Below are 121,896 nucleotides of genomic sequence, written 5' to 3' on the forward strand. Positions count from 1 at the left end.
CCAGTTGAGTGAAGGTTTGTAACTGAACAGCAGAGACTGGTACTCAGCAATAATGCAGCGTAAGGATTGTGTGGCCAGGCCTCCCATGACAGAAATGGATGAAGCACTAATACCACAGAGATACGTGCATTTTCACATAAAAGTGAGGTAAAGAACAGCTAAAAATACTTTAGTGAGACAAGAAATTCATGAAAGCTTTTATTCCTGGTAGCTAGGTGAGACACATTTTTCAGCTGAGTGATGGGGCGACATCCTGAGAAAGCCAGCTGTTTGCACACTGTGTTGAAGGTATCACAGGTAGTATTTTAATTTCTAAGAACTTCTAAGGATTGTCCATGGAAAAGGTAGTATGTGTTTTTCAGGCATAAGCAAAACACAATTTGAGCAAGATTTCACAATACTGTGGTCTGGAAAGCATCTCGAGATCATCAATGCCAATGCAATTAAACCAGACCTTGAGCTCTGAGACCTCACCTCATAAATGGGCATTCAGCCCAGAGGAGCGATTAGAGCTAGTTGAAGTAACCTCCCTGAAACTCATCTTGCATGGACATTGGATCTTTAGCTCCATCCATTTTGCTCTTTAAAACCGATACTCTTCTGCCATATTAGTTCCTAACATAGACCACTTTGCCTGGGGGTTATTGAAATTATGGATTTTTCATTCAATGACCAAACTGAGAGATGTCTTAAAATAATTTTTTTATTGGGATTAAACCGACATGAAAAGTGTATTTCTAATCCCCCAGTATAAAAATAATAGATGATGGAGATAGAATAGAGGAGGAAATGTCAGTTGAAAATAGTCATGCATCCCATTTCTCCTCTTTTGATGAATTACCATTTGCTTAAAAATGTTACTATTCTTAGTACTCTGCTATTTCCATTTGATTCTGCTCTAATTTCACAATTATTTCAGTGATATTTTCTTTCCATACAAAAGGATATTTTGAAAAAAAATCAAAAGCTATAGAAAGAAGCAGGATTTGGAAGGATCACAGGACAGAGATTTCAAAACAACTAGGCTGGCCCAGCTGTGCTCTGTAACATCACCTACCTTTTTTATTTTAAAACTGCAGGGAAAAAGAGATCAAAATCTGCAGGTGCTTATGCAACCCAAAGACATGCAGAACTGGCTGTGATCCTGAGGCTAAGCGTGCCATCTAGTGTTGGATACTGTTTGTCGAAAGGGAAGGATTAATTAACCTCCTCAACGTTTACAATATTTGTAATATATCCTTCATCAGTTACTGGACAGGCTACTGATACCACACATGTATTAAATGCAAAGCTAACCACTAGCAATAATTTTGCACCTCCACCATATTTAAGCAGTATGTGTGAAGTTTGTGAACGACTTGTGTTTGAAAGTTGCTGACAAACATCCAGTAACAAGCACATGCAAAGAATAATGAGCCTTCTGTAGTAAGACGTGGTACATTTCAATGAATACAGTTGCCCAAATTTACATTATAGGATCTTGGATACCTCATCCTGTAGACCTTGCTTTGATCACTTATTTTAGGAAATTGCTGGAACCGTTGTTGCTGTGCAACAAATTGTAACACCATAGTTTTCCTGAAACTCTGGAAAGGAGGACTATATAACCCAATTACCACCTTCACACAACAGCGAAAGGGGTAATGAAAGTTGAATAGGTGCAGACTGCTATTTTTTGTTCTTTTGATTCTTGTCAGCTACTCCATAATCACTGATGAGACAGCAGCAGCGATAGAGATGCTGACAGCCAAACCCATTGCACCCCTTTCATTCTGGAAGTTCTCTTAGCACAAATATTCTCTTATCGCTGAAGACCAAAAACTTCTAACACTTGTTACCATAAAGTCCCCCTAAACAATTGCTAGAACCTCTCATGGCACAGAAAGGTCAAGTGTGAATGCAGCTTATCATCCCTCAAATTTAATACATTCCCACAAATAAGGAAGCGTAAATACTTTGGGTTAAGGTGTCGTTTCTTTAGTTGTTCCATTTTGGGCACCTCAAATAAAGATGCCAGAAATTGTGCCTGAGCAGGGTTGGAGGCAAGAAGTTGAATGGCAGTCAGAGAGATGTTGAAGAGACTGCCTGTAAAAATCCATGGAAATAATTATTTAAGCATCTTTCATCTTCTTGATGTACTGATAAAATGAAGGCTGATGCGAATGCAGGCCCCACACTGGAAAGCAGGATAAGGAGAGAAAAAGGAGGGGAATTTGAGACATTTAGTCACATTTCCCTGTTTGTTTAGTGTGATAAAACAGCACTATCATTAACTGCAAAGTGATTTCACGTTACATCTCATCCTCTGTAAGTCAGACTGCTGCCGAAAAAAGTCATTCGGATTGCTCTCCTGCGGTGCTGTGCTCTCACCACTTTCCTCATGTCGGATCTAGTGATCCCGCAACATCAGATTTTGCCAGGTCAGTGAGTTGATCCAATGGAAAACTAACTGAGGAAAAAAAAAGTTTTTGATCAGATAGTAACCTAAACCAACATCCTGCACCCCTGCTGTATCACTGTATCAGGTGCTGGGGCAGGAGAAACAGCACATCATCAAGGAAAATCACCCCTTTTAGCAGCAGCCCACATTCAACTGGTTTAAGAACAAATGAAACTACGCCAAAGAACATGCTACTACATACAGAACAAAGTATTCATGAATGGATGTGAGGTATGTCCCTTCAAGAAGCAAAAAATACCAACACGGGAGTAACTTTTTTTTTGGGGGGGGCACATAAATGTTGAAATTAGAACTATTTGTAATACAGGGAAAGTGATATTTGTGGATATTTAAGCTGCATCCTTTGAAGGAAAAAAAATGCTTCTTTATCAAATTAAAAAGATAAAATGTGTTTCTTTTCAACACACTTTTTTTTTCCCCATTTCATTAAGATTTTCTTGGTCATAAAAATGCACAGAATACTAAAAAGAAGGAAAATAAAATTTATTCAGTGGGGAACATCGGTCTTGTTATCTTCAGTTCAGTGTTGTTCTTAATCACCCAAGACTCTGAAGCTGAAAGCAATTGGAAACATTAGGAGACACTGAATTTGCAGTGATCTCTCGGTTTAAAGAAAACATATCTCTGCAGGTAGGAGAGCACCCACCGTAGCAGCAGTGCTCAGCCTGACTGTCCTTCAGGAACATGCAGAGCACCCAAATCAGTCCCTGACGTGGTTGGAAGTTTCTGTGCATGCTCTTCCTAGCAGTGATCCAGTTCAGAGTTACCACTTGCAGTGAGCCTGAATGGCAAGGTCAAGCAGGCAATGCACAGCAATTTGTCATGTCCCTCACAGCAAATACTTTTGGAGCATGTCAGAGCAGGACAACTGTAAGAAGTACTATTTCAGACTTTGATGTACAGATATAGGAGAACCATCATATCCTTTCTCAATTTCATTACCAGTGATCACAGTAGTAATTCAAAGACCAAACTGAGGACTCATTTGCACTGAATATTAATGCAGGTGTAATAGATAAAAACTGGCAGGAGTAGTTTTCAGAACAATGCACCTGCCAGCGACAATCTTTGAAACAAATCCAAGTCTACCTGAGCAGCTTCTTTCCCTTTCTTGAAAAAGTGACTCACTATGTTCAGCTACATCTTTTCAAAAGAAAACATTTGGACTCTTTTATTTTATAGACTTTGATCTAATGTCAGAATGGTAGTGATTTCAGTGGAGGTAAGCTCTTAAATAAGACTAGGGCATTTAACCATCTTTGAAGATAAGGTGTTAGCTTTAGTGAAGGAACTTATTTGACAGTCTGAAGATGAAAACCTCCTTTCATGCCAAAATAGAAAGAATGCAGCATTTTGGAACTGCCCTGCCTACTTGCCTTACTATTTGGTTGCAGAAATCGCCTTGACTTTTACAAAGAAGCTATTTCCCATGTCATTTGGCTCCTCATCTCCATGAAAAGGGCTAACACAGGTGCTTAAATTATAGCAAGGGACTTCAGTTCTGATGTTTGCTGGACAGAAAACAGACTAGTGAACAGCTCACTAAATACCGACAGTCACCATCAGTTCATAACCAGGTCCTTTACAGATATAGCTCCATTGAAATAAATGGAGTTCTGCAAGCAGAACACTTGACCTAAGGACTGATTCTGAAGCAGTCTAATATCAGTCCTCTGAGACATTCAATCCACCTACAAAAAATTGCTCTTAACCTGAAGAAAATTAAGGAACCCAACTTGCTTAACATTTTAGTTTTCATTTAAAAATACATGTTCAAAACCTGCACATTAAAACATGTAATTTTGATAGTAAAACCAAATTGCCCTTTTTCTACATGCATCCCCTAAGACTATCTTGTTACAAACTCAAGACACCTTTTCCCATCAATACCCTGAAGCACCCTTTCCCTCACTTGTTATACTTTGATGAAAGAATACTTCATGTCCTCTCCATTACTTTCATGCTTAATGGCATTGCAATGAAAGAAATGACACCTTACAGAATTAGGACCCAGACTAGCATCCCTTGGAGGCTGAGTTTCAGATCATTATTTCTGCTGACACTGTGCAGCTGTTGCAGAGATTTTTTTTTCTAGGAGCAGCTTCGATTTTTTTTTCATCTTATTTTTTTTGCCACAGAAGTCTTTAGCGGGAAGAGGAAGGCACGGCTTGTTGGATCAGTGATGTAACAGCAGCTGACAGGTGGGTTTCAGGGAACTCTCTGGGGCCATGGCCTCTTTAGTGGTTTTACCACTCTAAACTCAATTACAGTGGAGTTTCACGCTCCACAGCAAACTCCAGTCCTTTTTTGATAAAAACTCTACAAAGTAAATAAGTCATGATGATGATATGGGTCTACCATTTAATATTCATTGAAGTACATATGTTTGAAAATTGGAAGCAGAGTTTAATCCATTTTCATATTTATATCAACATGAAGCTTTAAAAAGGATATCTTTCCTTTTCTCTGAGAATCCTGACAATTTCTGGTCTGACAAGATAAATAAAGATGTACAAAATTCACTTTGAATATAAGGAGAAGACCCACCGAGATTTAAAATGCAAACCTTGAAGTATATATCTTGAACCTATTCACTTTCAAGAGAGAACACGTCTCCCTTCTGTTTGATTTTCTGTTTGATAGAAATGACATAAAATACTTTAAAGGATCCACGATTCTTGATGCTGTGTGAGTAATTTGATCACAATCTCCTTATATCTTACTGCAAAGTGCACTGATGGTGTAGCATAGCAGGTTAATAGATTTTATAAAAGGACTTTAAAATTTATGACCAATTTCTACTCTCATTTAGACATATGAGCTAGAACTATTCTGTCTTTGATACATTTGAAGTTAAAGCACTCATCAGAATTCGGTTTTGTACAGCTATGACAGTTAAATCAAAACACACAAAATGAGTGGTCTGTATGAGAACTACAAATAAAACAGACAAAATAAACAAAGCATCAGTCTCTGCTTCAGAATCCCTAATTTAGAAAAAAAACCCACCTCATATAGCATTAAGTTTAATCATTATAATACCAGACCGTTTTTCCTGCCCATGTTCATGCATTTTCAAAAATTATTAAAAAATAAAAATTGAAAGGAAGGTGTAGCAAAGTTTTCTTTGTCTTCATGTTTTATTTCAGAACTCTAAAAGATAAATTAACCTGGAGAAAAAAGAGTTAACATAATGATGTCGTCTTTTATTTGACTGAATGTTTAAGCATGGTGCTACGGCTGATGGCACCTTGTTTAATAATGCAGTACATCACTTCCTAAGGGGACAGGGCTTGATTTGAAAACTGAATATGGTGCACTCTAAATTCTCTTCCCTGAGGAAGGCTGACTAACTGATAAGTGCCATGAGCTAGCGCAGGGACTGATTCTGTCAAATCAAGCTCAAATGGAAGGCACAATGTAGACTCTTCTCAAGTCTTAGTGAAGTAATTTGAGCAGACGTTTGTGACATTAGACAGTGCATCAACTATGGAATGCTGTAAAAGTTCACTGTCTTACTACAAGGTGGTCTTTAGATGACAGGATAAAGAAATCAGTGCAAATTTGTTAATGTAACAACTTGGAAAAGCATGCTAAAAATGTCACTCTATTGGGATATGTGATAAAATGTATAGGGAAGTGACTGCCAATTGGGTTTTCTGGAGTCCTTTATTAGAACTCATGTAAAAGGCAGAAAAATAGAGAAACACAATAAACGTACAATATATATTAGTTGCTATCAATCACCTAGATTTTTGCTTTTCCTGAACTAGAAAAAAATCCAATAAACAGCTTAAATCTTTGAACATCTTGTCTAAATGAGGACTGAAGAATAAAAATCTTTCAAGTCAGGAAGAAAACCACACAGGTTGAGAAGGGGATAAAATCTGTTACTCAGACATAAATAATGTGATAGCACGCAAGAACTAACTTTCAACAAACCTTCAAGAAACTGGAAATGAATGGGAATACCTCAATAAATAGAAGAGAAAATGGGAGAAAACAGGAATTTATCACTGGCCAATCATTCTTGCCTGATCTCATGTTTTTCTTCAGGAAAGTAATTGGTTTCTGATAGTATGAAATGAGGAAAATTTCTGCCTGGCTTCCAGTAAAAAAAATTGTCAAATTTCTACCTGGGAAAGTTGAAGATGAAATTATTAAAGAAAAACATGGTAGATTAGGAACTCATCAAAGAGGATATAACAGCAAACAATGTTGAAAATTAGCATTTCTACTTAGAGCAAGTTTATCAGTGTGCGTCTTCCAGGATATTTTTGAAAACAAACTTCATTAGAAGTTCTGTGACCTTAACAGAGAAGTAAAAGTGTGCTGCTGAGATGGGTAGGTAATGGCCAGCTAACAGGTCCACTGATACAGAAAGAATCAGAACATCTTGGAGAAAGACCTGATGACTAGAATAAACTGGGAAGAAAATGGTATATCATCAAACGCAAAATTGCGCTTCTGGACACTAATAATAAAATTTTTGTTGTGAGCTTGAAATTCATCATCTGGGTAAAGACTGGTGTAATAAGTGATCAGAGGAGGAGTGGCGATGTCGATCTGATGCCAGCGTGAGAAAGGCATCTGATACCAAGCTGGTATCAGATGAGGTTTTTCTGTCAGAGCACTATTAATATAATTGTGCAACACAGCTGGTGATACCCTATCTGGAATTCAGTCCCATATTCCAAATGCTCCATTTCAATAGTTCTGGGTGTATTTTATTAAATAACAACTCTTCATGTCTGTTTTGCAAAGTTACTGGCTCCTTGGAGGTGTCACAGGGAAATGAGTGATCCTTTGCATTTGATCCTTTCCACTCTGCAGGATCAGACTCTTACAGTGCCTTTTCCTTGAACTGGATGGATATCCTGTCCTCAGTGCTATTTATGACAGGACAAATTGTGATTGCTTCCGGAATGGAAATACTGTAATACTAACAAGCTTTATTTTAGCCCTCCCACAAAGAAAATATTTTGTAGAGGAATGAAGTGTATATGCTTTCATTTCTTTTTATTATTATTTTTTCTTTCTTTCTTACTCAATCTGGGGCTGTATGGAGCTCTATAACACCACTTTCATGAGCAGCCTGCTCAAAGGAACAATTTAGGCCAGTATCTGAGAAATGTCCTCAGCCCAAAGTACTGGTAACACACAAGTAAATACATTAATAATCTTGTATTAATGGACCACAGGGAGAATTTTCAAAGGCATTCAGCATTTGTAGAACTTGACAACCAGTGATATTAATGGCATTAAATTAAGAATTTGAAAGAGGGAACATCAGCCACCTTATGCTGTAAAGATGGAGTAAAGATGCAAATGTACTTCCAGTGCAGGTGATACTGAGAAGTTTTGCAACAAACTCATACTCAAGTTTTAATCCTTGGAATTCCACTTTGCAGTGCACAAACATGTGTTGTTCACCACCCTAGTGATCCTGACCCTTTTTAATCCAGGCAAGAGTCAGGAAACCAAACAACCTATTATGAACAAGACAGACCTGGTGGTGAGGTACTATAACAGGTTGCCCAGAGAAGCCGTGGATGCCCCATCCCTGGAGGTGTTCAAGGCGAGGCTGGATGGGGCTTTGAGCAGTCCAGCTTAGTGGAAGGTGTCCCTGCCCATGGCAAGGGGGTTGGAATTATATGATCTTTAAGGTCCGTTCCAACCTAAACCATTTTGTGATTCTGTGTGAGACCTGTGCTAAACCCAGCCCTTCCAGTTATAGTACATATTACCTCACTCCATACATACACAAATCACTGAAAGGCAGTGAGAGTGAGGGAGGGAGGCAGGCACGGACAATCCCCTGGTGGAGTCTAATTGTTGAAGGTCTCACACAGAGCACCCACAGTACTTAGGCTCATAAACTCTAAGGTGGAATACAATAGTTTCATTAATGTAGACAGTGAGCCACTGACATTTAAAAAAAATTCTCTGTCCTTTTAAGATAATAGAAAGGATTTTATAAAATGTGTGTCTGGAAAATTCAGAGTGTATTTATCATTAAAACATCAAATATCATCAGTTGTTTTTTGATAATCTTCTGTGACGGGATGACTAGCTGGGTAGATGAGGGGAGAACAATGGATGTGGTCTACCCTGACTTCAGCAAGGCTTTTCACACTGCCTCCCATAACATCCTCACAGACAAGCTCAGGCAGTGCAGCCTAGATGAGTGGACGGTGAGGTGGATTGGCAAGTGGCTGGATGGCAGAGCTCACAGGGTTGTGCTTGGTGGTGCAGAATCTAGTTGGAGGCCTATAGCTAGCGGTGGCCCCCAGGGGTCAGTACTGGGTCCAGTCTTGTTCTACTTATACATCAATGACCTGGACAACAGAATGGAGTGCACCCTCGGCAAGTTTGCTGATGACCCGAAGTTGGGAGGAGTGGCTGATACCCCAGAGGGCTGTGCTGCCATTCAGAGGGACCTGGACAGGCTGCAGGGTTGAGCCAAGAGGAACCTCATGAAGTTCAACAAAGGCAAGTGCAGGGTCCTGCACCTAGGGAAGAATGACCCCAAGCACCAGTACAGGCTGGGGGTGACCTGCTGGAGAGCAGCTCTGCAGAGGGACCTGGGAGTCCTGGTGGACAGCAGGCTGACCGTGAGTCAGCAATGGGCCCTTGTGGCCAAGAAGGCCAATGGTATCCTAGGGTGCATTTGGAAGAGTGTTGCCAGCAGGTCAAGGGAGATGATCCTGCCCCTTTACTCAGCCCTGGTGAGGCCACACCTGAAGTGTTGTGTCCAGTTCTGGGCTCCCCAGTACAAGAGGGACATGGAGCTACTGGATTGAGTCCAGAGGAGGGCTACAAAGTTGATGAGAAGACTGGAGCACCTGTCCTACAAGGACAGGCTGAGAGAGCTGGGCCTGTTTAGCCTGGAAAAGAGAAGACTGAGGGGAGACCTCATTAATGTACATAAATATCTGAGAGGAGGGTGTCAAGAGGATGGAGCCAGTCTCTTTTCAGTTGTGCCCAGTGACAGGATGAGAGGCACTGGGCACAAACTGAAGCCGAGGAGGTTCTGGCTCAATAAGAGGGGGCACTTCTTTACTGAGAGGGTGACTGAGCACTGGGACAGGCTGCCCAGAGAGGTTGTGGAGTCTCCTTCTCTGGAGATGCTCCAAACCTGCTTGGGTGCCATCCTGCGCAATGTGCTCTAGGTGATCCTGATTGGCAGGGGGGTTGGATTAGATGATCTTCAGAGGTCCCTGCCAACCTTGGCCATTTTGTGATTCTGTTTTAGAAAGTCATTTAAAAGTTATATTTACATGTGACTGGACTTTATTACAAACAATAAGGGTCATAATATTTAATATGGTACATTATGCAAAAAATCTGATAATATTCATAACAGCCCTTTCCAGCCAGTCTGAAGTGATTTTCTTTGAAATCCTGAACATCCTCCTAGACTGCCACTCATTTTGCAGGGAAAAACAGAGTAGAGAAGTGACAATGGCATCATAAAACTTCTTCCTTGCACTTTCATGAGTTTGATAATGTAGTGTAGTTGAACACTGAAAGAAAATGGAAGCATCCACAGATAATGCCAGTGGCTACCCTTGAAGCATTTTGCTTTAATATCACTATGCCTCAGTTTTCTTATTTTTAAAGTGTTGATAATATTCACACCAGCAGACTGCTGTAAAGCTAAATTTATTATTGTTTGTAAAATGCTTTTAGAGCATCCAAGTGAATGAATGATAGATATGCAAAACAGAACCTCTTGTAGCTATTATTCTCAGACAATTTCTGTTGAATTTATATAAAAAGAATACTGACTATTCTCAGATAAATATTCTCAAACAACTTACGTTGATTTTTTTTCCCAATAAAATGGAATACAGTTTCTTTTTGTCTGGTTGCTTTTTTTTTTTTGTTTGTTTGTTTGTTTTTAACATTATAAATAAAACTGCTTTAGCCATTAGTCATTAAAAAAGTACAATGTCCTTAGTTAGTTAGTTAGTTAGTTTGTTTTCCTCAAATAAACAATAATAAATTGAAAATACATCAGATGCACTCAGCCTGTCAAGATATACAGGCACTGAACATCTACGTCACGCTGACATCTGTTACATGAACATGGGCTCGCAGTCATCATTGCCTCTTCTTGTCAGTAAAATTTTTAAAGCTTTCCAAGCATGTATTTGCTTTTGATGTGTAACTTTCAGCAAGAGAAATATGCAAAAAAAGACACTGACCATTACCTTCCATTACCTTTTTTTTTTTTTTTAAACTTCTGGTACTTGTCTAGTACTATTCAATCCTGTTGAATTCACACATTAAAAAGAGTGTCTTAGTGTATTCTTCAGAGTATGAGAAGACCCTCACTTACTCATTCCAGTCATGTTCAAATCAAATAAAAAAACGCAAGATATGCTTTGATATACAGGACTGGAAGTCAACACAACTCTGTTTAGCTCTGCCATCCATTCACTTTGCAACTTGAAGTTCAGTCATAAAACTCTCAATTTTCATTTTAATGAACATAAATTGGCTGCTGCACTTCCCACAGGACAGCCTGACCTCCTCCCACACAGAGTAAGAACCAACCCCTCTCTTCGAGCGTTGGCATTTAGGGCACAGTGAACCATCCAGTGCCCGGGTTCTGCTCCTCATCACTTGCACTGCCCACCCTCACCTCTCCTGAGCTCCTCTGGGCACAGCACCAGGACCAGCTGCCCAGAGGTGGACCCCTGCCATGCTTCCACCCAGCTCAGTGCAGCCCCACTGCTAAGCCCAGGCTCCAAAGCCCCCAGCCGCTCCTGCCACTGTCTGCCTTCACCATGGGGCCATCCCACATGCGCTGGCCAACCACTGCTCTAATTTGTCAGATAGCCATCTTATAAGGGACAGAGAACTACTGGAGTGAGTCCAGAGGAGGTCTACAAAGATAATTAGAGGACAGGAGCACATGTCATACGAGGACAGGCTGAGAGAGCTGGGCCTGTTTAGCCTGGAAAAGAGAAGACTGAGGGGAGACCTCATCAATGTGTACAAATAATATCTGAGGGGAGGGTGTTGAGAGGAGGTTCCAGCTTAATACGAGGGGACACTTCTTTACTGTGAGGGTGACAGACCACTGGGACAGGCTGCCCAGAGAGGTTGTGGAGTCTCCTTCTCTAGAGATACCCAAAGCCCTCCTGGATGCCGTCCTACACAATGTGCTCTAGGTGATCCTGCTCGGCAGGGAGGTTGGACTGGGTGATCTTCAGAGGTCCCTGCCAACCCCAGCCATTCTGAGATTCTTCAAAGGAATAGTTGATGATGTCTTGCCCTTTGCATCCATGCCGTGATGTAATTTACAGCAGGACCAGCAGTAACAAATTCCCACCTATGGCCAGTCATACCTTCTGGGCATAAGCCTGAGCCACTGCACACCTACATTTAATAGAGTCAAGGAAAAAAGACTTCTGGAGCCCCTACGGATATGTGCAAAATACACATTTGTTCCCTGCACTGAGTAAAATGCCCAACACAGAATGACTGACAAATTGTATGAATATTTGCTATACTATCTCTCCATTGCCCCATCTAAACCTGCAATTTTTATGTGCCTAGTTCTGTACACTTCCAGAACAGTTGTTGTTTGAGATTTATATGTAAGTTTTTCATTCCTTCTAGGCCAATCTGCAATATAAACAAATACAGACACACAGAAAACACATGAACTTCATTAAGGTCTTACCTGGGTCATGCCCACTCACTGCTACTCTAACATACAAGACCAATAGGAAATGGCCAGAATGAATATACAAGCTCGGAATACTATGAATAAAAGTTAGTGATCCAAAGGAAAATTTGTTGCTCAAGAACATAAGGACTTGTGACACACCCAGAAATCTGTGTTTAAAAACATCTGTATAGCCTACATCTATCCATAAATGTAATAATTAATGAAAACTGAGTGAACAGGATTATTCTTTTAAATTGATATACCATGATCACCCTACCTGCTGGAACTCTTCACACACGCAGAGTATGAGATTCAGCTCTATAAAGTAGCAAATCAACTGGGCAGCAGTAATTACAATGTGATCCAGGATTATCCTTTCTGTTCAGGCGCTTAGAGTAAGCCATAACAAGGCTGGGTACAATAATCTGCACATGTGAACACGCATGCAAGTAAACATGCCTGCAGATTGCTCCTCTCCTTTCTGAAAGTCTGGTTTCTGACACTGGCAGCAGAAGTACAGACTCCCTCTGCTTGGAGCGGAAAAGGAGACCTCTGCAGAGTTCTTAATTTCAGGAAGTTTAGGGGGAAACCAATAATGAAGCAGAAGGAAACTAAGAGAAAAAACAGATTTCTCATTCTGATTCTCCACATTTATACAATGCAGACAGGCAGTGAAGGCTGTGAAACCTTATGATCTAACCCCAGGCGCTACTGACTTGGCACCATACTGTTTAGTTTTCCCTCAGATCAAATGAAATGCCTAAAAATAGTAACACTTGCCAAAACATTTGTGTTTTTAGCTTTGCTAAGTTGTCTTAACATTCATACCTCTTTTCTTTCTCTGTTCTGTCTTGTGATTAGATTACACTTCTCTTAGTTGTGGGACCTAGGATTATGACTGAGCTGGAACTGGAGGGAATACAGCAAAGTACTCAGAAAGGGAAGGGGGAATATTTCTGACATTCCTACCAGTGAGAGCAAGTAGCAATTGACCAAACATGCTGTACGTCTACAGCCAGCTGTTACACACTGGGTGAACGGCCCTTGATCTCTCCACGCTGCCTTATTGCATTTCCCGCATGGCATTACCTTTGCTGACAGATTCCACCCTCCTCGTCAATTAGGGTTGTCATCTCGTCCCTCAGGCTGCTCTCTGGGCTTCTTCAACTGATCTTTGTTTTACTTTTATTTCTGGATGCCATGTTATCGCTGTCGCCAGAATTTTGTATGTGCAGTTGAGTCTTTATATAAGCCTAAACCATAGCTCCTCTGTTAAAAAAATAAAATAATTAAAAAAAATTAGACAGTGGAAACAAAATCAGACTGCATAAAATTCTCTGGCTTTACTTTTGATCATAACTCATGTTTTTAAACGTTACATCTTATTCTTTGCATTTTTTACCCCCTCCCAGTTGCTCTGAATGACTTCCAACCTTGGTGCCAACCACTGCAAAAAGAATAAATCAGGTAGCAACTGGTTTCAGCCCAAGTCTACAATGATTCTTACTGGCATTGCAAAGCTTACTTGAATTCACAAGGGGCTTAAAAAGCACTGAGATGGCAGAGATTGTTGTGGCAGAAGCAACTGGAAAATGTCCTGAGATTGAAACACAGACATATTAACATCACCCTTGTGGACGCTAATGACTTGCACTTTAAAATGCCAGAGGCTCATACTGCCAGCTAAAACAAAGAAAAAACACATTTTTAGTCTCCAAAGACTTTAGATCTTTCCAAACTCTGAGGGCAAATTCAGCCATAATGTATTTTTGCAGTAGAGCTGGGCAGCTCATGCATGCCACTGGGGGAATCATTGCCTGGAGTTGCTGTAGGCAGTGTAGTCGGTATAGCTAAATAAAACAGCAGCTGAAAACCTTTGAGAGGTTAAACCAGTAATGAAGCATTCTATAATGCAATGCAATCAAACCTAAACAGTCTGAAGGCATATCTTACTGACACTCACAACCCTCGTCATTCTCGCTGAAATATATTTAAGGAGAAAAAACACCAAACAAAAGCATTTCTACAGGAACTTTACAATTTAAATTGACACATAATTAGAAAAATATTTTAATATTTTGATGAAGTAACAATGTCCTACATAGACACTTCTAGACGGAGAATTATTTTAAGAGCTTAGTAGTAATGGCAGATTGGAAACTTTCGGAAACTGTAAATGTTTAAAGAGCTCTATTCAAAGAAACAGAAAGGTAACAGGAAAGAAGGGAAAATAGATGCTGAGAATAGAAAATGCTAGGAAAAGACTGACAAGCAAACACTTGGAATAAAAATTTAACAATTCAGTGGAAAAATAAGTGTAGGATAGTAAAAATACAAAGGCCAAATTAATCCTCAGTGTAAATGTAATGACAAACCAAGTCCAAGAAACTTCAAGTGGACTGGGAAAAAGTGCAATTCCTTGTTTTTTGAATCTTTTTAATATGCAACAGAAAACAAAAAATCCACATTTTATTTGTTTACATTAGAAATGAAAGCCATGTGTATCTTCAGAGATTCCATGGATGGCTAAACAACTGGCAGGATAAGACGTGTGCTATATGGATTGCATTAAACCTGAGCTACTGAGAAAGTAATTTATACCTTGCCTAACTGATAATACATTTTCTTCTTAAGAACGAAAATACCTACTAACTCATGTTTTAGAGTTTCCTTAGGGAACTACTGCTTCCCCTAAAATTAAACACAGCATTGCCTTCTATAAATTTTATGACAAAACAAAGGAATTAAAATAGAATTGCTTTCTTTTACTTCCAAATTACATTTAAAGTAATAGTATTTCTCAGAATGAGAATTCTCAAAAAAGAATGTGTTGTCAAAGTCAAGTGAGAAAGTATTAGGAAAAAAAAGGCAAAAAGTCACAAAAAAAAAATACAGAAGAACTTCATATGGTCTTTCCTGTATCAAATATTCATAACTGAATTCAGTGTTGGTAAGTGAAAGGCGTTTGCTCAATGAACTTCTGGGTCTGTGCCCCACAAATGCTTAGGCACATCTCTATCCTCATGCACATCTCCGTAACAATGAGCCACAGGTACAGTTAAACCTGGAGTTGTCAAGTTAGTGGTCTAAAAGTGAAACATGAAAATCTCTGTGGAGTTCCCCTTACTCTTGTAAGAAATACATTTTTCCTCTCAGTTTAAGCTTTATATATTTAAAGGAATTCTCATTCCAGCAGCACAGGCACCTGGGTTACGGCCAGCCAGCAGACAGCTCCTTCTGCTCCCCAGCTGAGAGCCAGGGAGCTCTGCGTGGCCTGACTTGGGTCGGACAACCAGCACTGTTAGCACTAATTTCAGTACTGCTCGACGAGAATTTACACTTAAATAAGGACTAATATCTGGCTAGATCACATTTGAAATAATGAATTTAATATTTAATTGCAATTTCATGAGCACTTTAAGACAAGATAAAATAGTGTTATTGGTAAAACACGACATCTAGTTGCCATCAGCCTCTTTGCTTCCCATTTCTGCATAGGCCCACTCCCTTTTATCACCTTGCGTCGGCACAAGCATTTGTGTGGCTGTACAGTGTAAAGTTGGCTTACAACTAACCCAGACCGATACACCCACCCGGTTCGTTAAGCAGCTACGTAAGCACTTGTGTCAGACCAAAAGGATGCGGTGGGTGAGGACTCTGAGGCAAAATGCAGGTAGAGGGAGACATTTTTAGTATGTCCTTCCTGCTAGTTACCTCAGACTATGTTCACACAATAGCCTCGCATTATGATACATAGTCCATTGCCTCAAACAGAACAACCACTTTCCACTGCATGAAGCTTTGTATTCTATTTATCAAAAGCCTTTCAACCTTTTATATATTTCTCTGACTGAAGCTCTGTCCTTGCCTTTCCCCTTTCTGGGAATTTCTGAATTTCTCCAGGAAAACTGGAGGCTAACGTTCATTAAGTGTGTGTAAGGATTTAAAGCGTGCTGGGGATGGATGTGGCGTGGCCTTGCCCTAACACGCTCTCCAAGCAAGGAGCCAGCAGGCCACAACACCCCGGGGGTGCTCCCAGCGCCTCCCCGCCTCGGGTCCTCTCCCTGCTCACGGGGAGCAGCCACAGGCAGGTCCCGAGGGGGTAACTGCGTCTCAGGACAGCCCACTTCCAGCAACCCCTTCCTCATTCCAACGTACCTGAACGTACCTATGCTGAAATAGCATGGCTGTTGTCCCTCTCTACCAGCTGACAAGACCCAAAACTTTTTGTACAAGTGAGCCATTTCCACCATGTATTCCTCCATGTTTTTTCCTAATTCAGTCAGTGACTTCTCCTTTAGATTTTAAGTACTAAGCTGAGAACCGCCTTTGAGGAACCTCTCAGTAGATTATAATTTATTTTGCTAGCTCCTCCTAGCAAACACACTTCGTGCACTGCCAGATAATCACCCTGAATTTACTGCTGATGAGTAGCAGTCGTTTCTGAATTGGTGTCACTAAGCCAAATGCCTCACAGAAGTGTTCCAACACAGTTGTCACCTTTATCAACCATGCTGGTCGTCCTGTCGGAACAATACCAAATGCATTTGACCAGGTCTAATTCCTATGAAATCAAGCTGCTTAACACTAACTGTACTTAATACACAGCTTTTAATTCTCTGTTGATGAAGTCAACCATCAGTTGACCTGCTACTTCCTTCAGGCTCCTTGCCTACAAAGCTGTCTTGTATTGCATTTCCCCAGTCACCCGTCTCATCACTTACAGCTGTGGCGGATCATTCTCCTGATTCTCTGGAACTTTTCACATTTTCATTTAAAATCAACATCATTAGTCCAGACACGTTCATTAAAAAACTCTTGGGATGATTTGTTTCAGCCTGATTACATAAAAATAGGTAATACTAAAAAGCAGGCCTTTTATCCTCTTCACTGTGGGGCAATTTTTTTTTTGTTTTTGTTCTTATATATGGACACACTGAGCTTTGTTATGAATTAAAACTGTGACGTTATTAAATACTTTTACATCTTCTGCACTGCAGAAGAAACCCACCTTTTGCCAACAGAATTCCTCCTTTTTCATACATATTTTTGAAAATCTGTGCTTAAACCTGATACATATGCTGCTAATTAGATAGTAATAAATATAATTTTCTTGTTTGTTTTTTGTTTTGCAAATGGTGACTACAGACTACCTGCCTAATGTAAGGTGTTACACCAGGCAGTGTCCACAGAGAAGTTATGAATAACTGGGGATTACACAGTGCCTAACCCTCAAAGACGATGCAAGGCCATTTAAGATACCATTTAAGAACTGCTTATTTTGTTTTTTTCCTTGCTAACATTCATTCAGCTCAAATATTAGAAATATGTGGGAAGAAATTCTTACTGCAAAAGATGCAATATGCTCTCCCCTCTGGAAACAAGCAACTTTTACCAGTACTTTCTGAAGAACAGCAACAATCAAGAAACAAAACAGATGAGGACAAAGCTCTTCGCTAAATTTTATTTTACGGCCAATATTCAGCGTGCAAAATCAGATTTAGTGAAGCAGGAAATTCTTGTTCAAGTCACTGATTCAGTAAAATAATCACAAAGTATTTCATGCCTTTATTGGAACATATATTTGCCAACAATAAGCAGAGGATTTTGCAGAGTGAACCCATAGTTGTAATAATTCATTCCACGCTGCTAAAAATACTATCTCTTTTGCATGTTTTTGATTAGGCACACAAGCCTACAGAAATACAAAAATAATTTTATACCACAAGAAGTCAAGTATTTAAAGTGGTTTATTAGACAAATTAGGGAAAAGTAAAAGGAGTTTTTTTCCTTTTTTTTTTTTTTTCTCCTTTGCAGGGATCACTTGTGACGCACATTGGATATCCCAATATATTTGACTGCTATTTTATCTTGATTTATCCAGACAGTATTTGCCCTATGGGAAATACTTGAACTTTTCAGCCTTCACACATTGTAGCACTGGGAAAATATCAGCAACACAACCCATGTTGCTGAAACAGGTTATTCTCTCCAGTTGAATGATACCCACTCCAGCCATCCTAACTGACACTTATGAAAAAAAATCTGTTTGATAGAGTCTGCAATATTTTATGATTAACATTTGAACAATACAAAGGCTAAGCAGTTAGGAAAATTAAGATACTCAGAATGACAAAGAGAATTCAAGCTGAATTCACACTTGGATTTCACCTTCGTTAACTGAAAATTTTCACTTGAGCTGATATTTTGTCCCTAACACACTGTGTACACACAGGTCTGTCTAGAAAGGTGTTTTACCATAGATGCACACTTCTGGAGAAAAAAAAAAAATCTCTCTCTATATATACATATTTTTTTCATGATGCAACAGGAAAGTAAATAAAAACCCATGCAAGGAGCTAGAGTAACATGGAAAAAGCCACCACTTACCCCTACTTATGGTAAAAATATCTACTTATTTTTTCAATTCGGCAGCTCTGGAATAAAGGAGAAAACTTTTGAAAACAAAGTCAGGGGAACAATACAAAATTCCCCCTAATTTAATCTATCAAAAATCCTCCTCTTTGCAGAGAATGTCTAGTAAGTTGTCCAATTCATAGAAATTTTCTACATAATTGACTTGAGTTATATTTTTTTCTTGTAACAAAACCAGTACTTGAGCTTTGAAAGAAAAAGTAAAAAAATAAAATTGTTTCTGCCCTGCCTTTACAATTGGAAACATTATCCCTGAGGTAGAGCACTGCCATACCAACATTTAATTTGTCATTTGAGTTTACAGGTGGGGTACAAATAACTAGCAAGGATGATGGAAAAATCAGCAAGAGAAGAAAAATATCTCAAAGCAGATAAGCTATGAAAAGAATTCAAAACTTTTTCCATCAGTGGCTGATCTGCTTTAAGATTCTTGTGCTGTGCCCTTCCAGATGCTTATTTACACCTCTCCTGGTATTTCTGTCTTCTCACTTTGTCGCCTCAGTCCAAGGCAAGTGAAACAGACCAAAAGATGGTAGGTAGCTCTTACCACAATGAAAGCTAATTTGGTTACTGTTTATAAAGGTAATAATCCAGCTACCACTTTTGACACCCATACTTGAATGACCTGACTGAAACTAAATTAAGTGTTTTTTAGACAAGCGAGCTGTATAAATGTATAGCAGCATCTGTGCTGCATCTGTCTCTGCCATGTATATCAGTGTGGTAGACATGCATGAGATGTACATATACAGTATGCTTACATCGAGGGATTTAACACTCATTTTGAATGTTTGTGGGTTAGGTTTTGCAGACTCAAATTTCTGCCCAATTTTTGAAAAAAAAAAAAAAAACTAGAAAAATAAAAACTCAGCAGCTATTAAGATAAATCAGAACATCTGTAAGAAAATCTCAAATAATTCCAACCAAAGCAGGAGCCTAGATTTTAGATGCTCTCAGTAGATCTGTCTTACATCCAGAACTCTAAAAATTTGTCGTTGTTTGGGATAGGAGGAGACTTGGCAGAAAGAATCTGCCAGTGTGCCCACTGATACACAACAGTATAAGGATTCTTATCTAAAATTAACACTGCAAGTTTATGAATCATATTTTATTCTATTCCCCAGTCCAGCTAGCAATCTCCATGATCTCTGAATCATTCCACTCGTTTCTAACCAAAACATGAAGCATGCATCAAAATCCTAAAATGATTTGACTTACTTACTGGAGCTACAAGCAGATGAAATAGTTTTACCTATTAGTCTACCTATTAGTTTTAGCTAAAGCCTGTCTTAACACTTTCTCCCCTCCAGCCCTCAAAACAGCCAAACTCTGGGACATGATATTCTTCGCAGTACAGAATGCCCACAGTTAAACATGAAAAACCACGGCAGTGAAAGAAGGATCACAATGTGAAGCACATGCATCTGCATCTTAATTCTCACTTTGTTTTTATTTAAAAGCAATAGATTAAATGCTGAAGGACCACTAATCACATACAGATTTATGACTGTTTTGCAGTCTTCAGTAACAGTACAATATGCAAATCCCTCAACTATGATTCACTGCAGCTCTAAATATACCTTCTGACAAAAGCAGCTACCTCAACTTCTCATTTTATGCAGCTTATAGAAAAATTTCAGATGTGACCCAGTTATGTCACAACCATTTTCAAGTTGTGATCCTTTGAAAACTAACTGTACAAAAAAAGCACCTTCTTACTCATCAGATCTACTCCCCATAGATAGCCAGGATAAGATCTGCTGACTTGGTTACAAAGATAAAGGCTCTACTACCTATTAAAATTTCTACTAACCTTGCAAAACTAACAGAGCTGAGGAGAGGAGGGAGCTAAATTCTTTTGCATTTGGACATAATTATTTTACAGTGCAGCACAGCTCTAAGTCCTGAGAACAACGCTGAAGATCTGGGGTGTGATCAAGTAACAGCAAAAACATAAAAAGGACTTTTGCCTGCAGAAACATTTTAACTAACACATACATATGATAAGCAGGGAATTTAGCTCCTTTGTTAGGGATTAAGTCACCACTGGGAAGGAACTGGTTTACATGAAAGCCAAGCATGCCTTATAGGCAAATCAACAGGACCCTCAAGCAGCAATTTTCCATTCAAAATTGCCTAGTATCCATCTCTCTCCAGTTCCCAGGCTTGCCTTCTTATTTGCCATTTCAACTTGAAACTTAGGTATTAGCCTACATTTTCTAAGATTTGGTGCTTTGATTTTTTCCTTGCTACCTAATTCCTGCCCCAGTACCTCAGCTTGATTTTCTCACTCTGCCAGACCCAGAACAAAGCAAAACATTATGCTGTACTGTCAGAGCTATGCACTCAGGCTTCCTTAAACCCCCAAACTGGCTTAAACTTGAGCACACTTACAGCATGGAATAGGGCATTTTTTTGTGTGTGTATGTGAGGGGTAGCAGTTGATACTTGAGAGACCAACAGCCACAGGCACCCCAGCAATAAAACTTAAACGTCCATGAAACAAAAGCATGGATCTTCCCACTATTTTCTCAAAAGTGAGCTGTGCTTGCTTTCATCTTGTTTCTGTGAGGTGAAACAGCAATTCTTTTTCCATCCATAGCTAGCAGCCATAACAGTTGTTTAGTTACTGTCATCTCACATACTTGTCCTTCCTTTCTGTCTCTTACTTTAAATCAACTCTTCTGGTGCCACTCTTCTCTACTTCCCTTCTGAACACATTCACTTGTACCACCTCCATCTCACTTCAATAGCTCTCAAGCTTCTTCATTGCCATCCTCTCAAAATAAAGCCTGACTGGTTCTGAAAACACATTGACTTCAATACTATTTGCAACCAGAGATTTTTCATGGTGCACCTGCTTTGCAATATACGCTAGGCAACACAGGCCAAATTACAAGACCTGAAAGACACAGAAATAAAAGCTGAAGGCTTTGCCCGAAGCTGGAAAATATTGCTAGCACTAAGGCACTAAAGCAACTCAAACTCTGAAAAGTCACAAATTTGTTTAAAAATAATCATAGAATATTTTTTCTCTAAATTTTTTCGACATTCTTTCGATTCAGTAGCAGTGAAGTCTGCAACAAGAACCTACTATTTATTACACTGATCAATGTCTTCTCATTGTTTTCCTTTACTCTTGTATCCTCTTGCTCCATCTTTTCCTGTCCTTATTGGAAACACTGTTGACATCCTTGTATAGTCCTTGTAGCAAGCTCCCAACACAATGGGGCTCTACTCTTTAATCCACAATCAAGTTTGGTGAGCACGTCTAGAAGACAACCTAAGAATTAGCATGTATGTATGCTACTAGGTCTGTATTTGGGTTAAAAGATTCATCTTCCTTATTAAGTCTTCCTTATTAAGACTGAACTCTGTGTTCTGTGAAATAACACTGATATAGCAGAAGACACGGTAATTACTACTATCACAAATATCATCTTACTAGCTTTAATGCATGCCTTAAGGCTTGACTATGGTAAGTGCTGACAATCTAGGGCTTACTTATAAATAGCAGAAGGAGGTTTTTGTAACTTTAAAGAACTGGGCACTTTCCATCGTTATGAGGAGACTTCTACACCTCTTAACAAGTGTAACAGAAAACAGGTGATTGATTACACAGATTGTAATTGACTTTGTAAAAATCAATGCTCTGATGGACAATCTGCTCCTAGCATAACTGTTTGCAATCTGTGGCAAAAATATTTTGTGTGTGTGTGTGAAAAGATGCACTTAACTTAAAAATACCCATCTAATTCAGTGTTTTTTGTTTTAGGAACCAGCTCTAACGTGCGTGCTAAAATATCAATGCAGATGGCACCTTCTTGAAGTCAACAGGCTCAGGCAGAGAACTACAATTAAAAAAACTTTAACGAAGATCCTTCCCTCTACCCCTCATCCCCCTTTTTTTTCCTGAGGGAAGCAGGGGACGACACTTCAAAGGCTCCTTCCTCAGTTTCGCTCCCCCCGACTCACACGGAAGCAGCGCCCCGCGCGTGGCCGCCCCCCCCCGACTGAGCCTGACTGACTGACTAACGGACGTGCGCGCGCCCGCTAACGGCTGCTAACGGCCTTCCCGCAGGCGCGCGCACGTGCGAGAGGTGACCCCCGGCCGCTGCGCCCCCCCACCCCCACGTGACTTCCTCCTGCCGGGCGAGGCGGGGGGCTCCCTCCCACCAGCGCCGTACGGAGAGGGGGGAACGGAAAGAGGGGCCGTGCTTAAGTAGGGCTCCTCCAACAGCGCGGCCGGCGCCTCCCCCCTGCGGGAGGAAATGGTTTCTCCCCCGCCCCCGGCGCGCAGGTCCGGAGCGCCGGCTGCCTGCCGTCGCGCATGCGCAGCGGCTGTCCCGCAGCTCACGTGCTCCTCCGGCGCGCGGCGGGCCATGGCCGCGCTGCTCAGCTCCGCCGGGCGCCTGCGGGCGCTGTGCGCGCGCCTCCGGCCCCTGCTGCCCCTGCTGCCCCCGCGCGCGCCCGGCCCCGCCCTCAGGTGAGGCCCCGCGGGGGGGGCCCCGGCGCGATCGCGTCCCGGGTTCGGGGGGTGCGGGGCCCGCGGGGGCCTGCGGGGGCCTCGGGTGTGCGGGGGGCGTCCTTCCCCCTCCGCGTGCAAAGCCCGGTAAAGGGCCTCGGGAGGGGGCACGGCGCTGCCGGGCGCGGAGCTGCCCGCTCACGAACGCCTCAGTGAACCCCGCCGGTAGCTGCGGGGCCAGGGCGCAGCAGGCGGGAGCCGCTCGTTGGTGCCGGAGGCGGCTCCGGCAGCTCGTCCCGCAGTGGCGACGTGAGCAGGAGCACAGCGTTACTGGCTGGGAAAAGCGATGGTGCGGGGAGTCAGTCAGTGCTGGTGACCAATCTCCACATTTATTTCTTGCTAAAAGTGCAAGTCCTGCTGCAGGCTTGCTTTTGCGTGAAATTCAAGAGTGCAAAAACATCAAACGTACTCTGGGTCGTATGAGCTGACACAGAAGGACAGCCACAGCTGGCAAGACAGGACATGAGGCCTTTCTCTTCTTAGACCTGCTAAGTCAATATAATTTACTGTCAGTGAGAAAACCAGACCAGTTTTCTGCCGTTCCAGTAAGTTTGTTCAGCAGAGGGCTGGTGAGCTTCGGGGCTGGTTCAGGGGAAGGGAAGGGAACCGAAGAGGCAGCGATGGAGAACTAGAGTGAAGTCTCAGCACCAAAGTAAGCAGGTTACTGCAATTTGCACCAGGTTTAGTGCTTGTCAAACCCACTGTAAGCTGATTTAATTCAGTACGCTGAAAGAAGTCTTCCCCGTGCCAAGGGAAAGTGTATAGATCATGTTGTTTCTAGTGGTTAAACTGTAACAGCTCCTGCAGTGCTGCAGACCTTGTGAAGCCTGGAGTAGGCCTGCAGAGGAAGGACCAGGGAAGCAGGGGGACACAGCAGGAGCACAAACCTAGTTAGTGGCAAATCAGGAATAAAACTTTCTACGTGGTGTAATTCAGCGGATTTCTGTTCTCATCAGCTGGAAGCTAATTTCCTAAAATAGTTTGTTGCAAGATGCAGTGTTCACAGGACTTCATATATGACCTGGTGCAGGACTAACAGGACTTGCTTTTTAGAATCTGTGTTTCTGTAAAGAACTTGGAACATGCTTTGTACAATGGGATTTTGGGTCTAACAGCTAGTCATTTTCACAAATGCTACCTTTTGCTTGCTCCAAATTATGCTTCTCTATATCCCCAAGAATAAATGGGGTCACCTGTGGGATGGTTTAGGGATCTTGCAGGAAAGTCTTTAGATACTTTGCTAGATTTTATTAAATACACGGGAAATGTACTAGGTAGAGAACATGTTCACAGAAAACAGCTGTGATGTTTATATCAAGTTTATTTATGTTTCAGTCTAAACTGTGAATTTTATTGGAGTAAGACTTAGGAACGCACCTACATTTTTTCGTTCCTTCTGTACAGTAATTTCCTTCCAAAGGTGATTTTTTCACACAAAATCTTTGCCTTACTATCACTTTAAGGTATGGGTTTAGGTATCGTGATGTACAGGTGATGCTCTAGGACCAAAGTGTGATGCAGAGGTAACACATAGGAGCTGAAATTATACAAGCATATAATCTCGGTTTGTTTTATAGCTTAAGTAACTTTGTTGTTTTTTTTTTTCTATCTAAGCCTTAGCTTCTGGAAGTGGATGTTTTTTGAAGAACTAGAATGACTTGGACATATGGACAACATTTAGACTTCTCTGCTTGCTGCTCAGGTCTCAATTAAAAGTGAAGTGCAGCCCATTACAGTAAATTCCAGAGAACATTGATGAAGCCCTAGTTGTCATAGCGGGAGTAAGGGTAACTGGTATAAAAGTGAATAAATAACAAGGAATAATTCAGCATTTACCATGAGAACTGGGTATATGACTGACTCTGCACGTTTACATGTTCTTGGTTCAGTTGCTTTAGCACTGAACGTAATGAAGTCAGTTCAGGTGCAATTTTGGGACTTTGATTACGGTAGTGATTGCAGAAAAGTTGCAGGTCCATTTATTGATTTGAAGATGTGAAACAACACTTACTCCCATTCAGACAGGGGTTTTAATTAAAACAGCAAACTGCTCTTGGATTTTCCAGGGCAGCCCTAACTACCACCCCCAGCCCGAAGAGTACACGAGTGGTGGCAGGACTCTTGGTTATGCCCGTGCAATTCTCAGAGACCCCCCGGGCACATTGCTTATCTGCTCAGAGCCAGGGTGATAGGCACTGGAGAGAGAGGCAGCTTGTAACGCAAGTAAGGCTTCAGATTCCATGTCAGTACTTTGAAGTGCATCTGCACCTACAGTAGAGTGAGGAAGATAAGGTTTTAGTTGTTCTCCTGTGATGCCCTCTGTTCCAAGAAGCAGTTTCTGCTTTACTGAATAGTGAAAGGAAGCCGAAGGGTGACCTTCGGTGGCTGTCAAAAATGAACTGTAAATGGCCTAGACACATTGTCCTGAGAGTATGATAGCCAAAGTACAAAGTCCTGCAGTCTTTACTGGCAAAGAAAATAATGTACAGAGTACCAAAAGTATGATCCGTACATTGCTAGGTAGAATGCACCCGTGCAAGCCTGGCAGTGATGCCTGGTATAAGCTCTGAGTCATAGTGGAGAGGCGCAGATAGATGCTCAGCCACAGCAAAACTCTCAAGTGACGTGCTGTTAGCTCTCTGTCCGTAGTTTTAAACAGTTTGGTTGGATGTAAACATGGATGCTCCATAGAATGGGTAATGGCAAATAATTTCTGTCCTGTTTGCTGGATAAGCAGCAGGTGAATTTTTGTAGACCTGCAGTAAAAAAAAAAAAAAAAAAAAAAGGGGGTTTAATTCTGTTAGCCGTGTGCGCAGGCCTAACAGGGCTGATAGTCAACTGAAATTTCTTAGAAGCGTGGCAAGGGTATCTGCCCAAAGTAAGCAGCTATGCAGAATGCCAGAGGACTAGTTGTGTAGTTAGTAGGGTCTGTTAATGAGACTTCATAGCCTGCAGTCAGATTGCTGGTGTTTGTCACATTACATTAAGTTAGCAGGTGACCATACTCCTTCCTCAGTTTTAATACTTTGCGTAGGGCCTTGGATATACCAAGGCTGTGTCCTTCTGTGACCCTATCTATACCATTTCTTGCTGGCTGTAAGAATCTGTAAATGGAAGAAAAAGAGAAGAAATAAAACTGTACGCCTTGACTGCAGTTTGGTCCTCTGCATGAGAATTTGAATTAAGGGGCAGATCAGGGGAATGGAAGTGATACTGGATGTACAGTCGGAATGCAGCGCTAAATGTCTTTCTGAAAGATGGTTTTTCTGGCATTGTCTGTGCATTTTGCTTCTCTGACAGAGCCAGCTGTGATCGCATTTGGACAGAGTGGATGTGCTGGTTTCAGGTGGTCCTCCTGCAGTGACTGATGGCTCCTGGTGCTCTGCTGCATGCTGCCACACCATAGCTGAGCCAAGGGAATAAACTCTGGGAGTATTTCCCATTCAATTTTGGGTCGATTTAACCTGAACTGAAAGTAGATGGATATCCAGTTGCATTGAGTGGTTGAGGAGCATTTCATAGCAAAAGCCTCAGATTAAAATCTAAAGGAAATTTACCGCTTCATTTGTCTACCTGTAGTATTAAGTGTGAGATACACTGAGCTGTGCAACATCACTGTCATGCCATGCGATTATGAGATGAATGAGCTGTGACAAACCAATGCAGCATACTTCAGATCTATGACAGTAAACTGTAGCAAACATTATTTCCAGTAAAATTCTTTTCTGGAACTTTGTTCATGGAAGTTTCACGAAGGGAAGAGATGTTAAATGTGCAGCCTACAGTCAAGAACACTGCAACAAACCTTTCAGCTGACGAGTGTTCAGAGAGGATTTTGAGTTAAGTTTATCTTTTGGGGAGTTTATTCTGCGTGCTCTAGGTGATCGTCATGACTCGATGTTGCAGCTTGCTGCTGCAGGAGTGTGAGTGTTGGGGGAAGCGTACTGGCTCCATCCCTCCCAGGCTGGCCACCTTCCCCTTGCCAGCCATCTTGTCCTTGCTCTGAAACAGGGTGCTCCTTGGACCTGTCATGGGGTGATTTCATTTGCTGGGGTGCAAGGAAAAGAGTTTTTGGGCTGTGTTGGATCAGTTAAGGATCTTATGAGCTCCAAAAGGGTTGGAACTGTGGGCCAAAGGAAAAGAGGGACTGGAACTGCTGCTGCTGGTGACTGTGTGTTAGATCAGTCCAGGTGTGTTGCTGCACTGCACTTTGAGGTGTTACTGCTAGGGTATTCCTCCCGAGATGGACCCCCTGTCGGTCTGCAGAGAAAGTGAGGACAATAAGGCTCCTAAAGTATGGATCATAATAGTATAGCTGAAAAAAAATCTACATGCAAGTGTCTCGGAGCATCTTCGGCCTCACTGTTACTTCTTTAGTTTAAGATTCTCATCTGTGAAGTTAGATGGCGGTTTCCATGACTCTGGGGAGCAGAGCAAAGCATTCTGTTTGCTAATTTCCCTGAAAAGCAAACTTCTGGAGTGAAAACTTGTGCTTTTTATTTTTTTTTATTTATCTTTTATTATTTTTTATTTTCAGGGTCTGCGTTCTAACATTTCATGTCCAATTCAGAGCAGTTACGTTGATGAAGTTGCTAAGGGTGCCATAGGCACTGCTGTTCAAGTTGTCCTTGACAGGCCTGTTGCCTATTGATACGTTGCAGTGAGCTTATATGGGACTGGGGCGTGCTGGTGAGATGGGAAGGAGAACGACTTTTTAAAGAATCCTGGTTTAGATCCAGAGGACTTGATTTGAGCGTTGGATAAGCTGCAGTTTAAAAACCCAAATGACTCATGGTTTGCTGCATGCTACAATTTTAACTTGTAAATTAGTTATGCAAAGTTCTCAGGTGTTCTCCAGGAGCCGTGTCATTTCTCAGTCTACATGAAAAAACATAACATCTTCTCTCTTCCCACAGGATCCTACTGTGTGGCACTGAAACAAGAGTGCAGTGACCTAAACACTGGCCTTGTATGTGACCGTAGCTGAGTCAGGGGTAGCACTGACCATAGGGATCATGCTGGGGTCTCAGCTGGAGTATATAGTCTTGACTTGATTAAATTTAACAAATGTCGGGAATGTTTTTACATAGAGTGATGAGTTTTAACTCTTGTAAGTTTTCCATTATTTTACTTTGAGCATGGCTTGTATTCTGAAAACTATTTCCTATACTTCTAACTTCTTTAATTTAGAAAGAACTTGAATATTCAGTACTTTTATGTGGCGTAGCAAAAACTTTGTTGCAGCTCTAACAGAGAGAGGCAAATATCCATATGGTGGCTGTGCAATCCTTTCTTTGAATTTTTGGAATTTGTCAGGCTTTATAGAAAGTAAACTTTCTTCTGTTGCCAGGCAGACCATTGGAACCACCATTTTTATTTATTATTATTGAGTTTTGGGAAAGACGGGATGCTTTATACTCAGGCTGCTGTTTAAGATCTCTGTTGCTTCAGAGAATCAAACATACTGCCTTTAGTCTGCTCTAGAAATACAGAATGCAAGTACATCAGTACAGTGCTGGGTTTCTCACTAAACCCTTGCAAACACAAAAAATTTACTGGTTAATTAAATATAAATTCCCAATGGCTACTTCATCACTGCATGAGTTGTTCACTAGTTTAGCTTCGACATTTTTCCAAAGTGCTGTAAGCCACAACGGAAGGGAAAAGTTACCGCTGAAAAGTGGAAGTTATATGTTGGGTTTAGGGGCATATAATTGGTTAACCTTCCCTGTGTGGGCAAGATCTACAGATCTAGTCCTCATAATTGTAGAAACCAAGCTGAAAATGATGTAAAGGTACAATGATGTAAAGGCTCCAACATGGGAAGGCTACTTCTAATCTTGCAGTTGTGGCAGTAGGAGAGAATTCACTTCATAGAGTTTAATCTATTCTTTAGAGCTTCTCTTTGTAGGTACAAAGAAACACAATTCTGAAGCATGGTAAAGAGAAATTAAACATTTGGGGAAGAATTAGATGCTAATCCAAACAGATCTGAAATTTGTCGTGTAGCTTTGTATGTTTGCAAGTAAAATATTTCACACGGAAAGGATCTTAAAAGGCTGTTTAAAGGCAACCACTGAAATACTTAAACCTATTTCAGCCCTTGGAGTGGTGTCATGCACTTTGCTGTGTAGCGTAACACTTAGTTCTGAACACAGTCAATTAGAATAATAGAAAAAATAAGGTTACACCTTAAGATTATGTAATCTAACATCTAGCACTGTGGCAGGAACAGGAATGTCAAGGTCATACATGATAGATTTAATCCCCCTCATCTATTTCACAAGCTTCCAGATGAGAGTTTGTTTGTCAAAGTGTCCTGTTCTAATATTTCCTAACAATTAATATTATCAATACGATGCCTGGTGGATTATGTATAGTTGCGTCCATCCTTGGATAGAGGAGTTGTTCAAACCTGTCTTCCTGTGAGTAACCATACCATGACAAGCAGAGTAATTCCCCGTGTCTTATCTGTGTTACTTCTGTTAGGAATTCTGTTGTGTACCTAATTGTATGCCATGTTACGTTTATGCCTTTTTTGTCCAAAATGTACAATACAGCTTTCTTTCTTTTTTATTGAATTTGCTCTGTTGACTTCAGACCCTCTCATCAAGTAGTCAGGATGACTTTGACGTCTGAAGTTTTCCGTCTAAGAGTTTGCCGCTGTTACTGGTGTGCTCTCATCTACAAGTTTTATAAGTTTCCTATTTCCTCTGTCATCCAAATTGTTAATGTAACTTTTGAATGGACATGGGTCAAGGACTGGAGATTAGTTGAGTGAGGTCCATTAATATCTTAAGAATAGTTAGTGTTTCTAAAAATTACTTAGTCCATTCTTCTGTTCTCACTTATGTTCCTATCTCCTTGTTAAAATTTACTTAGTTATGGTGAAACAGTTAAAAAATTATGTCATATGGTCATAATTAACATTTTTTTGAAAGCTAAGCAGTGTATGATCTGTCATTTTTTTTCTATTTTAAGATGTATCTGTATTTTCTAAAATCGTTGCTCATCTACTTAGAAGCCTTTCTTGCTGCCTTTTTATGTGACTTCCAAACTGAGACAGGTAGCCTGGCCTTTTATGTTTTTTATCATTGCCTTTTTTTTTTTTTAATTCTCTTAGTCATCTGTCTTATAAAAGTCTTATAAAAGTTAGGGAGAAATTTCACAAGGTTGCTAAAGATTCCTGATACATGAATAACTGCTTTTTTAGTATGAGTTCCCCTGTATTCTTTTGTCCTTCACTTACTTGTCTCAAATCAATCCTGATACTGGTTCCCTTAGTTGGTTGAAGTTTGCATTTTTGGAAGCTGTCTTTCTTCGGTGCTCAATCTGTAGAATAGGGAGCTCTTAATGTTTTTTCTGTAATTTTCTCCCGAGTTTTGTGTTCTTAGATGATTTGTAGTGATAAGAACCAAATTCAGGGTTGTGGGTTCCTTCAGCTTCATCCTGCTTGTGAATCCACAGTAGTTTTTAACAAATTCTTACTATGGATGTAAGCACCCTAGCATTATATGGTTTCTTAAGCCATACTAAAAGTATGATTTACACAAATGCTGAAAGCCTACAGGTGATGAGAAACACTCAAGTCTTATGCTACACATTATACTTCAGAACGATAGTGATGCTTTAGGTGGATGCCAGAAGGCTGAAGAGTTCCTCAGTTTGTTTTATACTACAGTACTCTTCTCCCCTGTCTGTCAAAAACTTGGACTTGGATTTCCATGTTGCTATGCCTTGAAATGTCTTCAGTCATGAGAAATGAACAGAAACAACAGATATTTCAATTTTAATCTGAAGAAGTTTTTTTCTTGCTTGTACTGTGATTGCTAATGGGATTCAAAGTGTAAATTTCTGTATTACATAGACAGTGAGTCCTGTGCTGCTGCTTGCATCCAAAATGTTTTTTCTAACCTGACTTGAAGTACTCTGAAAAGGTTTCACGTAGCTCTTTTAATGGCTGTATAATAGCAGATGATAGGATTTTATCTACATCTTTATGAATAAATAAATAAAGAACTGGTAGTAATTAGTTTCATTCTTACAGTTATCCAGTGGATAGCTTATAGTTTTGTAGTGTTATTTACGTGTTATTAAAGAATATACGTTAGAGCCATCTCATTTGATTATTACACCTGAGGGGACTCAAGTTTTCATATTTTACTGTTAGTCTTACCTTGTACTACTGGATTTTAATCTGACTAGCCTAATGGTTTCTGGTTGAGGGAAAGTACACTGTGACTGGTTATATGATGAAGTAGGAGGAAAAGGAAGGAAACAGGGAAAATGATGCCTTTGGAGATTCAGGTTTTTGGTGAGAGATGGCATTGTTAAAGTAGGTTTTGCTAAGCTGACAATTTATTCACTACCGCAAGCAGTGTTTCGCTTCCTTCTTTTTCTTCCTGCTTCCTCTGATTTTTACCACATATTCCTAGCCCGTTTCTTTTTTTGTGGTTCACTGTGGTGGGTTTTGGACATCATGAGCTGTTTCCACAACTTGTTGGAGCTGTGTGCGTGAGCCAGTGTTGTGCCAGCTTGGCCAGGTGAATCTGCTCAAAGAGGGAACTGATTAACGTGAGGGCCAGCCCGAAGGAAAGGGTGAGACTTTGTATCCTGGAGGTGGAATTGAGACTGAAGGAGAACTCTGCTTTTTGGCAATCTTTTTTTGTTCTTTTCTGCTTTTTCTTCCTTGACCTTTCCCTGTTGAAATAAAATGCAGGTAGTTTGCTGGCCTCTGGAAATTATTCAGGAGGAAGCTCCCAGAGTAAAATCTGCCTGCTTGAAAAAGATAAATCCGAGCAGTAGCGCTGGTCCATGTTACTGAAGGACTCCTTTGAATGCCTTCATAGATCAGACACGTTTTCTACCTCACTGTTCTCACAGCCGTCTTAGGAAAGACAATCAGCTTCAGGCTGGTTGCGTTTGAAGAGTTCAGCTAGAATAACTTACCTTGGGGCCTGCTCGGCTAGCAAATCAGGATTTCCAGTGGCCGGGGAAAAGACATCCCCTGGGCCGCGTCCTGCTCACGAGGTACAACCCAGCCACCCGTCAGGTTCTCCACCACACCCTTACCTGCCCCCTGCTTGGGCTTTTTTGGCCATTTAGCCCTTTTTTGGCCATTTAGCGGCTTGCAGCCAAGAGCGGCCTGCCTGTGGGCCTCTGCACTGGGGCGCCTGCGCTGGGGCCTTAAGCTTGCCCATGTAGTTACATACATACATCAACTTGTTTTTTTTTTTTTAATAGCTAAATAAGTGGTGGGCTCTTAAGTGTCTTGCTTGAAATAAGAACGCTTCTTGATGATATTTCTTGCAGTTGCACTTTATTTTGAGAAAATAAATGCTGAAATAAATCCAGTGTATGTTTGGTATGTGTGTTATGTCGCAAGATGACAACAGCTTCATGTTTGTTAATATAAACCCTTCAGAATGGGGAATGATCTTGTTAGGCTTTAAGCTGTTGGAAACACCTTGTTGTCTACAATGCTGGCCTCTGATTTATTTCTTGTGTATTTTAATTGAAAAGGACGATATGATTTGCTGCCTTGATTTGCTGTGTTTTGGAAGAGTTGTCTGTGGCTGTTTTTGGAGCAGGATTTAAAGGCATGTGAGAGCTGTTGTGAGATCCCATAATAGGACAATAGACTTCTAGAGCACAGAGATGATTTAAAAAAATTTATTTATGTAGGAATAGTACTCAAACCACTTACCACGAATTGGATCTAACTGAAAATCTCAGATGAACAATTGTCACTTTGAGAAAATAAATGTGACTATCTTTTGTAGTAGAAAGGCTCACTGTGTGCAGCGAAATCAGTCACCTGCATTTGTTTACATTAATATGGAATGTTTTTGAGAAACGGTTCATCAGCAAGAAGTAAAGAGCATTATCTTCCTGACATTAAGTATGACTTGTGTAGTTGCAAGATGACTCTCAAAAGCGTAATCTCTATTTTCCTTTTTTCTTCTTTTTATTAAAGCAGAAATGTAGTTTACCAAACAAGGTTCCTTACAGTTGCACCTCAACAGCAGGGAAGTGTTAAAGAAGAACCAGTGTCAGAAAGTCTAAACAGACAGGCATGGCAGTTTGACTGGGCGTTAAATAAACTGGATAACTCTGTCAGAAAAACTGGCCGCATCCCGAAAACGCTTCTACTAAGAGTCTTCCAGGAAATATGCAAAGAAGGTAAGCTGCTTCCAATTCAAGTTAAAGCTAAAGCTGTAATAAAACAGTTCATCAAACCAAGGAAATTTCTGAAGGAGTTCTGATTATATTTTGCCTTTTGGATGTTGTTTAACCTTCTGCACGTATTGATGAACAGACTTTAAATGCTTTAGAGATACTATTCTGCTTTTAATGCACACATTTTCTTTTCAAGGTTTTTTTGTCTTTGGGAGTTTATACAACTTGTAAAAATTGAGTCTACTTTTAAGAAATCTTATCACGTTGCTCTGGTTATTACAGTTTTTTTTCTGGTAATGTTACACTTTTATTATATAACTGTTCTGAACTCTTAACAGGGATTGTATCTGTCTACTTTATACAGTATGTTTTATGTCTGTAGGAAGCCATGCTGTCTTTGAGAGGTCATCTGTTTTAAAATGGAACTATGCAGGGAAATGTGGAAATCTGTCCCCAGGTTTCCCCATTATCAGGTAGCTGTGGATATTCAGATTAAAAAAGCTTTATTTATTTATTTTTCAATAAAACAAAAATAGACAACTGAGGCATTGTTTGTTCTGACGGATTCAATATTCCTTTGTCTAAAAATAGCCAGACTATATTAATCTTTTGCAAATCAGGTAGCGCAGTTGAGATTTGGTACCTGTTAGGATGAGTCAGCGGAGATATTTTATGAATTGAGGTGTTGAATTGAAATGAAAACTTTGAGTATACTGAACAATGACAACATGTATTGTTTTGTTTTAATTTTAAACTTTGCTGTCTATCCTGGAAGGTATTGGCTTGCTTATATATTTGGATAGTGGTCTTTTTTGAGTTTTGTAGCTCACTGGTTAAAAGATGAGTTTTCAATTCATTCTTTTTGTTGAACTTTTTTAGTTTGTCTTTCTGCTTGTGATATCCTTTCTGACTGCTTTTTCTTTTTTAGGTATAAATTTATTAATTGCAAATGTGGATAAGCAAAGATTTTGTGCCTCTAAGCTTATCTGCAGCCACAGTTCTTCATGATTTTTGATCAGTTAGAGTTTTTTTAGGAAGCATGTTGGTAAAGAGTTTAATTGCTCATAACTTCCTTTGGTTATTTAAGTATTTTTCATTTGGGTGGGCTTTGGGATTCATGAAAACAACAAGCTTCAAAAGGTTGTACTAGGCCTCCATTAAAATAAATGACAAATCTTAATTTGAAAAACCGTCCTTTTTTTTTTTATAACAACCTTGAAAGCAAATTTAGCAAACTGTGGAGTCGTATTTACTGTTTATTTTTTAAAATATGTGTTTTAATGTTCTTCCATTTGTAACTATAACACAAAAAATACCTGAACAGTGTGCTTGATGCTGATCTCATCTTACACCTTTCTGTACTCATACTGCTGATCTTTTTTCCAGTTCCTTTTGACTTTGAAGTACTAAATCACTAGTATAAAGTATGTGTAAAACACTGGCATCGTGAAACGGGAGATGTGTTGGCATTTTTACCACACTAACTTGATTGTATGCAGAGATTTAAAAGTTATGTTGTATGAAGTATGTTTCATTTGCCGTCACTCCATGTTTTCACAAGCTCAAATCAGCACTTGCAATTTGTACCCGCCCTCTCTAGCTATTTTATCTTATTTATCTTTTCTCATTATTTAGTTTTTTCCCCCACTCCTGTGTGTTTCTTTCCAGATGAGCTTACTCTGATAAATAACATTTTTGCTATAGATTGCTCTATTGAAACCCAGTTTACGATAGTGATGTGATAACCCATATTTGTTGGTCCTTTTGTGTATCAGATCTAATTCTAGATGGTATTATACCTTTCTGTTCTTGATTTTTTTTTCCTTTTTTGCCATTACTTTATAGCTGTATAGCTGTTCTTATAGCTCTGTATAATTGAAAATTCTACTTAGAGAGGTAAGAAGGAGCTGGAGATATTTTTAGTGGCAACAGCTCCTGCCTTTATGCTGGGCTGTACACAACTTCAGAGTGTTGGCATGAAGACTCGGAAGTTGTTTACAGAGCATTTGTGATGCTGCAGACTTCAGGTGATTTTGGAAGTCTGAATCATGCAAGACTTCGTGTATGTTGCTGTTTGGGATAGGAAACCTTAAATAACTTTTTTAACATTTAGCTTGTATGCAAACATACATCTGTTTGATTTTTTTTTTTTTTTTAGTATTCTGCTTTCTAAAGGAACCCTCCTTTTTATTATAAATGTCTGTGTTTCCTTATAAAGATGCGATTGAAAAAATCTTGTGTCTCCAATTTACTGGATAATCTCTGAGGGATCCTGCAGCTCTGCCCAGTTTTGCCTCAGGAGTAGTAGTAAAGTCCAAGGCAGTCAGCTGAGTCCGTAATTCGGTTTTTGACTTCGCTAGGGTTGCGTACAGAAGTTGGATGATGTAGACATTTTTAGCTTCCTTCATTATTCTCTTGATATAAATTAACTCATTTATTTTATGTTGAGCAGAAATGAAAATGGGTGCTAACGGAAATGGGGAATTAAATTTGGGATATCTCAGAATACCTGTTTTGAAATAGTATGGAATTGGTATGAAGTATTTTGCAATTGTAGAGATTTGCCAAAAAGTTGTGTCCCTGTTAGGATTAGCGGGAAATACAAACTACCTGACCACCTGAGTTGATATTTTGTGTTGCATTTCTATTTTTTCTGTTCACCATAGCTCAGTATTGTGCTCAGTGATAGGTTTATCATGAACCTTCTGCAGCGCATAATACTGTCATTGCTTAATCATTTGGGTATCCTGTTCAGTAGAAAAGTTCAATCTTGAAAACTTATATATGAAATGCTTAAATGTTTAAATGGATCAGTCTCAATTTTTATATTAAATGCATAATTCCTTGTAAAGAAATTTGTCTGTGTACCATTTAAACATGAGGGTTTTTTCTCTCTCCGTTTTTCACTTCCATTCCTAATGATGGTCTCATGTTAGCGCTGGAGAAAGGATTCCGAGATACCGTTCATACTGCTTGCCAGCAACCTCTCTTTTCAGCCTTAAACTTTAGTTATTTTACTGTATAAATAAAAATTGGAGGTTAACAGCAATAGCATAGCGACAAGAGAAGAGCCTGAATGAGTAGGGTTATAGAGTTTTTTCCTTTCTGGGCTATTTGAAAGCTTGTTTATTGATCTTCATTGATGACACTAAAAAATAAAAACAGCTTCTGTCAGGTGGATGAGTTATGATAGTGTCTTGTCATCTTCTTCATGTTACCTTGTTTCTATTAAGTCCTGACATGGCATACACACTTGTAGAACTTGGTAGGTAAGGTGTGAATTGCGTAGGGGTTCATTGAATGTCACATTTGAAGAGAGATGCACTGCGATTCTTAAGGTGTGTGAACTCTTTTCTACTGGAAGACTGAAAGCAACTTTCCTTTTCAGGAGCTATAAATAGGTGTAAAAATAAATAATTTTTGTAACACTATTTGGAAGGATGGGTGCTTAGCACTTCAGAAGTATATACGATTACTTGGACAAGTTACCATCAGAAACTACAAGTCCTGAATTTAGACAGTAATATTCTGTAAATATACTTAAAAGTTCCTTCAGTGTTATCTTTCAAATGAATCCCAAAAAGAGTAAAAGTTAGAAATAAATACACTTACTGAAAGATATAGTTCCCAGTGGTTCTTATATCTGACAGACTTCTGGCATTGTTGCTTCTGTGTGTGTGAGTGACTGCTTCTGCTTTACTTGAATTAGACCTATTAATAATGTTATTTTTTACTGCAGGGTGTCCAGGGAGTAATCAGATCTTGCTTTTGTTGCGAAGTTGTGGTGCTCTGTTACCAGAGGTATTGTCATCTGAAAGAACAGAACTAGCCCATGCGATATGGGACAAGATGAAAGAACTGGGTAGGTTAATTTTGGTAGTCCTTCCTGCTGGAATAGCTGCGTGCTTTAGTTGCTTTCTTTGTAATAGAAGATTGAATGCATCTTAATAGTGTTTAAATGTTAGGTTATAATGGCAAAACCTCATTAGTAAATAAATGCTAGGTTTTCTTATTCAGGTGAGAGACTTATTTCTTATTCTGGGAGTTATACTGACATCTAGGGGTGTTTATAATAAATCTAAAGATTTCTTTTTGTGATGCTTAAATCAGACTTTCACTTGATTTTGATTGTTGTAAGAATGTATTGTACATGTTTTAGATGTTATGTTGATATAGGTAGGCTGAGTATTCCTAGTGCTACCAGCTATTTTATCAGATGATTTTTAATTTTAAGTTAGTCATTTATCTATAAATGTTGCATAGATTAACCGATTCTTGATAGTAATAGTACTAAATGTGTAAAATAAATACACCTGTAGAGGCTGCAGAATAGTGTGCACACCAGCAGCAGTGTTCCTGTGCTCTTGTTATGTTTTACCCTTTTACAACCAAATGTGCGCTGTTAAATAGATGCCTGTTACTGTAAAGGTGGATAAAAGGAAGCAGACTGATTATAAATAAAGTTTATCCAGAATAAAATTGATAAGAAATTAATTACCTAAGAAAGCTGTAAAATCATGTCAAATTTAGAGCATCTACATTCAGTGACAACGGTTGAAATATTTCCTTAGGTGCTGTCTATGATACAAGCCATTATAATGCTTTACTTAAAGTCTACCTTCAGAATGAGCATAAATTTTCTCCAACGGAATTCTTGGCCAGAATGGAGGAAGCTAATGTGCAGCCCAATCGAGTAGGTATTTTTAATAGTATTTATTGGTTAATGTTTATTGGATAGAAATCATTAACTTCCCTTTTTTGTTTTCTGTAGGTTACATACCAAAGGTTGATTGCTGCTTATTGCAATGAGGGTGACATTGAAGGAGCGAGGTATTCTTTTGCACTCACATTTGAAGAGATTTCTAAGAAATCTGTTTATTGTATTCCCCACCATTAGTGTTAAAACTCATTTCAGAGTAATTCTTAGAAATTGAGTTAAGCAAAGAGGATACAATATAATTTATTTGAGTACTGAATAGCAGCTTTTTAGAGATAGCTGGAACCTACATCACAAAAATGAAAATAAGCCATAGATATGTGTTCAGATCAAATTGTATTGAAGTTGCTTAGAAAATAACTTGTTTTGTCATTTTTAGAGCAGGTGTGGAACAAGTATAAAGTTATAAAAGCTTACTGCCTATGTAAGAAAATGGCTACTTGCGAGGGCATTTGAGAACGAAGTGGCCTAAGGAGTAAATAGTGGTAATTCTTTTTTGTTACACAGGGCTCACTGGATATTCTATCTAACATTAGTTGCATTAATTTTTAGCAACATTAAGTTGCAACAGTGAGATTGCTGGACATGTATAATAAGGAAAAAGGAAAATAGAAACAAACAAAAAAATCTCAGCCCCATTCTTTTGCCTATGCATATTTCAAAATGACAAATATATTTCGTATGAAAAAAGACCATATTATGCAGCATGCCTAGATAAAATAGCTCAGTGACATCAGTATTTGTTTTTGTTTGATACAGTACTTGTCCAACAGCACAGTTATAGCTTGGTACTTTCTTTTCAAATAAAAAAAAATAAAAATTGTCTTTTTTTTCTTTTTTTCAGTAAGATTCTTGGATTTATGAAGAGCAAAGATCTCCCAATCACTGAAGCAGTATTCAGTAGCCTTGTGAAAGGTCATGCAAGATCAGGGTAATGTTAATACCTTTCTAAAAAAAAATAAATTACTTTTTGCTTTTATGTTTTACTATAATGTAAAGTGATATTGCACAGGAAATTTGCATGCCACAAAATAGCATAATGGTTTTGCATAATATAAAAGATTGTCTTTCTATGCATTTTTGAAGCAAACAGGCCTATGTGGCAAAGGAAACATTTTTTCTTGTTTCTGAAAATGTTGTATTTCAAGATAAATTACTGTACTTCTGTATTGTTTGAAAATTTGCTGCATTTAAACTTTTGAACTTTGTCAACTGTTGAAAGTTTTCTAAGTAATGCGATTTGTGCTTTGATGTTTTAGGATTTGCTTAGTTAAATAGGTTTCTCTGTACTTGTTGCAGCCTTTGTTTCCGATTCTTAAAACCTTAATGAAGAAAGGTGGAAGTGACAATAAACAATTGTGATTAAATCCACTGAGAATCTTTCTTTTGAATTCTTTTAGAGATATCAAGAGTGCAGAAAATATCCTTTCAGTGATGAAGATGGCTGGTGTTGAGCCAGGTCCAGACACCTATTTATCTCTACTGAATGTATATGCTGAAAAGGGTGATGCTGATAGCATCAAGAAGGTATTATGAGTTTGAGTTTAAATATAATTTGTTTGATCTTTTGTTCAGTTTAACTTCAAAATGCTTTTTATCCATACAGGAGGAGTCATACTGATTTTTTAAACTTTTCCTCATAACAAAAATTAATTTTTTTTTTTTTGCATCTGAATAGCCAGTTGACTGAAAGCAGTCTCCTACTTTATGAAAAATATTTGTCTATTGATGCTTGCTTTTCACACTATGAGAAGACATGGTGAATAATGTTTGCCAGTGAGTGATTTAATAATTCAGGGTTTTTTCAAGAGGCAATGATTGTATATGATATATATAAAAGTAAATCTTGATTATCCTGCTCTCATAAGCATAGAATCTCAAAGCATAGAATCCTTCCAGTAAAACAGTGTTTTGGTTTTTTTTTTAAGGAGAGTTCATACCTGCAACTTACATATTCATAGTGTCTGAGTAAGATAATGCTGCTTTACAGCCCTTCATGTAGTTGATCATTTCAAGTTTTGTTCTTTTTATTTTTAAATAAAGGAAGTATTTGGAAAGGAATGAGCACATAAAATTGATTTGATTTTAATAAATAGTAGTAGTATTAGATGGAGAGGACCAAATCAAGGAAGAAATGGGAAACATATTACTGTCCTGGGGCTTACGTATTAAATCTTCATCAAGCAACCTTCTCCCATACACTAGCAAAATTTTTATTAATCATTCTCCCCTTCTCATAGTGATTTCTTTTGAAAGTCATTCCATGAAGGGTGGGAATGCCACTGGTGTTTTCATATATTATTAGGTACTGGAAAAAAATATTAAAATATTGTTGTATCCCTTATATCTTTCCCTTTTTACATTCTGAGTGTGTGTGACACTCTCTAGATCTTTGGTATTCTCTACCATATTCCTTGTACCTAAACCCACGGTACAAAAAAAAAAAAAAAAAAAAAAAAGAGGTGGGGGGAGGCACGAACCACAACCACCAGCTTTTGTAAATTTTATTATTTTAATGTATTCTGTTTGAAGTCAGTATAAAGTTTATTGAAGTTAAATATCATATTGTTTTCAGACTCTAGAAGAGGTTGAGAAGACTGAAGGGTACCTTATGGATAGGATTTTGATGCAGGTGATTTTTAGCCTTGCCAAGGCTGGATATCCTCAGTATATTGAAGATATTAAAGAACGCATAAGATTTGAGAAGGAATTAATTCCAGGTATGTACTTGGTTACTGCAGTGGTACTTTGCTGCTCAGGATGGAGAAGGAAAGCATTTTTTTTTTTCCCCCCAAGAATACCTAATGCCACCAAAAATAGGCAATTTTGTATCTTGAATATGGAATGAAAATACTATTTTGGCATTAGTTTGTGGATTCATTTATGCTGTTCTTAATCACGCTTTCTGAAATGTAAATTATAAACCAATTTTATAAACCAATTATATTTTAAACTAAAATATAAACCAAACATAAAATATAAAGCAATTCACATACAACAATGTATGTATCATCTTTTTAACTTCTAAAATTCATTAAGACTTTATGGGAGAGCAGTAATTGTGGAGTCCTTTCTTCAAACAACACTATTGTAACTCCTGTTGTGACAGCTCTTTGTGAATGTCATAAAAAGGGAGACAGTAAACACTGACTATAGTTTTCTCTATCTACAGTTAAAGTCACTTTTAGATCCCAGTATGTGTAGTCTGATTGATAACTGTTAATTATACTCATCCCTTTTCCTTTTCCTTTTTTTTTTTTTTTTTAAATTTTTCGACATCTCTAGAATTTTTTTTCTCTTGTCTGGTATCCTATCATGCTACAGTGGTGATGGTTTGCTAACCTTAGGCATGGTCTTTTTAGTGCAATAAGTGAATTTTGTTGACAATGTGAATAATTCTGAAAATTGAAATTTCAAATTTGATTAGTGAGTCATGTTAAAAGGTATGTCAATGATACATGAAACTTCCTTTCCTAGTTTTCACTACTTTTAGTGTATTTTAATGTGAAAATAGTTATATACACTATTCTAATGTTGTTGTTCTTTGTCTTTCTATCTCCAGATGCGATGAACCTCTGTTTGACTCTGATAACTCATGGCTTTGAAGATATAAGTTTCCGTATTTTAAAGTCTTATAATCATTTATCACGTGATAATGTGGACCAGGGTAGCTTCTTCTTACAACACTGTGTAAATAGAGATATGGTATGCAGCATAGTGATACTTCTTTTGTAATGCACTAGTGATAGTGTATTTAGTTTAATGAATCTGTGGAGATGGAAAACGGTAGATTTTTTTTTTTTGCGTAGTTCTTACAGAATCAAAGGGTTTTAGTATTTCATGCCAATTTGCATAGTAAAATGAAATTCATGAGGGAAACGTGTTTGGGATGTGTAATATCCACTTCCTAAACATGAGAAGAATCTGACATTGTAAACAATTAGAGAAATGTAAAAATATATTAATTCTTGAAATTCGTTGCAGCCTTTGAGCAAGCTGAAGCAATTTTGTAGTGAGTTAAAAGAAACAAAAATGCACTCGGCGCCGTTAACATTTGTCTTGCGTTGTGCTTTGGAGGCCAACAAGTCAGGTACGCTGCTTATTTATTTATTTTACATATGCTTATTTAAAGTACTTGGTCACTGTTTAATTATGATGTGAATGTTTTTAGCCCTGGCTATTGATGTGATGAAGACCATGAAAGAGGAAGGCGTGCCGCTCAGACCTCACTATTTCTGGCCACTGATAGTTGGGTTCCAGAAAGAGAAGAATCTTAAAGGTTAGCAATATGATATGTGCTCCTCTTGCTTTGTTGTAAACCTAAGGTACAAATCTTCACTAAAACACCACTTCAACATTCACCAGGCTCTTGAAAATAAATGAAGACCTTGCTGCTTTTCTGTCTTTGTTGCAAACGTTTTTTTCCTTCAGAAAGGCCTTTTAACACCCCCCCACACCCCCCCTTCTTTCTTAATCGTGATACAAATTTAGGTGGCTTACCTTTGTATAGAAAGATGAGCAAAAGAGTTTATCATTTTAACTCTTCACATTCTTTCTGCCTTTCAGTGGTTCTTTTCACTCCTCATTACTTCCAAGAGCTTACTCTTGAAGAAACTGAAATCTGAGAGAAGCATTTAATAGTAAGGTGGTGTTATAATAGCTCTCTTGGACTGCAAATCCAATTCTTTTTTTAAACCAACTTATTATGTACCTGATAAGCCAAATGTGAGTTTAGTTACAGTAATAAAAACTGCAGGAGAACTTACGTCACTGAATGTGCGAGCCTGACCTGACAGCATCCTGATTGAAGGACAGAAATGCTCAATCTTTTGGATTCTTAAGTACGTTTAAGCATTTAGCATGCTTTCCCCTGTTACACATGGGGATGTCTACAGGCTATGAATAAGAATTGAACAAATATTAAATTTTAGAGTACAGTATCTAATTCTTTGGTTTGCGTTATTGGTAATTCAGAAAGAATGGTATTGTAAAAAGATGCTTTTAACAGAAGTACTTCCCCCTTGGGGAAACAAAAAACTGTCTTTTTCATCTTATCTCACAGTATAATGTGCTTTAGAATGAGATGCAGAGTTGTTAGTGTGACACTGGGTGACAAACAAAATGCACAAACAAAAAAAAAAGTGCTTTTAGCACTCTCTTCGTATCGCAATTTTATCTTAAATATACAGTCACATTCCAGTTTGGAAGAAATGCTGAAACAAGTATTCCCTAATTGTTTCTGGCTATAAAAATGTCTCAAATCTTTTTCAAAAAGCCTTTGTGAAAACAATATTCAGTTTTTATTAACTCTTTAGGATCTGTTCTGCTAGACCACTACACAAGTTTATCTTCTTACAGGTTTTCAAGTGCTTCAAAGTTCTACAACATTTTAAAAGTCTCTCAGTGTTGGTTTTAGGTGGGTCATTTGTGACTTACTTGGAGTACATTATTGCCATAAATAAGTAAAATTAAATTGTGTCATACTTCTGTATATGTGGGTGCTGCCTACTGAACAAGAAAAGGTTGTCTGTTACTACAATGAAGGTTTCACCTCACGGACACAATTATAAGAGATGCTGAAAGCGTTAGATTTAGACTTAGCTCCCAAAGCTGAAGCTATGTCTTGACTGTTGAGAGAAACTCAAGTTTCGGATCGAGGTCTCTGGCAAGTTCAGAAGTTTCCTTAATTTCAATTCCTGCTGTAGAAATTGACTGTACTCTGTCTAGGAGTTACTGCTGGAAGTCATGTAAACAAATTGAGAATAAAACTGGTGCAGAAGCCATTAACTCTGGCTTTCTTTAACATGCCCTAGAAAGCCTGTCTTCTTCTGTCTGTAAAAGCATTGGATGCATAAACTTCTGTATGGCTGTATGATAGTACTGTGGCTTTGCAAACGTTTTTGTAACCTCATACTTAGTCTCTGAGTTTGAATCGTCAAGTGTGAAAGTTATTACTCCATACATAACTACAAAGGTCAGTGATTTTGCAATTCTTAAAATATGTGAGAAGATATCTAAGCATTTCTTTCTGCGGTGAAGAATCAGTGGAATTATTCTTGCTGCAGTGAAACAAATTGTCTTGTTTTTTTCCCCATATGTAAGCTCGCATTCATTTTTGAAATGTAATTGTAATTAAAAAGAAAAAAAAAGAATGAGACCCACTATCTAAAAACACAACCAATACAGTTGAGGTAAAGTAAATAGGAGGAGAAAAAAACACCCTGAAATTTTCATAGAAATAAAAGAGCAGAAAATAATGCTTCAGTGAGAACTTAAAGGTGACAACAGACAGTAAATGAGCAGAATGGTGCTTTCTAGCAGTGAAAAATAATGGCTGTGCTAAGAAAGATACAGACAGACGCTGCATCACATCTCATACTAAAAAGGAGGTAATAATTGCTTCATCTACAAAGTAGCAATGCCTGGCCTAATGTGTATAATTTTGCATCTCAGTATTGGTAAGGCTGAAAATGGAAAAGAACTTAAACTGGTAAAAATCTGATGGGAGGTAGACAATGGACTAAATCATTAAAGGACACAGAAGAAAAGCAGCAACATATCTAGAACTGCAGGGTACAAATGCCTTAATATAATACGTATAATGTGACCCAAGCAATTATATAACTAGTAGCAACATTTAATTACACATTTATCTAATGTTTGTTATAACAAAACCTGACACGCTATATCAAAGAAGGTTCCCTAATTTCTGTGTTTTGCAGCTGAAGGTGGAAGAAATAACAGCGAAGTGGTGGCTAGGAGGAATAAAGCTAAGCAAGGCAATTCTTTAAATGTACCACAGAGAACTTAACCACTCTGAACTAGCAAACAGATCTTTTCAGTCATTTTACACAGGCAGATATTTCAGGTGGAATATGCTCGCTTTTATATGCGTTTGATATATAACTTGATAATTACTTATTTCTTTAGTATTTGTCTAAATAAATTCTGTTAGGCTTGGCAATGGAAAGTATGTAAAAGGGTTTAAAAGAGCTATATGCAGTAGATCAGAAAAGGTTTTTGAGATTGAGCTTATATCAGATCATAGTAACGGGAGAGCATAACATAGTTAAGCAGAAATGTTTGGCTTACGCTGGTAGCTGAACATATTGCCCCCCTTCATATTTGTAGAATCACTTCGGTTATTTTTGAAGACAGTTTAAAAAAGTCAATAGCGTATTTTAATTTTGTTTTCTATTAAACTGTTGTGGTTTTATACACAATACATGGCTTGTGAATGATAATTCAAGTTTTACTTCACCCCAGGAAAGAAAGTTGGATGAAAAAGGAAATAAATGTCTGAGTCCACTGAGAGCAATGAGTGGTGGTTTCCCAAAGTAATTGCTTGAGGTCATGTTTTGGAGACAGACCTCTCCAGCCAAGAACTTTGGAGTGCATCTCAGATTAACAGCACAGCAAAAATACTTAATATTACGTTGTTTTCCTGTACACATCCTCACTTTACAAGTTTCTTATGTGTTTAGAGAATTGCTGTAAGCACAATTATGCTGTACTTTCACATGTTGAACTGTACGTAGCTGCCTTAGAAATTCAATTTCCCCTGTTCTGGTGGGACCATATTAGATATAAGGTGCCACTTACGAGAAACTTAAGAAATGAAAGGGGGTCTGAAATGTGAGCCTCTCTTTTCTCTCCTTAAGAAGCAGCCAGTTGCTCTGCTCTATCACAGGAATATTATGATCATCCTGTGATTAATCTCTTACTGTATTTCTTGGTGTTTGGATATACTTATATGAGGCAGGAAAGATGCTTTTCTACTTCCACTGGGGCATTCCAATGCTGTTTCCAGTGCTGACAAAAAAAGGAGAACGGAAGTGTTAGGCTGTGTTTTGTTCCCTATTTCTGTCTTCTTATAATTCAGTTACATAATTTTGGCTGTTCAGCTCCTGGAATCTGTACATACCTCAGCCCATCATCTCAAAAACCTCTTCTTGATCAAGCAGGGAGGTGACTGAAAAAACTTTCTGTGAGCCCTTATGGGTCCAAGGAACTATTGTGCATACATGAAAACAGGACTCCATCAAATTTTGATTTTTTTATGCCATGAATAGAAATTTTAAGACTTCGTGGATATGCTGCATTTCATATTACTCTCATGATTTTTTCCTCAAATGCAGAAGAATGCCGCTACCAACAACACCAAGAATTCTGGATAATTTCAGGATTTAGACAATTGCAAAATAAATATTTTTAAATACAGTATGTCTCATGCAGACCTTTTGAATGAACTATTATATGGTCCCCAGGGACTAATCCTCATTAAAAAAATAATGCATTCTTTCTCTTCGTAATCCTTTTATTCTCAGAGTCTTCTTAGAAGACTATTTGATTGTGATTTTTTTGGGGTATCTTTGTGTGTTTTTTGGTCACACCCAGTTTTCTAGAACCCAAAACGGGATCCACAAAACAATCCATTGAGGTGTGGGTGTACAGTTGATAAAGAAATAATTATTTTTAAACTAGTTTTTATTTGATTTTCCTCATTTTTTTTTACTTTCTGTTTTTGAGTATATTTTGTAATGTACATAATATACTAGTACAGTAATACATATATGCAGTTTCTAAGTAAATACACGTAAGTGGGGGAGAGTGCATTCTCAGAAAAGTCTGGAGACCGGTGTTCTAGCTAAATGTGATTGCACTTCTGTCCTTTCTAGTCTGATCTTTGATAGCTGGGAGAGGGAGAACACATCAGTGTGTTTTCCAATACTGTTATGAGATGAAAGTGATATCTAGAAAGTCAACATATAATAATGCTCAAACCTTTACTCATCCATCCATTTGATGATATTGTAGTATTATGATAGAAGTGGGAATGTTTCACTGCTTTATGTTGCAGAAGATATTTATGCAGTAACAAAGTAGTTCCTCCTCTCCATGAGGTAGGAAACGTACGCGAAATTGTAGGGTTCTGTGTTGATTTTCATTAACCTATTCCAAAAAACCCTCCACATCAGCTGTTGTAGGTATGAAGTGTGTGGCTGTGCTTTCAACTTAATTTGGCTATATACAATAGTTTTTGTTGGTATACCTTCTTAATTTGCATCCCAGTCTTCTGCTGGTGTCCTAACCTTCATATGTGCACCTACCTACTGAGGAGTTGTGCCAGGCCATGTAACTTTTCTGTGACAAATGGGTATTTGGGAATGGCTATGCTTAACAAAGCAGATGTCTGCTCCGTTCTAGGTATAGAGTTAAGTATCTAGATCTAAATCTCCTGAGTTCACCACACCTTGTTCACTGTGTTAGATACCTTGTAGTCTTCAAATTGTACCTTAGTGATGAAGACTGGAGCTCAGTTATTTGGTAAAAGGTTTCAACACAAGAGCGCTTAATACATTTGCTGAGAAGTTGAAAACGTGAAACTAGCTGTTAAAATTTGAAAGGTATCAGGAAAAGACTTACCGTAATTAATTCTTTATTCATATTTTCACAGATTCTGGGCCAAAATCAGAGTTTTGTTTAAGGCAAACTCGAACAGATGATGCGATTTTAATCTAGTGTGACTTGCCTGCATGTATTTGCAAGTGCTCAAAGGGAATTCACATTTGATTATTTGCACCATAGTGCACTGCATAAAATATTCATGGAAGTGTCACTTTTCCATAGGTGGCACTCCAGGGCAAAGACAGGGACTTTGGGAAACTTTGCATTTTTAAAGTAATAAGCATGGAATGAAAGTTGAAAAAAACATATGCTATTTGGAACTGGTGTCCTGCAGCAACTGACAAGTCATTTTTAGACCAGCAAAAAATGATAATACCTGTATTGATTTTGACAGGGGTTCAGAGTTTGCTAGCTAGGGTTATTGTAAGAAGTTTCTGCAAATCAAAAGAGTGTGAACAATTAAAAAGCATGAAACATACTCTAAAACTCTATGCTCTCATTGTTAAGCTCCAGTAAGATTGGGTATCATTGTCTTCAGATGGTTCTCTACAGTAGCAATACGTGTGTGAATTGATCTGAAACATGTAAAAGTTGTAATGTAGTTTCACGGGAGCTTGGGAGACTCTAGCCTTTCTCTGATTTTCTGTTTGAGGCTGATGCATTAAACAGAGAGTTAACACAAACCCATTTGTTTATGAAAATGTTGTTTGCTATGAACAAATCTAGAAACAAATCTTGAAAGCTTGCCTTACTAATTGGGATTGGATGTTGGGAACAAAGCTAAGAATGTTGATTTTGTGTCTTGAAATTCATTATATTCATTACGCTTGATTTCAGGTCTTTTTTATGCACAATAATATGGGCCTTCTAATATATAGCTTCGAAAGAAGTTTTGCAAACATAACTAATAGTAACTGTTATATTTTCACTGTTAGAAAATAACTGTGTACTAACAATTTCCAAGCTAAGGAAGACTTTCTTGATTTTGGTAGTGCATCATGCAACAGGAAGTTTAGTAACTCAATTTCAAGCCTCACAGTTATGAACTTTATTAACACCTCAGATAAAAATGCATTTTTTTTGCATGGTAGTTTCAAGAAAGGAAACTGAAGAGACAAGTCTGATTTTGAAAAGTAACATTTATTTTTATGTGTTTCTCAAATTTTCGTTTTTCTGCAATGCTTAGCTTTACCAATTCTGTTTTGATAGGTATCTTTGAGATCCTCAAAGTGATGCATGAGTTGGGGGTGGAAATCGATACAGAAACATACACTGACTATGTTTTTAAAAATTTTGCTGATTGCAAAACCGCCTGTGCCCAGATGAAGGTGAGTTTGCATATGAAATTCATAAAAATGATCACTGCAACACTTGTTTCTCTGTGAGAGATTCGGATACTAGTAGTGCTCTAAATGTGAATGTGTATGATCAAGTCTGTTTAATATATTGAAAATACTTTTGAAGCAGTTGTTATATGGGTGATTTATTTATAATGTCTTTCTCCTGCCATCTTTTCTTTCTGTTTCAGAGTTAACCAAAATATTTTCCGTGAGTTTCACTAGCTTGCTGTTTCTAGAAGTCAGAATAAATAAATGAATTACATTCTTTTTTTTTATCAGTAATATTTGTTTCCAGTGCAGTTTTGTTTAATGAAGAATTCAGAATTGCAGATTAAAACAATTGTGCTGTTCTAGCATATCTAACTAGCCATGTAGACCTCTTGTAGAGCACTTTTCTAGGTTCTCAACAGCTACCAATACAAGAATGACAGGGTCCTTTGGGAAGGAAGAGTTTAAAAATAAAAGTGTCAGAAAGGCTCATTGTGTGTACTTGAAATGTTTTTTTACTATTTTTTTTTCTGTAGGAAAATAACTGCCTGTTTGAAACTGTTGGACTCCATGTAGCACAAATTAGACATGAAGCAGCACATGGAAGACTGAATAATGTTCTTTCTTTGTGTAAGTGTATTTCATGTTGCATGTTACTATATACTCAGTGGTAGTGCTCATAGGTTGGTTGTAGGTGAAGGGATTTATGTGCACAAAGATGCGTGGGAAATATGCGCAAAGCTTTCGTTATGTGAGGTTCTCTATGACAAGATGTCAGACTTGAAACCACTAGTTCTGGACAACGTATCCTGGTTAAATTGATTTTTAGGATTGAGACTGGCCATCACATGACATATATGGTATTTAGCAAAGCTGTGTTTGTGATCTGCTTGTGAACCCCACATATTCTAGGAGTGCTTAAGGAAGCAATTGGCATGGACAACAACTGTTAAGGCTCTGGTGCAGGGATTGTTCTTGTTTTCTGTTTGTGGCATCAGTTACAAAGGGATGCTAGTTTAACAGCACTGCTCAGAAGTACTGCAGAATAATTTATGAATGAATCAGCTTTAAATAACTGACTGCCGTTGACATTAACCTGAGTCTGGAAGTTGGGTATGAATTTGACAGGGTAATTAGGTCATGAAGTTATTTGCCTGCTATACTGAGTCCGTAATAAAACCCCTTAATCTTGGACTAAATCTGATACAAAAAGTTCTCTTTTTAAACAACAGTTTTGTTTGTGTAAGACTGAGGGAAAAGTTAAAGCAGTCACTGGCTTATTTAGCTAATACAAAAAGATACTATGCTGTGACCCCGTGAAGCTGTGCTGAGGCTTGGAAAGAAACTAATGTTAACTGTAAGCTTATACTAAAACAGAGTAGTCCTCTGTTCATCTGAAGATGGAAAAAGTTACAGTAAAAAGCAGATTTTTAATATTAAACTTGAAAACAGAGTCTGTATAAAAGCTTAAATCATTTTTTTGTATTTCAGTATATAATACAAGTGAAAAGGAGAAAATTAAATGAGTAGGTATTAGTGATTTATTAATTGTTGTAATGAAGATTTATCAATTAAGTGAATCTTTTAAGATTCACCTTACATTCTGCCATCACTTTTGTTAGTTCTTATTACAACAGAAATCTTAACCACGAAAAAGTAGTACTTGAAACAGCTTTGAATCCTTTTTTGAAAGGCTAGCTACTTATTAGCAATAATTTTTTTTCTGAAAAGTGAAGTAGGATTTGGTATGTTTTTGCCTACATGAAAAATTATATCCCCCCATCCCTGCACACTCATTTTGGTTAAGTAAATTAGTAATTTTTCATTGTGTTTGTAGTGTTTAAAGGCACAAATGTGTTTGTACCTGGTATAAGGTAAATATATGTGATCCGGCACATATGTAAGATGCTGCATTTTGTTTCACTGTCATGAAATTATTCTCACATAGTGTATTGCTTAGCTGTTGTCTGTGTCTTGAATTTAAATCTTGTAGTGGTATTTCTTTTTACAAAGCCTAGCGTTAATAATTCATAAAATCATACAAAATTTCTTTTGAACTTGAGCTTTAAAGGAATGTACTCCGGTAAATAGTTTACCAAGCTGAAATGAATGCTAGTAAATCTAATTAGCACCTAGGAAATGATAAGGCAAAGATATTAAATAGCTGATTTTTTTTTTTTTTGGATTGGCTTCTTCTGCAGTATTACAAAGAGGGAAAAATAGATGCAGTATGGAAAATAGTTCAAAATTGTCTCATCAATGTAGTTAGGGGAGGTGAAGGCTGGGTATGAGTGCTGGTTGCTATCTAGGTGTATTGATTCAGCTTCTCATACCTTATAACGTATAGATTTCTGCTCCTGACAAGATGAAAACTAAGAAGCATCAGCTGAGGAATCTGAGCGCATAAGGCGGCGTACATGAGAGCTGCTTTTCCCCTTTATCATGCCATTCCATTCCACTTCATTGTCAGCCTCTTGATTTTCTCAGACTTGTTTGTTGCTAAGGAAACCAGGTTGCCGATTGTCAGCAGCAGCTGAGCATACTAAGATGCTTTCTGCTCGTCTTTTTATGAGCAAAAAGTTTCATAAACCAGCGGAGGAGGGTTTGTATTGAGGGTTGCATGAAAACCAACTTCACCTGAGATTTTCCAAGTAAAATAAACATTTAAACATTTAAAACTCAGTTTTCTAAACACCTACGCTTAGACTAAGGTGTAGTTTTAGTATGTTGTTCCTGCCTTTTATTTTGCAGCTTCACACAGAGCTGGTGTTTTTATTTTGGTTCTCCTCTACCATCTACCTACTGTATTACAGCCTTTGCTGATGGGACCCAGTGCATTCAGGTTTTCAGAGGGTTTAGGTGTGTTGTGATAGTGAAGTCAAATTAAGATAGCTCCATACAGGACCTGAATTTACCTACTACTGTTGTTTTTTCTGTTTTTGTTGTTGTTGTTTGTTTTTCCAGCTGTAATATGACACTGGAATGAGAAACAGCAATTTTAGAGGAAGAAGGTAGAATTATTTCCAATATCTAGCAAAGAAAAAGTTTAAAGATGAGGATATAGGTATAACAGTAAATGACCTCTCAGGTCATTTAAGTTAAAATTATTTCAGTTATCTTTGTGTTCATCCAATATTGTAACAATTCTACATGTTAATGTTTACAGTTCATGGTTATTCAAAGGTGTGTCTTTTTCTCCCCTTACATTTAACTTAATTTAGTGGATAGTGCTTTAGATAAAACTACTTCTTGCTTCTTGTCAGGCAGTTTACACCAGCAGAAAGAAATGTTTACAGTCTCATGGTAAAAAGCAGTAGGATTTACATTAAGCCTATTCTAAGGCAGGTATTCAGTTTGAAACATCCCGGTAAAGTGTTTGTCTGTGGTGTATTTTTTGTTGTTGTTGTTTCAGTACCAATGTCTCAAGTTTTCTTCGTTAGCGTTGTATTTTTTTCTTTTGCTTTTTGCAACGGAGTATTTTATTTGGTCTTGTTACTGTTTTGCAGGGATGCTTATTTCTATTGCTAATTTGTAATAAATAAATAAATATATATACATTAACTGGCATTAAAGGTAGTGAAGAGGCAAAAATCTCTTGGAATATTTAATCTCTTTGGAAAGGAAGCAGACGTAGAGCTGATAAAAGCCAGGACTTTTTCAAATAGCATGGTATTTGAAATTTTGATTTTACAAATGTTTGTCAGTGTTTACTAAATAAACAAAATAGTTCATCTATTCAGTCCCCATTTATGTGACCAACTGACTCGTTGGAGTTCAGGGCTTTTTTTGAATGACTATTTTAGAAACATTGCTTTCATTTACAGTGTCTTCAGCAAGCACACCTTCTGTTGATATTCACCAGTTTAGAAACAGCCTCATTAGGGGATTCAAAAGGTAAGGTTGTTATGTGAATATCCCTTTTTTTCCTCTCTCTTTTGCCTTGTTGAGCACAAATCTGTGCAGTCTTCCCTCCCCTCCTGTCCCCAACTCATTGTTTGAGAATTTTAAAGTAGGATTCCAGCTGTAGCAGATCTGAGGAATCTGTTTTTTCTCTGCTCTCCCTGGTTTCCTTACCCCCTGCTCTATCTGAGCATACTGCTATTGTTGTTTATCTGATATTTGACAGTATATAAACTTCTACGGGTAGGAAACATTTGGGATTTTATCTTTACTAACTTTTATGTTGCTAAACTGCTGTGCTAATATGATTTCCCTACAGATCATTGTTAACCGTTAGAGTAGACAGGTGCTTAATGAAAACAAAATACCAAGAGAAGCCAGGCACACTTCACTGTATCTGATAGCTTCATTGTGCTACATTGCCACAACTTCATATTCAGACCTGTTTGGTCCCATTTTGAAAAGAGGGTTTTATGCTACTTGCAGGGTTGTCATAAGCTTATGGAAATGTGTGAATTAACAAGCACTTTTATCATCCTCTTTTTGCTCCAGTCAAACATTTAGGACTGAGGTTTTTTTCTGTAGCTTTACACCACAGGAGTCACTTAATATTACTCAGGACCGGAGTCTGAAAGCTGGTTTTATTGACTGAGTAATTTACCAAAATTTTTTAATGGCTGTGATGTGACTATGTTTAGGTTGGGTATTACTAAAACACAGGGGATGAATATAGCCAAAATAATTACCTTGTAAATAGCAAGTTCTGTCCAGCTGATCATGCTCTACCAAGGGAAAAGGAGGAGAAAAAAGAAAACCAGTGTTAAAACTGGGCTTGTTAACCTGGCACTAGATAACCTTCACATCAAAAGGGTAAGTGCAATAATATTTTAGATAATATTTAGGTAATATTTTTTCAGCCCCAGAATCTTCTGTTTCAGATGTTTAAATTGTTACTTTAGTTAATACTTACTTTCTGTCTGCAAGTACAGAGAAATAATCAGTTAAAGTAGGGCTTGCCCTAGAAGACAAGACACACCAATGTTTCCACACACCACCAAGGAATGCTGGCATGAAATAGCCTGCTACGGGAGAGTTGTGCAGGTGGTCAGAATGCGACTTGCAGCAAATTGAAAGCATTATCAGCTTGTATCGTAAAAATTAGCTGCTGAAGATCTATACTCAGTGTAAGCAAAATAGTTAGACTCCTAGGCAATGGAACAATTTCTCCTGTTGTGATTTAAAGAGCTATTGAACATCCGGACTCAAAACTCAGAATTCTGGGGCAAACGAAATATTTTTTGACTTCCTTCAGCTGGCTGTTGTTCTCTCTCCTTGCCACTTTTAAGTGCAGCATTTATTAGTTTCTTGTTTGTTCTTATTGTTACCTGGCTTCAGGAGCTATATATGAGGTTGGCTATACATGAATTTTACCTTTCTGTAGCTTCTGAAAGCAAGCCCAATTCATGTTTCCTTCTCTGTTTTAAACTTAATAGAGAGAACAGCCTAAAAATGAGGCTTGAACATATGATAGGAGAGAAGAAGAGAATATTGGTTATCACCATTCATTTTTTAAAAACCTGAACTCAGGAGAATTTCATGACAAAATGCTGGTCACAAATGTTCAAACAAGCAGAGTTTAGGACTGGCACAGGGTATGGACACATGAGGGACACAAGAACAATGTCTGTAGCATACTAGCTGATGGATTTCTGTTGAAGCTGCTCTTTTCTAGTTATTGCTTCAAAGTATTCCCATTCTATCTACCTGAACTACCATTACTATTTCAGAGTCACGTACTTTGGGAAATTGATGCGTTTGATATCTGCAGTTCATTGTCATGCTGTCAGTGGTGGAGTGAGTTCACTCAGGAAAGCTGAACTAACCTCACAAATAGCATTTTTTCCTCTTTGTGGACCTGTGTTCCACTCATTTTCAAATACCTGTGACAGTAGCACAAAAAGAATAAATGGTTCCTAGGCTTGAACCTCCTAAGTAAAATAGAATCCTAAACTTCTGTAAATGCTTTGAAGTTCCACTGCAGCCGTTCAGACTGACATCTTATTTTCCCCTTACAAGAATTATAGGAAGATAAAGTAAGGTCGAAAGTTTTTGATTTTTGTTTTCTTAGCCTTGTCTAGATTAATGCTGCTTTATAGATATTGAGATGTTACAGCTTTTAGATAGAACTCTGATGTCCTGTAAATAACAGGAATATGTCAGGTTTTTTTAATACTTCAGTGAACTGGTTAACTTTTGGTCTTTGGTTGTAACCTGATGATGTGCAGAAGTGCTCTCCATTCAGTTCTATAGAACATCAATGGAGAAAGGAGAATTCTTTCGTTTTCAGTTTGTGCTTAATATATTACCTATTTATCTTACTCCAATAAACATTGTAGCTTAAGTGAGATATTTGATTAATTTATTCTTTGTTACAAATGCATTTATAGGTACCTGTAGTTGTCCATCTATATTAAAATTTTAATTTTAATGCATAGAAGTCTAAATTTTTGTTCTAAATTCTACATGTGGTTTTCTATGTAGTGTGAATTCTTTGCTTGAAGCTTATTTTCTTGAAATATTAAGACTGCAGTATAAAATTTAAAATGCACAATTAGAACATGTTAAAAGATTAGATTAAAAAAAAAAATATATATTATTTCTAGTTACCTAGTAGGAGTGCTGCATTAGTTTAGGATGTTTACTAGAAACAGAGTTCAGTATAATAAAAAGTACAAAACTTACAGGTTTAAACAGTATGTTGGAATTACTGAGATTTAATAATTTGCTTTAAATAACAAGATCCTTAGTGTTAATATAGTTTGTGGGTTTAAAAAACAAAAACAAAAACAAACACACAAGAGACCAGAGTAAAATCATTTTGTTCCTATTAATTTTTTATCCTTTGCTGCCCTCTTCAGCTCAAATGATGTACAGCTTTGGAGCAAGGTAAGTGGAGATAGTGATGCTGTAAATAAAATCAATTTCTCTGCATGCTTATGATAAAATAATGTAAATCTGAATTCTGAGCCTGCTAATTGTAGAACTCATTAATTAGAACAAGACATTTGTCAGTAGCAGATTGTACAACTATATGAAATTGAGATTTCATATTTGATAAGTGCAGTTGTAAAAATCAAATGTGTATCTTTATTCTGATTTGTAGATCAATGCAATTAGAGCTGAAGGTAATATATAGTTGTAGCTTCATATGCAAAGCCAGCCGTGGTTTTCCTGATGCTTCTAAAAATCCTTTTCCTTCCTTCCCTAAAATTTCTTCCTATCCCCACACCAGTGCGAATAAAATAATAAGGCATGATTAAGTAAAATGACAGAAACGTGAAAAATCTAAAATATTAAAGGCAAAGACAGATAAGTCACTTGAATGAAGTCAAGTGAAAATTGGCTGATCATGCCCTCTCCAGTATAGGCTACCTTAGAAAGGTACCCCATATAACTTGGTTAATAAACCTTGCAGGGACCTAGAATAGAGGAGATGTTGGCAAATGCTGACCGGGTTGTGGTTACCAAATTTGGGAAGGGAGTTGCTGCTTTGTCGTTTATTTGAATACTGTACTTCCTCGCTAATATAAGCATGTACGTGGCTTGCTGTATATTCAGACTTAGGGGAAAAAAAAAAAAAAAAGAAGAAAAAAGGAATGAAATGGAAATTGCAGTTTGGAAAGTTGCTGTTGTGCTGTTTAATGATACGTATAAATAAATTTTAGTCGTGAGGTGCAGGGTGGTTTTTTTTTTTTTTTCTACCACCTTGTGTTGTGTGAAGATTATGGTCAGAAGATGTTTTTGTCCCCTGCATCTATCCTTCTTTCTTGCGTGCGGAGAGGGGAGAAAAAGGGGAAAAAATGAAAAGGAAGAAAAAAGGGGATCAGTTTCATTACTTCCTTTACTGAATTAAACTTGAAGGACAGTTGAAGGACTGAAATAACGGTGGTCTGCATGTAAAGCCACATCTACAGCTACTTCTGTAGTTCTCCACAGTGGAGAAAAGGTGTATTTTGTCATCTTTACTAAATTTATGAGTTAAATATATGTATTAGCACTTCTTATTTTACAAAGGTTAACTTGAAAAACAAATAGTTACTTATTAAAAAAGATATCATGCTTTTTTTCTGCAGTCCATTATTTGCAGTGTTCTCTGAAATTTGATTCAGAAGAATTGCGTTATCATGACTTCCTTAGTTTTTATTAGTTGTGGATTCTTCAGTGTGTTGGTTCCTTACAGGGAGGGTAAGGGCAAAAGGGCAGAAGACCACTGTAGTTTAACCATTCACAGAGTCTAGGCTGTTGGTAGAATGAGAAGTGATAATTCCATTGCGCTTTTGTTGTTTTCTGGCTTTATTTATTCATTTTATTAACATATTAACAATTAGGTGAGGATTCATTTTGTTTTGTCATTGCTTAAAACACAGCTCTCTGACATCGAGAATCCATCTCCCTCCTAATTCTCTCAGATTGCATTCTACTGTCACGTCAGATACAGCAAAATTCTTGAAATAGTTAAAACCTGGGATTTTAAATATAGATGATATAATTTGCTTAAGAACAGTCAAATGGATTTTTAAAATGATGTGGTTTAGGTTAAAGTATTTGTGGGTAGGATGTGGGGGGCTTGGGGTAAATGCTTCTTTTCCTCTGAAGTAAAAATCCACGTGTTCTTTCAATTTGTATGAGACTAATGGAATATGTGCTAAATTTAGTCAAAGTATAAAGAATGCAATTAATTTTTATGGATGTATATGTTGTCATTCAAAATTGCATTTATTTAGAACAGCTATGCTAGTTATCTTAAATCTAACAGAGCATGATAAATCATGTTCCTCTGTTTTCTTCATGCATTTGCTTCTTTCAGAATTAAAAAAAAAAAAAAAAAGCTTTACGGGCCAATTTCAGCCTTTCAGTAAATTGGAACATAATTGTAGCATCTCCAGGAGCAACATCAGTTAATATTTGCTTTAGGCAATGTCTTATGATAGTTAACTTTCTGTAGAATGATACACAAGCATACTAGAAAATCTGTCTTACTGCCATAAAAGCATTTCAGTTTGCAATATATATTTTTAAGAAAAACCTATTATTTACCCAAAAAACACACGCACCAAAAAAAACCCACCTTCCTTGTATATTTTTTTTTTTTTAGAGAATTACTATGATGTGGTAAAGAATAATACTTAACAGTGAGATGCTTTATTATTTTGAGAATTCAATCTCAGGTACTATTTGTCCTGCTTCTTTTGGCTGCAATGTACGATTATTCTGTCTTACCAGATAACAGAACTGTTGTACAAGGATGAACGTTATTGCCTGACGCCTCCAGGACCAACTGGTAGAGTTTCAATTTCTATGATTGTAACTTATCCACAAATCCGTTCTTCTGTGTAATGATGGGTTTGAGGGATTACAACAGTAAACACTGATTGCTTCTTTTTGAAAGTGAAATTTGAAAACATGTGGGGTGAAATCTTGATTCTAATAATCAGAGCATATTTTTGAGATACATTAGATCTTTTCTTTTTTAGAATTATAAACAAATCTTGCTGATAACGATTTATTTTTCTAATTTTATTGACCAAAATATAGATATAGAATGAGCACAGTATCAGTGCTTAAATACTTTGAGAGAAAATAAAAGCCGTCTTTCAATCTAGTTTTACCTTTAGTGATTTTGTGCAGTACAATGGTACTTAACATCCCAAATCTTCTACTTTGAAGTAAGTATACTTTTTTCATATAATCTGTGTTTAAAAAAAAAAAATCAAAAAAATCCTCCTGCTAGGGGAGGTTTACGGGGAAAGCTAACATTTTGAGAAGAAAATTAACTAATACTGTTCAAGTTCTTGAGTACAGGACCCCATATATTTTTTCACTTGCATAGATAAGAGTCTTAGCACCATTTGATAAAATCTGTTAATCTTGGTTTTCATTGGTTAATAGGCAGCTCCTTCAGTGTTAGTTACGTAATGGTTAAAGCATCTTCTATGCCTTCATATCAATATTACAATACTTAATGTAGCTTGGTAATGGAATGTAATGGGTAAAATGTACAGAAAAAATATGCAAAGTGGTAGAAATCAGTTTTTTCTTTTGAGCAGTGACAAAATATTTGTGGCAACTATTTGGGGTGGCGGGCAGGAAAGGGGGGGAAGGCCTTGGGCAGTACCACTTCTGTCACACAGCAGTGGAAAAAATAGATTGAAGTAAGATTCTGTACTGAAAAGCTGTCACTGGGTCTGAAAATAATTAATATTCCTTTCACTCACCAGTTAGATATGTGCTCCCAAACCACATAATCTCTATGCCTCAGTGATCATTGTTGCCATTTCAGAGCCTCTCATCAGGGTGACATCTCACACCAAAATGATTTCTTATAAATTAATCTTGATAACATGACAGTCTCGGTAATTTTAGTGGAATGCTTTCTCTTGTTTTTTTCCACAGAAGCTGTTGGCTATTTTCTTTATCACTTGATTGACAGCATGAGTGACTCAGAGGTACAGGCCAAGGAGGAGCGTTTGAGACAATACTTCCATCAGCTGAAGAAGATGGTACCATTTCATTTTTTGCTACATAATGCCTGTCCTGCCTGACATGTATCTATTAGATTTGAAATTGCTGCTTTTAAGTACAACCAGACCACTTCTCAATGACATGCAAGAGCTGGAGACTTGAATTACGTCTGAGATAATTTCTGTTAGACAAATTTCAGTTTGGTTGTGTTTCAAAACTCATATAATTTTTTCCCCACCTCTTGGTACAGAATATAGTTATCCCTACAAACCTCTGCAGCGGCATTTGCAGACTGCTGGACTCCTCTCAAGTTCCTGAATTAATTAAGGTCTGTGGTTCTATGGCAATTACTTTGAAGCTAAAAAATAGAGTATGTGTACTCTGTGCATTAATATTCTCCTTGGCAAAACAAATACCTTAATGCAATGATTTATATGTAAGCCTTTTAGCCTTTCTGTGATTCTTCACTAACTGTTGAAATTATTTTCATTCTCATGTGTGATAGTTTAGAGGGATACATTTAGTGTTACTTCAAGTCAGTGTAATAATGCTGCAGAATACAGGTTTTTAAAATTGTATTTATATAATAAACTCTACAACATTTTTAGCATCATATGCTTACTTATAGATTTTTTTTTTTGAGTTAGTGATATCTTTGTTTTACTGCATTTTAGGATGTAAGGTCACTGTCTCCTAAAAAACCCGTGTCTGCAGACAGCATTCCAGAAGTAAGTAAATTCACCAATGGCTATGCTTGTTCTTACCAGAATAATAATAATGTTTGGATATGGGTTTTGGATGAAGTATAATCACTAGCTTTCAGGTCATGCAAGTATATTGACATTATTAAAATATACCACTTGAAGTTCAGAGGTTACTTTCCAGAGTAGGAATAAAGGCTGTCCAGATTTTCCTGTAGACCTGACGCTTGACCTTGGAGTTGGCTGAAGTTTCATGCCTCAGTTTCCCTGTCTGGTAAAATATATTTGCTTTGAAAGTTCTAGTTAGTTAACAGTGGTGGTGTGAGGCTTAATTCATGCTTGTAAATTACAGTGATCCTCTTGAGTGGCAGGAACCATATAAATCCATACTGTCTGTGATGCTGGAATGTCAAGTCTTTACATCCCTGATCTGAGCAGAACAGAGATGGAAAAAGAAATAGGCTTCTACTCCCTACTTCCCTGAACACAGGAACAGAGTATGAGAAAAACAGTAGTGTTGACCTTTGTAGATATGCTGCTTAATGCTTTTTTTTTTTTTACTGTATTCTGATTCAAATCTTCAATTAATATGTACTACTTAAACAGATAAAAGCATCTTAAATGATTAAAAATTTTCTTATACTATGGAAGGAGAGGATTATTTTGTCTGTCTTTTATTAAAAGTGATCCGACAAGTTGTTCGGGGAAGGCTGTTTTTGAAATTGACATTCTTTCTGTTACCTCCATTTAGAGTGCTAAATCTGACGTGTCTGCTTTGGAGAAGAAACTAGAAAAGCGAAAAGCTGAAAACCAGCCTATTACAGATGTCTTGAAACAACTCATACATGCTCTTTGTGAAGAAGAGGTATCTTAAGCAATGCAGAGATAATTGGAAACACATAGCTATATTTTTAAAGGGACATAAATGACTGTATTATGGAAAGACAATAGTTAAGCAAAGACAAGTGCAGTGCTTGAGGTTTCATGGTTTGATGCTTATAAATCAAACATAAGTGCAAAAAGCAATTAAATCAAAAGGTTAACTAATTTCAGCAACACCTTGAATGGCATGTTTTGGGGTTGCTGAAGTTTGTTTACAATAATCTGCAAAGTGAATGATAGTAACAGCTGTGATAGGTTTATCATACATGCCAAATGTCCTTTCAAGCCATGGCTCCGGTCTCTTATATCTAGATTGTCAAGCAACTGATACATGCACTAGTCATTTGCAATTCAAATATTACTAGGTTGTTAATGCAGGGATTGAAATTCCATTTTCCTGCAGGAGGAAAGCTCTTCTGAGATAAAGGGTCTCTTGCCTTCATTCGGCAGGCGTCCAGCTGTAGTTTACATTCATTTAGTGTGTGTCTGTAATTTGTGGGGGTATCACCACACTTTTATTCAGTTTCTTGTTCAGTATGATCCTGCCTATAAAGCTGTATATGTAGGAACAGTAACAGTCGTGCAGATGATAACGCAGTATTCACTGCTGCTAAGAATATAGTTCAGAAAGAGTGATTCTCAGCTGTCTGTTTCTATGATTTTGCATATGAAATAAGACTAGAAGCAAACACCATTATAAGTTCAAAGTGGTCAAATGTATGAATAGGGATGTATAAAAAAAAGCTTTCTATGGGATCATTAAGTAGTTTCTTATTCTTTAGGAAGTGGTTTTATTGTATGTTTGGCAATACACTAGGTGAAAAATTGTTATGAATTCCAAATAAATAGGAACCGTATTAGAACTTCGATTAATCATGTTTATAGTGTCTGTGTGGCATAAAAAAAAAAAAAAAGCCTTATTTAAAGCATGCTATAGAAATGTTACCTTAAAGCAAGAAAATAGACTTGGAAACCTACACTGAAATTAACCTATATAGTGATTTAGAAACATACTAATTTCTGCAAAATAATCTTTACTCTTAAATTTTCCTGAAATATTACAGCTACGTTTTCAAAATATGATCTTCTGCTATTAAAAGCACTAAAGCAGTCGCATAACTGCACACTGAACATATAAGATTCATAATGTCATATTGACTTTTCCTCTAGTTCACATCTTTGCTTTGTTCCTTTTATAGAATATGCAAAAAGCTCTTGAAGTGAAAGCCAAATATGAACCGGACATGGTTGTTGGTGGCTATGCAGCCTTAATAAATTTGTGCTGTCGACATGATAATGTAGAAGATGCAATGAACCTGAAAGAAAAAGTGTAAGTACACCGGCACTGAAACATGTCACAGAGATTTATGCTGATACACAGACCTTGTTGAATTAAGTAGGTTGAATATTAACCCCCTCATCCATTTTTAATTAGTTTTCCCCCACCAACGTATGTGCATTTAAAACAGGGGTGTGGTTTTTTGAAACAATTTTTTCTATAATTGAACATCAGAAACAGCTACTTTGTATGGACAATAACTTTTTTTAAAAGGCAAGTTGTTGTATAGGATCTGTTTTTTTTGAAGTTTGGCTTAAATTAAGTAAAATAAAAAAATACCTGTACTGTGTGTTAAAAAAGCAACTAGAATACTTTTAGAATATATTGTACCTATATTATTTTAGGATAGCAGTGCTTCTTAGTGGCATTGTGTTTTAAGATTAACAACAAGCATTCTACTTTAAATTTTTATTTTCAGAGCCTTGTATTTTATCTATGAAAATTAGCTCCTAGCTAAAACAGGTTATGCCTGACTTATCCCGGAGCAAAATCTTTCAGCTCATCCTTTTATTTGCCCCTTTCCCTTTTCCCCTCTTCCCCTTGAAAGCCTCCCTACAGTCCAGTGCTACAGGGGAGAAAACAAGTTGTGTTACTTTGATGTTCTCTCTGTCTCTCATATGCATTCGTGAAGTATTTGCTTTGGTTTTACAGTAGATTAATAGGCAGGTGCTCATTACACTTTGCTAGTGTTTGAAACTGAGAAATAATTGAGCTGTAAATACCAAGAAATTCACCACTCTGCAAACACTGTAACGTATTGATTTTAGCCACACTAGCATTCTCCCACAATCCCCACAGTGAGCTTGTATGAAGTAAAATTGAGTCTTCTAGTGGAGCTTCCTTGCAGTAGCATGGTTTTACTGATCAGCCTTGGGTGTAGCATAAAATTGCTAAGAGGCAACTCTTCAAATTGTTGCAAAAGCAGAGGAGGAATTCGTTTTTAAAATTCCAGGAAAGAGAAAATAAATACATAGCAGTAACTTGAAAATAGTAGATTTTCATTTGTTACTATAGGCGAGTAGCTTCACATTCTTTCCTTTATAGGAAACAGTACAGCCCTACCCCAGATGTGAGGACTGAGTTTTCTTTCCAGGCATATGGGAAACATTTTTTTTCTTTCCAAAAACTACCAAATAATTAATAAGAATATTTGTCTCTTTAAAACTTGTAAGTCTAGGTTTCTGTTGGTGGGAAGCTGCACAGAAAATATTTATGGTACATCTTTTAAGTATATCAGATTTTTCTTTTAACACTTAGAACTTTTAGCTCTTAATGCTGTTCTTTTGTTACATAGTTCTGTGTTTTTTTTTTTTAATTTAATCTGTATTTATAAAATGTAAATGTCTGATACAATTTTTAATGTTTTAATTCCTAGCTTCCCTAGGAACTCACCTGTTGCTCTTGACACTGGAAAGTACATAGCACTGGTAGAAGTCTTAGGAAAACATGGTAGACTAGAAGGTAATCCTTTGGCTTTTATTTTGTATTTCTGCTATATAATAAAGGTATCTTGCTTCAAGAATAAAAATGTGTGTTGATATTAATGGTATATCATGTCCTGAAAAGTGCTTGAACATTTTGCATACAAATTTGCATGTGAATTCAACCAGAGATGCTTGGACAGTGCAGGCCATTAGTTTTAATGGATTGGCAAGCTTGTCATTTACATTTGCACAGCTCAGTGCTTTTTGCATTTCTGCAGCTAGTTTTTATTAGCATTGCTGTTTGGATTGAGTTTGAAGATCATGACTTATGGCACAAATTGCGTATGTGCCTAGACTAATGGCTTTGTTTTTGCTTAAGAAGGTCTGAAGGCTGAACATAAAACCTATAAACATAACCTTCTCATAAGAGCCAAGTACTGAAAAAAATCATTTAACTTTTTATAAAGTATATATTTTTCTGTTCCTGTTCTTTTATGTGTTTGTTACTGCATTTTAGAGTCATTCTGTCAAACTGCCTGGAAATTTTGGCTTTTAATGAGTGTTCTGCCAACTGCCTATTTTGGATTGCTAGATGTTTGCATTAAGCTGTTAGCTCTTTAATTTCTGTAATTTAGTCTAATATAATTCTATTATTTACATGATTTGGTTGATCTTTAAAAGAACCCTAGACTGTCATCAACTTTAAAACATGACTCCAAATATCGAGTTCTATGATTTTGTAGAAGACCTGACACAATAAAAACACGGTCCAAGCTTATATAAAACCGTAACATTTTGTATCTAAAAGACTGTACAACAGAATTAAAAAGCTAATATATTTTTTGTAAATAAAATCGTCTTTGAAATTTCTCTTAGACACCTATTAATCTTACTGTTCAAAAAAAAATAATAAAGCTGATGTTTTCTAAATCACAATAAATCAGATCATTACTACCTCTACATTAAAGCACTTTGAAAAGATTAGCTTGCTTTTAACAGCGTGAGTGTCCCTCGGAAAATAAAACAATTCATAAACGTAGCCAAATGCAAAGTGGTCAAAACATCCTATCTATGCAATAATTAAGAACATTATAAAAATGCACTTATTCCATATACCAAAATGTTTGTTTCTGCCTTACTAATGAAGCTTAATGAACCTAATGTTTTAACATGCAGTCTGTTAGAAAGCTTTCATTGGCTCTCCTTGGCTAATTAGTATCGACACAGCAAACAGGCCCTATCGGTATCAGACCATTAGTCTGGCTGTATATACAGTGTAAACATATCTTTATTATCTGGCCTCGTGACAAGCCATCTGCTGAAGAAACAATGGAGTGATTTAGCAGATGTTAGCATTGAACGATAAAAGCATCCATTTAGTAGAATCTTGCAGCTATAGGGCAGACTATACAGGGTTATGTGGTACAGAGTGGGCACACAGTTCCTATCTATAATTTGTAGTCAAAGTTGCAGCAAAATGATAAAACCATGCTATTGTGGATTTATAATTGTAGTCTCGTTTAGAAATGCAAGTAGTAATTAACTTGAAATCGGCATTATACGCCAGAATTTACATTCCTGCTGGGTTTGAAATGCTGTTTTAATAGCAGTTTGTTTTCCCTACATGAAATTACCTAAGGGTCTTTTGTGTTGTTTCATTGTAGATGCTATTAACGTTCTAACAGAGATGAAAGAGAAGGATGTTCCGATCTCTGATAGAGCGGTTGCATCTTTTTTCCGCCTTCTTAACGCCGCTGCCATGCGAGGTGAAGTTGAAACGGTGAATCGGTTACACGAGACCATTGTGAACCTGGGGCTGGCAGAAACTGCTGCCCTTTATTCCCCTCTGATTACAGTTCACCTTGAAAAGTAAGCTATGTTTGAGCTAGATGAAACAATTTACGATAAAATATTTATTTGTTGTGTGACTTGTGTGTGCTGTGTGCAGTAGTTACACACTGGTGTTTGAAAGTGCTTTTGTACGTAAACTTGCACACGCTTACCATACACACTTTGAGTGATCTCGGAGTACTGTGAATGAGTATCTTTTCATAAGGTGCTTATTGTCAGTTACACGTCACATGATGGTATCGTTGTGGGAACAACAGGTATGTTTTATGGACGCACCAGAGGTGAAGTGGCTGTATTTTGAAATATGCTTGCAAATAAGATGGTTCTAAAGTCTGTTTGACAGGATGGCTATTCAGAGCATGCTAAGTACACTCAGCTCTCGTGGTTAAGTAGTATGTGTTTTCCCATCAAAACCATTATTTTGCTGAGCCATACAATAGATCTGAGGTGAGCTGAAGGGGTGTGTTTGGACACTGAAATATTTCCAGTTCACACAATTATTCAGATAATTTGATATTACTGCCTATAGACTATGCCACTGAACTTAAATTCAAGGAAAGTACTGACTGGTTTCTCTGCTGTGATTTTCCCATATATACTTTTAACACCTTTTACCACAAAAAAGGAAGTTCATACACTCGTTCTGGGAGGAAGTATCTGTAATTCCATGTGCGTTGTTCCTATGCATAACCTTTTCGATGAGGCAGGATATTTAAATTAATGTATGTATGAACTATATAACAATTTCTAACTGAAATTGAACCAAGGATTCCTTTTGTCTTTCCCTACTGTATGCACAGTCTTTTTTTTTTTAACATGTCATTTATGTACTTGTTGGATTTTAATCTTTTACAGCTACAGTGACTGATCAGTTTATTGCAGTTTGTTTCATGTATATTAAGTGTTCTTGGCTTAATATTATATTTAATAATAATATAATACCTATGCAATACCGTGAAATACTCACTTTTTTCATATGTAAGTCGGCCTCAGAGATGCATCTTAACATTTCTGTTAACATGTAATTCTTGTAGGCATTCTGGGTACACAAAGTCTTTATAACATTTTCTGTATCCAAAAATTCTTGTCATAAAGATGGAACTCTTGGTGGATGCATGCGTGTTCTCTTTTAAAAACAGTGTTTTAGAGAATCAGTCCTCTAGTTAGGAGTGTACAGTTTACACCTTTGCAGTCAGCAGCACTGCCTTGGTTATATCACAAGACAAGGCAGATGTTTATGAAGGTAATTTAACCGCAATCATATGTAACTAATGTATTGGAAAAATATCTTTGCTTTACAGTGCACAGTAAGAGTGGTTGCATATTACATAATTGCTTTATGCACACTGACATGTGGTAGTACTAGGTTCTCTTCAGTTGAAGTGGTATGGTGATGTGATGTGATCATGTATGGATGCAAAGGGGGACAGGAAAGAGTGCTCTTATTTTATCTTGATTCCCAGATTCTTTTGTATTATAAATGTTTGGTAAAACTTTTTTTACAAACTTTGTTTCCTCTTTATAAAAAGACTTGATGAGACTAGACTCTTAAAGAAGAAATTCCTTCCTTCCTGTGGAACTGTATGACTACAAGTCATCAGTACTCAGCTGTATAACTTAATATATTACATTATATATAAATACAGTACAAAGAATGCTCATTTCCAATGTTTTTTTTTTCTGCCTTCTTACAAGAGGAAAGACTTGCTTCCTCTCCAATGTTGTACTGAACAGAAAGGGCAAGCTTTTTCCAGATACCTTGCTTCAAAGGAATGACTGCATTTCACTTATTTTTATTGTGGAGATCTTAAGAGTTTTTGAAAGTTGAGTGACTGAAATAAGCATTAGTCATTTCTTTCAGCAGTAGTGCTTACTATTTGCCATCTTGCAGTTCAAGTATCATTACTGAAATGCTGTCATTTAGCTGCAGATCATCAGCATGGCTCTGAAATTAGCCGTGAAATGTTTTTTTTAATGTTCCACAGCAGCGTTTGTGCTACTGTTTTGTGTTCTTAAATTAATTCAAACTTTTTAATTGCTTGTAAAGGAATCTGATTTGCTTTTGAAGATCTCGACAATTTTGGGTTTAAAATGTTTTCATGTAACTCTCTTCTCTGTACCCACTCATGAATATTCTGCAGTTCTTGTTAAGTCCTAGTGCATATTAAAAGTGAGACTTTGCAGCGGAGCATGGAAAAGAAAAAAATAGGATTGTTGATTATTGCCTGCTCTTGTGCTATCCAGTACTTTGATAATACCTATTTACAGCAGGAGAAATTAACAGATAAAATAAGTACATGTAATTCTTTTTCTTACAAGAAAGCTGCACAAGCCAATTTTCTTAAAACCAAAAATAGGAGTTTCCAAGTTTAAGACAGGAACCACATCAAGTTTCTTATTACCATAATTTTATTATTGCTCCCCTTGTAAAATATTACTTCTGTGAAAGGAAACAAACCAGAACATCTTGAGGTCTGAAATTTACACATTCACTGTTTCAGAAGTGCTTTTAGGAGAGGGAAGAAAATTTGAAGGAAACCACTGAAAACACAGACTGCATGAAAAAAAAATTCTCTGTAGTTTTAAGTCACTGAGCACAAGTGGTGAATAGCTGTATTTTAAGAGATCAAAAGGCTATAGCATGTTTGTATTTCTTGAAAAATCATTGGTGCATTTTAATATAGCATTGTCCATTAAAGTATTGTATGCTGGGTTGTGATTAATTTCATATAAAGCCATATTTAGTTTCTTATGTAGCAGATGGTGTGCATCCAGTGCCTTGACAATTTTTCGTCTTGTTTTCATAGAGTTAAATTCACCTGATTTTGTTTGAGGTGATTCTTTGGCACATACAAGTTACTTGAATTTTAAATTTACTGTTAAAAATAGACATCTTTTTAAATTAGGTGGTATTCTTTAGGCAAAACCATCTCTGATGGAGACAGTTTTTCAAATTTTCAGCGGCTTTATTGTAGATATTTGCATGAAAACTCCGTAGGTGTTGCAGTGAAATTAAGGATGTTTGGCTCTCTTACTCCATTATTGCAATTAGGAATTTAGCATCATCAGTGCCAAAGGACGAAAGTGTCTCATTTGCCCTATGGGGACAGGACAGTGATAAGATGATTTTTCGTCAAGGATCATTGGGTCGTAATTAAGTTACATTCATGGCTATTGCTTTTTGAAGGATGATTGGTAAATGACAGGCTTCATGTGCTCGGTACGGACAGTGTTCGCTAGGGTTTTTTCTCCCTCTGTCAGAAAATCCTGTTGAGTCTGATAATGTAAATGTGGCATTTTATTCTGAACAAAAGAGCAGGGAAATGAGCTATCTTGTCTAATCATTCAGTTGTTTAACACCGACTTCCAGTTTAGACTCAATTGGCTGGAAAGCACTTGACATGTGAAGTTAGTGCTGTTCGGAACGCATGTTTGAGTAAATTTTAAAGTAAGTGACAGCTAAATTGTACCTAGGGAAATTACAAAGCCTTCAACACAGTTAATTTTTTGGGGAGGATTAGTTGTAATTGCAACACCAGTCTCCTTGAAGATTCCTTAGTATAGCAAATGAACAGAAAAACATTTAGCTCTTTCAAGAGCCCGTTCTCTTCTAACAGAATAATTTTTGTAAAGCTGATTGTACCTTGCTGAATTGACTTCCCTCTACACTAACATCTGCTTCAGATTTGTAGAGAGGGATTTGTTTTACCCGTCTACCCTCCACCCCCACCCCAGAGAGTCCCTTTTTTCTTTCTACCTCTCTAGTGGTTTCAGGTTTGAGAGCTTTTCAATCAGTAAACCCCTTAGGTAAATTGCCACTTCACTAAAGCTTTATGCATAATGTTGCAGCACTTCATTCCAATTAAAATCAATATTTGGAGTCTTAGTTTTATCAGGCAGACTCTCGGGTTGGGAAAGTTGTTTATTACAAGTAAAAGGGTTAGCTTTAGTGCTGCCTTCTTGAAGCAAGAGGGGAGTGGCTTGCAGAAATTGAAGGGGGATGTTATAGCCAGGCATGGTGTTACAGCCACTCTTCTGCAAACACTGAGACATTTGGCTAGTTTTGTCTCCTTCGATAGCTTTGTGCAAGTAAAATCGCCCATGCAAATATTTTGGAGGTTTACACCCCTGGTATCTTGGACTTCGTAGGCATCCCAAACAGAAAACACGTGAATCCAAAAACTTCTGTGATCTTAACTCTGGCTCCAATTTAGTTGAAAGATAATGCTGAATTGAGACTCCTGGGGGGTTACTTAAGGGGCAAGCATAATAAAGTCATGACTGAGGCTTTTGCTGTCATTTGAAAATAATAGTATAGCTTTGGTTTTAAAGGAACGTGTTTCGACACAGGGAAAAATACACAAAGCCTTAAATGTAATGGATATTAGCCTTGAACAAATACTGTCTGTGAGCAACTGAAAAAAACCCTGTAGAATCTGGCCAGCTGAAAATGAGGCACGGATCATATGTGTGCCGGATCATATGTTTTAAATAGGAATTTTGTGTAAACTGCCCCTGGAAGTCAGATTTTCCTATGTGGCTATGAGTATATGGGCTTTATTTCTTTTGTGACTTGATCCATATTAATTAAATAGTAATTTTGGACCAGGCTTTTAATCTAGTCATGTAGTAAGTAATCCTTTGGCGAGATAAAAGGGTATTTGACATGCATAAGTTTCTACAGAAAGACTGCCAAATATTTTCAAATGCACAGCTGTTTATTAGCTTAAATCCTTGTGCCTAAACAGAATTTTCTTAAAATGTGGAAATTCTTTTTTGTGCAGCTTTCTTTTTTTTTTTTTTGGCGTTAGGGAGTCATAACAAAAAACACACTAAAATCTTACCTATACTTGAAATTTGAAGCTTACAGTAGGTTTCTAATTTTCTTTCTGTTTCTCTAACAGGATTGGTTTACAAAAGTTGTTGCCAGTACATATTCAGAATTAATTGCAGTCAGTGACAATTGAGAAATAGTGCAGGTTGTTAAGTAAACCATTTTAACTCAAGTACAAGCATAAGATTTTTTTCTAATAGTAGTACAAATAATTTTTGTAGAAATACGTCCAAATAAGGCTGAACTTCTATACCTCTGCTGTATATTTGTTTGTTGTCAGTTTTATTGTTGATTGGTTTTATAAAAGCTGTTCACTAGAAAACTCTGGATGACTGGTTGCTTGAGTGCAACAGAACAAATACGTCAGATTTTGATAGATTAAAAACAAATGCCTGGTAAATGAGCGTACAGGATACTGACCTCCTTAAATGCAGAGTTATTCGGGAACCTGTGAGCTATAGTACCAGTAACAAGTACAATATTTCCATTTTTGTAATCTTGGTCCTTTGCTGACTTCTTTCTCTGCATAAACACTATTAATGCCTCCAGAAGCATACATTTAGAGACTAGAAAATCTTTAATGCTTCTTTTTGAATGACATTCAAATTATTTGTTCATTTATTGATAGCTTTGACCTAAAAACAGTTACTTTAATCCTTTAGGAATACAGCTAAGACAATACTATGGCTGTTTGAGCATCAATCTGAAAAGCTAGATTTATCACTGAAAACTTTAATTTGAATGTATAAATGTTGTTGTGCCTCCTTAGAAATTGAGTAGTTCTCTGTAAAACTGTTTTTTTTTTTAAGATGTTAACTGAACTTGCATCTAAAGCAGGAGAAAAATACTGATTATATAAAGCTTTATATCTGTCTATGGTAACTACCATGGTATTTCTCTTTTATGACAGTAATCTAGCCTGCAACATCTACTTGCAGTTTTGAAATTAACCTGTAATTTAGTCTTCACCCCAAATGACAAAAATTCAAATGACTCCATGGGGTGCCAGAAGATGCACTGTAAACAGGGCTCAGTAAGGGGGATAAGGTAGAAATCCGTCATCTTAGGTGTATTTTCAGAACGCCAGTATCAGTGAGCAAAATGAATTCCGTGTTTTACTCAAAAAAAGAAAAAATCCAAAAAAAAAGATGAAGATAGTATGTAGTAATCTAGATAGTTCATTCTTTGAAAAAGCAAAATCTGTGCTGCATGAGAAATCTCAGTGTGAGGAGGAGACATCTGACTTAACGTGTTTTAACAGAATATCTTAATTTGTTAAGGTTGAGATGATCGATAATGAAGTTGCTTCAGGAATGCAAAATCATCATCTCAAGTCACTTTTATTATAGCCTTTGGCTGCTTCTATTAAGTAATCTTTCCTCTCACCTACTTCCACCACCCTGTATTTGATAGTCCTTTTGAAATCTAAAATACGGTCTTATTGGCTGTGTGTACTTATTAAGTTTTGTGTGTGTCATTTTGGTTTGACTCATTTTATTTTGAACTTCTTCCTTCAAAGAGTAACTTACATGTTGTTTACCACTGTTTCAGCAGTTGTCCTCTTTTTTTTATTGGTTTGTAATCCTTTGAAAAAGGGTCTGCAGCAGCTGACTTAGTTCTGTTAGTTGCACAGTTTAGGATGTTAAAGGTTACGTTTGTTGGTTACTTTTTACAATTTCAAATCTGGTTGTTTTTATGGCTTTTCAGTTTCGCATTATGGTTAGCTGTACTTCTGAAGGCATTAATATTGTATACACAGCAGAAAAAAAATCACCAATGGACTGAGATAACAAAAGTGGAAATATTGTACTTGTTACTGGTATTTACTGCTGAAAGGATTGTGACTAAGTCTGCATTTAAGGAGGTCAGTATCTTATGCACTGATTTACTAGTACCGTTGACTCTGTGTCATGGATAGGTCAGCACAGAGTACATTTTGGTACCTCAATATATTGTTATATTCAGTGCAAAAAAGTACACTTTTATTACAGAAAATATGCATTGGTTTCTGACCTTTATATAGAATGGGTAAATGCTAACCCTGCAATTGTGATGGAAGAAAAGGAATGAAAATAAACCTGGTGATTTATAGCTAGTCTGTAAAGGTATAAAACAAGCATAAAGCAATCTAAAGAGCTTTGTTTAACTAGGTTGACCCTGAGGATTTCTAATGAAATAAAAACGCTGTCGAAAAAAATTAAAGAGCTTAAAAATTGTCTAAACAGAGACGTTTGGAGCTAATGTATTCTGCACAACATTACATATTAACAAGAAAAACGGAACTCTTGAATATAAACAAATTTCTGTGGAATTGGTATTTTGTCACGATAGCATACGGCAGAATTTAAGAATTTTAATTCAGAAATTAAGAGTATGTAATGATGATGCAGCGCATTTATACGTTTGCTTAATTTGTAATGAACAGTGGTCGTGAACTCAAAAAATTACACAGCAAGGAGATTTGAGCCTAAAACTGTAGTTCTGTTTTCATTTATGTAGCTATCAAGCATACATGATATTTGCTTGTAGCAAAACTTTGCCCATTATTTGAAAATATCTAGAATATTGGGGATGGTGGGGGGGAATAAAATACTCATCTGTATTACAGATCTGTGCATAAATTCTCCTTGAAATTTTTCAAGACCAAAGTGGGTTCATAATTGTCTACTCCTGCTCAGTTTTTCTATTTATGTATTTTTATTCTTTTTTTTGTTTCTTTCCATGAGGGATGACATGCCTGCTGCTCTGGAAGCTTTAATGGGCTGTTATAAGAAGCACGGGAAAATTCTTCAGCTTCATAACGTCTACTGTAGACTCATAGAGAAAGGAGATGCTGATCTTCTGCAAAAAGGTTGGTTGCATGTAGTCAAGTACTGTCCAGTTATATGGAGTGCTTTCTGGAGGTTTTTCTTCCATGATCATTTATAGCATTTATGTCATCGGAAAGAACAAAATTTCATACCTTTGTGTTACTTTAAAGCATTTAAATGATGCCTATGTTTTTCAGATTGAAAAATGGATATTCATTTTAAATGGAGAAGAATTCTATTGTTTGGGTAATATAGCAACAAGTTCTCAAAGATTAGTGTTAATACTTGTTCTAGCTATATATATCACTTCTAAGAAACAACTTCTCCACACACATGTTTCTGAAACAGTTGTGTAGTTAAGAAAACCTAAATTCACGCTTGGCACAAGCCAAGAATGCCAACATAGTCTGTTTTGTTTAATGTAATTCAAAATGTAGTATAGCTCAACAGAAAAACAGTTTAAGCATGCTCAACCACAAAGCTACAGCAGATGGTGTAATATGTTGTAAATGTTCCATGCGCTTCAAAATATATTTCATATATATATGTATGTATATATTTATGTACGGTGTTTTGTGATGCTTGGAAAAGAGAAAATAATAGTATTAAGAATATTTAACATGTATATTAAAATGCTTGAATTCATTTAGTAAACTAATCATTTTTATTTTCTTTTAGTTTCAGATTTTGTAAGCAGAGAATATGGTGACATGATGGCTCTCTATGATCTCTTCTTTGCCTTCTTGCAAACAGGAAAATATAGAGAGGCCAGGAAGGTCATTGAGGTAGGATTTTAACTATAGTACTCTATTCATGCAGCCATTTAGACTCTTAATTAGAAACATTTAAAGTTTTTAACCTTTAATTAGTCTTGTTCTGATTCACATTAATAGAATTCAATCCTAATAAAGAAAAAAAAAAGCCTCGACCAGCTTTATTTTGTATAATTACAGTTCAGAAGAGAGACAGTCTTGTTATATATTGAATTTGTTTCCTCACGTTTTCAAATTTGCTGTTATATATCAAAATGATATTTGCATATTAAATATCGGATTGTGGAACAATTAAATTAAACTGGCATTCCTGGGTGTAAAGTTGCTAATCCTCTTTCCGAAGGAATTCTTTGTTCTTAAAAGCACTGGAATTTAATTTGCTGCAGACCATGCTCAGATTTATTTGTAATGCTTGTCTACAAGTTAATCAGCCAAACAAGTGCTGTCTGCTACTGTTTGGCATTTAATTTAGCATTTCTCCTCTCTCTCTCTCTCTCTCTCTCCCTTCCCCTCTCTCTCTCTCTCTTTCTCTTTCAGGATAGTAAGCAGCTTATAGGAAGTGGTAGGTGACAAACTTGGTCTATTTAGGATTAGTATATTTTATCTAGACTTGATTGAAATTGTGCTTACTGAAATTGATAAGTCAAAGGGGCAGCTGCAGAGTCTGCCCAGATTATGATTATTTTTCTTCTTAACACAGTTGTATGTTGTTAAAATGCTGCATAAGTGTACAAGTTAATGTGTAGGAGAGGAGGGATCTTGCAGAAAAAGTGATACTTAGTCCTTATCATTTTTGTATTATGTACATAACTCTGCAACCTGTTTTTTTTTTTCCTTCCTAAGATAAAGCTTGCCTTTTTTCTAGTTCTGTTAAATATTTGAGATACCAGTTATCCTTACTTGAATTATTACCCAATAGAAATCTTGCATTTAAAAAATCTTTTAAGTGAAGGTCTGCTCTGTGATAGAACAATACTTTTCCTGATTTAAGGAGGACAGAAGTGCTGAGTATCCTGTTAAATATTTTTTCTCAGAGATGGTCTTTTGGAGCTTAATCTAATAATACAGAAGAACTGAAATATCGGTATCTAACAAGACAGTGAGGAGTTCAGTTCTTTTAATAGTGATTAAAGTATATAGGATGTACAAGCCTGAAATCTCAGAACTGGAAGTAAGAGTTTCTTAGATACTGGCATTTAATTTCTCAGCACTTCTATTGATGGCTACAGTTCAACATTCATGAATTGGATAGTAAGCAAATGATCAAATTATTATCAAATTTTAATAATTTAATAATTGTATTATTTTCAAATTATTATTTGAAATTGTTGTTTTAATAGGTGCCAATTTTATCTCTGCACAAATTCAGTATTTGGTGTTGGACTATCAAGTATCAGGAACCACAGACAGACATAAGCGTAAATCTGAGCACCTGGTATCTGGAGATGAAATGGAACTTCTCCTGTCTCTTTAGGCTCTTTAGAGTAGGACTTCCTGCTCTTACCTAGCTTCCATAAAGTATGAATTTGATCTTTGTATATGTTGTTGAGGAAAAAAAAGGTTTAAATTTTTTAGGAATACAGAAATTTAGCTATGCATGTCATTTACCAGTGAATCAAGGGGCACAAAATCAATCACTGTATCATGTGTTATTTTCAGGTATTTTTATGTAAGAATAATTTAGGTATTTTCCAATATTTTTTTTCTTCAAGGGCAAAAAAAAATCTTAATTCATATCTTGCTGGGGAAGAAAATAGTTTTAGTCCATAAAAAGTTACTATTTGCTTTTTTTGTTTTGTTGGGAAGTCGAAGGCATACTGCATATAATGTGGAAGATGGAGTACTGGTTGTATGTGTATCATTTTCTCCAGTAGTGTTTTTTGCAGCTAAATTCCTTCTCTTGCTGGCCATCTCAGATAGTTTTTCTATTTTCATTTCCTGTTGAAGAAACATTCAGTAAAGGTTGATCAAATTTGGGGTCACTTGATCTTTTTAGAAGTAGTTGCATGTTGGACATGGATTGCCTGTCAGTGTATACTTAATCATGTGTTGCTGATTATAGCGATCAATTGATTTTAGTGGTATCATTTGTTATTGGAGTATCTGAAGAATTAATAAAGAGTATCTAAAAGGGTAGGAATGAAACTGGAAAAAAAATCCGTAGGAGCTAAGGAAGTGAAGACTGTGGAGGTTATGGTGTTTTAAATGGGGTGCTTTTTATTGGAGACCACTGCCTCAGCTTTCTCTTGTTACTTTTAGAAATCAGAGATCTGTTGGATGCTCCTGTGAAAGTGACAACTGCTGCTTTGAAAAATTTGCAACTCAAACCCTTATGAAAAGAAAATAACTTTTAAATCTCAATCATTGGTAAAATACAACTGAATGACAATAGTGGGAAAAAGAAGGGGAAGATTTAGGTGTAATTATATATATATAAAAAAGGGGGGGGTCAGTTGTGTATGTACATAATCTGGTAACAAAAATGTGCAGGCATATATATGTGTATATATATATATATAAAAGCTCATGTTGTGGGATGTTGTCATAGCAAGAAAGGTGAAAGCTCTGGGGCAGAGCTGCTTGTTGGTAGGGCAGGAAGACTAAGTAGAGAACGATAGCGTGAAAGACAACTAAAGATTAATCGGTGTGGCCAAAGAATGTGCCTGACTAATACCAGACCAAGTAAATTGCAGTGCGTAGTTTGGTGCTGCGATTCTCATTGAGGCAATGAAAGGTGGAACAGAAACTAGGAGAGAAGACTTGAGGCAGAAGGGCTAATGCAACTAGGTTCTGAGGCTTCATAGCGTGGTTGATAAGGTAATAGTTTGCAGTGTTGATAGACTCTGGTTAAGGTTTTGAAGTCAATTCTCATTTGTTTTGTGGCAGGTAGCTAGACAGAAAGCCTCTTTCAGAGATCAGACATTCAAATGAGGTAGCTTCAGTTTCTCTGGAAAGGGAAGGTGTGCTTTATTGTAGCCATGTCTGGTGATTACTGAATGCGTGAAGTTGTGCTGGTAGAAGGATGTGCTGGGAGATGCTCTTTTGCCTCACGCTGGGAAGTACTACTGTTGGGTGCATCACAGTGTGATTTAGTCTTCAGTTCTTAAGTGTGCGTCATCTGATGTGTCAGATTTTGTCATGAGTCCTTCAGAAGTGATCATATCAAAACAGACCGTGGTACCCTTCTCTTCTTGTCCCTTACCACGAAGTCACCTACTACCTTGCTTTCCCTTGGAGGAGCATCATCATCATCAATTACATCATCAATTGTAGCCCTAGTTACATAGGACTTTTTCCCTTACTTGTAAAGGCAGTTTAATTGACCTTTTGCCTTTGATTTTGTTTTTCTTTTTTTTTCTCATAAAAGAGATAATTAAGTGAATATATTTTTATTTTAATGGATGATACTTAGAGACTAAAAGAAACAGATGAATTTTCCAGTAAAAGGGATTCAGACACAATTACCTTTAGAACAATATTTTCTTAACTAGTCTTCTAAAATGTTGTCTCATTTTGATAATATCTAATCGAATTTTCTCACAGAGGGTCATCTTTATACATGTTGCTCCATTGCTCCAGGTAGTAGAACTGAGAGTCTGGAAGAGTTGCATGGCCTGGTATTCTTTAAGTCTGGTATTTAGGTGGCGAGAGTATTTTCTAGAGCCCAGTCCCCAGAATCCCTTTCAATCCATAGTTGCTTACTTCTTGTAAGAACTGGAAAATCTGAATTCCCTTATTTTTACTCAATTGTCAGCTGCCACTGTTGCTGTTTTATTAAACTTGATCCAGCTGATGGTTGAGAGCTGGACTGATGTGAGGGTCATCCAGGAGAGACCTGAGATGAAAAGGGAGGGTTACACCACCTTTGAGGAATCTGCTTCCTTCCTCCTCTTCACCTGTTATTTTCCTTGCGTGGTACATGGAGACTTAAAAATTAATTACCTAAACAGTTATAATATAGTTGTTCTGTGTCACTTGGGATCAATTTTAGCTGTTCAGTCATCTCTGAAGTTTGCCGTGAGATCTGTAGCTGTTCACCTGTGTGATGGTTGAGTATTTCTAGACTTGCACTTTTTCCTTCATTTATTATACATGCTGAATGCTATTATCAAAATATTCTCTGAATCTGTGTGAGATGAAGTCATGCCCATGGTCTAGACTACCCACTTGGCTCTTTGTGGTATACTCACAAGACTTGTACATTGGTAAGCACTGTAACAGTCCTGCAGCAGAGCTTCAAGGAAGCTGTTCTTTAAATCTGCTTTGCAAAAGCAAGCTTAGTTCATGACTTACTTCATGAAGTAAAAATGAACATTTTACACCTATGGCTGAAGTATACACAGTTTTAAACCAGCAATGGGTCCATTTCCAGTTGAAATCGGCCTCAGTCAGGTGTACAGGTCAATTTTTGTTACTGTTAAGTAACAAAATAGAAAGCAAAATAACTCTCACAGGTTTATATATCAAGTCTGTCTTTAAAGAAAAAAAACCAACAAACCAAAACAAAACCCAAACCCCACCACAACCAACAACAATAAAAACCACCACCACGTAAATTATTATCAGAATCTAAGAGGAAGAATTCAAAAGAGTAAAGCACATGAAAGCATTAATGAGTGTTTTATCTTAAAATATTAATGATTTTTTCACTGCTTGAAATGGAAGAGTCAGTCAATCCCTGCTTACTCTTTAAGTAAATTTTAATCTTTTGTGATGAAGTGGTTAAAGCAATTTGATCTGATCTTACACACTTTATAAAAATGTAAATATAGTGGTAACTAGTATTTGGAATGACAGTATGTTACAAACGTAAACCAAAACGTCAGTAGGCTTTTACTCTGAAAATGATACAGGCAGCATTGCTAACAGCATCTGTGTTAAGGTATGTTAACGTTGTAAAACATTGTACATGAATGCACCCGAAGCTTCACGCTATCATGACTGGCAATATTTTTCTAAAATTTCCTTTCCTTCTCTTTTCAGATATTCCTGTCCATTGTTTTAGATAATTCTTCCATTAAAGGAGACACTTTAAAAAGTATATAAAATTTAAAGTATCTTGGAGCTGTTTTTCATTTTCTGTTGATTCTCCCAAGAATCAAATATCCTAGTATCTTCTATGTAAAAGCGTCAGCATCATTATACACAACTTTTTAGATTTTATTTTCAAGAGCGCCTGATTCTGTTCTTTACGACTTATCTATATGCTGTTACCTACTGACTTGTGTGGTTTTGTTTTCATTAAGGTGAGCAAAAATGGTTCATAAACTTAATTTTTGATAAACATACAGATATTGCCTCTTTTTGTGGATTAAAAAAAAAAGATATATCCAGAGTACTCTTAAATATTCTTTCATTTTTCTGTGCTTATACAAGTCCAGTGGAAAAGGTTGTTGAGAAGACTGCCATTCCTACTGCTTCAACGTAGTTAAGAAACGTTCATTTCCTGAGGGAAAGAACCTACAAACTTGGTTTCTTCTTTTTCTAGATCTTCCTGGGAACATGCGTATTAGTGTGTACTTAATACTAGTTTTCTGTTAGCACTGCACTGTAATGATAAAATGTGTTTTCTTAAACTGCATTCCTTTGGACAGCAAAATACTTTTTTTTTCTTTTTTTTTTTTAATCTGGTACCTTTGAAAAGGGTATCAGATCACTGGCATTTTTAGGTGCTTAAAGGCTCTTCTGATAAGCTGGTAGAGATGTTTGAATTTTTTTCTTGACAGGTAATTCTTGAAGTCATTCTAAATTAATTCACTAGCTCATGTGATTTAAAATAGTTCCTTTAATAAAACAGTAAAAGCTCTTGTTTCTGCTCTGTAGTTCTACTGCAAATGAAGGCTAGGAGAGGATTACTGTATTTAGGAGATAGGGAAAGATCACAGAACCGTATGGCAGAATTTTTAATAGAAAACTAACCTGCACAAGTTTGCTATCACAAGAGGGAACTCCCTTGAAAATGTCAATGCAGAGTGTATGGCTTCCGAACTGTTTTTACTAGATTTTATGTGGAGATTTCTGTCATCTGCCCTTATATTAAATGTATCATGTACACTTACTAGTTTGATATATTACACCATCTCTTGTGTATCAAAATGTTTGTGAAGAGCTGAAGAACAAGTATATACAAAATATTTTAAATGAAATGTATTTACAGTCTCAATAAATGCAAGAAAAGGCATTTGTTGCTGAAATTCAAGACCTGACAAAAGAACTATTTTAGGTGAGTTTAGTGTACAGGAATATATCTATCAACAAATGTCAAGTTAATTCAGGAGGTAAATAGATTTAAGCAAAAAATTGTGACATCCACTGTCAGCAGACCTTGAGATACCAGTTGCCATTGGATTTAATCTACCATAAAACAATGATAATATTTCTACTTGATATTGAGAGATTACAACCTTCTTTCATCCAGATTGCTTTTTATAAGAATCTACATCAGAAAATTGAGTCTTGCTGATTTTATGTTAGAGATAAAAACAAAAGAACAAAACAAACAAAAAATCAACAACTACTGGGAGAAGATGCTTTCTTGATTTGTCACAGCAGGATTTATTTTTTTTTAATGTATGGTTTAATGATTGTTATATCTAGTGTCTAAATTTGCCTACAAAAATGTATGTTTGGTCTGCTTATGAAAAAGAGCAGAGGTGATTAGAACAAAATTTAAATGTCTGTGAATGTGTAATGCAAATTCTGTTAGGTACTTAGAGATACGGTGGTCTGAGATGGAGTAGTTTGTAGGGGGCGTAATAGCTTTTATTAGAGTAACTGTATACAGCTGGGAGGGAGGGGAAAGGATGAAGAGCTTTTAGACACACAAGCCCTATAATTACAAGAAAAGATTATTTTTTTCTTATTATTGAGTCCTATTAGTCTAATAAGAGCATTATTTCTACTTATGAAACTGGATTCTGATACAGCTATTACTGAAGCTGGATTTTGTACCCATGGATGTGTGCATGTGTTAATTAAAGAAAGTGGTTACTAGATCAGTGCATGTTACTCAAAAGGTCTTACTTTCTTTTAAGAAATTAATATTTAAATGAATATATCCCCAATAATAATTCATTGTTTCCAGTGGAAAAACCGAAATGTTGACTAATGAATGAATTCCTTCCAGAGAGGTAGAAAATTAGTGTGTTTAGAATATGGGATCATGGCAAGAGATGTAAATACTTCCTTAGGTCCAGGGACTGTGTTAGAGAGAAAATACTACTACTCTATAATGGTGTCTGGGTTCATCATGCAATGTAAAACCTAGAACAGCCTAGAGGAGGTTGGGTTTTTGAGCAGGGGCTTTGCATATTTTTGATGTCTTCCTTCAGCATGATTATTGTTGTGAAGTTGTTACTCTAATGAATTTTTGTAGCAGTACTTCATACATAGTTTCATTTGGAAATCTCATCGATAAATGTGGGATATTCCAACAGTACTTAAACATACATAGCATCAGTCTCTGTTGTCAGGAGTAAGGAAAAAATGACAACTTAAGCATGGTTTTTCTTCTGGTATTTACAGAAAATAATTTTGCATCTCAATGTCTGTCTAGCACAAAGCAGCATATATTCCTGTTTCAAGAGAAATAAATAAAATTGAGTATTTACTCAATAGATACTAATTGTGTTGGTTAAGTCAGCAAGAACTGAGAGAAGCTTTGTGGCAAGTACATACTTTAGTAAAGAAGTAAACAGAAAAACTGGTGTTTTGTGACTTTTCCCAGTGAGAATAGACACATGTTTTACACATTAGTGGGTGACATTAGTAGTAGGGTAATGGTTGGACCGGGTGATTTTGGAGGTCTTTTCTAATCCTAATGATTCTATGATTCTATTTTAGCGTGAGGGTTAATTTTATGGGGTTTTGTTGATTTTTGTCTCCCTAGGATGTCTTTCTTCCCCCTCTTTGGTGTGCTTTAACAATATTCTAATGAGTTTAGCAAAACAGGTTTAGGAATGTGATTTGTTACATTTCTATTCTTTTAAATGTTTGAAGGCTGGAGACTGTAAGTATTTGAGTTTGTTCGTTTTAACTTGGATTTTACCTAAAAAAAAAAATTAACCTGGTAGAAGCAGGCTAGTTGCTCATTTGGATGACGGCAGGATAGGCAGGAAGCTAAGCATAAGCTTGAATTGAAATCATTCCCAATAGGAGAGTTAGGGAACATGAATATGTAGACGTGTCCATTTTTGTCTTCCGTTAAACATCAGTGCAAATAATATATCATATACACAATAGTTGGGTAGTTTTTGAAGGCATTACTTTAAGTGGGGCAACTCATAATTTTCAAAACTCTACTATAGCAGACTACTTAACCTAACGTTTTCATTAAACGTGAAAAGTAGTCATATTGAAGGTACAGATTTAATTGTATTCAAGTTTTCACACAGTTAATCTTCCCCCAAAAATTGTGCAAGTGTGAGGATACTTTAGATTAGCTTCTCATCAAAGAAATCAGTATAATGCGTTAGGATGTATTTAGCCATGTTATTTATTTCTGGGTAAAATTGTTTACAAAGAACAAAAGCGATTACTTCTTTTGTAGAGGAAACCTGTCTTAATTAGAGCAGTTCTCAAGGTTTTCTTTTGTTTAGAAAGAATAAAGTAAATGAGGATCTCCTTCTGCACCATCACCAAAGAATTATTTTTTGAAATACAGAGGAGCTAAACTTCTTTCCAAGTGGAAGGAACTTGTAGAAAAAGTATTACTTACTTTGCCTGCCATAGACGGGCCTAGCTCTAATGCTGTCCTGGTAGTAAAATGGTTTAAAGAAGAGCACAGCTAGAGAAGTAATGTATTTTATTAGGTAGCTGATATGATTGCAATGGGAATGATGCTTTTTGATGCACAGGTTATTTTTAGATTCCTCAGTCTTTAAAGCAGCTTCTTTTATAAGCTTCTGGACTACTGTGTAGAAGTTCATATGTTCAGAGCCAACAATTAAATCAGTTTTCTTTTTTAATATAAATGTTTTAGTTGATGTATTTTTGTAAAACTAATGCATTGGAATTTGAAGGTGAAGGAGCTTTTTAAAAGAGTCAAAAAAAAAAAAGTGTAAGATTACTTTAACCATTTCATCTATCAACTGGACCTTGATGGCTACGAAAGGTACAAAAACTTGAAAATATTCTTTTACCATTCTGATCAGGCAATACACCCACTGCTTAGTAAAAGTGAGGAATTTTGCTAAGAGTTTTCACATAAGGAAAGACTCAAACATAGCATACAGTGTTTACACTGTAAAAATAAAAACAAAACTTCAAGTAAGTTGCTGTGCAAAGATATCCTAGGCTTCATTGAAACTGCATGGAATTTGTGCGATTTCATAGGCACTTCTGTGGAATCAGGGAAAAAAATCTGCTTTTAAATCAAGAATTTCCTATCAACTGTGCTGTTTTCACTAAGGCTTATGTTAGAGAGAGCTGTTAGAAATGACACACATCGCTTCTCATAGCTGTCTGTTTAAGGCTGTCTTTCCAGAGAAGTAACGTGACTTCTTGCGAGACATTTCTTTGGCATCTAAATCTCAGTAACTGGTTCTGGTACTGGTAACATAAGTCTGTTTCAGCTGTTGATGTAACTCATCGTGAAGCATTTTTCTTCCTTAGCAGCATTAGCTGTCTTTTCTTATTACTAGCTTTTTCAGCTCTAAAGAGAAGGATGAATGGATCTACCTGTCCAAAAAATACCTTCAGAAAGTGCAATGTAGATAGGGTTTATACATTGTGTCTGTTTCTTTCCAGTATTCCTGGTAATGGTTGGATTGGTGATTACTGTAGAACTGTTTCTGTAAGATAGAACTTTAGGAAGAAAACATCAGGGTTTAGAAGAATTTATAAATCATTTGAAAGGGTAGGGTTAAGCAGAGGTAAACGTGAATGTTTAAAATCAGTGTTACAGTGAATTGTAGATTGATAGAATTCTTTAGGTTGGAAGAGACCTCTAAGATCCTCTAGTCCAACCTTTAACCTAGCAAAAGTAAAGTTACACTGTGCAAGGCTAGAATAAGTTTTCAAGGAGATATCTAGGATTTGTAGCGCGAGTTTTGCCAAGCATTGTGCACAGCAGTAGTTTGTGGAGGTGCAGTGTTGGAAGGCTAAGATGGTAATTCGTCTCTTCTGTGTTATGTGTATGCCAAATGAAAATGCTTTTGATGACTTTCAAATAGTTGTGCATTCTAAGCCAGCTGTAGCTGGCTTCTGGGATGTTCTCAACACCTAAGTTTTTTGAAAGTCTTTCTCTTTGAAGAATGCCACGGGATTTTTTTTTTGCTGTTGTTTTTTCATTATGTAAGTTTTGTCTTTAAAGAGAATAAGGTTGTTTCAGGCAAGTAGAAAAGTGAATATTTTACGCATCTCTTCTGTAAACTGCTTGGCCGTTTTTTTTAAAGGTTTTCAAAAAAAGACAGTATTGGTCTATTATCTGTAATAATACAGAACACCAATGTAGACAAAACTTGAATGTTTTTATCATTATCTAAAGGTGTGGGAAAGTGTTGAATAGAATCTTCTCTGACAGGTCAGGATTTCACCATACAATCAGTTTTATTTCAACTGTAATAGGTAGAAGTTAGTTCAGCTAAAAATGTTAGTACAGAAAAGAATTTCTGGTGATTGGACCCTTCAGTCACCTGTCTAAGATGACTGTTTCTAGTGGACAACTGAGATGTTTTCTGTGGTTTAGGATTGTTGCATTCTTCTTCTAAGGATGCTGTAGTTTCCTTCCTATTCTGGTTAGTTTTCCTTTCTGTGTGTGAAGGCATAGAATCAGTGAATAAATTAGTGCAGGGTTGTATGTAGAGTATTAAAAGATAGTAAAAAAAGGTGATTGAAAGTAGATGTGACTAACCAGGTGAGAACTTCTTAAACTGGAAAAGAAACTGGAACAGGGAATTACTACATATATCACTCAAGCATCTGTGAAATCGAGAGGGTAAAGGGTGTAATCAACTGTATGCTGTCTTCCAATACAAAATCAAGGGGGTTCCAAATAAAGCCCATAGAAAGAAGCTAGTCTGAAAACAAGTAAGAAGTGGCGGTATTTTTTTTTTTTTGTAGGAGGTAGTTGAGGCAACCCTTTGCCAAAATCTGTTACGAATGATAAATCTTACTGCGTTCCAGAGACAATCAGAGAAGTTCATGGAAGAGAAATCATTTCCTAGAAAGTCTGACCCACTGAACCCCAAATAGCTGGAGAATGGAGGGGCACTGAGGGGAGCGTATTGCTGGGTTTTCTGTCACTTCATATTTTCTCATAGGCACTGTTGGGGAGAAGGATGAAAAGCTAGCTGGACCTTTGTTCTGGTGCAGTACAGCTCTTTCATGTTCCAAGAGTATTTAAAAGCCTGAAAAAAACAATATTTAGTTTATAAGCTGTATAATTTTTGATAGACACTCAATAGTTGCTTTACTCTTTAAAACAGTGAATGCCTTAAAAATGGAAGGGGAAAAAAAAAAGAAAACAGAAAAAATACTAAGACTCAATACTACTTTCTGGCCATTGAAACAGACATGGTCCAAATTTAAAACGGGAATTAGGAAGAGTAATTAAAGTAACAGGTTTTTACTTTTTAAATTATTATTGCTTGCTTTATTTTTATTCTGCATTTGCTCTGCTGTAGAAAGTCTGATTCCTGCTAAATGCAATGCTTAAAATTCCCTAAGATGGTAAGGGATAAGCTACAAATATGGACTATCAGGCAAACCCTGGAGATTTAGTTAATCTGACCTAGATGTTCTTTTGATGATTGAGACCTGCAGTATGTGAAAACACTTCTCAATTTCAAAATGAAACACAAGGATATCTGTTGTATAACTCAGCTGTCCTTGTAGTGACAGACACATCAATCATTTCTGATCAGGAAAGGATTTACTATAAAAAGTTTGTAGGTTTGGAGCTGTTGAGTTCATTGGCATTCGGATCAGCAATGATATTGGAAGTTGTAAGTGAATTCAGCATTTGAATTTTAACATGTCCTAAAGAGGATTAGCTACAAATGCAAGCAACATACTTTTTTCTTTTTCATTTTCAAGAGCCTGTTGTGTAAGATGTTAATTCTTGACTTAATTTTCAGCATATTTTATGTGAAACTGCTTGCTGAGTCTTAAAAGCACCGGCTGGTTACCTGTAAACATGAAAAACGGTGATAAAATCTAAATGGAAAAATCAGCAAGTACCTGGAAAGCAAAACTGTTTTTAATATACATCGCTTTGGAATACTTGAGGAGTCACTACTTTCCTATAACCTCTTTGATTGAGACTATTTTTATAGCACAGATAAATACATACAGAAGATGGCTCATGTTGAGGATCTAGGGGTTAGCATCCTGTTTTTTTTTTTAATTATTATTTTTTAACTTAGAATGATTGCATAAACTGTTTTGGATGATTGGCAGGATTGTATGCCCCAACATTTATTTTGCAGAGCACTCAGTTTTGTGTATCTTCAGCAAATTTTTAGGTCTTTAACTGAAGTTTAGCATGCTTGCTTTTTGGTGTATGCTGAGCTATTTCAGCAAGATGTAGTGGTAATAATTCTGCTGTTGGAGGAGAAGACAAGGGAAAGGAAATTATTTATCTGTGTTAGAAAAGACAGAAGGCTAATTGACTTGTTCAACGGTAATTGTTTCCACTGTTTTGGAATGGAGACTCAGTATTTGTCACAGCTTTTTGTTCAAGCTGCCTCTTACATGCGAAATTGCGTTTGAATTTTGGAAATCACACTTCAACTGCAGAGACTTCTTATAATATTAACAGCTAAAACCCTTCAAGAGTCAAAACACATGTTTCTAGGTGGGGACGAACAGACATTTCCTTGGAATCGCTTTGGGTTGTGTTAATGTAAATCTTGATACATGAAAGGAAAGTGCAGTCCTTTCTTTCTGTAAATGATCTTTGTATTAAAATGAGAGAGTATAAAGAAAGTGAATTCAAGTAGTCTTGAAACAGCGTGTGAGACGTGAAAATGACGATGGATGCTTTGCTCACGGGTTTTCTTGCATCATTTTTCCAGATGTGGTGGACCTGAGCAACATGATGCCTGTAACATGTTTCTTTACGAATTTTGAATTTTCCAATGTTTATCAAAGAATTTTGCTGTTGACAGTGGAGGAACTGTGATACAACTGTTGTGGTCTGTAGTGCTGAGAGGGTGCAACGTGGTAGTGTATACTAGATGGAGTTTGCAAAAAAATTGAAGGCTTTCTGAGTATGTGTTGTGTGACTGTAGACCACTCAAAGCAATGAAGGAATGAACAAGCAAAGTCTCATTTAACCCGAGAAAATGAATAACACAAAGAACTATGGCTTAGTAACTATTAAACATTGATTGTTCTGTGGACACAGTAGGCCTTTGCTCTGCTCTAGGATGGGAGTTATCTCCAGTTAGTATACCTAGCATCTTCATTAGCAGCTGGCTACAGTATGCTTAGTGCACTCTAGCTTCATGATTTTCTTAGTGAGCATAGCAAGAGAGGTCACAACCTAAAACTGTTGGTTTTAGATACTAATAGCTGTAAGAAAACAGCTCATGTGAGCCAGTAAAGGGCACTAAATGTCACCGTTGCCATTGTGAGAAGCACGGTTTTCTAGTTGCTAATGATCACTGCAGTGATGTTGAATATGAACTTTCATTGTGAAGCCAGTTTGGAAACATTTGGTATAACTCTTTACCATGAGTAATAGAAATGATTACCCTTGGTAATGGTAATAATATTCCATTACTGCAGTGATGGAAATTATTTAATACTTCAGTTCATCTGAAGTATGTTCTGTAGCAACTGTGTTTGTCAGTGCAGACACAGCAATTTTTGATCAAAAAGGAAAATGTCTTCAAAAAAATGACTGCAATTTTTAAGCCTGTCATAAATGCAGCTTAATTTGATTATTTGTGAGCTTTGTCAAAAAACAAAACCTATAAACTGTTACTATGAGGACGTGTATCATACCTACTTTAGCTTAGAATATTCTGTGTGAAGTAATTTTTTTTTTTTCTTGTGGAAATATTATTTTGCAGACTCCTGGTTTAAGAGCCCACCCTGGAAGGTTGCAGTGGTTTGCAAAAAAGTGTATATCAAATAATCAGGTACGTGGCTTGTATGTCATCTTCTGTAGAACTGTCGTTATGTTCCAAGAATAATTGTTTTGAAATATTTCATTGCTAGACGTTTTTTTGTGTGAAGATGTGTGACAGGCTGATGAGGTGAACTTAATGCCATGTGTAAACGCTGGTATATACTTAAACAGAAATATTTTAGATGAATGTACACAGTATCTAAGTGCACATATGTAGGAAATAATTGTTTGGCTGAGATGATGATCTTTCTTTTTAAAGATGGAGACTTTGGAACAATTGGTAGAATTAACTCAAAATCTCTTTGAATGTGATAGAGATGAAATGTACTACCACCTGCTTCAACTCTGTGGTAAGTTAACATGTAATCTTTTTCATTTTCAATTGGAGAGGTGTTTTGTCCTTAAAGAATTAGTATGGATATAGTTTCTGAGGCATCTTGCAGGGGAGGAGAGTACAGGTAGTTTGTTTGTTTTTTTTTTTTTTTTACCTGCAGAGCTCAGCATAACAGTACCCTAGAACTTATATAGTATAAATCTTCCATTTCATGTTACTCTGTTGTGTCATAACTTAAAAGTTTACTATGTGTATATATATATATATACATATGTATAATATATATATATATGCTTGTAAGAAGAAAAATTGCTCACTTTTTTCTATATTTATGGTCATTAAAGATCTGGATTCTACTTTAAATGGATCTACCTACATCTTCCGGAAAGGTGTGGGATTTTTTTTTAAATCTACCAGTTCCTCACCACCTATAGCCAAACTTGTGCATCACTTATGGAAATTGACCTTTTTTTTAAATTGGAAGTTCAGTTCTGTACTACAGATTTGTTAAAGAATGTATCTGTAGTTAATTTCATTTATTTTCTATATTTTTCTGTTTGTGTCGGTTTTGTTATTCAGTGTATCATACTGTATTATACACAGTAAAAATGTTAGAGTCTTTAGTTCTAGTTATTTAAAGTCTTGAGAAAATATTTTGCATTCTCAGGATTGGATATTGAATACCAAATAGGAAGTCAGGACAAAAAAAAAAAAAGGCGTTACAAGGATTGCTACGTATTTCAGAAAGATGACACAAAGCCTTATATCACGGTTATATATTAAGGAGTCATTACAGCTATTTGATATATTTGGTCTTGGGAAAACTTGGATTTGAGCTTGAAATAACTAGGCTGTTTTCCCATGTATATTTTAATTTGACTAGAACCAGCGATGTTGTTTCGCTAAACAATGTTTTATTAGAACCCCCTTTTAGTAGAGCAATGAAAGACGCTGCATCCCCATTGCATATAATTACAAGCAGAAGGTATGAGTATTTCCCCCCCCCGCCCCAGAGACTTCTTGTGATCTTTGTTCCTTTTCGTTTTATGAACAGTCTCAAAAAAAAAAAAAAAAAAAACCAAAACTGTGGCATTACCCTGTTCTGGCTTTGTGTTTACTGGTTCACCCTGAAATATCAAGTAGGCCTGATACACACCCTTGTCTCAACAGGAGGGGGTCTTCCTGTTTTCCACCGTCATCTTGTTCAACCTCTAGCAGCGACTAGGTGTGACAGTGTGCCTGCTAGGAAGAGAATCCAAGAAGATAGAATTTATCAAATTCTGTCATACAAAATCTTCAGTTGTCTTTGAAAAGACAAAACCCATTCCATCTACTCAAAGAAGTGGAAAACATTTGTGGGTTTCTGTCACTGTAAAAGACAAAAACCATGCACACCCCTGCTTTCAACCATTTAAAATTATCTATCAAAGCTGCCCAGTGAACTAGTACAGTAGAGAGTTGTCACTGTGCACCAAAGCCACACTTAAGATCTATTTTAAGTATTAAAAAAATGAAGCATCTACCATTTAGTTCAAGCTGTGATCAAAAATGTTGAAAACATTGTGTTTGTTTATGTAGAGTAAGAGAAAAAATTAGATGAAAAATGAAGAAAATGAGAAAAAATGAGAGAGCTTCAGGAGTTCTGGGTCTAGCTCTTTCTCAGAGCTATGACAGCTTCAAAGTTAGATCAGTCTGTGGTCTTGTCAAGTAAAGTGTTGAATGCCTCCAGGGGTGTAAATTAAACAGCCTTCGTGGGCAACCTGTGCCAAGGTTTGACCATCCTCATATACTGCATTCATATACTCATATACTGTCCCATTACTGCAACTTTTAACCATCACCTTTCAAACTGTGCTGTGCACTGCTAAGGAGAGACCCATCAATTAAGTAGCTGAAGACAGCAATTAGATTCCTCCGTTAGACTGCTTTTCTCCAGGTGGTACAAAACCCAGCTTCTTCAACTTCCTGTTTTATTCAATCTTCTCAAGCCCCTTGTCTGTCTTGATGTCTGAATTTGTTGCAGTTGCCAGCATCTGCTTGATAGTTGTGGAGCCCAAAACAAACATAAGAAAACCTATCAAACATTCTCCATCCTCCTTTGTTTACTGCCATAATAACCTGTGTTTAAAAATGTTAATTTTAGTCCTTAAGTCAAATAAAATGATCAGTTTTAAGGTAGTTTGCTGCCTCTTCTAAAAAGCTGAAGTGGTACTAGAACCTTGTGGAAAGTGGGTATGGATCTTGGAATTTAGAAATGGTACCTTAGAATGTCTTGTAAACGTTTCAAATCTTTTTCCAATTGTTTTGGCAATTAATAAGGAGGAATATTTGAGTTGATGAGATGGGGGAAAAATTCTGCAATATTTTTGTGTTTTCTCGTTCATTTAAAAATTTGTACAGTCTTTTTTCTTCTGTTTGCATCTTCCTGTACCTTCTGAGTAGTAACAGTATTTTAGAACTTCTCAATTTGATGATCATATGAAGCAGAAGTACCTGACTCACGGACAAAGTATTTTCCAAAGATATGACTCTAGATATGTATATATACTTTAAATGTGCTTTTATCTGAAAACTTAAATCTTGTTTCAGAGAACAACAGCGACTGGTCAAAGGCTGAAGCAATTTGGACTAAAATGCAAGAAGAAAATGTTGTTCCTCGTCAGAAAACACTAACCTTGCTGGCTGATATACTTGAGAAAAATGGTCAGGTTGTCCCATTTGAGGTACCTAAGGTAATCTGTCTTCACCTTTGGTAGCTAACAATGCTTTTGAATGTATACTTTTCCAATGAAAAATACTAACAAATAGCATTATAGCAATTTAAATAAGCTTTTTGTTTTAAAGGCTAGACAAGAAGAAACAAGAAGCCCAATTTCTTCTTCTGAAGAAAGAAAAATAAGGATGCTTTGCAAGAAAAATAGTGCAAAAGGTAAACTGAAACTCGCTGCTGCCCCCCCAGCGCTAAGCTTTAGATTTCTGCTAACTACAGAGCAAGAGATGCTTGCTGCCGCTTTCTGTTGGTTTGCTAGTGTGTTACAAAAGTTACATGATAAGCTTACTTAGCAATGTTCTGCTTCAAAAGTTGATGAGAGAAGCAAATGCTAAACTGTTTAAAGTGTCATTTGAAATACTGACTTTAAATGCATGTTTCAAATTTGGTCTGCGGTGAAGTAGGTGATTTTAAAATTTTAGAAGTATTGCTGGTCTGTAGTTTATATTGTTAGTTGAATACCATTTTCTAGAACTTAAATTTAATCTGTTAAACATAAGGAACTATGCACAGGGTCAATACTGAAAATACCCTTTCAGCATTGTAAGTGCCTGTGTGGTTCCCAGTAAATCTAGCTCTTTGGCTGCAAGTTTTATGGTGAAGACATGAGAAGCATAGAGAGAAGGATAATTTGCGAGCAAAATAGCAGGCACATGTTCATGGGAAGGCAATTATCCATTACAAGAAGTTGTTCAGAGACTTTGGATTTGTCCCTGCCTTAATAATAAGATCAGATTTAGATCCAAAATATACTTCAGCTATCTCTTAATTTAAGGTACAGATTTAACAAAGAAAATACTTAGATGAGATTAAATTAGACGAGTCTGGACTATGGAGATGATCACCTCTCATTGGTCAAAAGAGGTGATTCTCCTGCCGTATTTAGCACTGGAGCAGTCTCACCTTGAATACTGTGTGCAGCTCTGGGCTCCGCATTATAAAAATGATGTTAAAGTACTTGAAAGCATCCAGCGGAGGGCAGCAAGGCTGGTAAAAGGGTGGGAGGCCTGTCTTGTGAGGAGAGGCTGAGGACATTCGGGCTGTCTGGTCTAGGGAAAAGGAGGCTGAGGGGAGACCTTGCTGCTCTCTGTGGCTTCTCGAGGTGGGGAAGCATAGAGGGAGGTGCTGGGCTCTGCTCCTGGGATCCGATGGCAGGATGCATGGGAACGGCACAGAGGTGGGCTGGGGAGGGTCAGACTGGGCATGAGGAGAAAATTATTTACTGTGAGGGTATCAGACACTGGGACAGGCTTTCTAGTGAGGTGATTGATGCCCCACTCCTGTCAGTGTTCAAGAGGCATTTGGATAATGCCCTCGTTAAAATGCCCTAAGTTGGTCAGCCCTGAAGAGGCCAGGCAAGAGGACTTTGATCTTTGTAGCTCCCTTCCAACTGAGCTATTCTTTTTTATTGCTGCCTTCCTTTCTGGCTTTTATCTGTTAGTCTGTTTTCTTTCTGTTAATGTTGCAAAGCTATCTGTGTCTGTTTGAAGGGAGATATGTCTCCTAGTGTCTTTAACTTCTTTGCAATTATAGTCCATGGTTTTCCCTAAAATTAGCTACCTTCTCTTGATCTTCCTCCTACAAAGACAAACAGTACTAAAAATGTGTTTATTTGGGTTGTAATACACAATATAAATAAAAAATCAAAATCAGTGTCCCCACAGCTCACTGTTTCCAAAGCCCTTGGCATGTGGGTGCCACCCAACAAATAAAATGGCTTCATTGAGAGATCACTTCAGATCTTCTGCTGTGAGAAGTAAATAGCTATTCTGCAGAAAATTCTCTGCCTGAGTTAAAAAGAGAATTAACTTGTGCTTGGGTATTTGCCTTTGTGTATAGAAAGGAGGAATGTACTGCAGTACAATTCCTCTGGCTCAGTCTATGCTTAGTTTAAATAATTGGAAATCCATTCTTATTCATCTCATCCCAAAACACTGTCACAGAGTCAGAATTAGCATAACTGGGTCATAATTGATCCATTTCTAGCATTAGCCAAGGTGCAGATCATCTTAATATTCTTGAAATCTTTTTCTTTGCCTCTATTATGGTAAATAACTAGATCTCACTTGAGAGATCATAAAATAGAATTAAATGAGTTAAAATAATTAATGTAGCTGAATTATGAAGATTTATAAATACAAGGTACCTCGTTTTCTTCTCTTATCAGTGTATTTTGCAAGTTGGACCCACAGACTAAGCTTTGAGTTTAAAAGCAGAACCTGTTAGTCATTGACAGTTACCTTCTGTTGTTAGTAAAATGACCCTAGAGAAGTATGGAGTCTCAGGAGCACGGATTAGAAGTCTGGACTCTGCATATTCTGTATGTAAGGTGTGCAGTCGTGGGTATTGTGGTGAACATAGCATTAATGCTTTAAGGAAATTCTTCATGGTGGTAAAGTTTTGGAATCAAAAGACAGAAAAGCAGAAATACCTTTCACTGAGCAATAAACAAAATTAATGGAATGAATTTTATATGTATTTCCTAGAAAAGTATCCAGTGCCTTCAATAACATAAATGAGCAAGTGGAGAGCAGGCGGAAATTAAATATAGCTTGGACTTTGGAGGGACACTAGTTTAATACGAAATTATAAACTGTAACTGCTACTAGTCTGTGGTGACACTTGATACTGAATTTACCAATAAATTACTCCTGCATATTCTTTTATTCAGAGCAGCAGTGCTTGAGAGGAGGTAGTCTAGAGCTATTGGAAATTAGGGGAAACAGACAAATTTTGGGAAACAGTTTCTTTTTGTCTTAAACTAAGTTGTCACTTTTGTATAACATTATAATGTAGTTTTGATATAAATGTAATAGGGCAGAATAAATTTTTTATCAACGCATTTCTGATAGGAAAAAGATTAACTTAATCTAGTTATGTAACTAATTTCATGAATTTATCCGCTCTGACAAGGGGGTGTTTTGAAAATCTGTTCTCTGAAGTGCTTGATTTATGCAAGTCACGGTTGCGTTTTTATCCTGATTCTGCAGTGTGAGAACTTGACTCAAGTGGATCATGTTACACATAGCCCAAACAGTTGCAATTCCTGAAACAAATTTGACTGTCTTGAGAACTGAGACTTTCTTGGCAAGTTGTCACTTTTCTAACAGATCTTTCTACTTGAAATAGCTTGTATAACACCGTCTGATTCTGAAACCAAGAACTTTCTCTCCTGAATGCTAATATACTTTGGTAATTTTAGATAGCATCTGAAGAATCAATAAGCTGATAACACCTGATCAGGTACATATCTCAGTTGGAGACACATTTAGGTATACTTTAAACATGCTACTTGCACGGATGCAAAATAGAGTTAAGAAAATAGTCTAATCTGAATAGGATAATCATTCTGAGGTTGGGATTGACATATACAACTAAATATTTTGGAACAGGAAAACAAAACCGACACTAAGATTTTTTTTTTCTGCATTGAAGTAGTCATTACAAAAAGATTTAAGTATATTTCATTGTAGAAGCAGATCTTTAGCATCCTGGACCAAGATCATTGATAGTAACATATGCTTGATATTATATCCACTGGTGGCAAAGTCCACTTCTGTACCCAACTAGTGGAAAGGAATACTGAAACCTGGAGTGAAATCCTAGTTCTGTCTGAGAACATTAGAAGTCTTCAAACATACAGATTTTTTTTTTGTTTTAAAAAGTAAAATTTAAGTAGGCTTTTACTGTTGGAAGGAACAAACATATCACCAGTCAGTTACATTTTTCTGAATGAAAAGTGGCACTTGTAATAGATTGTACCAGTGAGAGAGCTTTTGTTACCACTGAATGCGATTACAAGTCTACCAGTACCTCAAATTTCAGAAAAGTGGAAAAAAGGTGTCTTTTCTGCTAGATTTGGGTGTGAATGCTCCTTTGCAATTTGTGGTATTTGGCATCTGAGCAGGCAGGAGCATTCAGCACATTGCAGCAGGCCAAGCGTTAACCTCAGACCAATAAGTGAGCGTGGGGGGGAGGATTCCCAGACTGTTTCTGTGACATTCTGTTGCTGTTTTATGGTCCTTTGGTTGACAATGCAATCACTATTGTAGTGTCAGACATCAATCATATTCTTTCTCCATCTCTCTCGTATCTCTGTCTCATACATTGAATTCACGTACGTGGAATTGGACTTAATGGGTTAGAACACTACTGTAAAAATTATCTCAGTTCATGTATGTTTAATGTAGCTCAGAGCGTCCAAAGTAGATTATGGGTAGCAATGTTAATTCTAATATAAACTCAGTGTGTGAGTGTGTGTGTGTTGCAAGTAATTATTTTATGCATGGTCAATTCTGTGCCTGCATTTCACCAAGTTTTTATGTATACATTTTGGTTGAAGAAGTTTAAGACCAACAGTTTAACACCAACTGTTCAGGCTTTGGGAATGCCAGTTTAAAATTTACAGCCCACAATAGTAAGTGCTACTAGTGTGATGCTTCTTGTGACAGTAAGATTCAAACAAGTTATCTTCATCATTTCTTTCAATGTATAAGAGCAAAACTTCCTGCATAGCTATAAAATTTGTAGTATTATTTCTGAAAAGTGTAAAAGATAATTGTGGCTTAGTTTTAAATTAGCAAAGGGATTTTTTTTTTTTTAAGTTTCCTTGAAGGAAACATACGATCACGGTTTTAGATGCAAGAGATGATTTCTGGTTCTTAACATGTTAGAAAACTGTGTTGCAGCTCAGACTGCTACCTAGGCTGTGTGTTTATAGCTGCATAATTTTGTTTCAGAAAAATAAATGACTGAAAAGTGTGCTTATCATTTTTTTTCCTTTTTGGTAACATCTTTTCATACGCTGACAGTTATTGTGAATGCATGAAATAAAACTGTTAATCAGTCAAACAAATGCAGCGTAGTTTACTTGTTAAATATCTGTATATTTGTAAATTGTATGTTTTGTATAAATCTTGTCGTAGCCAAATAATTTGATCTCCCCATATTGGAATCACTTCCTATATTATTTGTTAAATGCTGTTGTGATCATGCACCAGATACTGTAACTATATACCCCAGCATTAGGTGTTGCTTTAAAAAAATCTTGAGTCTTCCCCTTCTAACCAGTTGTGTTGGTATTTAAGCAACAGCTATATATGGAAAACCAGGAGTAGCAAACTTTTTGTTCTCTGGAGGCTTGTGTCAGTTGATTGTTGTGTACAAGCAGTTTTGAACAAGCTGTGACCAACAGCTTTGGTCTCAAAGATGTAAGAGGATGAAATGATTTCAGATGGACCTTTTCAATGAAAAAATGACTTTTTATGACCACCAGTATTATAACATGACACTTTGTTTGGGCTGTTTGTCTTTTTTAGAGGCCTACGATTTTTTCCTGCAAACACAAGAGAAGGACTATCATTATCGTACGTATATCGCTCTTATAAAAGCGTTGTTATCACAGGATTCTCTTGAAGAAGCTATCCAAGTGAAACACATGTAAGGCTTTTCTGCATTTTGGTGATTTTAATTGTTGGGTTTTGCTGGTTTGGGGTTTTGGGAAATTTTTTTGTTGTTCTTTAAATAATTTCTGGATCATTTTCAGCTAAGTCCTTAAATTTCAATGGGAAAACAATTCATGACTGGTAATTGGGAGTTATGGTAAGAAATATACCAATGCTTCATATGGCAGTCTGCCATATATTAAAAAAAATCTAGTGAAGAGACAGTGTGTATTGCTAATAACTCATTTCAACTAACAGTATCAACAATTGCACTTGGCATCAGAACTGAAAGTCTGCCCTTCTGGCAGTCTGCCTTTTCCCCTTTAGAGCAATATCCAAACAGACAAGATTCCTTCACTGAACTGCCCCTGAGCCTTCTCAATCCCCATCCCTGCTGCTACCCTACCCTATCCACACTCTCTGGCAGCTGGCTGCCTGCCAAATGCAAAATGGTACATTTGACTGTTATGCCAGTGGCTAGGAGATGACCATAAACCTTAGATCCAGCTGTTACGCTTCTGAAAGAAATCCAACCTGCTGTCATACATTATTAGAGTCACCAGTATTGAATTAACCTTTAGTGAGTTGTGTGGTGCACCACTTGCTTGAAGTGTTGCCTGTAATGTGCATTCTGGCCAGATTATAGACTTCAAATTAAGTGTTACTATTCATCAAGCTAGAGTTAAGAAGAACAAAAATTTAAGTAATTTAAGTCATTTCATTTCTGCAGCTAAAACAAGAGTGGTGGCTTCCTTCATTGTGTTCTGACTGAATACAGTGGATTAGAAAGTGGCTGTGGGTAACTTACATGCTGCATAGTCTAATAATTTTTGGAGTTAACTTAGTTTATTATCTTAATGTTTTCTTTAAAAGTGTCTAGATCAGTGAAATGTCTTCTGTTGAAAAATGGTTAAGTTCCACGTTCAGAAGCACAAACAGCACTTTTCCAACGCGGTGTCAGTAACCGAGCTTTATGAAAAGGAATGTTTGTGCTTAATGGATAGAAGGCTTATATCAAGGAAAAACTTGACCTGCTCATCAAATTCTGCTCCTTGAAATGAGAATAACTAAAAATGTTTATAAATAAAAGATGGAAAGGACATGTTTGAAAGTACAAATTATGCTGAAAAAGTTTAGCTACTTTGTTAAACATTTATAGAAAATCTTCATGTATAGAAAAGTATATAGAAAGATTCTTCAAGGAAGAAGTTTGAAACTTTTCACTGAAGACTTGTGCATGCACTGACGGCTTCCTGCTCCACAGCTCAAACATGCTTGTAAGGAAGATGCGCAGAATATTGCATGTTACAAGCAGTAATTTGCAGATCGGAAGAGGAGAGAGAATGTGGTGGTTTGTTCCTGGTGTTGGTGATTCAGAAATCCTGCTTTAGATAATAAGTGTTTTAGGATGTAAAATGCAGGAAAGAAAAGAATAAAAAAAAATGTTAAAGACTAAGAAAGTTTGAAATGTGTTTTTAGGGACAAAGCCTCTGAATCTCGAGATGTTTGGGGAAAAAAGAAAATAGGATTTAATAAGAGGTTCTGGTCAAAGCCAACCATAGTAAAATAACCACCGTGCTTTTCAGAACTCATACTCAATCATGTAGCATAGAAATGCCAAATAATGACATTCTGAGAAGCCCATAACAGCTCACTGTTACATCAAGACAGAAAATGCTTACTATTACCAGTGTTTATAGTGTTTATCTGTGTATCTTTTTTCTAATAACAAAATCATGCTTACATTAAGCATTTTCAAAAGTCTGTAAGCTTTAAATTATTCACTGAAGTAGAGGAAGTGATTTTGTGTGTACACATGGTTGAAGAATAGCAAATCTATTTCGCACACATTTCTGCATGCTTGACAATTTTACCAACCTCATATTACAGAGAGATTATTCCTACAAAGCCTAAATGTGTGCAGTGGCCTGAAACTTGTGCAACTCCCAATATTTTCATAAAATACATGAAAGCCACCTTAATTTGTATAAGCTAACATCTTTTTCTTTTTACTCTGCTCGAAGCCAAACTTGAAATTTAAATAATATGTAGAGAGCTTTAGTATGAATATTAGCATAGGCAACAAAATAAGTAATTTTTGTGTTTAAAAGGGTTAGATTATTTTAAAACTTCCGTACTGTCATCAGACCTGAGAAACTTCAATGAGAAAGTCATGTTGTGGTAGAAGGAAATTGAACTCCCACTCTGCGTTTGGAAACAAACAAACAAAAAACAAACAGAAGGTTACTGATCTGTTGGTCAACCCGAGTCTACTTGCTTTGGCATCCTAGCACTGTTTTGAGGAGTATTTACTGCATTTAGTTAAAGTTTTAAATAGAAATTTAGGAGTATGGGAATGATGGATTAGTTCTGTAATAGTAGGTAACATCTATTTAATCACACTGAAGATTGGAAGATTGGAGAAAGTAAATCCTTTGTTATATGTAATTTACAGTCTCATGCATGAATTGTTGACTTAAGGGCTTTGACAGATGGGACAAAGGGAAAAAAAAAAGAAAAGGCAGAACTGAGCAGTGGGTGCTTAGGCAGGGATTAAGAGGATTGGTTGGGAGAGTAAGAAAATCCTGAGTCCAGTGACTGCATTTGTGAGCCTGGGAGGCTGGAAGTGACTGAGAGGATAGTCATATTGTGTACTATGTGAAGGATTTTCTTGGGATTGAGGGGAATAATTTAGCAATGACCCTGCTTACCTCCCAATCCGCTCAGCCTTTAAGTTCAAGTAGGTAGGCTGCTCAGTTGTTTGCCACAAGATGATCAGTGAGGTTTATCTTGATTGCTGATATGGTAAATGGCGATGCCCCCCTTCTCTGTGCAGAGATTTTGTAATCTAGAAATGAACATTTGTAAAGTTATCCCTGTATATTAAAAATGTGGCTGTATGTCATTGAGGAATGGAAACATTTTGTTCGCATCGATGTGAAGGCTGGTTAGTCTCTCTTGCCTAATTTCCAGAGTGTTAGAAAAGCTTTAGCAATGTTCTTAAAGTGAAGATCCTCTTTACTATAGGTATGTGCTGTGTAGTATTGTCGGAGATAAAGAATTGATAAGCCAAATACAATTTTAACACGGCTAAGGCAGCAAACGTAGTATGTTCACTTTAAAAAACTGTATACATCTAGATGACAGAAATTTGAAAATTAATCAACCAAATGATATGGTGTTAGTTCATAATATGCTTTAGTTTATGTTTAAAATATACAGTGCTGAAAATAAATGTTTCATTTTTATTGCTGAAAGAATAGTTTTACATTTTATAATTATGGTGACTATTGAAAAAAGAAGAAAAAGTATCCAGCTTAGGATACAACAGAACAATGCAGGGCATGCAGTTATTTTAGTCATCTAATATGTCAGCATTCAAGAATCTGAACCGATTGTTTAAAAAAAATCTTGTACTTTGTTTCTTTTGTTGCTCACTTCCAACTTTGTCATCTGTCAGAATGCAAAAAAAAATTATCCTTCTATAACCATTGACAGGATAACACAAAAGCTGTCTCCAGGTCGATATTTTGCAGCAATATTTTTAACATACGAACAGTAGTTTTTATAATTTCACCTTGGTGCTCAACCATTTATTATCGTATCAGAAGCATGTCAGTAATTCCTTTCTAAATGTCTGCTTCTTTTAGTGCTGAGACCCACATCAAGGGCTTCACACTGAACAGTGCTGCCAGCAGCCTCCTCATCATATCGCAAGTTAGGCGGGATTATTTGAAAGGTATGTCACAATGCTTGACCTTTACGTCACATTAATGCCTCTGCAGATTTTTCTTGTAACGCCCTTCGAATACTTGGATAAAGGAGTCCATTTAGCAAATTACCTGCTTATCAAGAGCCTTTTGTGGTAGCTGAGAGACGTAAATTACTGTACATGCATTTATAATACAGCTTGAATATGAATGTACTTGTCATTTGACCACTTAGTCCAGTTTCCATTCCATTTAACACAAGATGGGTTTTCTTAAGATGAATCACAGCTCTTCAGACATGCAAAATTTGTGCTCCAGAACGAGAGAAAGTACAGGCTTTCAAGTGTGTTAAAATTCACAGCACAAGTCATTTTGCTTTGGAAATTAACATACTTTAGAGCATCTGAAACAATTCCCAGCAGTTGTTTCTTGCATATTGTGGTGGTTGTGTGAGATACCAGATGAGTTAAATTGACTGTTAAATGTGCATGATTGTGCACTAAATGATTATAATATTGATTTAAAAACTTAATCAAATACTTTTTAATAGTTCTTAATACCAACAGTTACAAATATTGTTTGTCTTTCTTTTTAATGTAACGATCACAATAGAAAAGAAAATGGTGGCTGAAGAGTATTTGAGGGCACACAAGAAGATGGTGGATAAAGTTCACAGTTGTGTTACTTTACTTCTCGGTATTAGTTGTTTTGCAGCCTATAGCATTCAGCTCTACAGCGTTAGATTTTACATATTCAGTTGTTCTTTAGAACTCGTGTGAGTAGGAAACTCTGCAAGCATGTAGTTTTACATGCCGTGCTGTGTTTTACCCCTTTGCAAATGTATGTACGGTGTTGATACACATTGTAAATGATACCTTTAAGCATCAAAGTGGCTACGTATGAAAATATGTATTGCACTGAACTGGGTTTCACTTTCATACCAGCGGGCATACCAGAAAATCCATTTTTGATTCTGCCATCTGTTAATTTTTTTTCATTCCACTTTGCGTAGTTGTAGTAGCCCATACACATGTAATAGTAGCTACATGAAAATACTCTAGGATGAGCATTTAGACACCTCTTCTCACTTGTACTCCTTCCTGCAGCTGATAAAATTCTCAACTTTCAAATTCCTTCCCCCTTCAGTCTGACATCACTGCCAGGTGTCATTGACTGAAGTATTTGCAGTGAATGCAATTGCTTGTCTTGTGTGTTGGCAAGTCTTACCTTTTTTGCAGTTTCAAATCCTTCATGTAAACTTTATTTGATACTACTCTAGTATATTTTCTGTTTTTGCCTCTGTCCAGGGTGTCACTAAGTTTTGTTAGTTCTAATCCTAAACATTGCACTCCCACATCTTCCCTTCTTCAGAACATCACTGATATTTCTGTATTGTGACAATTTTTCTTTAACTATACATTTGCTTTTTAGCTGGCATCCTAGATAATTTGCTACCTCAACCAAAATGTTACTTTTTGCACAATATAAAGAAGCTGTTGGGGAATGCATGATTTTGCACCATTCTATTGGCTTTTATTTTGTGCGTTGAACAAGCTTTATTTTGGTAATTTAATTGAATAATCAGAATTGATCCTTGTTTCTCTTTTAAAGATAATTGCTTCTCTTTCTAAGTGAAGCCTTGAAAATGCAAGCTACTAAATGTTTCAGTCACATTGGTCATTTTCTGAGGCTCAAATTTTAGGGTGAAGTCTTGTAACCTTATGTTAGTGAGCTCCATTTAACATACATCCTGTGATGGCAGACGTATCTCATGAGCTTTCACTTTTGTAAAACTTACCAGTTCCTCAGACAGTTCGTCATCATTCTTTGCAATTTAATGCAGTACAGGTTTTAAAAAATAATTATGTAGCTCCTTAAGTAGCCTCAAAAGAACTATAATATCTTCTAGCAAGAACTCTGTTTAAAAAAAAAAAAAAGTTAAGAGTCAAAACTTGAGTTTTATGGTACAGAATTTGCAGAACTTACAGATAAGTAAAAGATAAGTAGTGGGTTTTCACAAGCAAAGTTAGCTTCTTTTAAGTACTGAAAGATCAAGGGATTAAATTATGAATTCAGATTAGTAGTAATGTGAGTGCTTTTGCACAGGAAAAGGGGTACCAGCAGAATTACCCGATATGCTACTCGAACACAGTTTCTTGCAGTAGTGCTGCATGCATGCAACTTCCAAGTCTTTTTCTTTCCTTGTTCTTGAGAAGGCTAGTTAGGCTACGTGTTAAAGGGAGGTCCCCACATAAAACCAGGAGAAAATTTGAACTTTACATGTGTGTTAAGATTGCTTTTAGATTTTGGGAATTTCGTCCTTGATGTATTACTCATTTTTTTCCCCTAAACGAGAAGGAAAGAAAGAAAAAAAGAAATGGGGCAGAAGGGAAGTTGGCTGTGAAGAAAAGTTAGGCACACAGGATGTTTTTTCTTCCTCTCTTGTGAAAGGTGGTATTTGGTTTCTGCAGTACCTGAATATTGAATTGAAATGTTAATACTGTGAAGTTCAAGTGGTGGGTGTATATTATGTTAGAAGTGTTATCCCTTAGTATGATAATTATTATCTGTGATTAATCCTGCCTGTGATGGTAAGGACTAAGAGGTTTTTACCAGAGGGTCATGTGTTTCTCTGTATGTTTACTCATGTTTAATGTAAATCGACAAGAATTCTGGTTAGAAAAATGAGAGCGACTGTTACAGATGCACAGAAGACTGATTTGGGGTGTTTTTAGCATGTGACTCCTGTTATTTTAGGAGTTCTTAAAGTAACTGTCCAGTTCGGAGTTTTTTTGTTCTTTTGTGGACACTCATATTACGTACTTCTATTTAAAATTAAATGTTGGTAAACAAAGTTCTGGTGCACACTTAAAATACTAGACTTAAGCAGTTTTGGTAATAAATTACATTTTTGTAATCTTGGTTCTTAAGTCTGCCACATTTTTCTTTTCCAGTAAAGAAAATTCATTATAGCTTGTTTGGAGAAAAAACAAGCTTAAAACATTACAACTTTACGGTCATAAGGGAGGGCACTTGTGACATAGCTGCTTTCCCTGACCTGGATACTGAAATGGGATAATTTAATGTTAAACTTATTCTAATACTTTCTTTTATTGAACAAATATTAAAGCATTGTATCCTAAATTGCCATTGAAAGTTTTGTATATATGTTTGTTATAATTTCCGATAGTGATTTTGGGGCATAACTTCAGCACGAGAATTATTTTCTATACATGTTTTTATAAATGTAAGGTTAATGATACCAGCAGTGTGGGTTTTTTTCAACTAAAATCTCAATTACTTTTTCCTTATTTCTTCACCTTCATTAGATGCCATAGCTGCTTTCCAAGGAATGCTTGACAGTGGCTTGTTGCCTACTAGACCAGCAGTTATTGTACTTGCTGAGGCTTTGGCAGTGAAAGGAGATATGAAGAACTTAAAAGCATTTGGAAACATGGTAGAAGACATCATAAAATCGATTGATTTATCTCCCTCACTAATTGCCAATGCTATTGCATTGGCTCATGCTAAGAAGTAAGTATTTCTATGACTTCCAACCTTTTATACAAAGTGGTGGGAAATCATTAACATTATCCACTTCATTCTGTTTCCATTCTTAGTGTCCTAGATGTTAAAATTCAGGGCAAGATGAGAACTGCGCTGTTCGGTCCTGTTCTGGTCTCATTTTGCAAATGCATTTGGGTTTTGTAATTCATTTAATGAAATACAGGGATAGCTGTGAAGCATTTGGGAGAGCCTAAGGCCTTCTCTGTTGGTGTAATTAGCTTTGATACTTCTGTTTCAAACATATTACACATCTCATAAAGTGTTCTCCTTGGTGTGAGATCAAAAGCTCTACGAGGTCTGAATGTCAAATAGAACTAATTAATCAATATAAACTTAAAAATCTTGGAATTTAGCACATATATTATGCATATAATATTAGTTTGGAAACAAAATCTATTACTTGTTCCAGTAACTGAAATGATAATATACGGCTGTGTTTACCCTCAAAATGTGAAAGCCAGGTATGTATCTGTGAGGTGGTTTTATACTTTTTGTCAGTATTAAAAAAATGGGAAAAAGTTTCTCCTATGCTGCTTTAGGCCACAGTTTCCATCATGATAATTATCCCCACACATTGATTATCCTTTCATTCAAATGTTTAATTCAGGATCATGTTCTGCCTAGCATTTTTTTAATTGGTAAGTCGGTACTTAGCTAGTTTATCCTTTGCATAAAACTGTCGGGGGGAAGCACTTCTTCACATACTGTGAACTTCTCAAATGCAGTTTGCAGGAATCAATCTTTAGGAATCCTACATACTCTGCTATTTTCTTTCAAGACAGTTTCATCAGGTAGAGCTCCTCTGTGTAACTCAGCAGGATAGTTGTGTAACTATGTAGTACATAACAGATACCTGATGGCCTTGGGCATGCCAGACCAGAGCTAGTAGTTACTGGAATAGTTACTGGGTAGTAGTGTCTGCAGCAGCAAGATGATTTAAATTGAAGGAGAACCATGCACGCCAGTTCCAGTAGTGAGCTCACTGTATTTTCAGCCACTGAAAAACAAGGAAGGACTGATCCTGTAAATATTTAGATCCAAGTGGTCCTTGGCAGAGGATTCTAGTGAATTGGCTTTTGCCTATTTCTGTGTCATGAAAGGGTTGCAAAGTCATGACGTGTTTGTAACATGGATCAGATTGACTGCAAGAATAGATAAGTAAATCACTGTATACAGACACAGGTTAAGCAAGCAGCATCAACTTTTCTTCTGCCATACCAAAATTAGCTTAGTTGTATGAGAAGACTTAGCAGTAGCATAAATAATATGCACCTTATGTATTCTTACATACAAGTTGTACCTTGCGAACTGTGATAAAAAGTAGAGATTTAAATATACTTCAGATAGCTGTTCACTTGTTGGTAGATTTGTATTCCTAATACAGTTTTCAAAACATTGTTATAGCTTTTAAATGTGTTTCATCTAAAAGCATTAATCACTGATTTTTTTAATTAAATTTGTTATTAGAGTGGACTTATAAGAGGAGACGTCATTTGAACTTTTTAGAACACCAGAAGTAGAGTTTTCACTTGAATGAATACTTTGTGTGTTATTTTATTAGCATTTGCTATACTTAAGCCTGAAGATGAAAGAGTTTAGGCAAAGGTATTGGCCAAATGACATTTAGTATCTTTTTTTTGCATCCAAAACGGCAGACATGGGAAGAGTTGGCTAAATAATTAATTGAATAGCATAAAGAAATACTCGAGTTGTCTGCATTAATTATTCAGATACCTCCCGTTAATGTTTTGATTTTTACCTTCTGGGTTTGCAGAACTTTGCTTCCTTAAAGCAGCTAGCCAGAACTCTTTATTTAGTGAGGGAAGAAAAATGTGTCAAAATTACATGTCCTGAAGGTCAAAGATCTTTTGGAAATTTGGCTTACAGGTTAATTTATTAATTCAGTCATAAATAGTTTCACTTTTACAATATCTGAATGCAGTCATAGGTACTCAACCGTTCTTGGGAAGTATAACATTAATGTAGGAAGTAAAAATTTAAATATAATTGCTTCTTTAGGTTTAGAAATCTTGATTTCTGAAACTAAGCCAGTTCAATATTTTTTCCTAGCAATGACCTTGATGCTGCAGTGGAATACCTTGAGCCTCTGCTTATCTCTGGTGCACAGAATCCTGATCAACCTGTCAAAAATATTTCCTTTTTGTTAAGAAAGGTGTCTGAGGAAGGATTAGAGCCAGCTTTGGAAAAATGTAAGTTAATTGCAGTTGTATTTAAATATTCTGACTAGACAGAGGTGTTACAGAAGAGCTGTTACATGTAAAACCTGCCCAGTCAGCATAAATCATGCCTGTAAAGTTTACAAAAGTGCCTTTTCAATCAAAGACTTTACTTATTTCCTTTCCTTTTTCCTAATATTTTCTATCATTTTGCAGTTGGCGTGATGGCAGAACGACTGGCCAATCAGTTTGGAATTTACAGACCTGTCACAGATCTTTTCCTTCAATATGTCAGTGCAGGCAGAGTGGATGATGCCAGATCTCTAGTACAGGTAATGACATAACAAGAGAGGTACAGAAATGCATAGAGCTCTTCAAGGGTAAACTGACAAATTATAAAAAAAGGTGTTGTATAGCATAGGCTAATGCTAGTTTGCTTTTGAATTCCAACAGAAGTATCAACATGATTTAGATTATTATGTACCATGAGATAGTAGTCTAATGCTAATAGTAGCAGTGGGTGCCAAAGTGAGAAAGCTTTTGTCTTGCAACAGCCTGAAGGAAATAATACATATTGCATGAAGTTCCCTCCAAAGCAAGTATTTTCATAGTTTTTTCATATATTTTCAAGCTTTCTATTAGACAGCTTTGCTTCTTGCAGACCATCACCTTGCAACTCCTCACATAATTTTCGCTGTGCTGTAAACCTAATACATCTCTCATAACTATACAGTTCACAAAATAGAAGTGGGCAGTATTTGCTTTTTGTAGCCACGATATTTCACTCTTTTTTTTTTTGTTACTTTGTCTAAGCTGTATTCAGTGTTTGCTAAGAGCTGAATTCACCTACTGTTCAGCTGAGTGTCACAGATGTATTAAAAGACAAATGCTCGTCTCTCAGCCACAGTCTGGGCTAAGTTAACGATCTTCAAGGTGTGACATGACTGCTCACTACGTTTTTGCAGAGCTAGACACAGAGCCGTGCTGGAGGCAGAATAAGCTGCAGGTGGTGAGTGCTGGTGTCTCCATCAGGTCAGGAAGCCTCCTCCCTGCAGGCAGCAGTAAAGCAGCCATGCGATCCTGCAGCCCTCTTGGGGCATGTAGGCTCCCTGCCTCAAAATGGGGCCTGTTACCAGCTCCTGGTAGTGAATAGAACTCACTTACCAGTTGCTGAGTTTTCTAAGCTATTACAGAAACAGTTCTGCTTCACATAGCAGAAGCTTTATGATATCCCAAGACTTTTTTTTACCCAAAGGAAGAATGCATGCTAACAAATGTGTTCAGTGACTTTGGCTATAGAGTCAGGTGTATTATTTGTATATTTCCTCTCTGGAATATTTTTTTAATTGTTTTACCTAACTGTTCATCTGAGTGTTAATTTAAAAGGAGACAATGATTTTAATATAAAACCCTATTTTTTTATAGCATGAAACATGAAAATGTGAAAAATTCTTGCTGACTTACTCTTGCTTTTCTCTTTGATTAGGAAATGGAAATCAGTTATAATATCCTGCATTTGTGAAAATAAGTGGGGTTTTTTGCATTTTTAAGTAAAAGCTACATGTTTTCAAAAACAAAACCAACAAAAAACACTGAACAATTTTCATTCTTAGTTTCCTAAAACTTTTTATTACAACAGTATACAACTGTTGGAATTAAGTTCACAGCTCTATAGCGTAGTTGAAATAATGTTGTGTACACTGTATCTCAGAGGAGAATTTTTATAGATTTCATGTTAAGTGGGCATTCACATGTAAGTTTGAGTTAAAACTTCTTTGTGAGACAGTTTTTCCTATAGCATATATAAAATAAAATGTGTTAACATTCTTGATTGTTATTGTGGATCAAATATTCTACTAATAGGTAACCAGAAGATAGTAATAATCAAAGTCTACTCTTTGCTTTTCTATTAAAAAGTGGAAAGTAAACCACAATCTAAATGAACTATTTCTCTTGTAATAATCTAAATTATTGGTAATACACACAGAGAATCCTTTCATTCAAAAATATATCTCTGAGTCTGTTTAAACTTTCAAGAAACATCATTTTTTTTAACTGTGTGGAGGAACAGTTTTGTGTTTTTCGATGAAAGTCAAGTGTTTGATATTTTGGCATGAAAGGGAGCTGTGGAAAACCTTTCGGTGACTAGACTGTCTCTTTCCTCTTACTATACTGATAGTAGGTGAGAATGTCTAAAATCAATATATAATGTTGCAAGTTATTTCCATGAATGCTTTGCCCCTATTTATGAAGATTTTTGTCAGAGTACTAGCAGTACATGGATGCGAATATTTTTTTGTCCGTTTCCCTGACTGAATGAAGCTTCACACCTTTTCACCTGGATCTTAAAGAGCTTGTCAAAAATACTACGCATATACTACATTCATAATGGAACAAAGCAAAATTTCTCATTTGCAGATGTCTAAAATACTAATTGAATGTGGTAAATTAATTGTACATGTATGTCTGTATGCATAGTACCTGTCTGCCCGTGCATTTTGGTACCAATAAAATCTCTTGCAGCTTACAAGAAGCCCTGTGCACTATTAGAATTTTAAGACTGGTACCTCTGAGGTGCATAAATGAAAATATTGTCTTGTATATTTTATTTTGCCCTCGTCTAAAGTAAGATAGATTTTTGATTTATCTGTTCTGTCTCAAACTTTTTTTTAAGTTAAGCTTCTCTCTCTCTCCCTCAAACACTGTCTATTGCAGTGAAAGCCTTTTATAAAATAGAGAGATTGAAATCAGTCCTTTGTATGCATAAGTGTAGGTAATTATACTTTAAAGAGAACTTGCTTTGTACATTTTAATTTTTATAAAGAAACGAGCAGTTATCTCCCTGACACCTTATTAAATGTATAATTAACCTTATGATCCCTAGCTCACTTGTGAATGCTTGGCAGTATAATTGGAGAGGAATAGTGTTTCTCTTTTTCATTCTTTTGCAGTCCTAAACCTCGTTTTTGTGGTGTGTTGAAGTATTAGTTTAATTCTTTCCCCTTTTGTTTTAAACAAACTTTATACCTACCATTTTAAAAACAATGTTCGCCAAAATGGTGCACAAAATGAACTTGTTTCCTGTGTTGTGTTTTTTTAAACTCATGGTCATTTGTTTTACCTTGCAGATAGGTAATATATATTAAAATATTTTAAAAGTCTATAACTGGAAATTTTCACCTTAGTCATTTTGTTTTTTGCTAACCTGCTCACAACAGCTGCATTAACTATTTCTTTTTCTTTAGAGGTGTGGTGGATTAGTTGAGGAGAAGAGAACTTTTCTGAATTTCATGGGTAAAGCAGCATCTAAACCTGGAGAGGTATAATATTTTTTCATGCTTATCATTGTATATGTAGCATATACATATGTAGTATATACTAGTTAATCATCTTTTGAAATGTTTTGGATCTTGAACTTCACAGTTGACAGCTTTATCAGGTTTCTCAGGGTGGGGAAGAAAGGTTAATTTGCAGAGCTAGTCACATTTAAAAGAACAGCTTATTTTATGAGGCATAATAGAATGGAGAATGTAATTAATATTTTTCTATTAATTCAGTAATTTCCTTTATTTTTGATGTCGTAGTTTATATGCTACAAACATTATGCTTTAAATTTTTATTGCTTCGCTATCCAGTTCCATATCGCAACCTGAACATATTTGTTTTGTTGTCTGCGTTGAATGAATACATATGCAGTGAGAACCTCAGCCCCTCTAGAATGATAAAAGGTGCCTATGTTTACATTGAAAGACTCATTTCATATTACATGCTGTACTGTTTTGGGCATGTATTGAGTTTGAGCATCTGTTTAGATTACTGGTTTTGTGCTCATTCACTTTAATTCCAGCTACTCTGATTTATGTGCCTGCCCTACTCCCGTCCCTCCCTCTTCTCCTTGCCCCCCTTCTTCTTCCCCAGGTTCCTCAAAGTAATAAAACAAACAAACAAACAAAAAAAACAATAACAAAACAAACAAAGGCAAAAATGCGCATTGATTTCTCTTTCGTAGAGGAGTAGCATCAGGAGACAGTTAATATAAAAACTAGAATAAATGCTTCTCAAATGAGGGAAAACGCACTTTATTTTGCAGAACTTGCCTTTAGATACTCATGGATTAAAAATTCTACTGTAAAAGTGACAATGATAAATACCATCTTTTGGTGTCTATGAAAGAAATTTAAAAACTTGAAATTTTCTAGCTTTTAGAGCTGAAATTTTAATAACAGAATTTTCTAGTGTGTGATAAAGATGTTAGTAACTTCTGTACACTTTAAATTCAAGACTTGAGTTCTTGAAACTGGAGTCAGAGGTTAAGGGAGGGAGAGTCCAATTTTAAGCACATTAGTCAGTGATCTGACTACTTCGAAGCACTGATCATAGCTACCATTGACCTCTAGGTCAGTGAAGGCTGCCGAGTAGTTTGAATTCTTCAATTTGGTTGAAATCCTGACATATTCTCATTAATATGTCGATTGCTTCCTTCAAAAAGAAACTATTGTATAGTCTCATGGGGTTTTAGTCCCATATTTTTTTATGGGGTGTTAGTCCCATATTTTGTTCATTTTATTGTCTACCTGATTTCTTCGGCTATTTCTCATTCACATGAGAATTTGGGAAAGAAATATTGTGTCTTCAGTTGAACAGTCCATTTCTTGTAATCAATAATTCATTTCACTTAAAAGATCTGAAATAGTTGTTTTAACTTTGTCGATTTTGTTTGAAGTTAATGCTCTTCTTTGTCTGTGTTTTAAATCTCATAGGCAAAGAAGATTGAGACACTTCTAGAACTGATTCCTGATCACCTAGATATGGAAACTGCATACCGTTACCTCCTAAAATGTTATGGTAATTTACTCTTCTTGGACTAGTTTTTTATTAAAAAAATCTTTAGGTGTTCATAAAGGTCATGGAAACCTTTAGAATAGCAGGATCTACATTGTGCAAGTTGTACCTTTTATTTTTTTTGGTGTTTTTTTGGCTTTGTTTTGTTTTAAGTTTACCGGATCTGTGTATGGTCCTAGCTATGAGATTGGAAAAGCAACTATCCGACCTAAGCCTTGAATCCTTTACAAAGGGAACTGTATTAGATTAAAGGGTACTGTTACAAAGAGGCGAAGTACAGGCTTCATGGAATGAAAAAGAATCCCTCCTAACCCATGGAAACGTAGAAATGAACGGCTCTTAAAATGAATGCAGCTTTTTTTCCTGAAACATATAATACATATCTTCATTCTATATGTGTGTGTTTCAAAATCGTAATTAATTAGTTATATCAGTAGTTTACAAGGTTCTTACTGTTACTAGTGCAAATCCTTTATACTTGTTTTTATTTAGCCAAAGTTGCTTCATTTAGATGTAGCTAAATAGTTGATTTGAAGTGCTAATCAGTTTCTATTGTTGAAGTCAAAGGGAAACGGCTCTAAAAATCAAGTTGCTTATTTAAATACATCTCTTTACAACACTCACTCGTGAAAAATGAGGACATAGAGCCTCCCTGGCAATGTTTAGTTGGAAGGTTGCCCTTGAGTCCTTTGTGTTGTGTATTCTAATATGATCCTCCAGTTTTATTACAGGGAGGAAACATAACCCTCTTCACACTTATATTACAAGTGAAATGATATAACAACAGAAGCCCTTGTGTTCCAACCTATCACAGAGGAGATAAATAGGAATATTTAAGTAAAATACTTCAAAAACAAATCCAAAGTATGGTGTTAAAGGCATACAGACTTCAGTGTATTTGAATCAAGCTGTGAAAGTTTTCATGATGTAGTATCTAACTTAAAAGTTCACTTGCTTAGTAATGTTCAAAACAGCAGTCACTGGCAAAATCCTTTAGCTCCATGGTTTCATTCACAGTATAGTAAGTTTTCTGACATATTTTTATTTAAAAAACAAAATAACAAAAACTTCTATTACCAGCACTGGACTTGCCACCTTAAAATGTCACTGACTCTTTACTGGCTGTTTGCTGTTGTTACCTCAGTAAGAACTGTATAAGCGAACTGATTGAGCATCTTTTAATGTTCTATCCAGCTACATCATCATACAACAATTTTATAAAGAGATTGCACAGAGACTTGCTCTATGATACCTACGCAGTGGTTAGAGTATTTAACATGTGAAGCTACATAGTAAATGAAGAGATGGTTGCTGTAGTTTCTTTAGGCACACATAGAGCTGGTTCATAGCAAGTTCTAGAGGAAACGTTCCCCACCATGTACAGTATGTACAGACTTGTACATTTTAATAGCAATTTAGCTACCTCTTCCCCTCACCCCCTCGTCTTCTATATCTGATGCTTCCTGTGGTGGCATGTGTATTTTCATTTGACAGTTTGAGATCAACAGTGAAGTATTTAGCACAGGTAACTAGAAGGATGTGCTTTTGTTGTATTCTGTCTTAAATAAATGGAAAGTTCACAGTTTCTGTTAGATTTTTAATAAAGCATTGATTCTTGCAGTTTTTGCAGTAGCCTCCCACATTCAAAAAGTAGTTCAGCCACTTGCCAGATGTGAGTGGGAAGCTTTCTCATGAGAAAGGGACCCAGGCTATCAATTTCTGTGTAATATAAACTCCGTTTCTTTAAGAACCATTGTTTTTGTAGCCCGTATAGTTGTGAAGATGACATTCCAAAAGTGAAAAAGAAAGAAGCTGAGACAGCATCCCATATTGCAGATGTTTGAGTTTTCCAAAGCAAAAAAAAAACAAACAGATGCGATGGCTTCCTTATTGTTCACAAGATGCTAGGAACTGTTGTACTGCTTCTAAGACCCTGAAGACAACAGGGAAAAACTGTTGGGGGTCATTTCAGTTTCATCCCGATGCTGCTCAAGCAAAGGTCTGAGCAGCAGCAAAGTGTGTGGTTAAGTGTAATGAAAAAGGTTAAGCAGTGGAGAAGGAAGAATAGAACAAGAGTGCCCTGTTTTTCCCTTCTCCCACTTCAGAGTAAGGGGAACTATATTCTGCTCTTCTACAGCTGGCAGTGAACAGGGCTTTAGATAAATAAAGAATGGGTTTGTTAGAACCTGTTGCACGTGATGGTGTCATTTATGGAATATCCAGCAAAATGTAACTGGATACCTGTGCAGTTAACATTTGTAATAGTGTTAGTGGGTCAGCAAAAAATTTCTCCTGCTCTTTAGGATGAAACGAATTTCTGTTTATGGTCTAAAATAAGCATCTGACCTTTGTTTTGTTTGTTCCTTTAGGTTATACTTTTGACATAGCCAACACCTATAACCATAATAATATTCTGCCTTCACTTAATGAAATTCTGTTCAACAGTTCTCACAAGATGAACATCACTGGCTTTTGGTTTAGCTTTTGTTTTTATTTTGCATCATTTGCCTTAGAAAGGGGCATATAGCTTTGCATCTCACATCTTCGAGTGGTGTTCTCATTGTGCGAGCAGCTCTGTTCCTAGTGGTCCCAGCACATTCTTAAAGGAAACGATCATCCAAGCCTCAAATGAAAGGGAAAGCTGGAATGGCTGTATGTTCTGTTCTCTTCTGATGTGAACTGTCAGTAGGATATGAAGAATATCCAGAATATGTAGAATTATAGAATCACAAAATGGTTTGGGTTGGAAGGGACCTTAAAGACCACCCAGTTCCAACCCCCTGCCATGGGCAGGGACACCTCCCACCAGACCAGGCTGCCCAAAGCCCCATCCAGCCTGGCCCTGAACACCTCCAGGGATGGGGCATCCGCAGCTTCTCTGGGCAACCTGTGCCAGTGCCCCACCACCCTCACAGTAAAGAATTTCTTCTTAATGTCTAATCTAAATCTCCACTCTTTTAGTTTTAAGGCATTACCTCTTGTCCTGTCAGTATGCTCCCTGACAGAGTCCCTCCCCAGCTGTCCTGTAGGCCCCTTTAGGTACTGGAAGGCTGCTATAAGATCTTCCTGAAGCCTTCTCTTCTCCAGCCTGAACAACCCCAGCTCCCTCAGCCTGACTGCTTTGTGGCCCTCCTCTGGGCTTGTTCTAATACTTACCTGTCCTTTTTGTGCTGGAGACCCAGAGCTGAATGCAGGACTCCAGGTGGGGTCTCAAAAAGAAGAGCAGAGGGGCAGAATACCCTCTCTCACCCTGCTGGCCACCCTGCTTTTGGTGCAGCTCAGGGTATGGTTGGCTTTCTGGGCTGCAAGTGCACATTGCTGGCTTCTGTTGAGCTTTTCAGTATTATTACGGAATATAATATGCTAAAATACTTAATATGTCTTGGGAAGTAAAAGGGAATGAGTAATGTCATGGAAAGAGGTGAAACGAGCATTTAACTATTGGGGATTTTGTTTTTGATTTTTATTTTTGTTTTTCTCAGAATTAGATGGGGATGTTGCGTCCGTAAAGGCTGCATATGAGAAATCAAAAGAAAAGAATATACAGCTTCATGACCTATCTCTGAAATCTTTAGCAGTTTTTCTGAAGAAAGTCGGAGAGCCGGTCCCTTTCACTGAACCCCCTGTGAGTATTTCGTAATTAAGAAATAGATCTGCAGAATTGTGTATGTTCAATGTTAATAAAACAAATTGCATGAATAATTACATAGGGATTAAATCTCTGCAGAGACTCCTCAAAGGAGGCCGTGTAGGAAGTACGGAGTGTTGTAGGAGCTATAGTAATCTTACGTTGGATTTAACTTGGGGAAATAAAACTCTTGGGGCTTACTGTGTTTAAATTACACAACCCTTATCAGGCATTCATCTACAGGTGTATGTTTATCAAATGTCCTTGGGGCATTTAAGTGCTTGAACTTTAAAAGGCTTATAGAAAGTGTGTTTTGTTAACAGTTAATGGGTTTTAGTTTTTGTTAATTACTAGCTTTATATCTAATACAAGTTGCTGTCTTGCTATGACGGGATTTTAGAACTGCAGGAATTATTTTTCTGCCGCAGCTTTACTTCTAGCTGCCTTGCCAAAAGATATATGCAACTGTGCAAATATATCTTACTTGAGGGTGACAGGTGGCATGACACTACATCTGTCAAGACTGCAAATACTTCTTTCACATCATTCCTTTGACTAATAGTCTGCTAGTATCATTTCAGCAAAACAGCCTTTAAATAAAGACTTACTATATTTTCTCTCTAACCAAAATTTTATTGCCATCTGCTAGCCACATATCATAAAATCAGTGTTTTTCTGTAGTTTGCTGAAGACATAATTAAATTTTACTTTCTCCATCCTGATCCATAGTAAATATGGTTCTTTTTCTCATTTTACAAAGAATCAGAGGAAGAACATGGCTCCAAATGTTTGCTTTAGCCTGTTAACAGCTTCAGAGATTTTTCTACAACTTTAACTTAATTTTAAAAATAAATTTTTATTTAGGTATGTAAATATAAAACCTGGAGTGTCTGTTCCTTGCATGTAGTTAGTGAAAATAAGTGTTTATTTCAAAGTCACTGGAATGATTCATCTTCTGATTTTCCTGTTCATTTTTCTCTGATGCAGCTTGGTGTTTAACAGCGTCTTATAATTTTTGACACAATTGCAGATTGCAGTTAAAAAGTATTTTCATTTTTAAAGTGAAATTGATTATATTATTGCATTATGTAATAGAAGCTTCATTATGCATTTTTGGCAAGGTTTTCCTTCTCCTTTTATTTTTTCTCCTTGGTATTTCTCTTAATTATACAGACTTCAATACAGATCTAGTTTTATGACAGAATAATGGATTTTGCTTTTGTCAGGACCTAAGATTTTGTTCGGAATTAGTAACTTTTTCAGTTGTAACAACATTGAACTTGTTTATTCCACTCTATTTTATAGGAGACGTTCAAATTCTATATGGAAAAATGGAGGAAAAGAACATCGGAAACATTATGAACAGTTGGTTTATGTTATAGTTGTTTATGAAATTAAGTATTACATTCAATAAAAAAATAAAAAAGCATGTTGTTCTGTGTAATTTTTAATATAAATACTGTGTTTAAAACAGCACTTTCCATAGCTGTAATTGGTGGAAACTCATAGGCTTTTCTTATGTTAAAATTGCTAATGAAATATCACGATGCCACTTTCCAGGCTGTTTCTGTTTTGATGTATGATCTGCTGTAACTAGAACTGTACTTTAGCTCCTGTTGATTCACCAAATGTATGTATATTAAGAAAGTTGCTAGAGGGGTATGCAACTGTAACTTCAGCAAACTGCATTATTTTTTGTTGTTGTTTGCCAGGTCAGTGTGCTTTGGAGTGAAAGTAGAAGGGTAAAGAACATCTTCAGGATTCATCTGTACCTATAAAAAATAAACACATCTTTTTTTAGATTCTCCTAAATGTACTTCTTTTGTGTAAAGTATCTTGTTATGGGATTCAGTGTTACAGATAAAGACAAAATACACATTTTACACTAGCTTGTGTGTTGTAGTTTTACAGTATCTATTGTTCATTCTCATAACTTCTAGTAAAATATCTAATTACTGAACTAGTGTATTTACAAATACACAGAAAATTCCTGTGAGGAATGAGGCATAACTAACCCTGTGTTGCAGGGAATGTTCAAGTTTATTTTCCAAAAAACTATATGCATCCTATCTGTGTCCACTAAAATGTCAGTGTGGTTTTATGATGGCTTTCACTACTTTGCTTGGGAATGTTATGGAGACTTGATGCATTGATGTGCTGGGTTGATTTGTTGGTTATTGTTTGGTTGTTTTTTTGCTGTTGGGGGGTGATGTCTGGTTTTGGAATTCACCACAGAATATCGTCCTCTCAAAGATATTACAGTAATCTAGAACGGGGTGGAAAGAGATGAAAAGTCTTGAAAAGCATCTTGTTAGGAACGTGGGTGGGTTACGTGGGAAGCAGACTGTACCTGAGTGGTTCTAGCCATCTGGCACCCTTTGTTCCTACATTGTCAGAAGGCATTAACATTTGAGGTTTTATTCATAGCCTGGCGGTTTTGTGCCCTCTCTGAAAGCAAGCCCAGGCAGTGTTTAGCTTATTTCATTTCAAAACCAGAGATGCGGCTTTTTTCTAAAGCCGCAGCCACGTTACAAGCGTTTCAGTGTAATAGCAGCATAATTGAAGACTGCGTCAGCTAGTTTGCGGCCCTTCCTCTGGTGCCACAGCTCTTGTTTTTAGAGGTCATCTCACGCCCCTCTCAATTTCACAGCAGTGGCTGTGTTCCCGTAAGTGGAGTCAGACTGAGCGTAACTCACGGCAGTGGGGCCTGCGCATGCTTGGTGAGCTGAGCTAGCGCAGGGCCTCAGGAAGGGGAGGACTTGAAGCACGCGCTGCGTCCACGCAGCAGCCGAGGTCTGTAGACCTGAGGTAACTGTGCTGACAAGGAGCTGGGATCCCATGTGGCATCAGACCTGCCCGTTTGACTGGGTGCTGTTTGTAGTCGGTTGCTGCAGCCTTCATTATTCTGTGCTGATGCTGGCAAAAGGTGTCTGCTGGCTGCTGGCAGTGCCCGCACCTGACGTCTGACCCTGTGAGGTCTGTGCTAGTTAGTGTCTGCATGTTTTCCACCTACCCTGCTTGGCTGAACTCCTACAGACTAATGCCCTGAAATTTCGTAGTCGCAATTTGGAAACGGAAAGTAAAATTGATAGTCTGTAACGGGTAACATTAATGAAATCGTTCTTGGCTCTGAATTTGCATTTTGAGGGACCTCAGGGGAAGCGCTGGGCTGAATGAGCCCGCTGCTGAAAGGATCAAACAGTGGGGGGCACTGCCAGAGCACAAGACCAAATGGTACCGGGGTTTTGTGGCAGCAACGACTGGTAATAGGTGGTAGTACATGCTGACCACCTGGGATCGTGTTGTGCAATAGCCCTGGCCATGTGTTGTGGGAGGGCAGACATTATTCAAAGGATAGGGAAAGCCTGCTGTTGTGTGGTAATGCTTCTGACTTTTCTGTTCCAGTAAATGTTTCACATACAACTAAGGAATGATTACACAGAGGACTAGAGTCTCTCCTGTCTTTAAAATGAGGGATTGATGCCACCCTGGGACACAGTCACTTTGGTCTGAAAAGGTGTTTTACTGGGAAGGTTTTTGCAGAATCGGCATTTGTGCCATCTCATCTAGAATACACTTGAAATATTTCTTGTGCATCGGCGTGCTGTGAGACTCCGACATTTCAAGCACGAAGAGCCAAGTTTAGAAGGTTAGTTTTTTCTTCACCAAATAGGTAGGCAGCTTCACTATTTCTTTCTTCGTATTCAAAGAAGGAAACCTGCGAGATGACAAAATGCAGAATGGCAGTCCTGCAAACTTGTCACGGTGACTTATTAGACCAGTTACAAAACTTCCTCTGTCATTCTGACCGTAGCACTTATCCCTTTAAAGCAGAAAAGAAGTATTTGCCACTGGGTAACTGGAGTTGTGCAGGACTCGGAGCAGGTGTGGTGGCTGGGAGATGGAAGCGCGCTTCTCTGGGGGGCTCCCTGGGGAGCTGGTTGCGTGCTGACGTGAACTGACCCGACATGTTACTGGAGAAAGCAAGCTGTGTGAGCACGTACGTGTTTGCATACCAGCACGTCCTGATTGGGGCTGAGAGGACTGGAAAAAGCTTGCTGCTTGAGTTGAGATCGCTTCACGTTGCTCCTGTGCCACGTTACGGGCTCGCTTTCCTCCACCTTCCCTTGAGACTGGGCAGGAGGAGGCTGCTTTTTGTTGGTTTGTTGGTTTTTTTTTAAGCTCAGCATGGAAAAAGTTTCTCTGTTAACTACTAATACAGTCATTTTAAAGCATGATAATTATATGCTGTATTTCTGTCTTTATCTACTAAAACAGTTTGTTCAACTTGCTGTCTCCCAAGACCCTTTTCTATAGAAAGAAATCAAGCTTGGTGGGTTAGTAGCTGTCTGTAGAGTCTCGTAATGTGTACCCACTGTTGAAAATTGAGTAGCTGAAGTCATTGCATCTTTGGCAGCAGCAGCTCAAAAGGTTTTTATAGATCGAGTGCCTGAGTCAGCAGGAATCCATCTGCAGTTTACAGTAAGAAGGTAGGATCACAGCAGTGATGGTAGGTGCACCAAGTGCACATATTGACAGAGAAATAGTCTGGAAATGTGTTCACCAGAGCACCACCGTCTTTATTGCTTTTCTTAAAGGTGTGATACTTCCAGACACTCCAGGAACACAGCTTAGGAGGAAGTGATAGGAGTGATGAACGTGACCAGGAGGTTTTGCTATTCAGTGATTTTTCAGAGATCTATCAGCATCTAGAAGGAAAGGCCAATTTCCAGCACCAGCATATTGTTGCAGTAAAGGTGAAAAAGTGAGCAGGTAAGAGAAAGCTGGTCTGCCATTGATTTTAGCCTTTTTGGTAAAGATCTCTCTGCTTCTCTTAAAATTGTTCTCGTAATTTCTGTGTAAAGTCAATGCAAAAAGAGATTACCCTTCCAGACTGGTTACAGCTTCTGGTGTCTTGCCAGTGCTTTTGGGAATCAATAATCATAGGAAACCTAATCTCCTTTGAAGTTAGTGGCTCCAACTGGACTGCAATTTAATCCAAGGATGTCTTTCAAAGTATGAGCATGCAGATCCTCAGCTACAAACACAAAGTTCTGGGTTTTCCATTAGGTATAGAAATAAGAGCAAATGTGGATGGCTGCGGTTTGAGTTTTCAGTGTTTCCTCTAATTACAAAAATGAGATAATAAAAACTGTCTTACGCAGTACCTGCTATAGATGGGAGTTCTACACCGTGCTGCTTTTAGATAAAACTATTAATGCAAGGCTTCTCTTTGATACTCTTCACCCTCTATACTACAATTGGCTAATGCTTCCCAGTGTCTCGTGATGATTATCCGTATAACACTGTAGTAAAGCAGTGGTATCTGTAGAATTGCAGTTGTCTGCAGTGGTAGCCACAAACCTCTTGGCAGTTGTTGAAACACTAGAAACACTTCCTACATAAAACACAAATAAACCATTGCCCTTGTTACTTGCACGGTTTCCTGGGATTTCCCTCTGATTAGTTTAGCTAACAGCTCGAATAGTTCATGTGTGGAGGTTAGCTTAACTGTAAATCATCCTTAGCCATCAATTTTTAGGGCCTTCAGAATGCTCTGTAAATAAAATTACACTCTAAAAATCTGAAATAGGATAGAAAGTGTGTGCTCATTGGAAAATCCATTACGAGCCATAGATCTGCAAGCTTTGCTTAAACAAGGCTTTTGCTTTCCTTCGTGATTTTGTTGACTTAGCCTGTATTTCAAACATTTACGTTCAGAGAGAGAGCTGGTAATACCACAAGTCACAGCTGATTACCTGTTCAACATTCCATGGAGAGGAAAAAAAAGCCCTGATCTAGCTGAATATATATGTGTGTGTACAGTGTTAAATTCATTAAAAAAAAAATCAATTTCATCTTTTCTTTATGGTTTTAATGACATCCATATTTTTCATCTGTAGCACCTGTAAAATATTGAGCTCCAAATTGTTTTTATGCCTAGGAATGCAATTTCTGCATCTGAGTGTCTTTTTCACTGTCATCAATAACATAAATTTGTCTAAATTCAGCAAGTAAAAACAAGGTTGAAAACTATGTTTTATACCACTAGCTGCAGGGGGCATAAAATTACGGTAATTTGTGGCTTTACTATTGTCAGTCATGTACACGGGGTTTTTCAGTGGAAATTTGTCGTGCGCCCGGCACTGAACGTGTACTACAAAGCTGCAATGCGTTTTTTGATGCAAAAGCACTGAGAAATTCCCTCTGAAGTATACGAAGCTAAATATTCATTCACCTTTCTTTTGTCTCTTTTGGAAGGGGAAAATCTGAAGCATGTGTGTCCAAAGCATTTGGCGGTGTTGAGCTCCACTGTAACCAGAATGTGCGCTTTTCTAGGTAGCAGTAACACTTGGCCAAAAGGCTTTTATTTTTTTATTATTATTATTATTATTATTTTTTACAAGATTGGTCATAGGAGATGGGGGCTCACCAGGGAGGCAGGGAAGCGGCTGTAACCTGTGATGCACGCTCAGAATTACCATGGGGTGGCGGGACGGTGCCCCTGCAGCTCAGCGGGGGACAGCAAATCATGCCTGTATTGCTGGGGACTGCGGGGCAAAAAGTTTGTATTCAGGGATGGTTTTAAGGGCATGCTAAACCTGCAGAGCAGTCCCACCTGGAAATCTGAGTGTCAGCTCATTAGGACAGCACACATCCTGGTTTGCAGAGTTTGAGCAGCACGTTTTATTGTTGGCTCTTTGGAGCGCTGTTTTCTGGCTTTCTGCCTTCCTTCAGCTAGTTGAAGCACTGCCACAAAGCGATCAGCTATTTTAAGAGCGAGAGGTAAATGATGCGGGTGTTTGTCGGAAAGCAGTCAATGGGATAACACGTGGTTCTTTTAGGGCACCCCGTAGCATCACGACTTGCATGGTGAGAGGGCAGGTGTTTGCCTTGGTCCGGGGTCAGGGAAGAGCTGCTGGCTGAGGCTGGAATGGCAGATCAGAGGTGCTACGTTTCTTTCTCCTTCTGCCTTTTTTGATGAAACATGACGTCTTTTCTGTCATAAAAGTTTCTGTAGTTGTTTTCTAAACTTCCCCCAGTAAATGAAAGTAAGCAAAGATAACGTCTCGAGGAATGACCGTGTTAACTGGTGCCTTGTATTAGCATCACAAAGCACTGGCAGTTCTTTGAAAGCGACTTGTTCTCTACTTCATGCTTTTGCCTAGTTGTGAATTTCATAGATTTCCAGTTTCAGTGCATTTGCTTGAAAACCCAGTGCAGTAGCAGTCGATGACTATACTGTGGGCTTATTTGCTCATGTACAAAATACACTTTTTTTTTTTTGATGCAAGTGGTTTCATTTTTTCCTCACTATGTGAATTCTGGCCAACATTTAACCCACTCCTTAAATGTGAGAAATATAAGTGAAGCAGAAGTGGTATTGACACATGCTTAGTAATGTTAGCAAAATATGAGTGACTCTGATTAGATGCTTTAAAAGGAGCAAAAAATCCGAATGTGTTGTTGAAGGTAGACGCTTGTTCTGGAGCCATGAGGTGAAGATTGAGGGGGGAGTCTGTTAAATTGCAGTTTCTTGGCACTGGAAACATTAAATGTATTGAGTTGGGGC

General features: G+C 37.0%; 1 protein-coding gene across 2 annotated transcripts; it reads left to right on the top strand.

The window, feature by feature from the left end:
• Window positions 1–22,837: 22,837 nt before the first annotated feature.
• On the top strand, window positions 22,838–116,135 carry LRPPRC (leucine rich pentatricopeptide repeat containing). Of its 2 annotated transcripts, none has more exons than XM_083829112.1 (38): window positions 22,838–23,067; window positions 33,083–33,288; window positions 37,025–37,147; window positions 37,857–37,978; window positions 38,057–38,115; window positions 38,847–38,933; window positions 39,403–39,529; window positions 40,578–40,722; window positions 41,565–41,707; window positions 41,987–42,092; window positions 42,174–42,281; window positions 48,620–48,738; window positions 49,275–49,368; window positions 52,563–52,632; window positions 55,557–55,584; window positions 57,922–57,979; window positions 59,092–59,198; window positions 59,411–59,488; window positions 59,835–59,888; window positions 60,613–60,726; window positions 61,943–62,073; window positions 63,458–63,543; window positions 65,171–65,375; window positions 72,918–73,042; window positions 73,680–73,786; window positions 87,793–87,861; window positions 88,111–88,201; window positions 90,775–90,917; window positions 91,030–91,114; window positions 96,274–96,394; window positions 100,050–100,138; window positions 103,439–103,643; window positions 105,747–105,886; window positions 106,070–106,185; window positions 109,099–109,173; window positions 110,614–110,698; window positions 114,178–114,320; window positions 115,629–116,135. In XM_083829112.1, exons 1-38 carry the CDS (start codon window positions 22,853–22,855, stop codon window positions 115,683–115,685), a joined length of 4,236 nt encoding a protein of 1,411 aa, XP_083685238.1. In that variant the 5' UTR covers window positions 22,838–22,852; the 3' UTR covers window positions 115,686–116,135. The 2 variants fall into 2 exon arrangements, with proteins under 2 accessions (XP_083685238.1, XP_083685239.1); XM_083829113.1 differs by having other exon boundaries at window positions 33,086–33,288.
• Window positions 116,136–121,896: the final 5,761 nt, after the last annotated feature.

Source organism: Anser anser, assembly GCF_964211835.1.
Source record: "Anser anser genome assembly, chromosome: 3".
NCBI classification, from domain to species: domain Eukaryota; kingdom Metazoa; phylum Chordata; class Aves; order Anseriformes; family Anatidae; genus Anser; species Anser anser.

What these genes read in the sequence shown, in the direction of transcription:
- LRPPRC (XM_083829112.1), top strand. Translation starts at nt 22,853, where the DNA reads ATGGTTTCTCCCCCGCCCCCGGCGCGCAGGTCCGGAGCGCCGGCTGCC. An exon ending in TGCTGATCTTCTGCAAAAAG is followed by an intron (nt 73,043 to 73,679) that starts GTTGGTTGCATG and finishes ATTTTCTTTTAG; the next exon opens with TTTCAGATTTTGTAAGCAGA. An exon ending in CCACCTGCTTCAACTCTGTG is followed by an intron (nt 88,202 to 90,774) that starts GTAAGTTAACAT and finishes ATCTTGTTTCAG; the next exon opens with AGAACAACAGCGACTGGTCA.